The sequence below is a fragment of the Homo sapiens genome, chromosome 18 (genome assembly GCF_000001405.40).
Source record: "Homo sapiens chromosome 18, GRCh38.p14 Primary Assembly".
In the NCBI taxonomy this organism is placed as follows: Eukaryota; Metazoa; Chordata; class Mammalia; order Primates; family Hominidae; genus Homo; species Homo sapiens.
The window spans coordinates 29,151,704-29,295,882 of NC_000018.10; the positions used below are offsets into that span (position 1 = coordinate 29,151,704).

Genomic DNA, 144,179 nt, shown 5'->3' on the forward strand with positions numbered 1-144,179 from the left:
ATGCCTAGGTTTTCTTCTAGGGTTTTTATGGTTTTAGGTCTAACGATTAAGTCTTTAATCCATCTTGAATTGATTTTTGTATAAGGTGTAAGGAAGGGATCCAGTTTCAGCTTTCTACATATGGCTAGCCAGTTTTCCCAGCACCATTTATTAAATAGGGAATCCTTTCCCCATTGCTTGTTTTTCTCAGGTTTGTCAAAGGTCAGATAGTTGTAGATATGCGGCATTATTTCTGAGGGCTCTGTTGTGTTCCATTGATCTATATCTCTGTTTTGGTGCCAGTACCATGCTGTTTTGGTTACTGTAGCCTTGTAGTATAGTTTGAAGTCAGGTAGTGTGATGCCTCCAGCTTTGTTCTTTTGGCTTAGGATTGCCTTGGCAATGCGGGCTCTTTTTTGGTTCCATATGAACTTTAAAGTAGTTTTTTCCAATTCTGTGAAGAAAGTCATTGGTAGCTTTATGGGGATGGCATTGAATCTGTAAATTACCTTGAGCAGTATGGCCATTTTCATGATATTGATTCTTCCTACGCATGAGCATGGAATGTTCTTCCATTTGTTTGTATCCTCTTTTATTTCCTTGAGCAGTGGTTTGTAGTTCTCCTTGAAGAGGTCCTTCACATCCCTTGTAAGTTGGATTCCTAGGTATTTTATTCTCTTTGAAGCAATTGTGAATGGGAGTACACTCATGATTTGGCTCTCTGTTTGTCTGTTATTGGTGTATAAGAATGCCTGTGATTTTTTTACATTGATTTTGTATCCTGAGACTTTGCTGAAGTTGCTTATCAGCTTAAGGAGATTTTGGGCTGAGACAATGGGGTTTTCTAGATATACAATCATGTCGTCTGCAAACAGGGACAATTTGACTTCCTCTTTTCCTAATTGAATACCCTTTATTTACTTCTCCTGCTTAATTGCCCTGGCCAGAACTTCCAACACTATGTTGAATAGGAGTGGTGAGAGAGGGCATCCCTGTCTTGTGCCAGTTTTCAAAGGGAATGCTTCCAGTTTTTGCCCATTCAGTATGATATTGGCTGTGGGTTTGTCATAGATAGCTCTTATTATTTTGAAATATGTCCCATCAATACCTAATTTATTGAGAGTTTTTAGCATGAAGTGTTGTTGAATTTTGTCAAAGGCTTTTTCTGCATCTATTGAGATAATCATGTGGTTTTTGTCTTTGGTTCTGTTTATATGCTGGATTACATTTATTGATTTGCGTATATTGAACCAGCCAGAAATTTTAAACCATCTCCGATATAATGTTCTGGATAATAGCAAGTGAGTCCAAAACATATGGATTGTATTTTCCTTGATCCCAAAAGGCTGAAAACTTAGTGTCTGAAATGGTTGATAAAACTTTCCTTCTTCTTTTTGCAATTTTAAGGCTGATAGTAAAGTAACAGAATCCAGAATGCTAAAACAATTACTGAGGAAGTACATTAGTCTGGGTTCTCCAGAGAAACGGAACTAATAGGATGAGTGTGTGTGTGTGTGTGTGTGTGTGCGCGCGTGCACGCGTGCATGTGTATACACAGAGAAAGAAGGGAGAGAGAGAGGGAGAGGCGGGGGAGAGAGAGAGAGAGAGAGGAGAAGAATTTTAAAGAATTGGCTAAAAAAAAAAGGACTGGCTCATGTGTCATGTGATTGTGGGGACTGGCAAGCTCTTATCTATAGGACAGGCTGTCAGGTTGGAGACCCAGGGAAGAGCTGATATTGCAGCTTGAGTCCAAATGCAATCTGGTAGCAGAATTCCCTCTTTCATGGATGACCTTAATCTTTCTCTCTTAAGGCCTTCAACTTAAAACAAATTTGAGACCCACTCACATTATTGCAGGTCATCTGCTTTACTCAAAGACTACTGATTTAAATGTTAATCTTACCTAAAAATACCTTCACAAGGACATCTACGATTGCTGTTTGAACAAACACTTGGAGATCACAGCCTAGCCAAGCTGACACAGAAAATTACCCATTGCGTTTGGCATTGATAGTCTGTGCTCACCAAAATTTAAAATTATTTCAGCAAACTCTTCTTTGTGGACATCATTATCTATCAAATTTAGAGGAATATAAATATCCCATATTCCTTCTCAACCTTCTTAAAAATTATATCATTTTAACATCCTTTTATTTCCAATATCCCCTTTCTCTATGTCTTTTTCATCTTCTCAGCTGTTGCACCCACAATACAACAATGCATGTCAGTTTTCCTGATTGAATTACTCTTTATGACAGGGAAGAGAGAAATCCCCATGATCCATTCCACAATTTTGAATCTCTGGTACCAGTTGATCTGTACTTCATGGCAGGAACTACACCATCCCCTGTTTCTATCCTCTTGAAGATTAATTTTTATGTGCACTCCTGTGTATATGTGTATGCTTGTGTTAATTCTCTTCAGATGAAATTCATTTATTTTTGCCAATCCGATATCTCTAAAGCAGAAGACAGAAATTTTCACAGCTCAATGAATGCAAAGTAATAATTACATATGTGAATATTAAAGAATTACAGAACTAATTATTACTCTTCCAAGCATAGACAATTGGAGGCAGAGGTAAAAACTCAGGAAACCCAGATATAGGGCTTAAAATAGTTAGACATTATAGTCATCCAAAGGGCAGCTCCTCTGTAAGATCAGACAGACATCCCTGTTCCTGCCCTTTGTTTCACTGATGTGCATCACTGTCTGAAAGGACACCCTGTGCTGGAAAGCCTAGGCAGAGGTTGTCTAGCAAATTCTTGTGTCTTCATACTATGCTGCATCTACTGAAATATGCTCCTTGAAGCAAATATTTAGGAAAAGATTTACTTTTATGTTTTAGGACAGCACATTCTACTTACAGCTTACTGAGACTGAGCCTCAGAAAATGTTTTATAGTGTCTGAGTAGAATCCTCTTGTTATAGAAAATAACAGTCTTCTGCCTAGACATATCCCATACGGAAACCAATAACAGTTGATCTTTTATTAATCATGTTACATTTTTCAGACTACTGTTTCAAATATTTTTACAAGGCCACAAAAGCCTCAGAACAAAAATGAGCACATAGTTGCCAAGGTACATTCCTGGGCAAGTGGCCAGAGGGGCAACCAGGTAACCCCAGCCAGACATTTTGTGATGATATGTGACATCATCTAAACCATTTATCCCCCTTTTGTTTGTGCTTTGCTCATTCGCTAGTCATTGTCTGACATTTACTACCTTTTTCTCCTCCATTGATCTATATTTAGAACAAAGCCCTCTGAGCAGGCACTGCAGGCTCTAGTAAAAATAATTTTTCTTTTACTCATAAGGTGAACTTCACCCCCAGCTATGAGCTCGTAATTCTGACATGCAATTCCATTATCCAGGAATTCAGATGCTGTTTATTGATACCATCTGCACATTCATTGTTCACATGTTAGGTTATTTTCTCAACTCCTAACTCTCAGTAAGACTATGTGATGACAGTGCCATCTGTGCTGCCAAGTTTTTCATCTTCTTACCAAAGAGGGTACACTCTTAAGGTGTGGTTCATGTCAGTATGGGTCGATAGAAGTGCTATGTGGAGAACAACATGGATGTGTCATTGAGAAAGGTGACACCAGCCCTAACTGGCAGCAATCCATATTCAGTCATTCAGAAACTATTAATGAGAAATCACGAAACAACATCCCTAGTTTCCTCTTTTAAGGCCCAGGTTGTCTTAAGCTGCTTTGTTCCCTTGAATTCTTTGTGGATATAGTTTGTAAAGAATCGTTCCTTGTTTTCTTTGGACCTGAAGACCAGTCTTTTAAAGCATAGGTCTACTCAAACCATTATCTTTCAGATGGTTTCCTGTTTTCCCTGATTTTTCCACATATGGGCCATAAACTGCGTAATACAAAGAGTAATAGATTGAGCTAGAATCCAGGTGTTCTTATTTCTAGTTCTAACACTGTAAATAACTTTGTAGTATTGAGCGCACATTAAACTATCTTTAGGATTCTATTTCCTCGTCTGAAACACTAGCGTAATGGGGTGGTAATTGTATAGCATCAGGGTGTCAGTTGACTTTTAAGTAGGAATTTATCTTTTCTCTCTTTTATGTAAGTAAGATACGAAATGGCATTTAGAAAAATGTTCACTGAGTTTTGAAAAAGAAAACACACTGCTTTGGTTTACTTTGTCTTTTTAAAAAGACAACATTTCACTATGATGTTGAATTACATTGCATGTTCCCCATAAACACTTAGAAGTTATAATAACGTTACTCATTTAAAACCCCTGCAGAGCTACCATGTAGGTAATATTTAAAGATCATTGTTCTGAATCAATGACATAGAATGAGTTACTGAGCTATCAACCGCCTGCATTGGTGACAAATGTAATTGTATATAAATGTTTTATATGATGCACAGATATGAGTATTTGATGAGTACATGCCATTAAATCCAAATATATTTATCATTGCTGTTCTGTGCAAGGATTTCATGTAATTTAAATATTTCCCTTGCATGAGATTTTCATTGTAAATATATTGCATTTATAAAGTCTTATTAATTTCACAGGCTCATGGTTTTACTATTTTCCTTATTAAGAAAATTTGCCATTTCCTCATTTTTCCTCATTATAATAACACTTTAATTCAGAAATTATCACATGAAGGATTTGGAATGATGGCAGACTTTGTTGCGACATTTTGCTTCACACAGCACAGCCTTGCTTTCTGCAAGAATTGTGCAGTGACAATGCCATGACCTTTAGATACCACACATCTGCCTAGGATAGAAGTATCTTTGTTTTCTTTTATCCCACACTTTTTTGAACATGTAATATATTCCAGGCCCCAAGATAAGCACTAGAAATACAAAGACAAAAAGGTACAATTGCTGCCTTTCAGTAACTCACTGTTTCATGTGAGAGGTGGATTCGTCAGGGCAAGATAGTAGATAAAGCATTGGTACGTACCCACCTCCACTTTTTTCAGGTCCCAACATGCAAGTAAAATAAAGGTAAAAAAGGTAAATAAATAAGTTGACAGCTGAGAGCAGGGTGGGGGCATCAATTAAAGACAGGTTTAAACACATTTCTGACAGACAAAAAGAGATGAATGCGTGAGTCATTAATCCAAGAACAGAAAGACAAAACCTAGAACACTTGAAAAGAAAGTTGCAGCTAATGAAAAGCGGACTTATTCAGCAGAACCCCCAAGAAGATGCAGACTAAGAAATGCCAATGCTTTGATGGGTACAAGGAAGAAATAGGACTAAGACAAGACAAATAATGGAGGACTTACATGGCAGAGGTAAATCACCCACATCTCTTTCTCCAACTCCTTATGCTCGATGCTCAGCATTGAAGCCCTTTACCCCAGGGACAAATACAAGTTTGACAAAGCCATCTGAGGAAAATAAGGTTGGTTAATTTAAGTAACAGAGACCTAGAGTGAAGTCTTCTTTGTACTTTCTTGTCCTGTTATATATGAGTCCTGCAGCATAAGATTCACCCCCATGATTTCTTTCTCTAAAGCATTTTGTGCTGGACACAGTCTCTCTGTCAATCTTCTTAGATCCTTATCGTTAAGTATGGTTTGACTACCATGACTCACCGTAAGTTCATAAAGGTACTGCAACATGAAATAGAATGATGAAGATATATTAAGTAAAAACTAATCCTGAGTAAATAAAGGGTAATATAGGAAACCAAAATAATGTTTAAAAGTCTCCTCAGGCGGATTTGAGGTTTTGGCCATGAGAATTAGAAAAAGAAAGAAAGAAAGTAAGAAAAAAATAAAGAGAAAGGGAAGGAAGGAAGGAAGGAAGGGAGGGAGGGAGGGAGGGAGGGAAGGAGGGAGGAAGGGAGAGAGGGAAGGAGGGAGGTTAATGAGGAGAAAAAATCTTGGAAGTTAAAGTCATTATTGAAACAACATATTAAATAGGAAAGTTGGAAAATAAATATGAAGTTAATTGCTCATTTAATATAACTACAATAAAAATAAAGGAATATGGAAGAGAAAAAAATATAGTTCAGGATGGCTAACACTTGGCTAAAAGAAGTTATTGGTAAAAAGCATGAAGAGAACAAAGATGAAATGATCAAAGACATAGTACCAAAAATTCTTTAAAAGCTAAAAAGAGAAACCAACCTAACTTAAAAGGCTTTCCATGTACTATACCTTAAAATATTTAGTCACATCATTGTGAAACATAAGAAAAAAATCCTAAAATCACCTGTAAATGACATATAATCAGACTATCATTCATTTAGCATTATAGATAAAAACGGAAACGTGCTTTCAAAATTCTCAGCAGAAATGATTTTCGATGTAGACTTACATACTCATGAATACTTTCACTAAAATGTTAGGAATGAATAAAATGCTTTGAAATCTGAAAGAACTCAGGAAGTATGTTTGAAAAAAATTTCCTTAGGAAATTAATTGTGGTCATATTCCAGCAAATTAAATGAGTAAGAAAGGAAAATGTGAAAATCGGGAAATAAATACAAGAGAACAAGATAAGCTCTGACATGTCACTTTGTAATTGACCTATTGTCTAGTTTAGATCAGAAGGACCATAACAGAATATAAATATATCAGCATATCACAAAGGAGAAGATGTAATCAACACACTACCTGGCCCTATTCTAAACTCTAATTTACATTTGCACTATACTTTTATGATAAACCTGTAGACAGATTATGAGATAATTAACTTTGCTTTAAGATAAGGATATAAAAGCAAAAATACAGGGAGTTAATAAAGATAAGTTGGAGGAAATGGGTGCACCAATGCCCTCATCTTAGAAAGGGGGTGTCAAGGCATAAAAATTAAGGTTCATAGACCATAAATAATCACTTGAATTTGCAGATGGGAACAGTGAAGATAGAAACAGAGAATTATGAGATAACTATTGGGAGTGCGGAGTGGATATATGGGTGGTGAGTTAAAAGCCTGGCCTTTTAGAGTGAGATATTAATAGATAATGGGTAAATTTGAAAAATCTGCAAGAAAGTTTACTTTTTACTTTTTTGGGGTGTGTTACTGTTGATAATTCTCAGGGTATTCATTGACAAATTAAATGTAGAAATCTTTGTAAATTGTTGCTTCTGGATAAGGGAGCTGGGTCTGAGGAATATTGAGGTGTTTATGTTAACTTCATTGCACACCCTTTGGTAGTATTTAGGTATTTTTTTAATTTTATGTGTTATTTTAATAAAAAGTAAATAAAATAATTGCTGTGTGAAAAATGCTAGGATATTGATGTCTACGCAAGTGTTTGTGTAAGAACATTCAGAGAGTGATGGTCAATTCCAATTGTTCTCGCTCCATATCCATTTTAGTAAACTATTTAAAATGCCAGGTCATGGATTTGGGTTTTTGCTTGGGGGAGGCTAATGAACTTGCTCAAATGCATTTGGTCTAGGGATATATTTACACACTGATCAATGCAATTTAATAAGTCTTATTGTTCATTTACCTCTCTTATGGGAATATCATTGTTTAATTTCCTTTTAATTGACTATTATTCATTATTTATCATTTATTAATACTTGTGTGACTTTAATTTATTGTTGGCTTTAATTTCCCTTCTAGTAATAATTTTCTTCAATTAGATTTATTTCAACGGCTTTACACACTATTTTCCTGGATAAATTTAAGGAGAGATTTAAATTTTAATGCAAAGTTATCATCCTTAATGCCATTTCAAACATGCTGGTCCATGCTCTAACCAAATGCTCCTGAGATAAAGTTCAATTATTTTATTGATCAAATGTATTAATGCATTGATGTTAAGTAATTAAATAACTAATGCAGGATATCTCTATGTAGAGGAACCACACAGCTGGAGTTTGTAGATAAGATCCAAAATATTGCTATTTCTCTGACTACCTAATGCTTTAAGGTTCATACTTTAGCAACTCTTCTTTTAAGCACTTTGTCTACATGGGTAATGCCTACCTCCTATTCATACTTTAAAAATTAATTACAACTTTTTAGGAATCATGTGTTTCATAATTGGTTAAGTAGAGAATCATAGATGTGAGCCCTATTTCAATGTCTTTGTAAGCTAAAGATTAAAGATAAAGGATAAGTCCCTACAGAATAACTGTTATCTTAGTTTCTGGTCTTGTCTGATGTCTAAAACAACTACTCTGCTATACCTTTCTTAAAGTGATCATTAATTATACTATCTAATTCTAAGTCTTTTAAATTTAGGGTACTTGTTTTTAAGATTCATTAAAGCTTTTGCAGTGGTAAAACACTGCAAAAGGGATCTAATATGAAATAGAACTTATTTTTAGATTCGGGTGCATGAGAATAAAGATGTTTTAAGATAGTTGGCAGATTTGGCATCTTCACTGGTAAAATGTGTTTTTATTTCTATATAATTACAAAAAATATGTAATTTATCCTTTCAAGCAGAGACTATAGCTGGAGATTGGAGCATAGCCAAAGTGTTGAAAATCTTGCAGAAGGGAGTGAAGGGTAATCCAAAAATTATACACTGGCAACTCTCACCTCTGCACCTGGAAAGCTAGTTTGAAAGATCTTGGAAGGTGGAACACAAATCATCTGGGTGAGCAAAACTCTTTAGGAATAAATCAGCCTGAGCTTTGCAAATGTAAATCATTCCCTCTCTGCCTTGAAAGGATACTTTACGATGCTTAACGCAGAGTAAATAAAGGAGGTTTGCCAGATGTATTCAATTTAGACTTTCAATGCCTCTTAAAAGAGATATTTTTATCCTGAGTATCACCTGACAGTGGGAATCTGTACCTACATTTAGAGAACACACAAGAAGCTTTTTTGCCATCTGGCCTATCTATGGTCCAACTTTACCAGAGACCACAGAGTTAGCTTCTGCCCCTGGACAAATCCATTTTTTGTTGCATGTCAATTCCCAAGAACCTGTAAATTCTTGGCAACAGAAGGAGAGGGAAAGTTCTGTTCATGATTAAAAACTGGATTAATTACAAAAGGCAGGATTGTGAATATTGTCTTGCTGCTGTAAAAAAAAAAGAACTGTCTGCTTATTGGAACAGAGTCAAATATTTAATTCATTATTTAGAATAGAGGGAGGTGAGCTTTTTTATGTTGAATTGCTAGGGACAAACACTTAGAGGAGATGAAGAATCCTGAGAAACTAATGCAAAGAGAGTAGACATACATGCACCCTCCCCTACTCCCTGTGACCCGTATTCTTGTCTATAGGAATATGAAAAAAAGAAAACATTTATGAATTAGTACCTTTCTTTAACTGATTCATGATCTAATTAAGAAGCTACGGCTAACCATGGTGGCTCACACCTGTAATCCCAGCATTTTGGGAGGCCTAGGCAGGTGGATCACTTGAGGTCAGGAGTTGGAGACCAGCCTGGCCAACATGGTGAAATCCTATCTCTATTAAAAATACAAAAATTAGCCTGGCATGGTGGAGGATGCCTGTAATCCCAGCTACTTGGGAGGCGGAGGAAGGAGAATCGCTGAAATCTGGGAGGTAGAGGTTGCAGTGAGCTGAGATCACACCCCGGCACTCCAGCCTGGGTGACTGAGCAAGACTATGTCTCAAAAAGAAAAAAAAAAAAAAAAAAGGAAATGCTACATGTAAAATGGTCATTAGCCTTAAAGTCAAAGGCAAGAGGCAAATGACTGACACAGAGAGGAAGTAAAAGCATATTTCAAAAGAAAGAGCAAGCACTCTTATTTGAGATGGTCAGTGCAGGTGTGATTTGTTCCTAAAAAGGGGTGCATGCCAGAGATTGGGTAAGACATTTGTCCAGGGTGGAAAATGTGGGCAAGGAAGACAGAAAAATTCAAAGTGATTTGTGCAGTATTTCATAGCCCACATAGCTAGTTAAGTACTATGATTAGCCAAATGTCTCCATTAATGTTTGTTGAATGGGAAACAACCATGATCAAAGCAAACTTTTGAATATATTTGTTACATATTATACAATATATGAAGAATGAGTCACATTCATGAGTGAGAGGCCTGAGATGCAAAAGGGTTGGAATGAGCCAGGTTTTGAACACTTACTCTGTTGAATAAAGATAACTTTTCTAAGGTAATTTATATGAATAATAAATATGAATCAAATGCAAACACACAAGTCCTTTTTAAAAACACAATGGAACTAGACAAGCTAAATCAATGTAAACTTCCAAGGAAAAATAAATAAGAAAGTACAGAAGGAAAACTTAGAAAGAAAGCACAGAAGATAAACTAGCCTTTCAGGATTTCAATGCACAGAAGATAAACTAGCCCTTCAAGATTGATGCTTTCAATAAGTAAAACAGTATACTACTAACACATGAAGAAAAAGAAAGTCCAATGGGAAAGAATAGAAAACTCAGAAACAAACTGACTTTATCAATAGATTAGGCAATAAATGATGTGGAAACAAGTAGAAAATCGTGTGATAAGAATATTAATTAGCATTAACACATCACATCAACTACCAGGATATAGTCCAACTGGCTACAACATTCAAATATATAAAATAAAGACATAAATATAGCTGAAGAAAATACAGAATTATTTTATCACCTCAAGTGGAAGGAGACTTTCTTATACTATTTCAAATTCTAATACACAAAATATTTTTTAAATTGTTAAATTCAACTCCATAAAAATAAATAAATCTATACCACAAAAAAATCATAAGCAAAGCTAAAATAATAATAATCCAGAAAACCATCCACTACTCATATAAGAGACAAATTACCATATTCTTAATACATAAAGAGCTCATATGACTAGATAAGGAAAAGATCGACACAGTCATAGAGAACTATGTAACACAATAAAGACATTGTTTACAGAATAGAAAGTAATATGACCTTTAAACATTAACAAAATATTCAACTTTGTTCATAATTAGAAAAACACAAACTAAGCCTTTACTGATTCTTTTACCTTTCTATTTGGCAAAAATTCAATTTTACTGATTTGCTGAGTTGCAGCAGTGCTGGTGGCAGTGTAAGAGACCCTATCGCTATGGGTAGAATTAGCAACATACTAAATGTATAAATGCATCTACTCTTCAACCCAATAATTCCATTCTTTGGACTTTATCCAAAAGATACACTTTTACCCATTTGAAATGCTATATGTGCAGGGGTATTCAAACAGCATTTACAACATCAAAATAGAAGTAACACTTTTATGTTACTGTCTTCAATAAATGAAAAACTTCCAAATACATTTATATAAAAAATTTTTTTTCAAGTAAAGGAATGACAGAACGATTTCATCTTTTGTACCAGAAGAGAGCATTACCAAAAATTTTAACCCATTCACCCACCAAATAAAGTTAAATCCCATCATTTTGCCATGAAGTAAAAATAAGACAAGGGGGAGAAACATTAGTGAACATGTAGAATTGTTCAGGAATCAAAATCCCTTAAAGGTTGACTTAAGTAGTAAACTATTTTGCAAACTTCAGGGAATATTAAAATCATAATAATAAACGCTAACATCCTGTAATATTCCAAAATATACTTTTCTCTCTCTCCAAGTACACCTATGTACTGCTGTTAAGCCCAGCACGTGTAGCTGTCAGGCAGGAGAAACCCTATTCATTGTGAATCAAATAAAATGCTGTCTGCTACAAAAAGAAAAGTGTTTTCCCTACTCTTGAGACTGCTTTCCAATTTTAAGAATGTATGAGACTTCTGTTTTAAAAATAGAATTTGACTCTTCATTTCAATTAATAACTGTATAATTATTTTCAGAGACTTGATCTTTATGAGGAAGCAGACATATTTGCAAAAAAAAAAAGTAAATAAAAATTAGCAGTGTAAAAGGATAAAGGCAAGAAACCTCAATGCTAAATATTCAACTCCCACATTGGCACCTTTACCTCAGCCTTCTGTCAGAAACAGTGTAAGTGATGGAAAAATGAAAAAGTAACATGTAGCGGCCTTGTTTTCAAAGTTGGAATTACTGGTGACTGACAAAGGAATCTACCATCTATGTCTGCTTGTCACTCTGGGAGTCAGCTGTTACTGGAAGAATAATGGATGTCCAACTTCTGATATGCCTTTCTTACCAAAGATGTGGATAACTATATTTCTGAATAATCATCAGCTCTTCTGTCATAAGTGATCATATTTCCACATTCAAGTTTGTTTTGTTTTTTCTTTCCCAAATTATCATGTGCCTGGAGAGTCATAGAATGGTCTCTCATGAATTCAAAGACACAGATTGTTTACTGTGAGGTTTAAGAAATTTACATGAATAATTTAGGTAATCATCTTACCCTTTTCCTCTGAAGCAATTGAGAAACAAGCACAGGAGTCAAATGAATATTCAAAAATTAAGTTTTAAAAACCAATAAAACCTGGATTGGAAGATGAAACTCAGCCCCAGACTGGAACCATATTTCTACTTCCTCCCCATCCCTTGTCCACAATGTTCCTTCTGCATCCAGAATCCAGGGGTGATGGCTGCAGTGCAAAACATACACTAGAAGATGACTTCATAATAGAGTGGTAAATATATAGTTAAGGATCCCAGAAAAAAAAGAAACTAGGGAACACAGTTTTTTACTCACTGGATAAATGAGTCTTCCTTTGGAAAAAATGAGTCAGAGAAGCCAGAGTGGGAGTATGAGATCCTGAATCCTGAGTCACTCTTGAGTGACTCAAGCCAACAGCAGAACACTATTAAAGTGCAAATATACGCTCTCAATTAAAAGCAACCACTTTTAATTCATCAGCATCTTCTCAAAGATAACAGCAGATGATCCAGCTGATACAAAGAACTACTGTCAAAACTATAATACTCAGAATTGAAAATTTCAGATGAAAAAATTGGAATATAGAAGGTATGGTGAGGTATAGGAGAAGCAGGTCCATGTGAGGGTCATAGTTCAGGGTTTCTGGTGTCTGTGCTGCTGCATTATAATTCTGGATTTGAACACAAACTTCAGCTACCATTTTGCTTTTTGCTAATCAACTTTCTAAGATAAAGACAGCAACATCTAACATCTGTATTATACTATCATCTAGAATTAGCAAGGTATACTATTTCTCTTCTACTTTTCTTTTGAGGCCACTTTATTGAGTTGCTAGTGCAAACTGTACAGGATATATTAATTTTTACCTTTAGTGGCATTATAAACAACCTCACCTACACTCAATATTAACACTGAACATAAACATTTGCTGACCACATCTAATTGTACTAAGCATCATACCTTAGCCACTTGGCAGATATTACTGCATTTACTATTCATAACTTTATGAGGTATCATTAAACCATTTTACATAAGACTCTGTTTCTATCTGAGAGTAAAACTTTTTCTATTGGGTGCAATCCCTTAAACAACTAAATAATCACCCAGGCAATAAGATAAGTGAACTTATTCAACATTTGATACTACTGAACACTGTATTTATCAAATCACTTTCTTTTCCTATCAAGAGAGAACTTTGTATTAATTCAGCTAGCACCCATGGACCCAGCAGTGGGCACCTACCTAAGGAAAACAGCAGTGAACAAGGCTCATGCTAGACTTCCTGTCAAGCCACCATCTAGGTGGCAATTGGTTGACTTGACACAGCTGAATTTTCTATTTTTTCTCAGAAGGCTAATAGACCTAGTAAGAAATGATGGAGTGTTAAGAATGTAAGAACCCGAAATCTAATAGAGCAAATGGTCTCCTCCAGGAAAGTATTATTTACTCATATCCGTATTACCTAGAAGTGGCAGAAAAGAACTGGAAGGGAAGATTGCTATGGATTACTGTATACTCCGCTAAGCATTCTCTGTGAATGAACTGCATTCTTGAGTGAATCACCACTGGCATTATTGAATAGTTTGAATTCCAGGGCTCTGAGCTACAATTTGGATGTTCCACAAACAGTGAGATACTGGAAAACTAATATGAACTCATTAGATTATGAGAAACTGAAATGAACAAAAGGAAAAATTTTTATTAACAGTCCAACATTAGTGAATTGGTCTTTATTTGCATTTTGTTGTTGCACCAATAGGGGATTTTTGACAGTTGTACTTTCATCAATTGGCTGAGAAAAATAATTTTTAAAAGATATTTAAAATGTATAAAATTTGCGTGAGTACATAGTAGGTATATATATTTATGGAGTACACAAGATGTTTTGATTCAGGCATGTATTTGAAATAAGCACATGATAAGGAATGGGGTCTCTTTCTCATCAAGCATTTATCCTTTGAGTTACAAACAATCCAATTAAACTCTTTTTATTATTTTAAAATATACAATTAAGTTATTATTGATTATGGTCACTCTATTGTGCTATCAAATAATGGGTGTTATTTATTCTTTCTATTTTTTTTGTACTCATTAACCATCCACACCTCCCCTCTATACCCCCATAACCCTTCCCAGCCTCTGGTAACCATCCCTCTACTCTCTGTGTTCACAGGTTCAGTGGTTTTTATTTTTAGATCACACAAATAAGTGAGAACATGTGATGTTTGTCTTTCTGTGCCTGGTTTTTTTCACTTAATGTAATGATATCTCAGTTCCATCCATGGTGTTGCAAACGACTGGGACTCACTCTTTTTTTATGGCTGAACAGTACTACTCTATTGTATATATGTACCACATTTTCTTTATCCATTCATCTGTTGATGGAGACTTAGGTTGCTTCCAAATCGTAGCTATTGTAAACAGTGCTGCAACAAACATAGGAGTGTAGATATATCTTTAATATATTGACTTCCTGTCTTTTGGGTATAGACCCAGCTATTGGATTGCTGGATCATATGGTAGGTCCAATTGTCGTTTTTTGAGGAACCTCCAAACTGTTCTCCATAGTGGTGGTACTAATTTACATTCCTGCCAACAGTGTACTAGTGTTCCCGTTTCTTCACATCCTTGCCAGCATTTGTTATTGCCTGACTTTTGAATATAAGCCATTTTAACTGGGATGAGGTGATATCTCATTATAGCTCTGGTTTGCATTTCTCTGAAGATCAATGATGTTGAGAACCTTTTCATGTACTTGTTTTTCATTTGTATGTCTTCTTTTGAGAAATGTCTATTCAAATATTTTGCCCATATTTTGACCAATCTGGTCAAAATTAGACTATTTAGAATAGAGTTGTTTGAGCTCCTTATATATTCTGGTTATTGATTCCTATAAGGTGGGTAGTTTGCCAATATTTCTCCCATTATGTGGGCTGTTTCTTCACTTTGTTGATTGTATCCTTTGTTGTGCGGAAGCTTTTTAACCTGATGTGATCCCATTTGTCCGTTTTTGCTTTAGTTGCCTGTACTTGCAGGGTATGGCTCAAGAAGTCTTTGTACAGACCAATGTCCTGGAAATTTTCCCCAGTGTTTCCTTATAGTAGTTTTATAGTTTGAGGTCTTAGATTTAAATCTTTAATTCATTTTGATTTTATTTTTATATATGGTGTTGGATAAGGGTCTAGATTCATTCTTATGCGTTTGGATATTCAATTTTCCCAACACCATTTATTGAAGAGACTATCTTTTCCCCAGTGTAGGTTCTTGGTACCTTCATCAACAACGAGTTCACTGGAGGTGTGTGCATTTGTTTCTGGGTTCTCTATTCTGTTCCATTGGTCTATATGTCTGTATGTTTTTAGGCCAGTATCATGTTATTTTGGTTACTATAGCTCTGTAGTATAATTTGAAGCTGGATATTGTGATTCCTCCAGTTTTGGTCTTTTTTCTTAGGATAGTTTTGGCTATTCTTGTTGCTATTCTTTTGTGGTTGTGTGTAAGTTTTAGGATATATTTTTCTATTTCTGTGAAGAAAGTCATTGCTATTTTGATAAGGATTGTATTGAATATGTAGATTTCTTTAGGTAGTGTGAATATTTAACAATATTGATTCTTCCAATCCATGAACATGAAATATTTTCCCATTTTTTAATGTCCTCTTGAATTTCTTTCAACAGTGTTTTATTGTTTTCATTATAGAGGTCTTTCACTTCTTTGGTTAAGTTAATTCCTTGGTATTTAATTTTATGCATGGCTATTGTAAGTGGGATTACTTTTATTTCTTTTCTTACGTTGTTCACTGTTGGCATATAGAAATACTACTGATTTTTGTATGTTGATTTTGTATCCTGAAACTTTACTGAATGTATCACTTCTAATCATTTTCCTATGGAGTCTTTAGGTTTTTCCAAATGTAAGGTTATATCATCTGCAAACAAGGACAATTTGACTTCTTCCTTTTCATTGTGGATGCCCTTTATATTTTTCTCTTGTCTGACTGCTCTAGATAGGAGTTCCAGTACTATGTTGAATAAGTGGTGACAGTGGCCATCCTTGTTTTGTTCCAGATCTTAGGCGAAAGACTTTCAGTTTTTCCCCATTCAGCATGATACTAGCTGTAGCTCTGTCATATATGGTTTTTATTATTTTGAGGTATGTTCCTTCTATACCATGTTTTTTTTTTTTTTTTTTTTTTTTTTTTTTTTTTTTTGAGACAGAGTCTCGCTCTGTTGCCCAGGCTGGAGTGCAGTGGCGGGATCTCGGCTCACTGCAAGCTCCGCCTCCCGGGTTCACGCCATTCTCCTGCCTCAGCCTCCCAAGTAGCTGGGACTACAGGCGCCCGCCACTACGCCCGGCTAATTTTTTGTATTTTTAGTAGAGACGGGGTTTCACCGTTTTAGCCGGGATGGTCTCGATCTCCTGACCTCGTGATCCGCCCGCCTCGGCCTCCCAAAGTGCTGGGATTACAGGCGTGAGCCACCGCGCCCGGCCTACCATGTTTTTTGAAGGTTTTTATCATGAAGGGTTATTTAATTTTATCACGTTTTTTCAGCACCAATTGAAATAATCATATGGTTTTTGTCTTTTAGTCTGTTCTTATAATCTACCACATTGATTGATTTGTGTACATTTAACAAACCTGGCATCCCAGTGATAAATCCCACTTGGTCATGATGAATGATCTTTCTAATGTATTGTTGAATTTGCTTAACTAGTATTTTGTTGAGGATTTTTGCATCAATATCCATCAGAGATTGGCCTGTAGTTTTCTTTTTTTGATGTGTCTTTGTCTGGTTTGGGTATCAAGATAACACTGGCCTTGTAGAATAAGTGTGTAAGTATTCCCTCCTCTAATATTTTTTGGAATAGTTTCAGTAGGAATGGTATTAATTATTTTTTTAAATGTCTGGTAGAATTCAGCAGTGAAACCATCAGGATCCAGGCTTTTCTTTACTGGGAGACTTTTTATTATGGCTTCGCTCTTGTTACTTGTTATTGGTCTGTTGAGGTTTTGGATTTCTTCCCAGTTCAGTCTTGGTAGTTTGTATGTGTCTTGGAACTGGTTTATTTCTTCTAGATTTTCTAATTTATTGGCATATAGTTGATGATAGTAGCCAGTAATGATTATTTGAATTTCTGCGGTATCAGTTGTAATGTCTCCTTTTTCATTTCTGATTTTATTCATTTGGATCTTCTCTTTTTCTTAGTCTGACTGAAGGTTTGTCAATTTTGTTTAACTTTTCAAAAAAACAACATTTTGTTTCATTGATCTCTTGTGTTTTTAAATTTAAATTTCATTTATTTCTTCTCTGACCTTCATTTTTTTTCTATTAATTTTAGGTTTTGTTTGTCCTGCTTTTCTAGTTCTTTAAGATGCATTGTTAGATTGTTCATTTGAAATTTTTCCTATTTTTTGATGTAGGCCCTGATAGCTATAAACTTCCCTCTTAGTATTGCTTTTACTGTATTCCATAGGTTTTGCTATGTTGTGTTGCCATAATCATTTGTTTCAAGAAATTTTTTAAATTTCTTCTTTATTTTTTGTTTGACTTACTGTTCATTCAGGAGCATATTGTTTAATTTCCATGTATTTGTATAGTTTCCAAAAATTACCTGGTTATTAATTTATAGTTTTATTTCATTGTGGTCAGAGAAGATGCTTGATAATATTTCAAATTTTTGAATACTCTTAAGACTTATTTTGTGACCTAATATATGATCTATCCTTGAGAACAATCTGTGTGTTAAGGAAACACTATATATGCTTCAGCTCTTGGATGAAATGTTCTGCAAATAGCTATTAGATCCATTTGGTCTATATTGCAGATTAAGTCTGTGGTTTCTTTGTTAATTTTCTACCTGGAAGATCTGTCCAGTGCTGAAAATGGGGTATTGTAGTCTCCAGCTATTATTGTATTAAGGCCTATCTCTCTAACTCTTATAATATTTCCTTTATATATTTGGGTGCTCCAGTGTTGGGTGTACATATATTTTAAATTTTTATATCCTTTTGCTGAATTGACCCATTTATCATTACATAGTAACCTTCTTTGTTGCTTCTTATAGTTTTTGTCTTGAAATTTATTTTGTCTAATGTAAGTATAGCAACTCCTGCTTTTTTTTTTATTTCCATTGGCATGAAATATCTTTTTCCCATGTCTTTATTTTCAGTCTATGTTTGTTTTTATAAGTGAAGTGTGTTTCTAGAAGGAAACAGATCAATGGGTCTTGTTTTTTCAATCATTCAGCCACTCTATGTCTTTTGATTGGAGAATTTAGTCCATTTACAGTCAATGTTATTATTGAGAAGTAAGGACTTATTCCTGCTGCTTTGCTATTTGTTTTCTCGTTGTTTTATGATCTTCTCTTCCTTCTTCATTTTCTTCCTGTCTTTCTCTAGTGAAGGTGATTTTCTCTTCTGATATGATTTAGTTTCTTAATTTTTATTTTTTGTGTACTCATTGTCTTTATTTGCTTTTGATGAGAAAATATATCACAAAAGGTAGAGTTACTGAGGTGTTTTCAAATTACTTATTAACATGGCTTTGTCAGGTGAATTTAGTGCACAGGTGGATAATTTGGTCAAAACTGGACAATAAGAAAATTCAAAACTAAAAGAATAAAAGTACCAGAAATGGATGGTCACAATCAGATGATGTTTGAGAAGATGTTTTATGTGGACCTGGAAGAACTGATCACTGGAATCACACACATTGATTAAGAAAGAATTATTTTGGGAAGCTTACCTTGTTTCTCTTTTGTCAGTTGAACCCTCCTTAATGTGTTAGCATGATTGGTACTCTGACAGATTATAAGAAGGCAGGGAACCAAGAAGACCGTTATTACCTTTCTTTAGTCTTAAAATTCAAGCCATTCATGCATCTTAAATACTAATCCTTTATACAAGCAATTATGTGACTCTCACATTAGATTTTTTATGAGAAGACACTGCCCTGTTCTCCCTGACTCTTTACTGCCAATGAACCAGGAGGTTGGACTAAATATGTAAAACTGTAAACTTGAAGAATTATGTCAAAACTGTAAGACAAACCTGCCATCAGGCATTATAGAAACAAATACTAAAGTCATGTTCAGTATGATAATACCAGATATTCACAAATACCATCCTTCACAGTAAGTATTTTGATTTATTGCAGTGTATTTGGGCAGAGGCCAAATTATTAACATTTAGAGGCTGGACTTTTCAAAATGTGAGGATGGGATAGTGAATGGATATGACAGTAAGCACAGTTTCTCTGTTGGGTGCTGTGGGGTGGAGAGAAGTTAATGTACACAAGTAGTTGACACAAAATGCTTTGATTTAATAAATTTAACATGCTTTCTTTAGTGAATACTACATTTCAATGCTTGCACTAAGTGCTGGAAAACTCATAACAGAACTTCTCATATAGTTATTATTTTTATTGTAATTTACATTGTGACAGAAAAGTCAATTCCTATACTTATCCCAATATCTTTGTGTGTTGAACTTCAATATCCATGTCTTATTAAACTAATAATTAATTTTTGATTAAATAATTTGTTTTGTCTAACATGTTATTTTCATGTGTGAGCGATTTTAAATACTTCAGTTGCATAAAGGAATAATGCAATGCCATCTGTTAAATATTTTTAAATAAATTTCTGTTTCATCAATGTCCTGGAACCCTTGAGAGCTGAACTATTTAATACCAAAGAAAGTATTTCATAAGGCCTGTACTATTCTGCATCCAATGTCTTCTCAAAATGCTTTCAATGTGCTTTGTGATGCTGTCATACTTTCTTTAAGTTATAGAAGAAAGTGACTTTTTTCTTGGTATAAGAAGTAATGTTTCTTGACTGGTGTGGTGTCAAAATTCTAATATATTAGACTGTATTAGTCTGTTCTCATGCTGCTAATAAAGACATACCCGAGACTGTGTTATTTATAAAGGAAAGAGGTTTAATTGACTCACACTTCAGCATGGCTGGGGAGACCTCAGCCGTGCTGAACTTACACCTTACAATTGTGGTGGGAGGGGAAGCAATCATGTCCTTCTTCACAACAGGCAACAAGGAGAAGTGCAGAGACAAGGTGGGGAAAGCCCCTTACAAAACCATCAGATCTCGTGAGAACTCATCCACATCACAAGAACAGCATGAAGGTAACGGCCTCCACGATTCAATTACCTCCCACTGGGTCCCTCCCATGATGTGCAGGGATTATGGGAACTACAGTTCAAGATGAGGTTTGGGTGAGGACACAGCCAAGACTTTTTTCTTGGTATAAGAAGTAATGTTTCTTGACTGGTGTGATGTCAAAATTCTAATATATTAGACTTTTCCAAGTTAGAATAGCTAAACAAATGTTTTCAGTCATAAGCAAGTGTGTTCCAGGCAAAAATTTGTATTTATGATGCAACTGGATTTATGTCCCTATGTTAGACTCCATAAGTGAGTCATTCTCATATGAAAGGTTATTATCTGCAAGCAGAATATAGCTATCCTCAGATTTTCATTGTTTTCCCATTTATGATTAAATATTTGTATTCCATCTTTATCTCCCAGTTTTCATTTTTACTGCTCCATCTGGTGATCAATCATGTCTTGTGTTTTTAAATAGCAATTTGTAGAGGGCTTAAAACATGTCCATTTTTTACACTGTCAGTAATAAAAAAAGTATTGCTTACAGTGTCTTCTGGGGAACACATTCATGTCATGCTCATCTGAGTCACTGAAAGATTTATGAAGAGGAAAAGGTTAAAGGGCAGACATTTTTAATGCTGAGAGTCTGATCAATACAATAAGGAATTACATTGCTAGACCTATTTATTTTTTCTTTATTCACAGAAACGGAACAAGGGGAATGCAATCTCACAGGATGGAAATAACCTGTGGTGAATTGTTGCCATCCAGATCCACTTTTAAGTCCACATGGTTCATTCATTTTGGACTAGATCCTGGTACAGCCCAGTGAACTGATATTCTTGAAATCAGGCACAGAGGCTCTGAAGTAATGCATTACATTTGCATCCATGATTTGCTTAAAATGTTCCATTTAGCCTTTCCTCCCAGGAAACAAAGCCAGCAGTATTTGATTATTGAATAGCTCGTTTTGGATGCTTAGTTTGAGAAGATTTTATTAAGATTATGGGAAACTTGAATTTTACAAAATGAATCATGAGTTATATTTCAGTTTTGATTTGTCTCCAAGGGTTGAAATACATAGAAGTCTAGGATACATTATATATTAGCTCTATTTTAGCATGCATTTAATGCAATCACAGGCAAAAATCAAATGCTTTAAAGAAAAAGATTGCAGTTTTAGAAATGAAGGATGTGAAAAAGGACGAATCTATATAAATAAAAGTGAACTTAGAGTAATAACATGCAATATAGTCTATGTAGATATGCATATTTTAATTGTATATTACTATTTGTCCCATCACAATAATTGGTTTAAACAATGGTGTATTTATATGTGTAAAACAAAGTTTGGTATGTGTGTGCACACATATACACACAGAAACACACACACACACTTTTCTAATCAACTAACATTTAAGAAATACCACTGAAGGAAATATTAATGACAGAAAGAGCTTTTCTGCACACAGAAAAGCACGCACACTCCTATGCAGCATACAAATAGGTAAGAGTACATGTTTTCCCTGAAAGAAGAGCAAGAGACCAACGGAATAAGCCCCTTTACTGGGTTCCCATATGGCTGAATGGTCTCAATATCTCAATCTTTAGAACATACCTCAGCATCTCCACATCTCCTCCTACCTCTGTCCTGTGTTGCTGGGACACAGGGGCAGGAAATGGATGCATCCCTTCCCATGCACGCCCAAACAGCTCCTCAACTCAATCTCAGCCCCATGCCTCTTCTATTCTTCTGTGAGGAAGTGGCTTCTCATGACCTATCCGAGAGCTCAGCACATGTTAAGTTCTCACACAGGCTTAAGCCAACATAATCGTCAACATTAAAAAGTAACAACATAATATTTGGGCGGATGATGTTTTCTGTTCATAATCAACAGTGACTTCTCAGAGTGGCCTTTTCTGACCTCTCTATCTAAATAGTACTTTACGTTTTCTCTATCCCCTCCCTAAATTACTCTGGTTCATTTTTTGTCAAAGAATTTTTACTGCTGAATAGTGTCATAGACCTATTCATTTATTTATTTTCTCACTCTTCCCAGTAAAATATAAGATGCGTGGAGAAGAAGTTTGTTTTGTTCCCCTCTGCCATATGGGAAAGAACAGTGGTGGAATTTAGTAGATGCTCAATAAATATTTGTTGATTTAATAAAAAAATTCATTTGTTGGGTTTCTTAAGTTGGCTTATCCCAGATGCAGATCCAAAGCCGAGGATGGAGTTGCAAGTGATGCATTAAGGATGTGTTTCCAGGAGCATCCAGAAAGGAGACAGGGACATGGAGCAGGACAGGAAAGGCGAAGGAAGCAAGAGTTTCATTTTAGGTGGACACAGGTAGTTCTCATGAGAAGACCTGAGATGTAAATTTCAACTCTAAGTTTTTCACCTGGAAGCAAAGGAACTATACTTCCCACCAAAAAATACCTAATTACTCGGAGCCCCTGATTGGGAGGGAGGTAGTAAACTTTCCCTCCTAGTTTGTTGTTGCCACACACCTCACTTAATTTTCTTGAACCACTTCGCTCTTTAGATGGTGACAATTAACTAAGTTGAGCAACTAATGTTTCAAAAAGATAGAGGGTCCCCTATTTTCCTATTAAATAAAGCATATACTTTAAAGTGGCCTAATTTTTACACAGTGTCATCCGGTCTGTGAAGCACTGTCATATGTAGTACTGATATCCTTTGATTCTCAAAACAACCCTTTAAGCTAGAAGTAAAAATGTTCTTTCTTTCTCTTGCCACATTTTGAAAAACTGAGATCCAGATAGGTTAAGTTTTAGTAGTTGAGCCAAGATTAAAAAAGGAGCTTGATTGCAGAAATTATTTATGTTCTTACTGCTATACCAAGCTGTCACACAAAGAGATTATTCTGCCTTTATTTTCTTAATCACTAAGATTCTAAAAATAAAAAAACTCCAGGCCAAGTAAGTGGGGAAGAAGAAATCAAACCAGATTAATGAGGGAAATGTTAACGACAGAAAGAGCTTGGAGGCTCTCCAATCACATTGAGCAGGGGCTGCTGATTCCATCTGTGCTGAAGAATAGTGTGACACTGCGCCACCCCCATGCTACCCGCCCCTCTGTTTAGTCCCTCATACTTACCATGTGAGTTGTCTTTATTCCATTGAATCCTACTCTAAATTCTGCATTTTAAGATTTTCAAGATTTCACTAATGGAAAAGAATTTGAAAAATAACATTTGAAGAATGGTAGTGGGCTTTAATAGTCAATGAAGAGTGAAAAGAAGTATTTGTTTGGACAAAAACCGAATCCAGAAAACAGCTGATGACCTACATACTAGCTGGAATGACTTTGCCTTCAGGTTATAAAAGCACTTTGTATCTATTTATTTGTCTGGCTACTGTGAAAATAAACACTTCTATGCAATCAAAATCTGAACTTCTGAAAAATAAAGTTTTTTAACACCTAAGTATGTTGGCACTTCACAGGTATAAATACTGATGTTTTTTGGAACTCTTCTTTCGTATTTAAATATGAGAGGTCACAGTAAAATGTTAACCTATTCTTTACAAATAAACCAAGTATAAAGACTTTGATATTCAACTCGGCTGTGCATTTAAATGTTTTGTGCTAAATTTCACCAAATATGTTTAAAATAATTTGACTACATTGTTAGAAAAGGAAGATGGTTTAAGACTATTTCTTTAGCAAAGGATATTATACAGAAGAATACAATATGGTTTGTGAAGTAGTTTTTAAGCCATTTTGTATACCTTATTTTATCCTGACGTTCTCTTTTAAAAATTTATATTAAAAATATACAATATGTCAGAATTGGAGAATTACAGAAATTTAGAGCTCAGGCAGATAACTATGAATTTTGTTTTAAATAGAGGAAAACGTGGCTCAGGGAGGTTTCTAACATCACGGAGCTCTGAAGTAGCCAGATAGATGCAAGAGCTACATCACAGAGATCACTGTTCTGAGCTGAGGCCGTTATATACTTTTTCTCATTTCTATCATAACATGTGAAACAACTCTGAATTGGATTGGTCCTTAACCTCTGGCTCCACAGACCTTTTCAGGAACACTGCTATGGATTTCCTGGATCCAAACTGGATTGTCTCAAGTCTCCTCCTCTTTCTTTTATTTATTGATTGGTAGATTTTGAGTCTGGCTGCAGCCCTGGACCTTATTTCTGTCAAAGTCTATTTGTTGAGACTTACCGTTAGACCTAGGGGTGGTAGGATGTGGGAACAAGGGTTCAGTACTGAAGTGGGATGAGATGTCTCTGCAACACTCATTACCTACCCATCACTGCCCTGCAGTATATTAAGGGATTAAAATGGAGATGTACAACAATGTATTATATGCACATGGTGCATAACATTATTCAACTCATATTATTTTTATATTAGCAATTTTTATCTGACTTTGTTACTTTGCATATCAATTCAATATGTGAATATCTGTCTAAGAAAAGCATAAGAAATGGCATTTCTAGATAGATAAACTGATTATGTAATTTGGCAAAAGAAAGAGTGCACAGGCCCATCATTGCCCCGGTAAATCAAAAGGCCCAAGCATTCTGAAGCAGATTTTATTTTTAGCATTTTCTCATGTCAATAAGTCTTCTTCAAAAATATCTTCTGTCACAGCTATAACCACCCATCATTTGAATATGCTCTCAATGAGCCACTCGTATATTTATTGGAAATGTAGGTCATTTAAATTACTAGATTGTTTCTCATAAAAATCTATATATATATATCTTTATACAAACAAGACTATTTCATTAAATATAAAAAGGCTGAATTGCTGGGTCAAAAGGTAGGAATGTGCTTAGGGCTCTTGAAACATATTGCCTAACTGCTTTCCAGAAGTTTGTATTCACTTATATTCCCACTCATATGTGAAATTGGGTCATAATATCCTTGACAAATTTGAAATTTTGAAAAATCTTTGACAAATTGCTTGGTAGAAAATTACATCTTATTGTTTTAATTTGTATTACTGAGTATATTATTTATTAGTCATTTACATTTCTACAATGATAATATTTTAGTTTTATTAAAAAATACAATCCCTGTTTTCTTTTTTCATATTGCATAATCACTTTTTCCAGACAGCAATACTATTTCTTGGACTGTTATTAGGCAGATAATCACACACTGAAGTTATAAACGAAGTAATAGAGTCATAAAAATTGCTAATGTAAAAATAACTGAGTTGAATAATGTTATTATATATCATTTATATATTATACATTGTTGTACAATTCACATTGTAGTCCATTAATCAATTGATTATGCACTTCTTTGTGATACTTCTTGAAATGTTACATTGTGATATTTTCTTTCCCTTTTGTTATTTAACCTGAATGTGTTTCTATTTAGCTTCTGCAGTGGATTCTAAGCAACTTAGGCTAGGAGCATTGATAAAAGCCTCTATTAACTATTTTAACTTCTAATTGTATCAGGTAGCATGTGTTGCAGAATCCTCAAAACACATTTACTGACTGATTAGGTGAAGGGACAGATATAATCTCTCTATGCCTGATGGACGCAATCTTTTTCATCATCTAGGGGCCACAAGAACACAGTCGTTAAGCCAGGGTCATCCTGTAGGCATGACCTTTAGCATACAGCTGATTCACAAAGATTTAAGTATCATACATTGTCTGAGGTCACAAAGATTTTCCCTGGAAATAAAGCAGAAATACAGCATGAGGAGCAAATGGGCATACGGGCACACACAGGAGCCCATCTTGACTGATATTATCCTGTTTGCTTCCTGGAAGGCGGCACCTCCATCTCTAATCCTGATCTTTCTCTGACCCGAACCCATCAAGCCTACCCAATTTCAGTTCTTATGATCACTCTACCTGCTACCTTCATCTGCACTCCTTTACCTTTTCAACTCTGATTTGTCTTCTACATTCTTTTTCTGAGCTAAAAGATCTACTACATTAGTTCTGCCTAGGAGTGACCCATTTCCAATCTTTTATTTTTACTATCAGGCTTCCTCTTTGCAAATATTTTCTCCCCACTGCTGAAACTACATATGAATTGAGTGTCTCACCTTATTCTGCCCCAATTTTTTTCAGGATGGTTGAGTTCTGAGTAAAAATGGTCCTGAAATACTACGGCCGCTACAGCTTAGCATATAGCTTCTTTAGCTGGAACTGCCCACACCCCAAGTCTAACTTCAGCTGGCACCTGACATACTTTATGTAACATTGTGACAACAGAAATAACTTGGCACCCCTCTTAGGATGAAAAGGAATCATGTAGGTCAGAGGCTGTCTTTTTATTTGGATTTATTACAATGTGTCGAATTGTGAATCTGCATCTCTCAACCTCTCCAGTGTTCCCTGAATACTACTTAGGATTCAGCATAAATCAGTTGCTGGCCAGCAGAAGTGCAACTTTAAAAGGAAAGCCCAAAAAGAGCAGAGTTGAGGTGGGGTTGATGTATAAAATGAGAATTCCAAATCAACCATGAGTCTCACTGCTTCCAAAAGGAGTGATTAAATTTTTATCTATCCAAAATCTTTTGGGAATAGGCAAACATTGAAATAGGCCTTTATTTTTTTTCTTTTTTGTTTGTTTTTCTTTGCATTGTGAAGTGCCAGCATTTTCATAAAGTTCTGAAGCCGACATATATTATCTTTCATGATTTGACCCTTTCTGACTTCCTGAAGTTTTATCTTTTAATCTTTGCCATATATATTTTGTTCCTAGGTGTTCTCTGAATGTATTATTGTTGTCTTCCTGCTTAACATCTGAATACATATTTCACTTTCTTCTCCTGTGTAATTCCCACAAATCTGTCACGACTCAGGATAGCAATCCTCTTCTTTTTCTTTTTTTTTGAGATGGAGTCTCACTCTGTCACCTAGGCTGGAGAATGCAGTAGCGCGATCTTGGCTCACTGCAAGCTCCACCTCCAGGTTCACGACATTCTCCTGCCTCAACCTCCAGAGTAGCTGGGACTACAGGCGTCCGCCACCACGCCCGGCTAATTTTTTAAAATTTTTTTAGTAGAGACAGGGTTTCACCGTGTTAGCCAGGATGGTCTCAATCTCCTGACCTCATGATTCGCCCACCTCGGCCTCCCAAAGTGCTGGGATTATGGGCATGAGCTACGGCGCCCGGCCAGCAATCCTCTTCTTTATTTAGTGTTTGTTGAGTCTCTAAGTTGGGCTCAGTGTTTCTCTTCTATGCACCCATTGCCCTATGAATACCAGCATCATGGTGCTTATTATGCTACATAAATGTATCTATATTTCACATGAATGTTTGCCTCACATGTATTGTCGCAAGGTAAAGAGTTAAATCTTATTCATTATTGAATCCATTATGTTCAGAGTAGTGCCTGGTATGCAGTAGATGTCTGTTACATAGAATGAGCCTCATAATAACCCTTTGAAATCAACTTTATTATTATTCATATTTTAGTTATGAAAATTAGGTTTAAAACAATTGCTGAGATTCGCCTGGAGTTAAATAATGGAGCCAACATTTGAATCCAGAACTCTCTCCAAAGTAGAGATCCAAGACCATATAGACTATAATGCCTGTAGAACACAGGTTTGCATCTGTCTGGCATACTCTGTGTCTAAATTTATGCATAGTCACAAATAACTGTTTTCTTACAATACCTGCTTGGTTGATCACCAGAAGAAGGAAGTCCTTTTGAAATATATATATATTTTTTTGAGACGGAGTCTCACTCTGTTGCCCAGGCTGGAGTGCAATGGCCTGATCTTGGCTCACGGCAACCTCCGCCTCCTGGGTTCAAGCGATTCTCCTGCCTCAGCCTCCTGAGTAGCTGGAATTACAGGCACCTGCCACCATGCCTAGCTAATTTTTGTATTTTTTAGTAGAGATGGGGTTTCACCATGTTGGCCATGCTGGTCTCGAACTCCTGACCTCAGGTGATCCACACACCTCAGCCTCCCAAAGTACTAGGATTACAGGCATAAACTACCATGCCTGGCCCTGAATCACATTTTACTCCATGCTCAAAGACAAGGAAAAATTATATAAGTTGGTCAGATTTGAGACTACTTTTAAATTACGTTTTATAGATGGTGGAATCAAGTCTGTATAGGCCAAAAACAGAGCAGTTTCTATGCAAGTTTGAGAAGTGGTGGCCCCTGAAGACTTTGTCCCATTAAAGGAGAAAATTCAACGACCAAGATTTTGGCTCTATTGTTGCGGGATCCAGGAGGACAAGAGAGGTCTCGGGTTAAAACAGGAGAACCTTTTATTGAGTGCACTCAGGCCCAGCAGACTCACGTCCAAAGACTGGGCCCAGAACAAAGACAGCACTTGACTTTTATATACACTTTAGAAAAGGGGGTCGGCTAGCTTGAAGCAAGCTTACAGTGGTGTGAAAGCAGGGATACAGAGGCAGGACAAAGACAGTTAATCAAATTGTAACAGGTGTATAACGTAGGATTGCACATAACCATTGCTATGCAACCCAGATGTCCGTTATCTAGGTTTGCCTAGGCACGGGCTTATCCCATAACCTTCACTATGGTGCCCAGGCAGCTGTAGTTCAGGCCTACTCAGGCTTCTCATGACCTTCGTTGTACTTCTTAGATAAAACAATACTTGAAGTCACTAGTTACAGAGAACAGGAATCTATAAACTCATTCCATAAAATAAAGGAAAATTTGGTTTTTCTTCTCCGTATGTTGAGGGAATGCTGGGAGAGCCTCCAGAGCACATTAGATAATATTAGCAAGAATTTTCCTGGGTCTGGGCTGTGCCTGTTGCTGCCTGGGACAAGTTAGCCTAATACAGGAAAACTTATTTCTCTTTTTAATTTTATTTTTCTTTAATTTCCTGCCTCACTAGGACAAATGGAGAGAACAGGTCTCATAAGTATTTGATTGTACAAAACATACCAGCATATCTAACATTTAAAATAAAGTATGCTTTCGCTTAGTGTCTTGAAATTCCACTTTAGAGTGTATGGTAAACGCACAGTAGAATGCTTCTTTGTTGTGTTTTAATTATATTGTGTGTATACTTCCCTTGGGGACCTTGCAGGAAAGAATAACAGTTTGTGGATAAAAATGGGATGTTCACAAGTTTCCTGGACAAAAAGTCATTACAATATTACACTGTAATAAACCCCACTATTGTTATTATGTAAACAACGTAGATCTTCTTGGTGATCCAGAGTGATCAATTTGTCTGTTGTGGAGGAGGGATGTACATCTGATCAATGAATACCCTGGCTGTGGTGCCTGCATATTTACTGAGTCCCTGGGAAGGGGAAAGGAAAGGTTTCCCTGTCTCTTACCAGAGCTCTCCCAAGTCCTGGCCAAAGAGAAGAAAAACAGCAATCATAGGTCTGGCCACATGGATTCCACAGCTTAACTAAAATACAGCAAGTTTGTCCAAAGTTAGTTTTCATTTAAAAGCAGGCAAGAATTATTTTATTTCTTGTGGATATTCAGAAAAATTAAACGTTGTTTAATCCACATTCAGATAGCTCCTAATATGGCAAAGTGAAAAATAAAGAATTTTAAGATGAGCTGTTTGTCATTAACCATGCAGCTTTTCTGAGGCAATGCCCTATTCTTAAATAGTTTTAGTCACTGTGAATCTTGGCTGGCCATTTCAAGCACTGAGTCATTGCCTCTTCTAAACAACCATTTATCTAGAAACAACTCAGTTTATTTCAAAATCCACTCTTAGTGGAAAATGACTTCCAAACAGAATTTGATGTATTCTCCTCAAGCACGGAATGAAAAGAATTCTGAGATCATCTTAGACTATGGCTCTGCACTAACTCATTCAAGACATTCTTACCAAGAGCAGTGAATGGGAATCCATTCAGGAAACTTGCTGGAATTCTAGTATAAAAGGAAAAAAAACAGTCAACATTTGTGAAAAAACTACTCATTAACTTCTGCATACTTCAGGCTCAGGTCTCCCAAGAAAAAAAAAAAGACGAAAAAGAAAACTGTTCTAATACATGCTTGATCACAAACAGAAAATAGCTTATCCAGCTTTCATTATGTATAATTCTTACAATTCTCCATTTCTTAGGACAATAAGTTAAAGAAGCTTCCTGTGTACTCATCTGTTGAGATAAGATTTATGCCATTGAGTTAAGGACATTTCAGCTTTTGTTCAGACAACTACCATGGCATAGTTTCAAGTATGCTTTAAAAAAAAAAACCTTTTAATTTAGAAAGATTTTTATAAAGTTACAAACATGTAAGAATGAACATAGTACAAATAGTACCAGGTTCAACTATTGTTACTATTTCAACTCATTTTCTTGGTCATTTGTGTCCCATATCCATGTGTGTATGTGTATGTGTGTATAAGTGTAGATGTATGTGTGTGTATTTATATACACAATATTTTTGTGAATTATTAGAGAAGAAATTGCCTTTATTAATTCTCTGCATAACCTAAGTGCAATTCTAAATTCAGTAAATTTATCAGTGAAATAACACTTTTAACTCATTTAACATCTACATCCCAGTTTTGCCAGTTGATTCAATAGTGCCCTAAATAGCATTTCACCTTCTCCAGTACAGGATCCAGTCTAGGAAGAGATATTGTGGTTAGTTGTCATTTATCTTTAGACTCAATTTATACGGAACATTCACATAGTCTTCCTTTGTATTTTTTGACAATATTTTTGAAAAACATCTTTTAAAAATATTAAAAGTGTTATTTCGTGTTTCTCTGATGAGTCCTCATATTCATCTCAGGTTATGCGTTTCCAGACACAACACCATGTAAGTCTGTGTCATTCTTAGCTTTCACATCTGGAGATGTCTACCAGATACTAGATACCCATCTGCTCTTCATTGCTGATTTTAATTTTAATTACCTTGTCAAAGAGTTGTTGATTTCTTCACTGATAATTAAAACTTTTTCTCTTGCAACCAGTAAGTCTGATATAGATACTTCAAGATAATACAGCCATGGATGGTCTAATGACATTTCAGTCAATAATGGATTGCATATACTAACAGGGTTCTATATTATAATACCATCCTTTGACTGTACCTTTTCTATGTTTAGATACAGAAATACTTACCATTGTGTTACAAATGCCTACAGTATTCAGACAGTAATATACTGCACAGATTTGTAGCCTAGGATAAGTAGGCTCTACCATACAGGCCAGGTGTGTAGTAGGCTATACCATCTAAATGTGTGTAAGTACACTCTGTGATATTCATACAACAAAATTGCCCAAGATGCATTTCTCAGAATGTATTCCTGTCATTAAGTGATGCCTGATGGTACAAATACCCTGCTCCTCATCAAAATGTAACAACAATAGATTCATGCTACTATCAGTCTTTACTGTGATCATTGCAAAGTGCTTATTTATTTTCCACCTCCAAAACTCCCTCCACGTTCACCAAGAGACTTGCCATTCTCTACCACTTATTTCACCATTTATTAGCAACATGGACATAGAATTTATTTTCAATGGTTAATATTTCATTACTATACTGAATCCTTTGGGTACTCAAATTACCCTTCAAGCTGGCTTCTGAATTCTTGTTACATGCCCTCATTAACTTTTTGTGTACTTTTTGGCATAACATGTTCTAGGATTCTCTTATGTCTACTCTTTTCCAGCTCTGGAATCAGCTATTTATTTACTTAAATAGCCTAGGTTATAATTAGTGTAGATGGTACTAGAAATAAAGACTTTGGTGTAAGGTATGTTCATTTAGAATTTTTTCTAGAACCTTTTAGCAGACAGAGTTAAGAAATAATACATATATATACATAGACACATATGCAGCTGCACCTACATATACCCATACATACATACCTATGAACATATGCATGCATATACGTATTTTACAAATATGTTTCCACCAATATTGTCAATTTCCATCCATCTCTGCAGGTTTCTTTTCTGCCTTCCTTCTTCCATATTTGTGTGTTTCTCTTTCACAGTGAGAATCCACATTTGACAATGTTATAAAATACCTAAAGTGTTTCAAAATTGATCTGTACATATTCCTACTTCAAAAAATACCCCAATCTGCTAAAAAGTGTTCCCTTCAACATGGCCCAAGACAAAGCACACAGTTAAATTTTGTGTTCATATATAACTTGAATTGTTGCTTTCCTTTTCCCCTTCAGTAGTATTATAATTTTAATTTGAAGCACAGTTGAGCTTACTTGCTTCTGTTTGCTTTCAATTTTACTTTTTCTTCTCTCCTTTCCATCCTTGTTGATTTAATTTTATTTTTCAAACATATAGAATATTTACATGCTCCCATCACCAAAACTGCATGAAAAATATACTCAGAAAAGTGCTCCTTTCTAAATATCCTCCAACCTATTTCCTTGTAACTTATGCAGGTGACTCTATCAGTATAATTTGATCAACAATGCAGAGCCACTATATATTAGGATTTGGACTTATATAATTGTGGGGACTGATTAAATTATCTATTTGAAGGCTGATATTTCTGTTAGCTGCTCTATGCTGAAGTTCACAGGCCAGGCTGTAAAAAAGGCAAGAAAGATATAAAATGGTGAAAACACGGAAAATCTAACACCTGTGAGGCTGAGTGGTAATCCATATAGATGGAATAGAATCTAGATCCATGACAGGGTGGCCTGCATTGGTGTCCTTCATCACGAAGCTAAACTTCTACTGGACACAGGCCTGGAAAAGCTGAAGCAGAGGATCTTCAGAACCGGGAGGAGCGTTGCCCTAGTTACTGCCCCCATGTCAATCAGGAGCAGTACGTAAGTGACAACAGGCATGATCTGCAACAGTGTCAGGCCCTGAGCTGACCTCCCAAGCGTAAAAAGAATATAGCTGCTTTTACTGCCGCCTTCTCATTCTGGTGGGAAAGTCTTTGTGACTCACACGAACTCCAACCACATATGGAAGGGAATTCTGAGAAATATAGTCCCAACTTAGCTAACATGACACAATACAAATCTACCACAATTTATGACTTGTCAACTTGGCATCCATATATATTTTTATGTATATATAATATTTATATATAACTTCATATAGAACTATAGTAAAAGAATATCTCATTTTGCATAAATTAATGTAGCTACCACTTCTATGGCAAAAATATATGCAAAACTCTCCATACAATATTCAAACTAACCACCTTTGAGCCATGTTAATTTCTTTTCTAGAAGGGTGACATCTCCCTTTTGACATCCTGGGACTTTCATAATAAATATAAGATGAATTACTATGACACATAATATTTTAGATGACAAGGGAATGACAGAAAGGAAAAGAATAAAAATAGTATATGCACAAATATATCAAATAAATAGTTATAACTATTAGAGTCCTTGTCTGTGGCTGGACAAGTGGCTGTAGTTGGTGTTGATAACTACCTTTTCCCACAACCCATTCCATATTCTTTCTATTCTCAGCAAGCTTCTCTTTGGGTTATGGTTTTTGATGGATGGAGTTAGCCAAGTTTTCATTGTTCAAAAATCCTTTTGGTATTGGGTTGTTCTGCTTTTCCTCTGACTTAAATCACAAACTGTTGGAATACTAAGAACTTCCCTGGCATCTCTTGCATTCCAAATATATATCTTCTTATCCTCGTTGTGTAAATTCAACCCAATTACCACTTAATAATCAGACCAACCACTCTAGACATAATAAATAACCCCCTTCTTTGCCTTTTGATTCAGTAACACAAGCAGCCAAATTGGACATGTGGCAGTCTCAGCTCCCAGCATAATGGAGCGACTGTTGGGTGTCCTGTGTAAGTGTTTTTTCTTGGGAACCAATACTTCAAGACCAACAGAACCCAAAGTTGCTGAATGGGAAGCCAAATTTTGACAGTGGATAAATAGTGACACAAAAGAAATTCTCATTTCTACCCCTTGACACCCAGACCAAACCTTTACTGTGAAAGAAGCAGTGCAATATATTGGTCACTCATTTAGAAACTTCCTGTGGACATAGCAAGGTCCTACGTTGACTTCACACCACACAAATGTGTTATCAGTGTTGCCACTGAGCCAGTAGGTGTTGCTAAAAGGTGTTGCCACCTAGCAGATACTATAATTGAGCCTTAAAGGGCAATACTTTATTTTTTGAATATGTACCATGTTAACATGTTCCCAAAGTCAGAAAATACAAAGTTATATTCAGAGAGGGGTCACTCTCTCTCTCATGTGTTTTCCATCCCATCACCTTCCCTCCAATCTGTTGAAGTAACAAATTTATTTGTTTACTGATGTGCTTTCTGTTTCTTTTTGAAATGATAAGCAGATATATGTAGAGTTTTAATTTTTCCCTTTTTTACATGAAGGTATAACCATATATATACATATATGTATGTATATATGTCTGTGTGTGTATATATATACATATACACATATATATGTGTATATACATATATAATTACTTGTACTTTGCTTTTTCCTCTTACCAATACTATCACCTGGAAATCAATCCCTATCAATTATAGAGGTCCCCTTTTTATTTTATCTTTCTAATTTTGTTTTATCAGCATCATATTATGCCATTGTGTACATACCACTCTGTATTTACCAATTTCTTATGCTTAGATATTTAGGTAGCTTCCATTATTTTGCAGTTATACAGTGAATAACCTTGCCCATTTGAATTTTTAATAATGTTGGAGGTGTATCAAAAGGGTACATCCCTGAAAGCAGAATTACTGAATTGGAGGATAAATGCGTGTATAATTTTCTCAGATTTTGCTAAATTCTCCTCCACTGGAACTGGCTTAATTGCATCCTCACTAGCAATGTGCCTGTGGGGATGCTCTTTGCCCAAAGCCTTGTTGAAACGTGTATTATCAATTATTAGAGATTTTGCCCATCTCACAGGTGAAACATTGTAACTCTGTGTGTTTTCATTCCACATTTCCCTTACTATGAGTGAAACTGGACAACATTTTATGTTTAAGGTTGTTTTTATACTTTTAAAAACTGTCTTTAATTTTAGCTATTTTATTACAATAGGATTCTTGGGTTTTTCCTCTCAGTTGTAAAAAGTTCTTTGTACATTAGTGGTATTAGTGCTTTTTCTATAATATATGTGGCAAATATTTTCTCTTATTTTGTCATCTGCCTTTTGACATTGTTTAGGATTTTTTAAAACCATGAATTGGCTTTTTTTAATCATGTAAAATGTATTAATCTTTATTTTTTTACATCTGGCATTTTAGTCATAGCTATAAAACTTTTCCTTCTATGCAGATTAAAAAGAAATTCACTCTAATTTTCTTCTAACACTTAAATTATATACATATGTGTGTATGTACATATGTACATATATATAACAGCATCTATGTATATAACCACATATACATGGTTATATGTTTGGAGTTTATTTGTGTGTATGCTAAGAAGAAATGATTTAATTTTATCTTTTTCACAATAGCTGAACAGTTTAACCAAAATCATTTACTTTAACAAACACACAGAAAGCAGAACTTTACTCCATTGATTTATGATTCCACCTTCACTCGATTTCTATGAGTAGTTTTATCTATTTCTGGTCTTTCTAATCTTTTTCATTAGTCTCTCTGTCTTTCCGTGTGCCAGAACACTCTTTTAATTATAGCATCTTTCTAGTTTGTTTTCGTGTCTTCTGGGACTAGTTCCCCATCTCTACCCCATATCTTTTCTTTTTCAGTGGTTTTTGGCTCTCACTGTGTGTCAAATCTTCTAGCTTCATTAAAAAAGCTTCTTGGTATTTTTGTTGAAATTCCTTTACAGATAAATTAAACTTAGGAAGGGCTAACATCTTGATTATGTTGAGCTTTCTCAACCAAACATAAAGGATATCTATTTATTCAGATCAATTGTTCTTTCAGGAGTGTTGTATGGCTTTCCTCATTAAAATTTTGCTTATTTTTATTAAATTTATTTCTAAATAGTTTATCATTTAAAAAATTATGAAAAATACAACTTTTGATTGAACAAATGATAGCCACTTACCTGCCAGTGGGTCTTGGGAAGAATACATACATATATATCTTCCAATTAGTCTCCTTGTAAATAGAAAAATACTGGTACTAAACCAGTTTCAATTTAGAAAAAAAGAAACTGGTCTTGCTGCTTAGAATATAAGTTTCTTCAAAAACTCATAATGCATTAGAATCTGGTAATACAAGAACATGATTGACATCAATTGTATCTGTAATGGGACTAAGCACTTTCCCAACTGCATTGTCCTCATAGGAGAAGTGAGTATAATCATATTTTTCTAGCACACTTTAGTAGTTAGCATTGTTCTAAGTAAAAGATTCAGCTATGGGAGGCACTCAGTCAATATTTGTGATTCTGAGTATTAACGCATACATATTTGATAGAAGAAGAAAAGTTGCTTTCTAGCAAACATCTATTTTATCCATGAATCAGGCAATATTATGCCCTAGTTTGAAAATTATCTATCTGTAGAGATATTGGAAGATGAGTATTTTGTGTGTTTTTTTTCCTACTGACACCTGCATTTTATGGGGGAGAGAATAGGGCAAAGACAAATAAGCTGACATGGAATGAGGTAGTTCATATTCCTCTTCCCTTGGGAGGGATTTTGAGGTGTGACAGCCATAATTTTGAGGTAGTCAATATGGCCTTGAAGTTCCCCTAAGCTTGACTAAACTTTAGAGAGATTTCTTTCTAACTGTAGGTTCCTGACCTCACTTTTCTTAGAGCATTCACTTTAGAAACCACTTCATTGTAAATTTGTATCTGTCCCTTTGAGAGGTACATCTTCTGCAACCCAGAAATGTCCTTCTCAAGGACCTGGGAGCCACCTCTTTGAAATGTAATCACTGAAGGCCATAGTGCCCTTTTCTCCCAATTTCTGTGGGGGAGTAGGGGCTTAGCTTCCATAAGCACCAATTAGCAAATACAGATGATCTCATTGCATTGACTAACCACCCTTCCCCACCCCACTCAACCTCTTTCAGTATTTCTTTATTAGTCATCTCAGCACCTAAAAACTCTTTCACCTTTTGTTTCAAGAGAGTTGAGTTCCTCCTTTCAAGTATTCCTTGCAGTTTAAATCCACCTGGTACAATTATTCTTTAACAGAGACCTTTAAATATCAACTTGCTGTGCAAATTTTACAAATTAACTTTATTGATGGTAGGATAAGGTAAATAATACTCTCCAAGAACAATTATGCATTTATAAGTGGCCCTTGGGGTACCTTAAATATGTGGGCATAGAGAAAGTATTCATTTTAAATTGATATGTAATAACTGCTTTAGTGTGTGTTTAATGAAAAAAAAACAGATACTGACTCTCTGAACATAAAAATTATTTTTGTCACTCTGACAAAAGAAGAGTTTGACAGAAATATTGAATTATACTTAGTAGGACACTATTCTTGAGACAGCTTCATTGTTTTCAAAATTTCTTGTACTTTGCTTCTTAATTTTCATCCTAAATTTAAACAGCTTTGTTAGGTTTCACTAACACACCTCTGTGCCTAAAGAATAGCTCTCTACCTCGGTTTTGCTATCAATTAATCTTTCATTTTGGATTTTTTTCTTTTGTTACCTATTTAATCAGTTTGGCCAACTTTCATATATACTACAAATGACTTTTCCTTTCAATGTCTAGTTTTTTATTTCATTTATTTGCTAGGTATTAGAGACATAAAGAAGATAAATGATTCATAAAAGACAATGATTAAGAAAGAATTTCTGTCCTGAAATTTCTTAAAAGTATAGTGGGGAGAGAAATAAGTAAACAGCTAACAGTAATATAGTATAGTAAGTTGTATGGAGTTATTTTGGACTGACTAGAGAAAAACATATACTGGACAAATAATCTCAGCCTTGATGGTGGTGATGGGGGAAGTAGTGGATACATGCGGGTTTGTGGGAGGAAGCATCCCTCAAATGGGTACCACTGGAGAGCAGAATAAGTGCTGAAGATATTGGTAGAAGGTGATGAAGAGGAGGAGTGCTGGAAAGGTAAACAGGAAGTTTCACATTAGGGAGTTTAAACTTGATCTTGCATGTGAGAGTGCTGTTGAGATATTCTGTAGTTAGAAACTTACTGGCATAATCCTATTTAGGATTTAGAAGAAAGGTCTGGTTTTAGTATTGGAATGATTTGGAAGTCGTATTAAGGTTTTATAAACTTTTTGGTTTACCTTCTTAATAAATGTAAGAGAATTTAATTGTTGAGTAAATTTATTATTGTGGCTGTGTAACATGAACATAACCACTAAGAAGTGAAAATGTTTGATCAAACTAGTGATTATATCGTTATCTTGTAAATTATTATACTGTTATATATTATTTTTATTTTTAGACCAAAAAACACTCAAAAATTGTGAAAATCTTTTAACCAGCTTATGTTCATAGATGAAGTCACTGAGAGATAAAGATGTTAATAACGTGCCCAAAGTTACAAAATCGATTACAACTATATTTGGCTTTCTAGCATAAACACTTTCTCCTTTCAAAAATCAGGCCTATTTCACCCACAATTTTCTGAGTGGCACTGAATGTTTTTAATGGAAATTGAGAAAGATGTTTTGTTTCACATTGTAGCACAGAAGAAGTGAATGTTGGTCAATGAGACAATTCGTAACTCCAATTCAGCAGAAGCAGAAGCCTAGAACCTGGGGTGGGACGAGGATGGAGATGAGAACATGATATCCCATGAATCTGCAGCAACACTCAGGAGAGCTTTGGTCATGTCAGAGTTTAGATCAGAGGTTGGACTGTTTACTTTCTGTTCTTAAAGACCTCTAGCTCTAACTAGCATGTCTTACATTCTGTAGTACTTCACAGTTTTATACCTTTCAAGCAGTGAATTCCCTACCATAATCCCAATAGATAGTTGGGGTAACATTTTTTTTTTGCTTTGTAAAATTAATCTTTAATATATAAAACAGAAGATTTTATTGAGCTGTGGATCTGAGTTCAAAACTGATATATTCCTATTTTTCAGCCTAATGATTTTAGCTATTGCCACATTATATTCATTATCTCTCCCTTAAAAAAGTAGTTTCCTTTGAGTATTCATGAAATTTACATGCAGTAACATTTCTGATTGTCTTTTGTTGCACTGAAGTACACCCATCCGACATAGGAGTTTATGGTTAGAAATAAGCTCATAATTTATTTTGATAGAATGCTAAATATCTTTCATTTGTCTGCTTAGATTTACCCTTCACCCTCTTTCCACCCTGCTCTGTGGTCTGTGGAGCTGATCCATTTAGCTTGCTTAATGATGCCCTTGCCCTCTGGCTTCCTGTTGGCTTTGATCAATAGAAGACACTAGCAGATGAGAGGCAGGAGAATGAAGACTGGATATATGTTCCCCTGGCACCGTTTTGCTGTTACCATCTGTTAGCTGTATCCCTCTGGGTGACCTCTCTGTTCTGGAAACTACTCTGTCCTTTCAGCACTAGGGGGAGTTAGGCTCCCTGATGCTGCTAACTTGAGTTTATTACATTTTCCCTTACTTCTATCCCTAAACTCTGTCCACATTTTTATACATTGATCCTTTATTTAAGTCTTTCCAATTGATCCAGTTTGAACATGACTATTTAGAATTGTCATTTTATTGGTGGAACACATGAAAGTTGTCATGCTAGTGTGTGGCACGTGCTAGCAGGAGGCCGCATGGTAGTATTTAAGAGGACGGCGTTGGGAATAATAGCCCGATTTCTAGCCTGGCTCTCTACACGGTGATGTTGAGCACATTTCCTAATGCTTTCGTTCCTCAGTTTTCTTATTCGTAAAAGAAATACACCTATTTCATGAATATATAAGTGAAATATAAATATATATATATGCGCATATTAGAACATCGGTGTCCAATAGAGATATGAGAACAATAAATGTGAGCCACACATTTTATATTTTTTAGTAGCCACTTTAAAAAGAGTAAGAGAAACAGACAAAAATAATATTAACTTAACCCAATATAAATGTTTACTTAACCCGATATATTTAAAATATTAACATTTCAAAACGTACTCAGTATAAACATGGAATAAAGAGGTATTTTACATTTTTTACAAACAAAGATGTAGCAAAAATGTAGTATATGTTTTACACTTACAGCATATCTCAGTATGGACTACCCACATTTCAAAATCTCAAGGCCGACACATGGCTAGTGGCTCCCTATTGGATACTACAGCTTTAGTAGCTCTTTGAACCTACACTTTTATATTGGGGATCAGAAAACCTTACTCCGAAATATCGTGCTTAACTTGAAGCAGCCTCAAGATCTCTCTGACCTTTCCAACTTCCCTCCATCTCTCAATCCTCTGACTCTCCCAAAGCACAGGATGAAACTGTTCTCTGAAGTTCCCTGATCTACGTAGAAACCAGACTTGCCAAAGAGAAATACGATTGCCTCCCTGAAATTTCATTAGCCAGTGAAAATTAAAACTTATATCACAGAGGAAGAGAGGCTAAAAATTAAGCACCACACCTGGAGCCCAGGCAAACTTTGTGTCAAACCTTTGTCTTTTCTGTCTCATTTAATTTTCAAAGAAAAATATTTACTAATAATTGTCTAAGTTTTAACGCCATTCATTTCCCCTAAAAATTGTTTTTCCATTTCTCAAATTGCTACATTTTCCCCATCTCCTCTTTCCCTCTGAAAAAGAATATATGAGCATCTGTACCCTACTGGGTTATTAAGTAACCATTGCCCTGTAATTCTCCTGTGATATGTACATTAAAATAAATGTATATGCCTTTTTTTCGCTATTAGTCCACTTTTTGTCAGTTCATTTTCAGTGAACCTTCAGAAAGTGAAAGGGGAAGCTTTCTCCCTTGGCCTCTACATTTACTTAAACAACTTACCTGATTAATCACTTCTCTTTATTCTTTCTGTTAACCAAAATGTGCTTATAGGATGCTGAGTATCCAGAGTTCACAGGCAACATTTTTATTCAGTAGTCCCTGCTTACCTATGGGAGATACTTCCAAGACCCAAGTGAATGCTTAAAACCACAGATTGTACCAAACTCTCTCTAAATACTATCTTTCCCTATACATACACACCTATGATAAAATGTAACTTATAAATTAGGCACAGTAAGAGGTTAAGAACAATAGCTAGTGATAAAATAGAATAATCATAACAATATACTGTAATAAAAGTTATATAAATGTAGCCTCTCTCCCTCTCTCTCTCTGTCATATTTTGGGACTGCTGTTGACCATGGGTAACTGAAACTGTGCAAAGCAAAACCTCAGGTAACGGGAGACTATTGTACATCCATGAATATCTGCTCCCACCATTCGAATTATATACTTAAGAAGTATCATCTGTATCTTTTTCAAACCTGTTTATGCCAGTTATATTGGTTATTATAATAATTTAATATATTTGTTTATAAACCATTGACATAGCAGTATGGAAGGAAATAGAATTGTCAGTTCTATAAAAATTAAGCTAAATGCTTTGGGAAGGATCAATAAAGAGACATTAATTTATAAAAAGTGGATGTAGTAGAGAAAACTGAAAAAAATGTGGAAAATAATCAATAGCTGGAGGTATTCTGCATTCAGACCACTTTGCAAGTGTTAGCAAGTTCGTGCTCCATTTAAAGAAAATGAATCTGGGTATCACACAGTGATCATATGGTTGTGTTTAATGAAAACTAAAATAAAATGTAAAACTCCAATATAAGGATATATAATAGATATTGACATTATACCCACAAACTGGTGGGTATAATGATATCTATCTATCTATCTCTCTCTCTATATATATAATCTATACATACATTCTACAGCAAGCCCCATGAGGGCAGGTATCACATTTGTTTAGCTTGCCTCTATATTTTCAGTGCTGGAGTGGTGATTGGCTCAAAGTAGATGCTCAACAAATGTTTGTTGACAGATTGACTGACTTGTTATTTCCATATGGCATCTCTGACTATGCAAGCCGGTTGGTTTTTCAGTTTATAGTTTGCTGTCACATTTTTAAAAACATGATATTGTTTTATTTACAACAGATATAATTTTACAGTCTTTTTTTTTTCTAAGCGAAACATTTTAAGTCATCTAGAAAGGGAAAACTCATGCAAAATTTAACTCAGTAAATTTAGACTTGATGTTTTATTAGAACAATGCCTTGCTGGGGAAAATGGAAGAGAATAAATAAAATTTAAGTCTATCTGTTCCTGAGGAGGTCAAAAAAGCTTGGTTTTCATATGTTCTGGGGAGCTGTGAATAAATATCCAACAGAGCTCATCTGGATTCACAATCTGTTCATCAAAAGCACCTAAAATTATCTTCTTCCTAAACATCCCTATTAGCAGACATTGGCTATGGTTATACACATGCACCAGCTTGAAAAATTCCCTGAAATTACCCAAACAAATGTAGATATTATAGTTATTGAATTTACGCCTCGCACCTCCCATTGATGGTGAAGATTTAGTCACAGTGTAGCTGAAGAAGTGTAAAGTAGTTAAGTCAGAACTAGGATCCTTCCTGAGGGACTTGCCAATATACTTTTTTCTTAGTTCCCCAAACAGGTCATTTTTAATGCAAATTTTAATTAAGGTATTACACAAATAAAAAGTGCATATGTCATAATGGTACAGCTCGATGAATTCTCCCTAAGTGAATATACCATAAATGGTTCCAAGATCAAAATAGGGAATACCACCAACAACCCAGGAGCCCCTCTTCAGTCTTTTTATGGTCATCATCCTTCCTAAGAGTAATTAATATTCTTACTTGATTGCTATAGATTCTTTTTACCTACATATGAACTTTGGATGAATAGAAGCACCCAGTATGTACTGTGTAGTGCCTGGTTTCTTTCACTCAGTAATATTTAGAAGATTCATTCATGTATGTGGTTGTAGTTTGTTTATTCTCATTGATTTGTGGCAGTCTTTTGTAGAAATACACCACAATTTATTTATCTCTTCTACTATTAGTGGATATTTGCATTGTACTCAGTTTTTGGCTATTATGAGTAGCTCTGCTATTAACATTCTTGCATGTCTTTTGGTGATCATAAGAACACATATCTGCTGAGTGTTCACTTAGGTGTGAAAGTCTAAGTCATAAGATGTGCAGAATGTTAAGTTGGAATAGCTATTGTAGTACAATCTCTTCTGTATTGGGTTAGTTTTCAAAACAAAAAAAGCAAAGGGGATTTGGTCTTAGAAAATTCAACTTGTTGGTTGTTGTATTAAAAGATATATATATATACATATTATATATATATACATGTATTTGTTAATCTCTAATTAGATTCCTTGGAATATTTCCACTTTTGAAGAAACATGTTAGCTAATAGTTAACATTCCTAATGCATTTCATTTTTAAATTTTAAGGCTGTTATTATTTTTCAGAACTGTAGTCACATATTTACCAATAAAAATTCTGGTTAACAGTAGGAATGTATGATATTCATAAATATGATTTATTTTCTAATTATGTCAGGACTTAACATGCTCATGGGAATAGAATTAGGAATGACACTTTGCCATTTGCCTATATAATATCGAAGACACCATTTTGTCAAGTGTATATGACACTGTTTAGAAACAGACTTTCTCACTTCAGAAAACCTCACAAAATATCTGATCAGCCTTGTCGCCTTGCATGTATACTTCTTTACTCCCAATGACACTTTTAAAATTCTCATATACATTTTCATATATACTGTACTCTTATACCTATAGTAGTTTCCATGTATATATGTAGTTTACAAATTCTCAATGATATTTTAAGTCTCTGTTATGTAGACTGTACACAATCTTAAAACACACATGAATCACTTGAGGTCAGGAGTTCGAGACCAGCCTGGCCGACATGGTGAAACCCCGTTTCTACTAAAAATAAAAAAATTAACCTGGTGTGGTGGTGGGTACATGTAATCCCAGCTACTTGGGAGGCTAAGGCAGGAGAATCGCTTGAACCTGGGAAGGAGAGGTTGCAGTGAGCCGAGATCATGCCATTGCACTCCAGCCTAGGCAACAAGAGCAAAACTCCCTCTCAAGGAAAAAAAAAAAAAAAAAAAACCCATCCTCAAGCACGTTGTAAACCTAATTTTAAAAGTATTTTTTTATTTTACAAATAATTTAGTCAGAAACAACCATTTTAAAATATGTAATATCTTGTAAGAAATAAACAACGTTCAAACCCCAAAATTTAATTTTTTGAATCTCAAATATGAGCAAAACAGTCTATCTTTCAGTGGATAAACAGCAAATTACTATTCCAGATTGCTTTCTCTACATTCTTTCCACACATATTTTAGCCCATGTTTTCTGACACCAAATGCTTCTGGTATTATATTTACTTTTGTATGTACAGAATCTAACCTGCTCTTGAACTATTTACAAACATGGCTATGCTTACCTGAATTAAAATTTTCTCCCTTCTCTCTAAGCTTTCAGTCATCAAAACTATCTAACTGTCAAATCTATTAGATTGGTACAAAAGTAATTACGGTTTTTGCCATTACTTTCAATGGCAAAAACCGCAATTACTTTTGCACCAACATAATAGCAACTATTCAATTGGTTTCCTCTTTGACTTTGATGACAATCCTTCCTTCCTCGAAACTAATTTTTTACAATTATTTTAACTGTTCCATTTTCTCTATTTGTTATGTACTTCACTGTGTATACAATTCTATACTGATTACTCTGCAATCACATTCCCTCCATTTAAATATTTTCCAGCATTTGGACTTCAGCCTTCCAACTCTGTATGCTGTGCTGTAGCATCGACCATCATGTCCCCAAACCGTATATGAAACTCAGTCTTCTTTCCCGAGAAATGCGCTTAAACCCCATTTATCCAATCACCTACTTATATAATTCCCTACACCAAGCAATCTCCAACCATTTTATCACAAGGGACCAGTTTCGTGGAAGACAATTTTTTCATAAACTGGGGGAAGGGGATGGTTTTGGGATGATTCAAGCACATTACATTTATTACGTACTTTATTACATTGAGATATATATATATATATATGTATGTGTGTGTATGTGTGTGTGTGTGTGTATATATATATATATATATATATATATATAATGAAATAATTATACAATTCACCATAATGTAGAATCAGAGGGAGCCCTGAGCTTGTTTTTCTGCAACTAGATGGTCCCACATGGGGGTGATGGGAGACAGTGACAAATCATCAGGCATTAAATTCTCATAAGGAGCACACAACCTAGATCCCTCACACGCACAGTTCACAATAGGGTTCATGCTCCTACAGGAATCTAATGCTGCCACTGATCTGACAGGAGATGGAGCTCAGGTGGTAACGTGAGTGATGGGGAGTGGCTGTAAATATCAATGAAGCATTTGCTTTTGGGTTGAATAAATGAAATCCTTGCCTAAGCCAATACCTAGAAGAGGCTTTTCAATTTTATCTTCTAGAATTTTTATAGTTTCAGGGCTTAGATTTAAGACCTTGGTCCATATTGAGGTAATTTATGTATAAGATGAGAGATGAAGATCCAGAGCTTTTGCACAGCAAAAGGAACAATCAGCAGAGCAAACAGAAAACCCACAGAGTTGAAGAAAATCTTCAGAATCTATACATCTGACAAAGGACTAATATCCAGAATCTACAATGAACTCAAACAAATTAGCAAGAAAAAAAACAAACAATCCTATCAAAAAGTAGGCTAAGAACATGAATAGACAATTCTCCAAAGAAGATATACAAATGGCCAACAAACATACGAAAAAATGCTCAACATTACTAATGATCAGGGAAACGCAAATCAAAACCACAATGCAATATCACCTTACTCCTGCAAGAATGGCCATAATCAAAACATCAAAAAATAATAGATGCTGACATGGATGCGGTGAACAGGGAACACTTCTGCACTGCTGGTGGGAATGTAAACTAGTACAACCACTATGGAAAACAGTGTGGAGATTCCTTAAAGAACTAAAAGTAGAACTACCATTTGATCCAGCAATTTCACTACTGGTTATCTACCCAAATGAAAAGAAGTCATTATACAAAAAAGATACTTGCACACACATGTTTATCATAGCACAATTCACAATTGCAAAAATGTGGAACCAACCCAAATGCCCATCAATCAACAAGTGGATAAAAAAACTGGGGTGTGTGTGTGTGTGTGTGTGTGTGTGTACATATATATACATATATATATGTACACATAAATACAATGAAATACTACTCAGCCATAAAAAGGAATGAATTAGTGGCATTCGCAGCAACCTGAATGAGATTGGAGACTATTATTGTAAGTGAAGTAACTCAGGAATGGAATACCAAACATCATTATGTTCTCACTCATAAGTGGGAGCTAAGCTATGAGGATGCAAAGGCATAAGAATGACACAATGCACTTTGGGGACTCAGGGGGAAAGGGTGGGAGGAGGTGAGGGATAAAAAAAACTACAAATTGGGTGCAGTGTATAATGCTCGGGTGATGGGTATACCAAAATCTCACAAATCAACATTGAACAACTTACTCATGTAACCAAACACCACCTGTTACCCAATAACCTATGGAAATAAAAAATTAAACAAACAAACAAACAAAAAATACTGATGAAGCTTCTCTTACCTGCCTGCCACACACCTACTGCTGTGTGGGTCTGTTCCTAACAGGCCATGTACCAGTACCAGTGCGTGGCCCAAGGTGTGGGGACACCTGAGCTATATATCCCAGTTCTGTTTAAAATTCAATTTTTGTTTTCTGTATTTTCTGCTATAAACTAGAATTTTCTCTTGTGTCTCCTTTTTTAGTTAATGGTACTTGTTGGGGCTCAGCAATTGATAACCCAAAATTACAATCCTTTTTATATACTGAACTAAAGAAGAGGCCTCAAGGTCTCTTTGTTTCACCCCCTACCCCACAATCTCTTCCTAAGCACAAAATACAGTTGTACTTTGAAGTTCCATTATCTGCAAGCCCGGACCTACCAAAGAAGAAAACAATTACCTCCAGTCTCTTCCCTGGGTTTTCATTAACTGAACTCATATCACGGGAAGACTAAAGTCTGTCAACAAACCTGAACAGACTTTAGTCTCAAACCATTGTCTGATGTTCTGTGTGCTCAACAGCCTTTGTGCCAGATCATTGTACGTTTTGCAAGTCAATTGAATTGCCCTTAAATTCATCTACCATCTCCTGAACATCATCCACACTTCTCTATCACTCTTTCCTCTAAGAAGTATATAAGCATCTGTACCCCATTGGAATATTGGACAATCACTCTGTGATTCTCCCCGTGCACAGTAGTAAGAAATTTTTAGTCTTTTCTCTAATTTAATCTGCCTTATTGTGAGATTATTTTTCAGTGAAACTTCTAAGGGCGAAGGGGAAGTTTCCTTTGCCCCAACATACCCATGTTGCCTATTTTAGAAATTTGTAAATATGTTTAAATATTTATTAATACATTCTTCTTCTTTTATCTACATTCAAGCACCAAAGGAATCACAAACTATTTCCTTCTCACATTCGTCTTTTTACTGCTAATATATTTCACACATCCATATTTTTTTCATGTACTGTTGTAATTACATCTCTACTGCTTTGAGAAACTCCAATCTTCAAGTCCTCCAATCCATTCTCTACATGCCAGGTATTGTATGTGTTCTTCCCTAATAGGCAAGTAGGAGTGTGCACTTTACCAACATGGATGATGCATATATATTTTTGATTACTCAGGATATGAAAATGAATGGAACGTGCTGTCTATGTCCTCAAAGAACCCACACTTACAAGCAAGACAAAATTGTAAATGACTCTGAGCAGATATAAGTAATATGGGGAAATAAAAAGAGTATTCATGCTCTTTACCATTTATTCATCAACTCTTCTGAGTATTGTTCTAAGCACTAGTGATACAGAACTGACCTGGACAAAAAGATTTCTTAGATCATGAGTTTTATTTTCAATGACAGAAGATTTAGGAGTCAAGGAAGGCTTCATAGGGAGATGACAGGAGGCAAATTTTAAAATCACTATTTCTAATGGTTGTAAGGGAGAAAAGATTTCTTTATTTGCCCATTGCTAGGCTCATGGCTGATACTCCTATAAGAAAAGACAGATTAATAAGAGAAAAGCATAGAAATTTATTTAATATAAATTTTATGTAACACAAGAGCCTTCAGAAATGAAGACCCAAAGAAATAGGAAAAACTGTACATTTTTTTGGACAGTTGTGTTGCAGTATGATTGGAGCTTAACAGGTTATGACCTAATAGCAATGACTTGGGGGGAACTTAGCAAGGCCTATTCAGATTCTTCTCTGTTTTTCTGTGTGATAGTCCTTTTCTCTGGACATAGAAGGGACCCTCCTGGAACGAGAATCTTATGGCCTACTTCAGAGAAAAGTCTGCTAGGGTCTGCTAGGTTTTATACACCTCTTCAGGAAAAGAGCAAGGGGAAGAGGAGAGTGAGTTTTCTACTTCTGTTTTTTCCAAATGCCAAGTGCCATATTTTGAGGTAGTGTGTCTGTAACTCTATCATGGTGAACCTTAAATATTTATATTTTAATAAAATATTTAAGAATGACTTAGAAATCGACAGTTAAAGTCAGTGAGACTATTTTCTGTTGATTAAATAAACTTGCAGAAAAACAAAGAACTTGTACATTCACATCTGGACATATGAGGTTCCCAATGGATGTAAAGAGATTCCCCAATTCAAAGTCTTCACCACCAAAAAACTTTGAATTCTCCTTCAGCATCTTTCATTTGTTATTTCAATCAATCATTCAAGTAATAAAGAAATATTTATTTATTCTCATGACCTAGACTAGCAGATAAAGAAAGGCTTCTCTTAGGAAGTGATATTTTAAGGATGAGTAGGTCTTTGGTGGGGAGAAGCAGGAGGGGGTGAATGGCATATAATGTTCATTAGGGAATGTGGCTTTAGGGAACATGGCATGATTATGGAATTGAAACAAGGGCAGGAAGAGTGGCATGCAGAGATTAGTCTGTCTGCTTGAACGATTTAAGATTCTTAAGTTCAGACTCCAGAGACAAAGTCATTTTCCTTCACATGGCCCTCAAACATGCCAGAATGCCTGACATAGAGTAGGATCTTAATGCATATTTGTTAAGTAAACTAATATGCATAATGTTGCCACTCAGAATGCAATACCCTAATGTGAAGGCCTCAGAAATAGCCACAGAAAAAAAGTTTCTCTCTGAACTTCTCCCTCCTCTCTTTCATCCATCATTCTCCCCCAAGGCTAGCCATAGAAACTAGAATTCCTCTTCCCCAAAGCAGGTCATAGAAAACAGAACCCTTTTCCCCAAAGCCAGCCACAAAACATAAAATATACTCATCACTTTCTCCCATTTATCTGTGTAAGAACTGGCTATAAAGAAATTCTCTGACCTAGTTGGTTTGATTGAAGGCCCTAAGGTCCCCTCCTTTCAGCAAACGTCCTGCCCCATACGCAGAATAAGCAAATGCTGCACAGAGAGGCCAAGAAGAATCTGGATAGGCCTTACTAAGTGATATGGTTAGGATCTGTGTCTTTGTCCAAATCTCATGTTGAATTATAATTCCCAATTTTGGAGGTGGGGCCTCTGGGAGGTGATTGGATCATGGAGGTGTTTCTTCGGAGTGCTTTATTCCCATCTTCTTGGTGGTGTTCTCATGATAGTGAGTGAGTTCTCATGAGGTCTGTTTGTTTAGAAGTATTTAGCCCCTCTCTCACTCTCTCTTACTCCTGTTTCTGCCATGTTAGATGTGTCTGCTCCCTGTTCACCTTTGGCCATGTTCGTAAGTTTCCTGAGACCTCCCCAGAAGCCAAACAGATACCAGCATTATGTTCCCTGTACAGCCTGTGGAACCATAAGCCAATTAAACATCTTTTCTTTATAAATTACCCAGTCTCAGGTATTTCTTTATAGTAATGCAAGGATGGACTAACACACTGAGTTTCCTCACTTACTCTACTAACATTAGTTCATATTGTTTTTGTTAAACGGTGCTGCATGGCTTTCATTCTTCATTGAGTCAGTGCGTGAAAATGGATGGCTTTCCCCGTATCTTTGGGTCTTATTCTGAAGTTTTCTGTGTCATGTAAAACTATGATCACATACATCTATTACGCTTTTCTCTTGTTAATCTGTCTTTGTTATAAGCGTGGTGGCTGTGATTCTTACGGTGGGGAAAAAGGCTCACCCCTCTCCACCTATATAGTTTTGGTAACAAGAATGGGATGGCTGGGACACCTGACTTGCCCCAGAGCCTGCAGATGAGGTCCTGGGATAACTGACAAAAAGATAACAAAGAAAAGTAATAATTTTTACCAATGTCATCTCCCCTGAATCTCTACATATAGTACCCAGTTAAGAATGGAAGGTAAAAATTACCTTCATATCCTTCCCCTTCCAAACTCAGCTTAGCAGGAGAAAATCATTTGTTTGAATTATGACTCTTTTGTAAATTTGGCTATGGGCCCCCAATTATTAATGATCCTTTTCCCTCTCATTGACAGCTATTATTTTTCTGTTTATCTCATTTTGTGTTCTGAGAACTCGGCTTGGCTTGCCTCCTGTTGGGGCACATGGGTTATCACGTTGGTGTGTACAGATGATAAACCAAAAGCCTGTGGACCCCATAAAAAGAATGCAGCTGAATAGAAATGTGGGTTGGCCCCATTTGTGGTTAGTGAGCCAACAGCCACCAGCTCTAAATAAGTTATCTATGTATCTTTTCCGTTTTTGCTGTCTTTGGGGATGACTCTGGATCTTGTGAAGACTGCATGTTTATATCTCCTTGGAGAAGCTTTATGCATCCTTGGTTAAGTCATAAAAGGTTTATTGATTTTGGTTCTGAGTCATATGTTAGGTAAGATTGGTTTAAAAGAAAAATAAATAAATAAATAAGAAGAAGTCAGAAATATTTGATGTTTTCGTCCTGGCTAAAATCTGATAAGGGATTTGAAAGGACTGAAAGGACTTTTTCTTTAAAGAGTCCTATGGTCAGAAGTTGGCTTAACTAGCTGATATTCAGACTGTCCCTTTTTTTTTTTTATAGTCTCCTCTTCTGCCTGTTGGATCCTGGTTCTCCCATGGGAATATCAGAGTGCTGACAACCAAAAGATAGGATCTAAGGGAGACTTCTAGTGACCCTAAAACCCCTTGAGGAACACAAAAAAGGCACCAGTGACTCTCTTTTTGGTGGTCCTCTGTCTTCCTCATGGATCCCCAAGAGCTGTGGGTGGGTTACCCTCAGGTATGAAACTCTACTGTCTTTTACAGTGAGATCCCTTTGATTTTGTGGGGCACCAATGGTTACTGTATGCTTTGAAAGGGCACTTGAACTTCGGGTGGGTGGAAACTGATTAGTCACTGACAGAAGCTCTAATTTTTAAGGTAACTGACAGTGACTGCAATAAATGGTTATTACTGCAGGGGCCAGACAGAAACTGACAATAAAAGGTAATTTCCTACAAGAAAAGTCACTGGCTTCATTGATAGGGGGAGGATCTTAGAGATGGGGCCATGGGTTGATAATGGGATTATTTTTGGCAATTGGAAGGTCTCAAAGCCCTTGAAACCAATGGACAAGTCTCCCATCAAGTAGTGAGTTAGTCACGGAATGGGCTAGTTGGCACTGTCACTCACCGGCCTTGAGGGAACATTCTTACTGCTGGATACCCTGTGGGAGTGCTGCACGGCCCAGCCTCATGGCATTTCCCTTCTTAGCTTTTGCTTCCTCTCTGGAAAATCCAGGATTCAAACATAAAAATGAGATTTTGGATTTCTGGAAATCTAGGTGCTCCATCTTCTAACTACTCCTGTCTTCTGAATATGTAAGTATTAGTCCTGGAAGTTACAGATGCTTTGTTTGCCCTATTCATTAATGGGCTCCACCCTAATCTCAATAATCTGGTTAAGAAATTGAGGCTAAATTGAAAAGTTTCTGATCTAACTAAGTTGGCCTCCAGGCCTCCAAAATATGACTTTCTGGCATTCAAATGATGATTTTAAACAAGCTTTTGATTTTCTCCCAGGCTTGTCTATTACTTTGTAAAATCCCATTTTACAAAGTAATAAATAGTAAATTCCTATGATTTTATGTTGCCTGGGCATCAATTTTTAAATTTTTCTCTATGTCTCATCTAACTGACACATGTGAACCTAATTCCCTTCCGAGCCAAGGCTCTCATAGAGAGTGGCTATCTTGATCTACCTGTCAAGGCATGGATAGATTTTATAGCGACTCCCCAGAGAGACATCTCAAGACCAAATTAGAGAAAAATGCAATAAATTCAGTTTTAGCAGAAAGGGATACTTTGTCCATCCAGATAAGCTTTGGACACATTCAGACTTAAAATTTAGCCCACAGTCCCTACAAAATTGACCTCTGATAATAGCTATATGCCAAAAGGTCTTTCTTGAGGAAAAAACAATCAAACAAGCAAAAATCAAATAAAAACAAACATTCATTCCTTCTCTGTACCTTGAGATATAAATTTTCTCTTTTGTTAATAAAAACAAACATTAATTCCTTCTCTGTACCTTGAGATATAAATTTTCTCTTTTGTTCCTCCTAAGAGTCATCTCCTTAGAAGTCCAAACTTAGGGTTGCCTAACTATTACCTAGGGCAATGGAACTGGTAGTTAAAGACATATAATCTGAAGGGAAAGGGAAACTCTTTAAAAACTGACAAATGAAAAACCTTAACAAAAGTTGTAGAATAGAAGGATGAAACTGAAGCCCTACTTTTCACCATATACAAAAAGTAACTCAAGGTTGATTAAAGACTTAAATGAAAGTCCTCAAATTATAAGCATCCTAGAAATAAACCTAGGAAACATCATTCTGGACAATAGCCTTGAGAAAGAATTTATGACTAAGTCTTCAAGAACAATTGCAACAAAAACAAAAATTGTCATAGGACCTAATTAAAGGGCTTCTGCATAGCAAAATAAACGATCAAAAGGTAAACAGGCAACATACAGAGTGGGAGAAAATACTCACAAGCTATACATCTGACAAAGGTCTAATATCTAGAATCTATAAGGAACTTAAACAGTTCAACAAGCAGAACACAAATAACCACATTAAGAAGTGGGCAAAGGATATGAACAGACACTGCTCAAAAGAAGACATACCAACAAACATATGAAAAAATGCTCAACATCACTAATCATCAGAGAAATGCAAATCAAAAACACAATGAGATGCTATCTCATGCCAGTCAGAATGGCTATTATTAAAAAGTCATAAAAAAAAAAACAGATGCTGGTGAGACTGTGGAGAAAAGGGAATGCTTATACAGTGCTGGTGTGAATGCCAATTAGATCAGTAACTGTAGAAAGCAGTTTGGAGATTTCTCAAAGAACTTAAAACAATTAGCATTCAACCAGCAATCTCATTACTGAGAATATATCCCAACACAAATAAATTATTCTACCAAAAAGACATATGTCCATCACATATGATGACTCACATGTTCATTGCAGCACTATTCACAATAGCAAAGACATAGAATCAACCTAGGTGCTCATCAGCGGTGGACTGGATAAAGAAAATGTGGCACATATACACCATAGAATCCTACACAGCAATAAAAGAGAATGAAATCCTGTCCTTTGCAGCAATATGAATGCAGCTTGAGGCCATTAAACTAACTAAACTAGTGCAGGAACAGAAAACCAAATATCTTATGTTCTCACTTATAAGTGTGAGCTAGACATTGGATACTCATGGACATGAAGATGGCAACAATAGACACTGGAGAGCAATAGAGGAAGGAAAAAGGGAGGGGCATAAGGGTTGAAAAACTAACCGTTGGATATTATGTACAGTATCTAGATGACAGGGTAGTTCATATTGCAAACCTCAGCATCAAGCAATGTAGCCATGTAACCATCCTGCATGTGTATCACCTGAATCGAAAATAAAAGTTGAATTTCTTCCTTTAAAAAGCTGAGAAACCTGCTTCTTTCTGTGTATTTGTGAATGTCTGTATATGTGTGTATTGAGAATGTGTGGTATTTTTTTCCTGCAGTTTTAGTACCAAAATATATTCTTTACATTTAATTAACTTAAAGAAAATAAATAATAAGCACTTAAGTGTTTTATCAAAAGGAAAAATATAACAATTAACTTAAATGTCTTTTAGTTCATGTGATCTTAGATAATCTTTGGTAAATAAAGTTAGTTTATAATTTTTGGTAAGATAAAAATAGAAATGTTTTTAAAATTGTCAGCATTGATTGTAATGCAAACATACTTTTTTTCGCAAGAGTTTTAGTCAAATAAACTTGTTGCTTCCTAGATGTTTAAGAAGAGGGAAAAAAAGTTTAACTTTTAACAATTTTTGTTCCTGTGATATTTTTGATACTTGTCTAATCTGTTGGTGAGCTAACACTATAAGAGTCAGCTATTGGGCTCTCCCAAAACCTTCCACACATCTTGCTGTGAGCTTCTGTGTTTGGTTTTAAACTTCTGTATTCTGGGATCTAAGCAGGTAGCCAAGGTGAAGGCTGGGAACATGTATGTGTCTGTAGCACTTGGGCTACCAGCTGCAGGACAGGGCCAAGCCCAGTATGGTTGCATCCTGTGTCCAGTGTCTCAAAAGATTTGGTTAAAACAAGGCTGACTGATACTTGGTAAGCTTGGTTTTACTTAAAAACAGAAAAATAAACTTTAAAAAATGACTTGCTTTGTTTTCCATGAGCAATTTAAATATAATTATTAAATAAGTAAATGAGATAAATGTAAATAAAATAACATTTATATATACATTTATCAAAGTTTCAAATTTTTTTTAGTAATTTGAAGTCTTAAATTCATGGTTTGTTAAATGATAAATAATAATAAATTATCTGAGCCAAGTAAGTACTGAAACATTAATTATTAAGCATAAGTTTAAGTATACATACTAAGTATACATACTTCAACATCTTATTTTTATACAGTATAAAATAGCTACATATATCTGGATCTGTTAGTAAACAAAAAATTGAGAAATGTATCTTTCTAAAAATTATGAAATGGCTTTTAGTCTATAAATGCGATATAAAAGTTAAAAATTACTTATTTATTAGATTTTCATGGAAATTAAGGTTACTAAAAGTTAGAAATTCAAATTAATATGTGTAATTAAAGTACTACATATAAGAAAAAGAACATACATGCGAAGTATACAAAAAGATAGGTGTTTTTGGTAAGGAAATTAAAGTACTAGAATTTTTCTTTTGTTAAGAAAAAGAACTAGAACTTTGTCTAGAGATTATTTAAAGGGTATTTAGGAGTGAAGGAATGAAAGAAGAAATAACGTAAAACTGAATGGATAAAAAAGTTGTAAAAGAGTTATAAATAATGAATCTAATCAAACTGATTTTTTTGATCAAACTGATTAAACTTACACAAATTTATTATTAAGATTTTTAAATGCACCTTAATATCAAAAGTACACTGACAAAAAACTAGAATGTGGTTTTATCTTTTAAACAAGGTTTTTATGTAATAATGATAAGAGACAATAATTGTTTAAAAAATACTTTGATTGAACTGCGAGACAGAGAAAAAGAGAGAGAGAGAGACAGAGAGAGTCTATGTTATCAGAATAGCTTCCTGTGCTTCTTGTCTTCTTTATTGGGTCTTTGATTACCTAGGAAAACTAAATATTAAAAGGTTAATGTGTTTCTATAACTATGTAGCTTCTTGTGTTTACTTTAAAAGTATTTTAATTATCACACTGGTATGATGAATATTATTTCCCAGAGACCTGTGATTTTATTTTGATCAAGTATTTTTAAAACTTTTGACTTTTTTTTTTTTGACAAACTATCCAAAATCAAAATTGAGTCCTTTTGACCTCAAACCATCTTTTGGACATTTTAGAGGGGCCCCTGGAAGTCCAAGAGAGAAAGATGATAAACTAATTAAGCTTATTTGTTATGTTAAAATTATCTAGGAAGCACTGTCAATTAAGAAATATGTTCAACTTTCTTGGAGTTATATTTCTGTGGTTATGTTACTGACATATGTGTTCCAAATTTGTATAAAATTCCTAGAAACCTAACATGTTACCAGTTATAAGTTTGGTTATTATATGAAAGTGTTTTCTGCCACAAAAGAAAACGCAAATGTCATCATTATTATAATGAACTCCAATCAGATCTTTAACCATTATATATATTTTTTATTTTATTATTTTATTTTGGGATGGAGTCTCACTCTATCACCGAGGCTGGAGTGCAGTGGTGTGATCACAGCTCACTGCAAGCTCCATTCACTGGGCTCAAGGGATCCTCCCACCTCAGCTTCCCAAGTAGCTGAGACCACAGATGCACACTACCATACCTGGCTAGTTTTTGTATTTTGTTATAAAGATGGAGTTTCACCATGTTGGCCAGGCTGGTCTCAAACTCTGAAGCTCAAGCAATCTACCTGCCTCTGCCTCCCAAAGTACTGGGATTACAGACGTGAGCTACCCACCTTGCCTGGCCTCTTTAACTGTTTTAGTTTTCGTTGTCCATAGTTAAGTGTTTTCTTCTGATGCCTCTTCTGAAAACTCTTTGCAAACATTTATAATCCTAAAGTATGTCTTCAAGGACATTCAGGGAAGGCATAGAAAGAACTCTAACAAACACAGGTTTCTGACAACTTTGAGGCCATATCTTTGGACTAGGTAAGAGTTGAAAAACTCTAAGGAAAAAACTGGAATCATAAAATTTCTCACCCAATTTCAAGCAGAACAAAAATTAATTGCCCAGGGCTGAACCAATGAAGTATTATGATATTTTCTACTTCTTTTTGTTTGAAACATTGCTGATTCTTTTTACGATTTGTTTTCCAGATTCGATAAAACTTTTTTTTAATTTTAAGTTAATCTATAGCTTACAGTAATTTAGTGATGTTAATTTTTACAAACAGAATTGAAACATTTTCTTATTTCACCCTGCTTGATCCCTTCAAAATTTGGAAACTATTCAGAGTATTCTTATTTTATGGCAATACAGTTATTTGTGTAGGTTCAATAATAATCTGTTCTTGTAACAGCACAACTGGTAACACTGGTTGTATTACCAAGGCTTTGCCTGAAATTTTGTATCTTCCAGTATGACCAGATAACTTTGAGGAACTAAGGTTGAGTTTGTAAAGCCAATAAAAGAACTTGGAAAAATTGGCCTGGTACCTTGTCTACACAGTCCCCTTATAGGGTTCCTAGCCTTGCAATAAATAATTTCACTTTCTGACAAACTCAGAAATCTCAGGATATTTTGGAAACCTGGAGAAGAGAGGAATTTACCCAGTTCGTAAAGGTGTTACAGGCACAGTCTGATGGTGAATCTTACCTTGGCTTCTTGGCCTCAAGAGGGTTTTTAAAAGTCTAATGCAAAAGCCTTTGTAAAAATGTTCCATCAATGCCAACTTAAAAAGAGCTTATGTGATCAGTAATTATTCTTGCTGCAGTCAGGCCAAATTAATAAAACTAAACTTATTTTATACACAAATTGGCCTTACTGTGATTATCTTTATCAAAATGAGGGTGAGTGGAGAGAAAAACTATTAAGCACTTGTATAAGACTCTACCTACATGTTGTTGAGGGTTTATTATCTCCCTACAATGTGGACTAGATCCAATATCTGGCTGTGAGTCTCCAAACTAACATTTCCAATTTTCTCTGATCCTTCTGGCTTGGAATCACTGTGATTAAAACTGCTTTTCATCTTGCTCTGCAAGATGAAATTATGCCATTTGATATAGACTTCAGAGAAGTCAGCACAGCAGCTTATATATAAAAAGTATTTGTGTCTTTTGCTGGACGGACTACTCAGAAGTTTCACTGAGACACCTGATGCAAACTGCAACCAGGAAAAGTCTGTCACATTGCCACTGCCTACTGTCACTCATCTGAAAACACTTTGAGCACCAAAGATCTGAAAATCTTAACTGGCTGCCCTCTGGACTAAAACATTGAGTTTATAGTTTATTCTAACCATCAATATTTTTCTTTTATTTCCATAAAAATGTCTCTGATTCTTCAAATGATACAAAGACTTGACTATGGTGGAAGCCCATCTGCAACACTACTGCCTAAAATGAGACATAATGGTTAGCTGTTTAACTAGAATGGCCTCTTGTTGGGACTGAGATTGGTTCAGTAGCTTAGGAGACATTCCATCTACTCAATTTCTGAACTGTGAAACTTCTTGGGAGATTTTAGACTGAGGAATGTTGGGACTTAAAGATAATACTCCAAAGTGGAAGCCTCAGAAGCAAAGTTTCTCACTGACCTTCTCTGCCCTCCTATATCTCACCTCTCATTTTCCCACAAGGTTAGCAGTAGAAACTAGAATTCCTCTTTCCCAAAGCAGGTCATAGAAACCAGAATATCTTTTGCCCGAAGCCAGTCATAAAACATAAAATATTACTCTAACCTTCCCTTATTTTTCTGTGTAAGAATTGACCATGAAGAAATTACTGACTTACCTCGTTTGATTGTAGGTCATAAGGCCCCCATTCCAAAAAAGGTGCTGCCCCATACTTGGGAGGAAGAAAGCCTCCACAGAGAAGCCAAGAAGAATATGAACAGATAGGCCTCAGTCTATTAGCATTAGATCATATCTTTTTGTTCAATTACAATTCTACATGGCTGTTACTTCTTCATTGAACTTATGCATAAAAATAGACAGTTTTGCCTGTAACTTTGGGCTTTCATTCTGAAGGTTTCTGCATTATGTGAAACTATGACCAAATAAATGTGTTAACCTCTTTGGTATAGGTGCATCAACTATGACCTTTATGATCTGGAGAAAGGGATCACCCCATTTTTACCACTATAATAATAACAAGTTGAAATCCACTCCTAAATAATAGTAGTATAGGCTTAACATATCAAATCACAGTGTTTTTCAAAAATGTTTTATCAGCTGGGCCCGGTGGCTCACGCCTGTAATCCCAGCACTTTGGGAGGCCGAGGCGGGTGGATCACAAGGTCAGGAGATCGAGACCATCCTGGCTAACACGGTGAAACCCTGTCTGTACTAAAAATACAAAAAAATTAGCCGGGCATGGTGGTGGGCGCCTGTAGTCCCAGCTACTCGGGAGGCTGAGGCAGGAGAATGTTGTGAACCCGGGAGGCGGAGCTTGCAGTGAGCCAAGATGGCACCATTGCACTCCAGCCTGGGTGACAGAGCTAGACTCCGTCTCAAAAAAAAATAAAAAAATAAAATTATCAAGTTTTTACTTTCAGAGCCACTATTAAGAGGTGCATGTTCTTGATAATGTTTACACTTTATAAAAGCTATAGTTGCAGAGACTGAATAACTACCTCCAGAAAACAACAGAAATAGATGGAAGTGCCCTCCAGGTCTTTTTCTTAGCTATTCCCTTAGGCTACCTGAATATCTCAGACGCTGAGTGCCTGAGAAATTACTGTGATAGCTATTTCATCTAAAAAATGTTTGCACTATAACTGAGATCAATCCAGATGAGAACAGTAGGAATTTCAGAAAATGTTAGAGCCTGAGAGAGAATATTTTAGACCTCATAAATGACTGGCATAATTGTTAACCATGCGAAGTATATTAGGTTTGCTCATTCTTTGGGCTTGAGGTGGGAAGAATGAAGCAGTATGCAGTAAAAGGAATATCAGACAGATGTCTTCAACTTCTTTTTGCTTCAGCATTTAACATCAAGTGACCCGCAGCAGTTTATAAGATCTTTGTGAGCCTCAGTTCATTTGCACGCATGTAATGTGTAGTTAAATACTAAGAACTTGTGGAAAACACATAACATACCTACAATAAGCATAGTTACTTGCACACATGACACCCTCAAAGAGTCATTTCCATTCCCCTCCACCTCGTTATTTTTTGTGCTTATTTTTGGACTTATGTAATTGAAATTTTAGGAAGTAGAGTCAAACTAGTATCTCTAAAAACTTAAAGCGTACTGATTTCACAATTTCAAATAAGCAATATCTTTGTTTAGGTACTTTCAAGGATCATAAGAAAAATAATCTCACCCCTGTTGAGAAATTTTATTTTGTTGCCTCCCAGCTGTCACTTAAGATTCACTTAAAATCTCTCTGATTGACTCCCATTTTGACCATAGATTGGGGCTTGCTGTGAAAACCCACTGGTTTGTATTTATTTTTTTCTCTCAGGGAAAATAAGAGACTCTAAAAATACTTACATAAGATTAGGCAATAGACCAGATCTTTCTTTCCTGAAAATTATAGTTCAAAGTATATTTTATTATGTTTCTATTTTGATAGCAATAGCTCCAAACCATGCTTCATATTCCCCACTTTGTCCTACATGCATTTACTATCCATTTCTCATAACATTATTTCCTGTGGTCTTTGTAGGAATTGCTTAGATTGCTTTATTAGCTCTTATAGTACACTTTGGTGTTTGACTGGCCTACATAAACATAGTTTCATTTCTTTAAAGTAATAATTAAATTATCATTTTGTTTTCTTAGATCCTGCCATTTGCTAACTATATCAATTTTCTCATCTTGCGACAGTTACTTGATTTGGCCATACCATTTCTGCTTTTCTTTTGTTGACATACCTTTTGCAGTTCTTGAACTTCCAACATGTTAATTACTCTGAAAAACACATTGCTAGGAATTAATCCTATTCTTCATGTGACTCTCAATTTATGTGGAGGATGTCTTAGTCCATTTTTTGTTGCTATAAATGAATACCTGAGGCTGGGTAATTTAAAAAAAAAACAAAAAGAGGTTTATTTTGCTCACAGTTCTGCAGGCTTGGAAGTTTTATGTTGTATGGCGCAGGCTTCTGGTGAGGGCTTTCAGGCTGCATTATAACACAGCGGAATGTTAAAGGAGAGTGGACAGGTGCAAAGAGGCAAAACCTGAGAGGCAACCTGGCTTTATAACAACCCATTCTCAAGAGAATGGATATATTCTTCAGCAGCAAAACTTACTCCCTTGAGATGGCATTAGTCTATTTATGAAGAATCCACCTTCATGACCAAAACACCTCCCACCAGTCCCCACCTCCCAACACTGCCACATTGGGGATCAGATTTTAACATGAGTTTTAGCAGGGGAAAATTATATCCAAATCATAGCAAAGGACAAATGAAATACCCTCTTGCCTGGTTGCTAAATATACTGAAAGCCACTGTTTGAAATCCACTTTAAACTATTTCATTTAACAGTGTAATTGCATCACAGTTAAGCCTTTTTGGACTTTCCTTTTTGGATTTATAAAAAGTTATTTGGGTAAAGGGAATATTCATCTTTGCTTCTCTTTTACAGTTTTAAATATATCTGCTTAGTTTCCAGTATTCTTTCAAGATTTTGTAAAAGGAAACTCTCTCCTCTTCTCTAAATAAGTTTAAATTTATCTCTTAATCATTTGAAGAAAGACATATTAATTCTAACTCAAGTGATGTCTCCCTACTTTTAAGTTGGAATTATTTAATGTATAACTTTATCAGCATAAATATCTGTTTTGTGAATAGTAAAAGCCATTCTACCATTGTTTTAATTATCTATATCAATAATTGTTTGCAAGCTATTTGTAACATTACTAGCTCAATCAAATTGATGTTAGACAATTATATATTCCTAGAGTGGGAAGAAAAATAACCACCTCTGCTGAACCGTGATAAGATTGTAGGTATCACAATTTTGCATTTATCTGGAAGAAATTAATTGGAAAAGTATTTTTTAATATGTAGATGATATCTTATCACTGCAACTTTCTCTCTTTTGTAAAAAAGAAATATAACTTCTACAGAAGTGCATAAAACATAAATATAAAGCTTGATGTTTTATTACAAAATGAAAACCCAAGTAACCACCTCAAGGTCCAGAAAGAACATTACCAGAATCTCAAAAGCCATTCTTATGACCCTCACAATTATTACCTAGTTTCTTTTGTGAGGTGATCACTATCATGACATTAACACTATGTTAAGATTTTTTACTGTCTTTATTCTTTATATCCATGCAATAACCCTCTAAGAGTGCTTCTATTTTCCTATTGTTTTTGCTCATCATTTTTCCATATTATTCTATTTAATAGCAATTAATACATTTTTAATCTTTTAAAATGTTATTAAATAAATATACCATAATTTATGTATTTAGTCTATGGGCAGTTTGATTATTTCTAATTTTGTCAATTACAGATAATACTGCCATACATATCTCTGAGTACATACCATTATGTTTTCTTTGTAACTCGTAATTATATAATCAGTCCATATTTATAATTTTAATAAATAATGCCAAATAATTTTCTAGAGTGGTCATTAAACTTTGACTTTGACCAGTAGGGATTGAGAGTTCTTGCTGCCCCAAATCATTGCTTACACCTCTTGGTAAGGTGTAATTCTACTTTTTAAAAGATTTTTATTCTGCTGGTAGAATTCCCATTGAGATTTTAATTAGTCATTTCCTAATGACTGATGAAGCAGTTACTATATTTATTATCCATTTGGATACTCTCACATTTGAGAGCCCTGTTCAAGTCTCCTGCCAATTTTTCTTTTGAATTACCTTTTCTTAAATTTTATTTATAGGGTTTTTAACTGTATTCTGAACATGAACCTTTTGTTCATTATATAATTAGCTATATAAACAAATCTATGGATTTTTTTGGACTCTAATCAACAGAAACCTGATTTTTACGTAATCCAAATTATAAACTTTTTAAAAGATTATTACCTTTAAGGGTGCTCTGTTTAATAAATTATATATATTTTTTCTGTATATCATCTTTTAGGTATCCAAAATTCCCCAAATGGAAGTAAGATATAAAGAAAGAGTGACACTTTACTTACCATACACAAATATACATATACATACTAAAAAGTAGCAAAATTAGACATTTTTCATTTTGATTTCAACTTTAAATTTCATTTATTCAAGGTCATTTGACCTTAACCCACTTTCCATCAAATACATGTCTTTGAAATTTACTCACTTTTAACAACTGCATTTCTGTTTATTGAGGATAGGTGGGGTATCTGGTAAAGAATGCTTCAGTGTGTGAGGTGAACAGTATTTCTAGGCTGAAATTGTTCTATGCATTGAAATTCATGAGAAAGAAAACAAAAAGAGGGTGAACAAGAGATAATAAACTTCATGAATTTACTGGCTGAATGCTAGTTTCAGTAGGCAATAGATTTGTGGAAAATTATTTGAGAAAATTATTAAAATAATTTCTGATAAACCTACATTTGGGGGTAAAAAGACAGAAGACACATTTCAATCTGTAATATCAATATAGCCTTGAAATACTAATAAAATTTGTTTTTTCTTGGCTATTTGTTTCTTATGAACAAAAGTGAAAATTACTCTACTGTCTTCACTGAAACCAGACATGCTACCTTTTTACAGTTATATTTGGTCTTTATACTATTTTTAGCTAAAAGTGCTAATACCATGTAATGTTCATATATTTTTATTTTTTGAGAATTTCAACAGCATTTCTTAAATACTCCTTTTTGTCATATATCTGTGAAAATTTCAACCCTTGTCTCAATTATTGTTGTTTTATAATAGGATATAATGTCTAATCAATGTTCACTGTTACTCCTCCCTAAACAATAATGTCTAATCAATGTTCACTGTTACTCCTACCTAAACAATCCTTCCTTTATATACAAAAGGAAGACAAAATAGACCCAATTTGCAGAATGCTTTGCTGTAGTCATGCTAAGCAACATGATTCAATAATCAACTTTGTTAAAAATAATGATGTACTAATTTGTAAGACAGTGCTGTGTAACATTGTTTGAGGTGAGGGAGAGGGCAGAAAAGCAGATGTTTCCAAGGAATTTGAGTGGTTTAAGCAAAAAAAAAAAAAAAAAAAAAAAGAAGACATAATATCTTAGTCTGTTTTGAGTCTGTTTTGTGTTGCTATAAAGGCATGCCTGAGGATGGGTAATTTATAAAGAAAAACTATCTATTTGGCTCACAATTCTGCTGACTCAAAGGTTCAAGATTGGGAATCTGGGTGGGGGCCTCAGGCTGCTTCTATTCATGGTGGAAGGTAAAGGGGAGCCAGTGTGTGCTGAGATTATGTGGTGAGAGAGGAAGCAAGGTGGGGGTTCCAGACTCTTTTTAACAACCAGTTCTCATGGAAACTAATAGAGTGAGAACTTACTCTCCAGGGAAGGCATTCATCTATGCATGAGGGGACTGCCCCATGACCTCCCATTAGGCCCTAACTCCAAATTAGGGATCAAATTTTAACATGAGATTTGAAGTGGACAAATATTCAAGACAATTTTGCATGAAAATATTTATTTGCATTAAATGTAACAGAGGTCAAATATGGAAAGTCAGTCAAGTATTCTGGACCTGTTTGCTGATTATCTGTAAGTTGTCCATTTTCAGAGGACTCTGCAGCAGCTTTGGGAGCCCCTAGTGCTATGTGGAATGCAGTTTGAAAACCACTGAATTACTGTATAAAAGTGGTGTCATTGTAGGAAAAGTTTAGAAGTAGTTACAGCCCCTGCTTGGAAAAAAAATCTCTGAGAAGACCATTAGAGGGAAATAGAGAAGACACATATATGGATGTGTACATATGTGAAAAAGTGGAAATAGCATGGTCTCTTTAGCATACTGTCGCATTATCCCGAACAATTACGTTAAGTTCTCTGAATTTAAGTTTTCAACACATGCAATTAAGAATATGATATCTACTTCAAAGGGGTGTTATAAGGGGAATTGAATTAATGTAGGTTAAAAATGCTTTGTTTTTAAGAATACATACTTAACAAATGTAATGCAATAGTATCCTATTACAAATACATACTTACACATGTAAGGCAATAGTATACTAAGTATTGGGGAAACTATTTGCTGAATATGCTGTTATTGTTCCTATGGTTTCTAATATCATCTACTAGAGCAGGGATTAGCAAACCTTTTCTATAAAGTACCAGATAGTAAATATTTTCAGGTTTGAGAGCCATATCATATTTGTTAGTCACAGCTACTCTACTCATGTTAGAGCACAAAAACCATCATAGATGATATGTGAAAAAGTGAGTGTGGCTGTTTTCCAGTAAAATGTTAATTATAAAAACAGGCAACTGGCAGAATTTGCCCAGTGAACTACAATTTGCAAACCTCTGTACTAGATCCTTTCAAACTCAAAGTATAGTCCATAGACCACCTGAGAGCAGGAAAAGCTACATAAATTGTGTGACCTAATACAAAATGAAAATGCAGAGCCCCTTGTTTAAAAATAACTAAGAATATTAAAATGCTGACAGCAGAGCATGATTTCAAATGTGGGTTTCTTTTGCAGACTTACAAGTCACACATCTGTGAATCCAGCCCTGCCTGGGAGCTTGTTAAAAATGCAGGCCTTGTCTCTGACCTATTGAATCATAATCTGCATATCAGTAAGGTCCCTGGATGGTTCATATGTACATATGTTTTGAAAAGTACTGATAGACTAAAATAATTTTAAAACTGTATTTCTGGATAGGAGTTCTCTAACAAAGGCCAAGTAATTACTTCCATCTATGAGAAATCTACTTTAAAATTCTTACAAACTGTTTATAAAATAATTGAAAAATTAGCATAGTCAACAAATATAATATCCTCCTGTATTCCCCAACTACTCCCCAAGTCAAATTATTTGCAATATGTTCTCAGTTTCTTCTTCCATTCTCATTGCATCTAATTAGCTACTGGTGCCGATCCCTCCCTCCCAGAACATTTTCTCAGTCTGGCAGCACCTCTCAGGAGAGTGTAGTAGTTAAGAACATTGGTTCTAAAGCTGGACTGCTCGACTTTGTATGCTGCCTCCACCTCTTACCAGCTGTTTGGTCTTGGGCAAGCTACTTAATCAATGTCTCAGTTCCTTCTTCTCTTATAAGGGATAATAACTCATAGCATTATTGTGAGGATTAAATGAGTTTTTATATGTAAACACTTAATTAGTGTCTGACACATGGTAAACACTTGTGAGTATTAGATAATATTATTATCTATCAATTCCCATCACCTTTATAATACTTCTGGCTGTCATAGTCAGTTATCTGAGCTCGTGCAACATTAACTGTTGTCAATAACACATGGAAATTAGGATTAGCTTCACAGTTTAGGGAGCAAAGTTAGCCATACTGCTGAATACAGGAATAGCAAGAGGAGAGTTTTTTGTGAGCACAATATAATGGAATCCAGAAAATAGTCTCAAGAATGAAATCAGCACATAGGAATCAAGCCAAAGAAATCAAGTATAATAAATCATTTGAGTCCGATGAACCTACAAAACCTAAAATATTTAGGTTATGGCCCTGTATAGAAAAAAAAAGGAAATTTACTACCTCTACAGGATGACAGAATGCAGAGCAGAATTGGTGGGATTTTCAGGAAGAACATGGTCATTGAAAGAATATTCCAAAATAAGACTAAGAAGAGTAAAGCTGGAAAGAATCCCAAGTCATCTGCCCCTGGAGTGTGAGTGGGTGCTAGGCCAGAAAGGCCAGAATAGTCAGGACGTTTGTATTTATCTTCATTGCTGAATCATTCGGGGACTCAATTCTCATAAAGAAGGACAAAAAAACCTGCTTCTAAAATATACTTTTAGTGAGATCAATATTATCATTAGTCAGAGTAAACTTTGTTGATTCTAGGGAGGCATAGGGAATGTGGCAGAAAGCTTTGTAATTATTTCAATGGTTAGGGTACCACAAATATCATTCTAAAAAAACCCAATTGTGTAAACTTGTTTTGACATCATCGTGTCATAAGATCAAAGCTCTTTGGCATGACATATAATTTTCTACTTAGAAAGTCATATATTGGCTAGACGTGGTGGCTCATGCCTGTAATCCCAGCACTTTGGGAGGCAAAGCCAGGAAGATCACCTGAGGTCGGGAGTTCGAGAACAGCCTGACCAACATGGAGAAACCCCATCTCTACTAAAACTACAAAATTAGCTGGGCTTGGTGGTGCATGCCTGTAATCCTAGCTACTCGGGAGGCTGAGACAGGAGAGTCGCTTGAACCTGGGAGGTGGAGGTTGAGGTGAGTCAAGATCCCGCCTTTACACTCCAGCCCAGCAGCAAGAGCGAAACCCTGTCTCCGAATCCAGCAGCACATCAAAAATCTTATCCACCATGATCAAGTGGGCTTCATCCCTGGGATGCAAGGCTGGTTCAACATATGCAAATCAATAAACGTAATCCAGCATATAAACAGAACCAAAGACAAAAACCACATGATTATCTCAATAGATGCAGAAAAGGCCTTTGACAAAATTCAACAGCCCTTCATGCTAAAAACTCTCAATAAATTAGGTATTGATGGGACGTATCTCAAAATAATAAGAGCTATTTATGACAAACCCACAGCCAATATCATACTGAATGGGCAAAATCTGGAAGCATTCCCTTTGAAAACTGGCACAAGACAGGGATGCCCTCTCTCACCACTCCTGTTCAACATAGTGTTGGAAGTTCTGGCCAGGGCAGTCAGGCAGGAGAAAGAAATAAAGGGTATTCAATTCGGAAAAGAAGAAGTCAAATTGTCCCTGTTTGCAGATGACATGATTGTATATTTAGAAAACCCCATCATCTCAGCCCAAAATCTCCTTAAGCTGATAAGCAACTTCAGCAAAGTCTCAGGATACAAAATCAATGTGCTAAAATCACAAGCATTCTTATACACCAATAACAGACAGAGAGCCAAATCATGAGTGAACTCCCATTCACAATTGCTTCAAAGAGAATAAAATACCTAGGAATCCAACTTACAAGGGATGTGAAGGACCTCTTCAAGGAGAACTACAAACCACTGCTCAAGGAAATAAAAGAGGATACAAACAAATGAAAGAACATTCCATGCTCATGGATAGGAAGAATCAATATCGTGAAAATGCCCATACTGCCCAAGGTAATTTATAGATTCAATGCCATCCCCATCAAGCTACCAATGACTTTCTTCACAGAATTGGAAAAAACTACTTAAAAGTTCATATAGAACCAAAAAAGAGCCTGCATCACCAAGACAATCCTGAGCCAAAAGAACAAAGCTGGAGGCATCACACTACCTGACTTCAAACTATACTACAAGGCTACAGTAACCAAAACAGCATGGTACTGGTACTAAAACAGAGATATAGACCAATGGAACAGAACAGAGCTCTCAGAAATAATACCACACATCTACAACCATCTGATCTTTGACAAACCTGACAAAAAAAGAAATGGGGAAAGGATTCCCTATTTAATAAATGGTGCTGGGAAAACTGGCTAGCCATATTTAGGAAGCTGAAACTGGATCCCTTCCTTACACCTTATACAAAAACTAATTCAAGATGGATTAAAGACTTAAATGTTACACCTAAAATGATAAAAACCCTAGAAGAAAACCTAAGCAATACCATTCAGGACATAGGCATGGGCAAGGACTTCATGTCTAAAACACCAAAAGCAATGGCAAACTACGATCAGAGTGAACAGGCAACCTAGAGAATGGGAGAAAATTTTTGCAACCTAGTCATCTGACAAAGGGCTAATATCCAGAATCTACAGTGAACTCAAACAAATTTACAAGAAAAAAACAACTACATCAAAAAGTGGGTGAAGGATATGAACAGATACTTCTCAAAAGAAGACATTTTTGCAGCCAACAGACACATGAAAAAATGCTCATCATCACTGGCCATCAGAGAAATGCAAATCGAAACCACAATGAGATACCATCTCACACCAGTTAGAATGGCGATCATTAAAAAGTCAGGAAACAACAGGTGCTGGAGAGGATGTGGAGAAATAGGAACACTTTTACACTGTTGGTGGGACTGTAAACTAGTGCAACCATTGTGGAAGACAATGCGGCGATTCCTCAAGGATCTAGAACTAGAAATACCATTTGACCCAGCCATCCCATTACTGGGTATATAACCAAAGGATTACAAATCATGCTGCTATAAAGGCATATGCACACATATGTTTATTGTGGCACTATTCACAATAGCAAAGACTTGGAACCAACCCAAATGTCCATCAAGGATAGACTGGATTAAGAAAATGTGGCACATATACACCATGGAATTCTATGCAGCCATAAAAAAGGATGAGTTCATGTCCTTTGTAGGGACATGGATGAAGCTGGAAACCATCATTCTCAGCAAACTATCTGAAGAACAAAATACCAAACACTGTATGTTTTCACTCATAGGTGGGAACTGAACAATGAGAACACTTGGACACAGGAAGGGGAACATAACACTGGGGCCTGTTGTGGGGTGGGGGGATGGGGAAGGGAAAGCATTAGGAGATATACCTAATGTAAATGACGACTTAATGGGTGCAGCACACCAACATGGCACATGTATACATATGTAACAAACCTGCACGTTGTGCACATGTACCCTAGAAGTTAAAGTATAATTTTAAAAAAATCATGTAATCTCAGCATTCGAGAGACAGCATTACATAGTTGGCTTGGATATGAAAATATCCAGTTCTGAATTCAACTTTGTTGATTTTTTTATAGCCTGAAAATTCTTCCCTTGCTCTTTGCCATATAGCGAGCTACAATTCATCCTATAAAAAGTCAGTTCAAATACCATATGTTTTGGAAATCCTTTCAATAGTCTTGCAGGCATAAGTAGTTATTCCTTTCACTGAAGGAGAGATGATCATGTTGTAGCCCAGGGAGTGAATGGACACATGAAGCAGAAATACAACATAGCCACAGGACAGTGTCTAGGAATGGTTGTCTCCTCCAAAGTAACAGAGACTCCTCCAAGAGTTGGTAGGAATACAAAACAGATACCCACCACTGCTGGGCCTCATCCCAAGAGTAATACCACTTAGGATAATCTTGTATAATAACTGTTCTTTCTAGAGTGGAAATATTCAACAAGCAGCTACCTTCTAAAATATGTTAATAGATAACACCATCTGGCACCCTTTCTGGTGATATTGTAAGTTATTAGATAGTGCCCTTTCAGAATACTGTGGTGAAATGCCACTCTATGAAACAGAGATTTTGCAAGAAAAGGGAGAGGCAAAGAATTAAACTTGGGGAGGTGTTCCTATCACAAAAAAAAAAAGCATATAGAAGTTCAAAGCTTTCTATTTTTCATGATCTCCATTGCTATGGTTTGAATGTGTCCCCTCCAAAATTCAGGTATTGCCAATATGACAATATTGAGAGGTGAGGCCTTTAAGAAGGCCACATGATCTCCTACTTCATGAATGAGATTAGGGTTATGAAAGAGACTTCATGCAGTGTTTGGTAGCCTACATTTCTGCCTTCTGCCATGTGGATCAGCAAAAAGGCCCTCACTAGATCCTGGCACCTTGATCTTGAACTTCCAACATTCAGAGATGTCAAAAATAAATTTCTGTTGTTTCAATTATTTACCCCGTTTGTGGTATGTTACAGAAGCATAAACAAAGACAACCATTAAGGTTGCCACTATACTGTTGTGAATGGGAATTTCTGATTCAGATCAAGGACAAATTACTTAGTTTGGCCCTGGGTAATAAAACCTTCACTGGAAAAAGCAAAATGGTGACATTTTCCACATGGAAAACTCTTAGGTCACAAAATCTTGACTTCTTTTCTTTTTGATCTTATTCGACGCATAGTAAAGCAAAGACAATTCCATTTATTGGGAAAAACTGTTTCCCATTTCTCCTGCTTCTTTCTCCATATATTAAGGCCAGCATGTATCCAACCTGGAGAACTAAGAAATCATGAGCATGAGAGAGAGAAATTAAGGTTTTTTTTCCCTAATAATTGTAATAAGACTTTTCATAAATAAAATGAATACCAAGAATATTTGCCATCTGAGAGATCAAGATGTGTGTCCAAAGTAAGCCGTTGTCGTTTGCCGAAAGTGTTCTTCATAGCCATTGAGTTATGGGGTAGAAGTAGCAGTTAATATTTGATGGAGAATTAGGGTTTGTATATATTTATCGCTAGACTTAGATCACTATGGCTAACAGGGTGTTTGGATAATTTAATATTAAATAGATAAGACTGACACAGAGAATATACCTATGAAACTGTATAAGCCTCATCTCTGAATTTACAGTAAAACCCCTAGGTTATAAAAAAAATTACAAAACAACATTACTATTTGGAAATTTTAAAATATTATTGTAAATGAATGAATCAATGAGGAAATCAAAAACAAGTACATATAATTTGAAAAGAAGAGAAAACCTGAAAATTACATGTGAACCAGTTTTAAATGTGTTTGAAATTGTAATATTTGCAAAGCCACAGTTTAGTGATATACACAAGTGTTTGCACATCCATATTCACATGCATACAAATGAGAATGAATGAATAATGAATAAAACATATAACTTAAAAAGTTAGAAAAATAACTTCAAGATAAATTTGGAAAAGTAGTTTACAGGACATACATAAAATAATGATTAATAGTTAATATATTTAGAAGATTTAGTGAAAACAAAGGTGGAGGGAAGCTCTAATCAAGTCAAAGAAAGGATAGAAAATTTAGGAACAACAAATGAACTATAACCACAAATGTCAATGCAGATAATACACTAGATGAAAATAGGTTTCTAATTTACAGTTTAAAAAATGTGAAATATCTCAATTAAATGGAAAAACTTATGAGTTAATATCTAAACTGGTCAAGAAAAAGAAAGTATATCCAAACAAGTAAATAAAGAACAAAAAGTAAATGTTACCAAAGAAATACTGCCAGAAAAGCAATTGTGTGCCAATGGTCTTATAAGTGATTTGCTAAAAATTTCCTAATGACAGATAATTCCTCTTCTAGGGAGATGTTCTATAGAAAGAGGACATATTTTTAAAATATAGATAATTATTCACAAGATAGTTATTATTATAGATGCATTGAAAACCTTATTGTATATTACAAATCAAAGACAACCAAAGGCTAGAGGAAGTCTTGTTTCTCTTATGCCTGACATGTAATTTGGGACTCATACTGACCTTGCCTTCAAAATATATCCCAAACAATCAGACCATGTATATTTTACCATTTAAACCACTACCACTCTGCTCCTAGCCACCATCTTCTCCTGCTAGAACCTTGAAACTCTCCAGCTCAGGGATCCCCAACCCTCAGGCCACAGACTAGTACCCCCAGTGCCCCAACCCCCAGGTCATGTACTGGTACTGGTCCGTGGCCTATTAGGAATTGGGTTGCACAGCAGGTAAGCAAGTGAAGCTTCATCTGTATTTACAACCATGCCCCATCCCTCACATTACCACCTGAGCTCTTTCTCCTGTCCGATCATCAGCAGCATTAGATTCTCCTAGGAGCAGGAACCTATTGTGAACTGCACATACGAGAGATTTAGGTTGTGTGCTCCTTATGAGAATCTAATGCCAGTTGATCCGCCACTGTCTCCCATCACCCCAAGGTGAGACCATCTAGTTGCAGGAAAACAAGCTCAGGTCTCCCACTGACTCTACATTATAGAATTCTACATTATAGAGTTGTATAATTATTGCATTATATATTACAGTGTAATAATAATAGAAATAAAGTGCACAATAAATGTAATGTACTTGAATCATCCTGAAACCATACCCCCTGCCCTGTCGCTGGAAAAATTGTCTTCCTCGAAACCAGTCCCTGGCTCTAAAACGGTCGGGGACCAATGATCTAGCTGGTAATCCTGCTTACACTATTGATTCCCCCTCCCCCGATATATTCTCCATAGAGAAACCAGAGAATTATTTTAAAAACACATATTTCATCATATCATTTTCATGCTCAAAATACTCGAATCACTTCCTTACAAACCAAAGTAAAATTCAAATACTATTGCAGCCAAAAAGATATGGGTCCTTGCTCCTTTTTTTATCTGATCCTTAATGATCTCCTCCTTATTCACTGGGTTCCTGAGTCCTTGGTGCTCCCGGAGCATGCTAAGCCCTGGCTTCAGGTCTTTACTTGCTGTTCCATCTGTCTAGAATACTCTTTCCTCAAATAACCAGATGGCTTAACCCCTCACCTCATTCAGCCCTCCCCTCAAACATTACCTCATTAAAAATGCATCTCTGCCCTTTCAAAAACATAGAATGAACCATAGTTCTCCATATTTTTATTTCACTTTATTTTTCTTCATATAATTTATATTAGGTCATATATTGATTATATATTGATTATCTGTTTCCACCCACTAGAAAACCAATTTCATTACAGTGACACCTTTTTTCCCTTGTGTATCCAGTATTTACAAGAGTGCCTGGCACTCCTTGTAAAAGGAGCTCAGTATTTTTCGATTAAAGAATAAATAAAATCAATGACATCAATCTTGGGAAACAAAATAACTTACTTTACTTATGTAATTGAATTAATGTCATTGAAATATATATTAAGGGCATAGAGAGGTACTTACTATATTAATTAAAATATAAAATTTAGTTATTAATTTGCATAAAAATATTGAGTCAGCAATCTACAAATTATGTGCATAGAAAAATTACCAGCCTGGGCAACATAGTGACAACCTGTTTCTACAAAAATAAATTTAAATTTTATCTGGGCATTGTGGTGTGCATGTGTAGTCCCAGCTGTTTGGAAGACTGAGGTGGGAGGATCACTTGAGCCAAGGAGTTTGAGGTTACAGTGAGTTATGATTTCACCACTGCACTCCAGACTACACAACAAAGAAAGATCCTGTCTGTTTAAAAAAAAAAAAAAAAGGAAAAAATAGAAGAAGAAAACTCAAAACTCTCTATTAAGAGTTCACCTGAATGGTAAGCATAACAACATTTGTTGTTTTATTTGTATTTTCTTTTATTTTTAAATTATTCTTTTATTTTTTAGTAATTATTGAAAATATTTTAAAAATTGAGCACCTACCATTGGCAGTCCACTGCTAGCCTGGGGTCAGTGGATATGGAGTTAATAGATGTCCTAATTTTAGTCAGAATAACACACACACACACACACACACATATCTATATACACCAATAATTATAATCTCAGTCATACAGGGTGAAGGTCCCATGACCAATTGTGGTTGCTCCTTAATTTTTTAAGCCTATTTTCCTCAGATACGATAAAGAGATAATAAATCATCTTCATAATTCTATGCTAATACTATGTTAGTTAATGTGAGTAAAAAGCATAACACAATAACTAGTAATAAACTCAATTAGTCATTTTTATTGTTATGCTTATTAGTGTAGTAGAAAGAGTGGTTATTTTATCAGCAATATTAAGAAAGACATCATGAAGTAGTGGGAACTAGACTGAGCTTAAAAACTAATAGTATTTGACAGTATGGCCAGTAGTACATCCAGGCTAAGTTATGCTATGATAACAAACAACTAAGCCAAATCTCAGTGACTCAAGGAAACTTTCTTTTACCACCTGCACTTCCAATGCAGATCAACAATCAGGTGGGTGGGGTTGGTTGCCCCTGGTCAATCCCTCTGGGAGGCAAACCAACAAAGGCCTTATCTCGACCTGTGTGGGACTTGTGCAACATTAGGAGTGATATGCATTGAATTACTCATTGTCTCTTAATTTTTCTGGACAGAATTGCCACACTTCACCTTTACTCACATTTCAACAGCCAAATAAAGCTACATGGCTAACTGTAACTTCAAGTTGATGGAAAGCAATTCTACCCTGTATAAACCAAAAATAAAATTCTAAGCCCCCCCACCACCAAACCCACCTCTACTCTTGGGCAAGTTCATTCCTAAGTTAACCTGAAAAACTAGTTCAGGCCATGATGGAAAGTTGGGGTTGGGCAAATCTCATTATTCCCTCCTCCCTTTGAAATTCAGGCTAGGCTGACCAGTATTTAACATTAAAATAGAGACCTTAAGACTGACAAAGCAGACTCTTTGTAGAAATAAGATAATATGACAGATGGCAGGCCCTAAAATAAAGTGTTTTACCCCAAAATATATTTATTTTACATACTTTGAAATGGCCCTGAAAAGCCCTGCAAATTCTGTAGATTTTCCCTTCCCTTTCTGGGTCTTTGTCCTGATCCAGGAGAGAACTAAGAGTGTGGCAACTTTTTAAGTCTGATAAGAAACATTTACAATCTATTTTCTCCGAAGCCTGCTAACTGGAGGTTTCAACTGCATAATTAAAACTTTGAACTCCACAACAACGCTTTATCCTAACACAGACACTTCCTCTGCTGGTTTCAAGTCTTTAGATAAACTCTTTCAACCAATTGCCAATCAGGAAATTTTTGAATCCACCTATGACCTGACAGCTTCCCTGTGTGACCACTCTCCTTTGAGTTGTCCCATCTTCCAAACCATTTTACATATTACATGTATTGACTGATGTCTTATGACCACTTTGCACACATGTTCTCAGGACCTTCTGAAGCTGTGTTATGGACATGTCCTTAACCTTGACAAAATAAACTTCCAAACTGATTGGGACCTATCTCATACATTTCAGTTTAGACTTGGGTGTAAAATTAAAGAGCTGGAAATATTTGTTGAAAGCACTAATAATCACCACACACAGATTGACAAGGATAGTTGGTGGATTTGTTTCATCATCAGGCTAATTTGGAGAATGAAAACTGTTAGTTCATGAGTTTTTTCTCTATCTCTGAACAAAAACAATATAAGAGTATATGATCTCTAGCACTCAGCAAAATGGATATTCCAAATCTTCCTACTGCTAAAATGCCAAACAAATTGTATACAATTTTTAAAAGATTTAAAAATTCATGTCTGAGCTAGCAATAAATAAAAGTGATCTTTAGAGGCAGAAAGTAAATTGAAAGCATAAATCTACAGTAACAAGTGAAAGTCCCTCACTTTCCTGGGAAAACTTGTACAGCCCTTAATATAGAGCTTTGATTTTAATAACATATGTGTGCATAGGGCCCACACAAAGTGAAAGATCAGATCAGGGACCACAAATAAAGCTGGGATATAAGGGTAACTATCTTAGGGAAAGAGTGAACCTGGAAATATAAATAAAACAGAAAAATAATCATCTGCAAAGACAGATTGTTTGAAAACTTATCTGTTGTAGCTTTGGATTTCAGAATTCATAACCACGAGCTGTGCTCACATGGTTTTGTGGCCCGATTTCATGTTACCTGTGTGGTCCAAAAGCCCCAAGAAGAAGAATATGGCTTAAAATCATCCCATGAAGTTATCATGCATTACACACGTTCTAGGTACCAAAGAGAAACATATGCAAATACTCTCTGAAGGAAGAAACTTTCAGTATTAGTCACATAGATTTCCCAGAAATGCAGAGTTTTTTCTGAAAATATGAATTCACAATAAAAACAATCACAAAGCAAATGAAGAAGCAAGGCATTATAAATAATAGTTGATGTAATACACTACCAAACCAAATTTAAAAGATTTTAGGTATAGGAATTATATGTAAAAATTTTTTAAATGTGTGTTTAATATTGGAAAAAATAAAGTAAGGAATCCAAAATATGGAAAATAAAAAGACTATATAAAATTGATTATTCACAGTTGAAAAAATGTTCAAATATAAATTTTAGAAATAAAAAATATAAAAATTTAGAATTTAAAGCTCTAATGGTATTTCTAATTATGGTAAGATACATAGAACATAAAGTTTACTATTTCAACTAATTCAATGTGTACAATTCAGTGGCAACAAATACATTTACAAGGTTGTTCCAGATATCTCTTTCATCATCACAAAAAGAAACTCTGTACCAGTGAAGCAGAAAATATTTCCTTCTCCATTTTCTTTTAAGAATTTGAGAAGAATTGGTGTTAATTATACTTTAAATATTTAGTAGAATTCAGTAGTGAAGTTTTCTGGTCCCAGATTTTTCTTTGTTGGAAGGCATTTGATTACTGATTCAATGTCTTTACTTGCTATAGTTCTATTTAGATTTTTAAACATTTCTTCTTGAGTTAGCTATGTGAATTTGTGTGTTTCTAAAGCTTTGTGTATTTCACCCAGGTTAACCAATTTGTTAGAATAAAATTGTTCATAGTATTCTCTTAACATTTATTTCATTTTATAGGGTTTATTGTATTGTTCCACTTTTATTTTATTTTTTGGTTGAGACAGAGTCTCACTCTGTCACCCGGGCTGGAAGGCAGTGACATGATCTTGGCTCACTGCAACCCCTGCCACCTGGTTCAGGTAATTCTTGTTCCTCAGCCTCCCGAGTAGCTGGGACTACAGGTGCATGCCACCACGCCCAGCTAATTTTTTTGTATTTTTAGTAGTGACAGGGTTTCACCATGTTGGCCAGGCTGGTCTCGATCTGCCCACCTCGGCCTCCCAAAGTACTGGGGTTACAGGCGTGAGACACAGCACCCGGCCTGTTCCACTTTTATTTCTGATTAAGTAGTTTTATTTTTTTTCTTTTACTTAGTCAATGGATAAAGACTTGTCAATTTTAATAACATTTTCAAAGAACCAACTTCTTTTGTTTTTATTTATTTTCTCTATTGTTTTCTGTTTTCTAGTTAATTTACTTCTTACTAATCTTTATTATTTCTTTCCTTCTACCAGCTTTGCATTTAGTTTGCATTTCTTTTTAGTTTCTTTTAAGTTATTTTCTATTTTCTACTGTGATTGATATTTGATCTATTAGTTATTTAAAAATGTTTTATTTTTCATGTATTTGTGAATTTCCTAATTTTCCTTCTGATATTGATTTCTAGTTTCATTTCATTGTAATTAGAGAAGATAACTTACATTATTTTAGTCTTCTTAACTTTACTGAGGCTTATTTTGTGGCTTAACATGTGGTCACTTCTAGAACATGTTCCACGTGTGCTTGAAAAAAATATGTATTATCCTATTGTTATATAAAATGTTTTGCATATGTCTGTTAGGTCCAATCAATGTATAGTCTTGTTCAAGTCATCTGTTTTCTTATTGATCTTATGTCCTGTTTTCCTACCTATTATTATAAGTGGGGAATTGAAGTCTCCTACTACTACTGTGTTGCTGTCCATTTCTCTTTTCAATTCTGTCAATGTTTGCTTCATATATTTGGGAGCTCTAATGTTAGGTGCATATACATTTATAATTGTTATACCTTTCTAGTGAATTGACCCCTTTATTATTGTATAATGTCCTTCATTTTCTCTTGTAATGGTTTTTACTTGAAGATTATTTTGTCTGATATTATTATGACCACTTCATCTCTCTTTCATATGGAATATTTTATGGAATATTTATATGGAATATTTTTCCATTTTTTAACTTTCAACTAATTTGTGTCTTTGAATATAATGTTAGTCTATTTTAGCTGACATAGAGCTAAATCATAATTCTTAAAAAACCCATTCTGCTAATATCTGCTTTAAGTCAAAACTGTCACAAAAGACAAATGATATTATATAGCAATAAAAGGGTCAGTTCACCAGGAAGATAAAACAATTATAGTCACCCATTCCTTAATGACAATAATATGTTCTGAGAAATGCATCACTGGGCAATTTCGTCATTGTACAAATATCACAGAGTACAGTTCCATAAACTTAGATGATATAGACTACTGCACATCTAGGTTATGTGCTATATGGCTTATTGTTCTGAGGCTACAGACATATACAATATGCTACTGTGCTGAATACTGTAGGTAATTATAACACAATGGTAAGTATTTGTGTATCTGAACACAGAAAATATATGGCAAAAAATACAGTATTATAATCTTATGGGGCCACCATTGTATATGCAGTTCATTGTTCACCAAAACGTCGTTATGTGGTTCATCATTGCAGAAATATATATGTACCTAACATTAGAGCTCCCAAATATGTGAAGCAATCATTGACAGAATTAAAGGGAGAAATAGACACAAAACTAGAGTGGGAGACTTTAATTTCCCACTTTCAACAGTGGATTGAACAAATGAACATATGATCAATAAAGAAACAGAGGACTTGAACAACACTTTAGACACATTGGACATAACAGACATATACAGAACACTATACCCAACACCGCAAAATATACACTCTTCTCAAGTTCACATGAAGCATTTTCCAGGATAAATCATATGTTAGGCCACAAAAGAGGTTTTACTAGGTTAAAAAAGTTTAAAGTTATACAAGGTATCCTTTGCTACAGAATAAGAATGAAACTAGAAATCAATAATGGAAGGAAAATTGAGCAATCCACAAACATGAGAAAGTTAAACAACACTCTCTTAAATGACTAATAAGTCAAAGAAGAAATTATAAGGAAAATTTAAAAAATAAAAATGCAACATAGCAAAACTCACTGGTTACAGTGAAAGTGCTAAGAGGGACATTTATAGCTATAAACACTTACACTTAAAAAAAACCTGAAACCAACAACCTAGTTATAAACATCAAGAAGCTAATAAAAGAAAGAAAATCTAAAACCAAAGCTTGCAGTAGAAAAAAAATTAGATAAAATAGAAATATAATAGATTATAGAAAAATAATAGAAAACATAAACAAAACTATGATTTTTTAAAAATCAACAAAATTGAAAAATTTTTAGCTAGACTAAGAGAAAAAAAGAAGACTCAAATAACTCACGCTGGAAATAAAAATGGGACATTTCAAATGATGCCACAGGAATGTAAATGATTATAAGACTATTATAAACAACTATGTACCAACAACTTGGATAAATTAGAAGGTATGGATGAATTTCTAGAAACACACAACCTTCCAAGACTGAATGAAGAAAGTAGAAAAATGGACCTGTAACTAGTAAGGAAATAAAATTATAATCAAAATCCTCCCAAAAGAGAGAAACGCAAGATCATATGGCTGCATTGTAGAATTCTACAAAACATTTAAAAAAGAATTAACACTAATCCTTCTCAAACTCTTGTAAAAATTAAAAAGGAGAAAACACTTTCCAATTTATTCTATGAGGTTAGTATCACTCTGATACTAAGCCAGGGAAAGATATTACACAAAAAGAGAACTACAAACCAATATCCTTGATTAATATTGATGTAAAAATCCTCAACAAAATACAGCCAAACCAAATTCAACACAACACTAAAAGGATTATATACCATGACTAAGTAGAATTTATCCCTGGAAGGCAAGGATAGTTCAACATACAAAATCAATGAATGTAATATGTCATGTTAACAATGAAAAACAAAAACCACATGATCATCTCAATTGATGAGAAAATATTTTTTAAAATTGCATACCTTTTCATGATAAAAGCACTCAATCAATAAGGAATAGAAAGAGACTACATCAACTTAATGAAGGTCATATATAAAAAGCTCACTGCTAACTTCATACTCAATGGAGAAAGTCTGAAAGTTTTTCCTCCTAATTAGGGAACAGGAGAAAGAATATCCTCTCTCACCACTTTTACTCAACATAGCACTGAAAGTCCTAGCCAGAGGAATCAGGCAAGAAAAATAAGTGAAAAGAATGCAAGTTTAAGAGGAAGAAATAAAATTATCTCCATTCACAGGTGGTATGATCTTATATGTAGAAATATTTACAATTCAAAAAAACACCTTAGAACTAATAAACAAATTCAGCAAAGTGGCAGCACACAAAATCAACCCACAAAAATCAGTTGCATTTCTATAAACTAACAGTGAACAGCCTGAAAAAAGAAATTAAGAAGATGATTCCATTTACATTAGCATCAAAAGGAATAAAATACTTGGGAAAAAATTTAACAAAAATGGTGAAAGACTTATACACTGAAAACTAGAAAACTTTGCTGAAAGAAATTAAAGAAAACACAGCAAATGAAAAGATAGCCCATGTTTAGGGAGATTGAAGATGTAATATTATTAAAATATCAATACTTCCCAAAGTGATCTACAGATTAAATGTCTTCCTTACCAAAATTTCAGTGGAATTATTTTTGCTGAAATATAAAAATCCATGCTAAGCATAATACAGAATCTCAAGGTTACCCAAATAGCCAAAATAATTTTGGAAAAGAATAGCCAGAGGACTCACAGTTTCTGATTTCAAATTATATTACAAAGCTGCAGTAAACAAAATAGTGCAGTCCTGTCATAAAGACAGACATATGAGCCAATGGAATGGAATATAGACCTCAGAAATAAATCATCACCTATATAGTCAAATGATTTTTTATAAGGGCCCCAAGTCCACTCAATGAAGGAAAGGACAGTCTCTACAATAAGTCCTGTTGAGAAAACTGGATATCCATATGCAAAAGAATAAAGTTGGATCCTTATCTTATACCATATACAAAAGTTAAATCAAAGTGGATTAAAAACTTAATGTAAATCCAAAGCTATAAAAACTCCTATGAGAAAACATAGGGGAAATCTTTCATGGCATTGGATTTGGCGAAGATTCTTTGGATATGATACCAAAAACATGAGCCATGAAAAGAATAGTGAACAAGGGATTTTATCCAAATAAAACTCTTTTGTACAATGAGGACACTACCAACAAAGTGAAAAGGCAACCTGTGGAAAGGGAGAAAATATTTGCAAAGCATTATCTGATAAAGGATTAATATCCAGAGTATATAAATAACTTGTACAAAACAACAACAGCAGAAGAAACAAAACAATTAAAGCATGGAAAAGGGGAGTGAATAAACATTTCTCCAAAGATGATATACAAATGATCAACAAGCATATGAAAAGATGTTCAGCAATACTAATCATTAGAGAAATGCAAATCAAAACTACAATGAGACATTATCTCCCTCTTAGAATGGCTACTATCAACAAAAGACAAAAAGAGAGAAAAGCAGATATTTCTAAGGATGTGGAAAAATTGTAACCCTGTTAGAATGTAAAATCACGCAACTGCTGTGGAAACTGTATGAGGGTTCCTCAAAAATTTAAAAATGGGATTACCATATGATCCAGCAATCCCACCTCTGATTGTGTATGTAAAAGAATTGAAAGCAGCATCTCAAAGAGATATGTACACACTCATGATCATAACAGTATTAGTCTCGATAACAAAGAGGTGGAAGCAAACAAATGTCCATCAGTGGATGAACAGATAAACAACATGTGGCATATACATGCAATGAAATATTACTCAGTCTTAGAAGAAAATTCTGACATATGTTAAAATGTGAATGGATCTTGAGGACATTATGCAAAATGAAAGCAGCTAGTCTGAAATAGCAAACACTGTATGATTCCACTTTTATGAGGTACTAAAGTAGTAGAAACCACAGAAACAAAAGTAAAATGGTTGTTGCCAGGAGCTGGAAAGAAGAGAGAAATGGTAAGTGGTTTAATGGGGATATAGTTTCAATTCTGCAAGACAAAAAGAGTCTGGAGATTGGTTGCACAATGAGAATGTATAGCTGCCCCTTGATATCTTGTTCCAGGAACCCCAGCAGAAATCAAAATTCATGGATACTTGTCCCTGATGTAAAATGGGGTAGTATTTGCATATAACTCTCTCTCACACACACACGCACACACACACATACACACATCCCCTTCTATACTTTAAATCATCGCTTGATTACTTATAATGCTTAATACAATGCAAATGTTATGTAAATGGTTATTATATTATTTTATTTGTATTTTTTATTGTTGTATTGCCTTTTTGGAGATGGGGTCTTACTATGTTGCTCAGGCTGGTCTCAAACTTCTGGGTTCAAGTGAATCCTTATGCCTCAGCCTTCTGAGTAGTGGATTGCTATTTTTGTCTTTTTTCTCTAATATGTTCAATCTGTGGTTGATTGAATCTGTGGATGTGCAACATGTGGATACAGAGGGCCCACTGTACTTAACACTACTAATCCATACATTTAAAAATAGTGAAAATTGTTTAAAAAAAAGAAGAAAAAATGCAGAAATAAATGACTTCTCAGGGCTTTTCTGAGCATGTTTGCCACTCAGGGCATGCAGGCAACCTATATTCCCTGGTATACATGGGAGATTTTCAAAGCCTGAATTCCCCAAAGTCTTACTGTCCCCAGCTTTCTTTCAGCATATGTGCTGTTTGACTCACCTGCTGTCTTCTACCCCAGGTTGGCAACAGCTTGTTCATTTGCTGTTCAATGATTTCAAGGAAGGTTCTCAGAATTTCTGATTGTTCACCATGAAAGAATTCCCAGTTATGCAAAATAAAGGCAAGATTTTTGTGTTAGTCCTTCAGGAAGGCCCAGACTAGTCAAAGATGACAACCACAATTCTTTAAAAACAAAGTCTGCTGGGGTCCCTTTGCAGTCAGGGACCCACAGAAGGAACATGACTGTGCTCTTCAAAACCACCAATGAAACTGAAGGGGGTAATGAGAAAGGGGGAGGTTAAAATGACACAGAACTCTCTCCTACCATGTTTCATTACCTCTTCCTTGACTAAGAATTCACTTAATTGTTCTCAATCTTTGAGTCGTAGTAAGTTTTGGCCAGTTTGACATTGTTTCTATGGTGGATGGTCTTTTGCCGGTCCCTACTCTGCCATTTCCCAGTAATCTATGAGTATTTTTAAAAGAGGTTCTGAAATAGCTGAAGAGAAAAAAAAAACTTAGTGGAGTGGAAAGAATATATGAAGAAATTACAGTACAGGGAAGAAAGAGATAGAAAATATAAGGGAAATGTAAGTCATGAGGGACAAAATGAGAATGTCTGTCACATATGCAAGATGAGTTCCAGAAATAAAGAAATTATAATGATAGAGGCAGGCGACAGCCAAATGTCTAGGCATATAGGGAAGGGTCCCTGGAGAGCCTCTCACCCACCCAAGTCATTTTGCACAGAGGGCTCGCCTAAGCATGCCCATGGTGAACAATTCTGTGCCTTAACACATGCACAGTAAGGGAAATAAATTAATGTGGAGTGGCTCAGACTAAGGGCCCACATGTACCCTGGGGGAACAGGGTGTAGCCACCAGGAATTTGTGTCTTTTGCTGGGAAGGAGCCTGGCTCTTCAGCCCCTGCGTGGAAGTCCTGGTACTTCAATTGTGAGGTGGTAACCTGGATGCAGGACCCCTCTCTTTGCTGAGAGCTTTCCTTTCACTTAATAAATTATGTCCTCTTCACCCTCCAATGTGTCCACATACCTAATTTTCCCTGGTTGTGAGACAAGAACTCCGATTTAGCTGAACTAAGGAGCAAAAAACCCTGCATCAATAGGTGACGGCAATATTTATAGATGCAGTAAATGATATTTTCCCTAGAATTTATGAGGGATATAAAGCTTCATAATCAGAAAGCCCAATACTTTAAAAAATCACACCTGGAAAATATAGAGAACCCACAAACATAAAAGCAATTTGAAAATATTTTTAAAATATTATTTTTTAGATTCCAGAACTAAGAATTAAGATCCTACACCTTTCTACCATTTCCATAATTTTCTCTCTTCCATTTTTTTAGATCTCTTCTGTTTATTTCCCTGTTTTATTTTCTCATAGCTATTCTACATTTCTCTTATTATGTTTTTTGTCATATATAATCTTCTTTGTGCACCTTGAAATTGTCTTTTTTATGAAATAATTTTTGTCATTTATTTTCCAATTTATTTTCTTTCTATTCCACAACTTGCTTTTATTTCATAATCTCTTCTCTGAGATTTTGCATTTCTTTTTCACGGTGATTACATTAGTCCTTTATTCCAACAAGAATACAATATAACAAACCATTTCAAAACTTAGCGCTTTAAAACACATCCCTGGGTCAGCAACTTAGTTTCGCTATGTGGGCCAGGTTGAAGTAATCTTACCTGGGTTTGCTCTTGTGTCTTTGTGGAGCTGGCAGACAGACTGGAGGTTAGTAATTCTATTATGGATCATCTAAAATGTCTTATATTTGCCCAGGTGATCTCTCATTCTTCTATAGTAACATAAGCTTGTTTTCCTAGCAGAAGCAAGAGGGTAATAGAGCAATTAGAAATGTATGCAAGACTTTTTATCGAACCTTTGCCAATATATTTTAAACATCTGATTGGTTAAAGAACATCATACAGCTAAGCTCAGAGCCAGAATGGGAGGTGACCACAAAGGTAGAAAGCAAAGATCATGGAAAGAGACAGGTCATTCTTAGTGCCATTAATGCAATAAATATGTCAAACTGCATGACCCTGCTTTGTTGAGTTTTTTCTGCTTGAAGGTAATTTTTTCCTGGAGTTGTTTTATCTACCAGATATTTAATGCCTCCATTATTCATTCTTAAGTTTCTAAGTCTTTTCTTATATTATTTTGCTAAAAAGACTGTAGTTTTATTTGTCTTGTTGATATTTGATATCCTGGATTTTGCTGAACTGACTTAGCATGAGGGTTCGATGGGGGTGGGTGGTTGAGCAGACATTTTAGTTTCCTCATTATTTCTACTATTGATACAAAAAAAAGCAGTTTTTAGGATATCAACATTTAATATGTGGAATATAGAGAGTGGCTTCAGTTTTCTTGACCAAATTTTAATAAAATAACTTTGAAAAATATTTTATGGTTGTCTTATTTAATTTAATGTTTCTGTAAAGGAATACTTGAGACTTTATAAAGAAAAGAGGTTTATTTGTCCCACAGTTCCTCAGGCTCTACAAGAAGGATGGTGGCTTACTTGAGACTTTATAAAGAAAAGAGGTTTATTTGTCCCACAGTTCCTCAGGCTCTACAAGAAGGATGGTGGCTTGGGAGGCCGAGGTGGGCAGATCACCAGTCAGGAGATCAAGACCATCCTGGCTAACATGGTGAAACCCCGTTTCTACTAAAAATATAAAAAATTAGCCAGGCGTGGTGGTGTGTTCCTGTAATCCCAGCTACTTGTGAGGCCAAGGCAAGAGACTCGCTTGAACCCAGGAGGCAGAGGTTGCAGTGAGCCGAGATAGTGCCACTGCACTCCAGCCTGGGTGACAGAGCGAGACTCCGTCTCAAAAAGAGAAGCATGGTGGCAACACCTGTTTCTGATGAGGGCCTCAGAAAGCTTCCATTTGTGACAGAATATGAAGGGGATCGCATAGTGAGAAAGGAAACAAGACAGTGAGGGGAGGGAGGTGCTGGGTTCTTTTTAACAACCAGTTCTTGTAGAAACTAATAGAATGAAAACTAACTCATTACCACAAGGAGGACACCAAAACATTTATGAAGGATCTGTCCCCATTAGACCCCACTTCCAACATTGGGGATCGAATTTCAACGTGAGATTTGGAGGGTCAGATATCCAAATTAAAGCAATAGTATTGAGTGAATGTGCAGATGTACATACCTATGACACTGTAATGCTATTCCTATGCCTACAGCCCATAGAAATTCATGCTTTTTTGCACAGAGATACATGTTCAAAAATGTCTGTTACATTAATGTTTACAATAAAAAAATGAAGACAGCCCCAAAGTTTACCATAATATTATGAATAAAAAATGATGAGATATTCTTTCTATGAAGTAGTATTCTAGCAATGAATAAAACACAATGAAAAGTAACAACATGAACAAATCTTACCCATACAATTTTGAACAAAAGAACTGAGGCACAGTAGAATAAATCATGTATAATTTCATCTAGATACAATTCAAAAACAGCAATATTAAACTATATTTTTTAGGTATGCTTAGTTTAAAAAGCAAAGGATGAATGGTGTTAAAGACTGTTGCTTACCCCTAGGGGATGAAGAGTATATTGATGTGTAGGGCATATTTGTGGTGCTTATTAAGTTTATGTTATTGTCCACACTTAGGATTAGGTGAGAGTTCATTTTACAAGACTGTTTGCTTGTTTGAATTTCAGTTATATACCAAAGTAGAAGATATATTTGGATATATCATATGATTTGGATGTTTTTCTCCTCCAAATCCCTTGATGAAATGTAATCCCCAGTGTTGGAAGTGGAGCCTGGAGGGAGGTGTTTGTGTCATGGCTTGGTAGCCTCCCACCTGAGTCATGGCTATTTTTTAAAATTAATTAATTAATTATTTTGAGATGGAGTTTTGCTTTGCTGCCCAGGCTGGAGTGCAGTGACACCATCTCAGCTCACTGCAACCTCTGCCTCCCAGTTTCAAGCGATTCTCCTGCCTCAGCCTCCAGAGTGGCTTGGGTTACAGGCATGTACCACTATACCCAGCTAATTTTTGTATTTTTAGTAGACGAGGTTCCATCATGTTGTCTAGGGTTGTATTGAACTCCTGGCCTCAAGTGTTCCCCCCACATCGGCCTTCCAAAGTGCTGGGGTTACAGGCGTGAGCCACCATACCCAGCCTCTGGTTGTTTTAAAGAGCCTGGCACTTCCTCCCTCTCTCTCTTGCTCCCTCTCTCACCATGTGACACGCTGGCTCCCCTTCCCTTCCACCATGATTGTAGGCTTCCTCAGGCGCTCACCAGACACAGATATGGGCATTGTGCTTCCTGTACAGCTTGCAAAATTGTGAGCCAAATAAACTTATTTTATATATCAATTACCCAGTCTCAGCTATTCCTTTATAGCAACACAAATGGACTAAGAAAATATTCAAATCTGGAATTCAGGGAAGAAGTTTAGTCCAGAGCATAAATTTGGGCACCTTCAGTGTATAGACATAATGTAAAACTATAAATCTAGATGACATATACAACAGTGTGTGTTAGGGAAGGGAAGATAAATAGTTTATTATGTGTTGAATTATGTTCCCTCAAATACATGTTAAAGTATTAATCCCTAGTATTTCAGAATGTGACTTTATTTAGAAATGGATTCAGTGTAGATATAATTAATCAAGGTGAAGTCATACTAGGATAGGGTGGGTCATAGTCCAATATGATTGGTGTAATTATAAAAAGTGGACATCTGGACAAAGACATGACACAGGGAGAATGCCATGTGAACAGGAAAGTAGAGATTAGGAACAGCAGAGATTGCCAGCAAACCACCAACCTCTATGAGAAGTTGGGATCAATTTTCCTTCACAGTTCCCAGAAGGAACAAACCCGGCCAATACCTTGATCTTGAGGTTCTAGTCTCTTGAACTGTGAGATAATAAATTTCTGTTGTTTTAGCAACTCAGTTTGTGGTACTTTGTTGCAACAGCTCTAGAAAACTAATACAGGGTCTAAGACTAAGGTTCAGTATTAAGAAGTCAGCAAAATGAAAATGCAACTGCAAAAAAATAAAAAAATGGTGAATGTGGTAGGAAGAAACCTGGTGGAACAAGAGGCCCTAGAATCCAAGTAATGGGTTGTAGAATGAAGGACTGGCTAAGCATATCTAAACTGATCAGAACTGAGAATTAATCCTTGGATTTAACAAAGTGAAGACATTGGTGATGTGACAAAATGCCTTTTGATGGAGTGGTTGAAGGTGAACATTCATGGAAAAAGTTTATTTATTTATTTATTTATTTATTTATTTATTTATTTATTTTAGGAGAGTCTTGCAGGAGTGCAGTGGTATGGTCATGGCTCACTGCAACCTCTGCCTCCTGGGTTCAAGTAATCCTTCCATCTCAGCCTCCCAAGTAGCTGGGACTACAGGTGTTTGCCACCACTCCTGACTAATATTTGTTGTTGTTGTTGTTGTTGAGATGGGGTTTTGTCATGTTGCTCAAACTAGTCTCAAACTCATGGGCCCAAGTGATCCTCCTGCCTCAGCCTCCCAAAATGCTTGGCTTACAGGCGTGAGCCACTGCACCTATCTGGAAGCATAGAATGAGAAGAGGGAACTTGAAGATAGCTGACACTGTCAATCTCATTAAGAGTTTACTGAGGATCAAAGAAATGGTGTGGTTAACCTTAGATGAATTGAAATTGGAAGTGTTTTTTAACCATTGAAGAAAAAAAGCATGTTTGTATACTGATACGAATGATCCAGTAAGGAAAGATAAATTAATTTTTATAGAATTAAAAGTAAAATTACTAGATTCCAGTCACTGAGGTCAAATGATATAGTATTTGGTACAGAGATTAGGGAGGCCTCCCGTAGAAGTACAGATGTGGTGAGAGCCAGTGGGAATTCTCAGATTTTATTTTTACTCTTTTGGTTTTTGTTTATAAAATTTTGTTTTTACTATTTATTCTCTTAACTGACTTTTCTTAGCTTTTAAAGTACTGAGTTGAAGCTCCTTTTTTTGTCGTTTGTTTTCAATCAATGTTTACTGAACACCTACCTGCACAGAGAGCAGATAGTCTGAGTTAAATGCTGGAGTTGCCACAGTGAGAAAGAGTTCATGCCTCCAGGAGCTTCCAGTTGAGTGGTTGGGGGTGGAGGGACAAGAAGGGCAACAGTTGCACCAACAGTGTTAAAATTGCAACTGTGGGTAGTGTGAAAAATAGGTAGATAAGAATTGAGGCTATTACAGCAGACTTATTTTTATTATTTTAAAGGTAAATAGGATCTAAGCTTTCAAGAATAAAGGAGATGGTGGCAAAATTTCAAGAGAGGAGAAAGTGTAGAAAGCCAGTGAAGAGGATAAGTAGATTAGAGAAATGTAATAGGAAAGTTCAGCAACATCCAGGATCCATTTGAGATGAGCGGTCATGAATGTAATGTGAGTGCATTTAGTAAAATTAGTTTTCGCTCCAGTCATATTTGGCTGGTCCATTTGGCTGGCCTTTTTAAGAGTCAGGTGGAGAGAATATGAGACCAGAGGAACCGTCACTGGCATCTTGTGGTGGTTGTGGTGAGTTATTAACCACTGGGAAACAAATACAGAATACATTGTCAGAAACCTCTTATTTGCCAACAGTGGAACTAATAGAATTTCTTTAATCAGACTCTTCTCAGAAAGACTGCTAAACAAGTCTTCCTCATTTTTCTTTTAATTATGGCAGATTTATAGTAATCACTAGAAAATAAGATTTTCTTATTTCTGTTTAAATGATGATTAAAATCTTAGAAAGGTATTATAAATCAACACTACAGTAGTAACAAAAATGGTAACTAACAATTGAACCACAAATTACTGTTGACAATGTTAGCATATATTCTTGCACTTATTTCTATCTACTTCTCTGTGAGATATTTTACTTTTATTTCACTTATAAGAAAACTGAGTTTCAGAAAGATTGTTGTGAATGATTTGTGACAATTATTGTATATCACTTAATTGGTGCCTGACCAATATGGTTTTAAAGTGTTTACAGCAGTTGCTCAAAAACAGTTTGTTTCTTGTTTGCCTACCTGGCTTAGTAGCATTTCATTTAATCTCAGAACAAATGTGGAGTTAGCAAAAACAAAAGTAACTATATTATTCACTTGTTCTGTGTTTTTATTGAATGAGCATAGTAAATCATAATTATTAAATATTAGGTCAGAAGGAAGTATCACAATTTGTAGGCAAAAATTCACCTATTTCCCTCTTGGTTAAGATTAATTTGTGTTTCCTTTTTACTTCCATATTACTACATTATATGAGTAAGAATTTAATTGGGAATCTAAATATCTTGGTAGATAAACTTTAATACAGGAAAATAGATTCTTACAAAACCATTGGAAAGGCTGGGTGAGTAAAGGTCAGAGGGAACCACCGCTGGCTTTAGGGAATGAGAAAGTACAGACTGTCTATGAGCTCAGCTGTCTGCTGAACTGAACAAGGTGATTTGAAGAAAATATCCAGGGTGCCTCTGCAAGTTGCTCTATTGCCTGGCTACACATACATCAGCCACTATTGGAAGAGAAAAAAATTACTTCTGCTTTCTACCTATGTAATTTCATACAAATGCCTATTATTATCAAAATCTAAACTGAAATTCTGATGACAAGAATCTAAAAATTATAGTGTTTAGTATTTCTAATGTGTGCTATACAAGGAGAGTTTTGAATGATAGGGATAGTGTTGAATATCCACAAACCATATATGATTCAGTTCTCATCCTTGAATTCCTGACATTTAAGAAATACTTATTTTATACCTAAACTCTTAATGATAAAAGCAATAGCAGGTAGTCCTATGCTATGGGCTGAATGTATGGGTCCCCGAAAAATTCCTATATTGAAATTTAATCCCCAAAGTAATGGTATTTAGAGGTGGGCCATTGGGAGCTACAAAATTTATGCTATCTTGGTCGGGCGCGGTGGCTCACGCCTGTAATCCCAGCACTTTGGGAGGCTGAGGCGGGCGGATCACGAGGTCAGGTCAGGAGATCGAGACCATTCAGGCTAACATGGTGAAACCCCATCTCTACTAAAAATACAAAAAAAAAAAAAAAAAAAAAAAAATTAGCCGGGTATGGTGGTGGGCGCTTGTAGTCCCAGCTACTCAGGAGGCAGAGGCAGGAGAATGGCGTGATCCCGGGAGGCGGAGCTTGCAGTGAGCCGAGATTGCGCCACTGCACTCCAGCCTGGGCGACAGAGCGAGACTCCGTCTCAGAAAAGAAGAAAAAAAAAAAGTTTATTTTATCTTATTATAAAAGCCCAAGCCGACTAAGACACGACCTAACATAATGTTTGATTGTTTTTGTCATTTTTTTTGGGAGGGTCTAACAGTCTTATACAAGGACAGATATGTGCACCCCTAAAAAGAAGAGATACAGACTCTCATCAAACTCTCTAACCACCTCTGTGCAATATTTATTAAATATTAATTATTACACTTCCAGTTCATTAACCAAGTACCTTTACATCCTGAAACTTAAAGAAAAAATGAGAACTCTAAGAAAAAAGTATTATACAATGCCTCATATAAAATAATGTGGGAAGAAGAGAAGAATATAATGTTAGTTAGTATGTACAAATCGAATAGCAAGCCAAGAGTTTGTTTCTTAAAGTGAAAATAGTTGTTTGTGGAAGAGAGAATGGCTTTTCTTCAAACAAATGGTGATTGAATATTGCATCCTGTATGGTGATAAACACTTTGAGCATCATTGCATCTTCCATTTGACAAGTTTCAATTGGCTGAGCATCTTTTGCTGAAGTCTCCACTGTCTGCAGAATATTTACATACTCTGATCATCACTCAAATTCTATGGCTATGGGCTTTGTGGTAAATGGTTAGAAGTAGCATGCATGCTCAAGTGTGAAATGTGTTGGCTCCAGAATCCCAGGAGGCTCAACAAGAGTTGATATGGTTTGGCTCTGTGTCCCCACCCAAATCTCATGTGGAATTGCAGTCCCCTCATATGGAGGGAGGGAGCTGGTGAGAGGTGATTTGATCATGGGGATGGAATTCCCCTAGGCTTTGTCTAAACCAAGAACTTAAATAAGTGCAGAGCAAGCAGAAAGTATTAACTGAAGGTTAAAAAGTGATCTATAGTGTTAGAACAGAGCATGATTAATGTGACAGTGAGTGAGTTGTCACAAGATCTGATGGTTTAAAAGTGTGTGGCACTTCCCCCTCAGTCTCTCTCTCCTAACACCATGTGGAGAAGGTACTTGCCTCCCCTTCACCTTCTGCAGTAATTTTAAGTTTCTCGAGGTCTCCCAATCATGCTTCCTGTTCAGCCTGAAGAACTGTGAGTAAGTTAAACCTCTTTTCTTCATAAATTACCCAGACTCAGATAGTTTTTTGTAGCAGGGTGAAAACAGACTAATACAAGAGTTTTGTCTCTTTTTTAGTGGCATAGGTCATAAGTGCAGTAAGTTGTCATTTATTTTTAAAGGGACATTTTGACAAGCCTTAGATGACTGAAAACATCATCAGTGTGGCATGACCCAGATTTGGAATTTTTGTGATGATAAGCATGTTTCCTCAAAAAATGGGCAGGGCACTTGTTACATCTTCTGTACCTCATCCAATCAGCATAATTAACACTGTGGACAAGTGATATGTCTTATTTATCAACATCCCTGCATTTTATTGCTATGCTTCTTCTTGCCTGGTATAACGCCTTCAAAATCAATTTCTTCACATATTCTTTAATTTTCTTTTGATATATATTGGCAAAAGTATTACAATTATTTTAGTTTATAAGCTTTCTACTTACAGAGTAAACTGGAGGGAAAATCTGTTATTTTTTTTTAAATAAGCTGGGATTTGACTTTTGTTTATGAGTCTATAGGTTCTGAAATTTGGGTGTTGAGTGAATCAGAAACCATTTTAAAGGTAATTATCTCACCACAGGGTCTTCTAACGAGAAGAAGCTAATCTCAAACAGATAATTTTGCTGACAGGAAAGAAAGACTGAAATTCAAAAGTCCCAAGTATTCAGAATCACCAGAATTCACTAGTTATCACCATTCGAAATTTCTGTATCACTTTTTTTGCCACAATTTATGCTCTAAGTTTCACATAATAGCTCTATAGAATTTGTGAATATCAACTAACTGTAATTTTGGACCCCAAAAGGCTAGCTTTTGTCTTATTTTTAACATTGAGTAGATATTCATTGAAAGCACAAGTAGAAACATTTGTTTTTTTAGCTTTATCTTGAGTCAAAAATTTAAAGCCTTTAATTGGTAACTTTTTTCAGAAGCTAACTATGGTCAGAGTAGCCATCCATAGTACTTACAGGCCTTATTTCAACTAAGTTCTATCTCAATAACCATCATGGTTTCCCAATGCCATACCCTTAAGAAATATTTCTTTCCAGGCAACTACAGACATGTTGGAGGCTACTAGTATCCCTTTTATATTAGCAGTGGTGTTATTACTGTTTTCAAATGAAACCAGTTAGATAACCAATTTATTTCCCACCTCGGAATCATTTATGTTACAAAATTTTACATCAGTCAAGTTTGGTTGGAAGACACAGAAATCACTCTAGATCTCTCAGTGGTAAATATTTAATACAGGGAATTAGATACACATATCTAAAGGGCTGGTAGAACACAGGCCAGGGATTTTATGCAATTAGGAGGGCAAGCATTGCAAGAAATTGTTGTTGATGATCTTAGACTCTTGGAGTACTGAAGCTTGAGAATCGAAGGTGTTTTCTAGGAAATTGATGAGATTTCAGATATGTAGCCTTTTCACTCACTTCCTTGAAACCTCTAAGGAAAGGGAATTGGTTGTTGTTCCCTTCTGGCTTTACGTTATAAACCATTACCTTCACTTTTACAATATAACCTAGAACTCTGTGGGCAAAGGATTCTGGAAAATAGTTTTTAGGTTTCCAGACTGTGACACAGCAGGGTAGTTGAGGTGGCTGAGAATGGTGATACATAGATAATTGTTCTCCCTTCCTCAAGTGTCATTTGCCCCCAGTCTATTCTCACTGAGGTTGGAAAAACATTTTAAACCCAAATCTGATTATACTACATATTTGAGCAAAATGTTTAATTTCTTTCCAAATTTTTCAATGCTAATATAAAAACTTATATATGTAGTCAATTAAATTTCACTGTTTGGACTTTGCTACCTTTTCCAGCCTGATTGTTGCTACAACTTATGAATAATGCTATTCATCCATCAAATATGCTATTCATAGCTACATGTAAAATTTAGGTAAGTTGGCCAACTTTCCACGTATATCTTAGCCCTAACTTACTCTGCATTTCCTCCCCACTGATCACTTTTTCATGTCAGACCAGTCCTTTAACTACATGCTTAAATTTTCATTCAAATATGTTTGCCAACATTTGGACTCAACTACAATCTGACACTCTCCTGTGCACACCAGTTCGTCCTGCAGAGGATAACCTTCATACATTTCCACTCCATTTACTGTGGAGGACAAACCGCTGTGCACAGTTTGGTGTGCACATTTTATTTTCAAACTGGTGTACACATTTTATTTACATAGATGGAATCTGCATTTTTATTTTTTTTAAACGGAGTCTCGCTCAGTCTCCCAGGCTAGAGTGCAGTGGCGTGATCTCGGCTCACTGCAAGCTCCGCCTCCCGGGTTCACGCCATTCTCCTGCCTCAGCCTCCTGAGTAGCTGGGACTACAGGCGCCCGCCACCACGCCTGGCTAATTTTTTTTTGTATTTTTAGTAGAGACGGGGTTTCACCGTGTTAGCCATGATGGTCTCAATCTCCTGACCTCGTGATCCGCGCATCTCGGCCTCCCAAAGTGCTGGGATTACAGGCGTGAGCCACCGCGCCCCGCCGCAATCTGCATTTTTTGAAATTCTCATTGCTAATTCCTGATTATTGCTGTTGAACTCCTGGGAAAGCTCTCCTGTTTTTGAAGTTTTGCTTCTACTTATTATCCTTTTATACTGTTTTCTGCTGCCGCCCTTTTGGAACATGGCTGAAAGTATTTCTTTTTATTCCAAATACTGATAGCCTCCATAATGACTGCAAAGAATATGTGGCTAGCCCACTAGGCGCCTTGTTTTCACAAATGTTTGACTTCTTGGATCTCAGTTCTTTCAACTTCCACTCTACTTTAGACACCCTTTCCCATGACCACAATCTGGATTTTATCATAACTTATAATTTTATTACCTCTAATAAAATAAGTTCCAAATACTAATTGCTAATCACAGTCTCCATTCATTTCAGCTTTTTACTTCATTACTTTTACTATATAGTATTTTATCTTTATCATGTCTTTGGAGATTCAATTTCTCACTAACTTTTCTCCTATTCCCATTGTTTCAGTTTATTTCCTATGAACTCCAGCATCAGTGGTTAATCATATCAACATTTTATTTTCAGTTTCCATGTTTGATTTGATTGTTTGGATGTTTTTTCCTCCTCATTTATATGGTTTTTGGCATAAGCATTATAAAAACCCTTATAATTTGCTCAATCAAGCCATCTACCTCCACTCCTCATAATGTTAAACGTTGCTAGAGAAAATCATGCATCCTTACAGACTGACGCTTCCACAAATTGTTTCGTTCGTACTCACTGGACACTCAGTTCTCATGCAATCATTCTACTTATTTTCCACCTTCTTGTCATTTCTCATAACACCTATGGAATCTTCTTTTTCTAGACCCCAAAATGTAAGTGTTCTACAATGTTTCACTATTACACTGCTTCTTTCGCCTTATTCTGCCTGCTCTTTCTAGATCACCTTATCTTTTCCCATAGTTTAAATTAGAATTTATAGGCTGATAACTTTGAAATCTGTATCTCCAGCCAAGACATCTTTCCTGAGCTTCAGGTTTATATGTTCAACTACAAGCTGAACACTATGTTTAGTACAGAGTAGTATTCCAATAAATATAACTTTACTGAATAAATAAACTTAGTAAAAAATTACATGAACAAACTCAAGATACAAGATTTTACCCCAGTCTTGAAAACAAAGGCTCCTCTATTATTTGTTTTTTAATAACATGTCGATACCTCTATGGAAATGCTTATGTTACAGTGACATTGCTTCATACAGGACCATGTTTTATTTTCAGCATGCATTTTGTGGCAATAAAATAGAAATTGAATGTTAAATAATATAAAGGTGTTCCATCATATTAACTTGTACATGTTAGGTAATTTACTCTCTTTTATACAGATGAATTAATAAAACTGAATTATTCATGGAAAGCCAGCTTATCTTGTGTTCAAATTACAATATATACAAAAATTATATGACAATGGTGTTTTTGAAGAAAACAAGAATTTACCAGTTTATATAATACTGTCTTCTCACAGTACAATAAGGTGATTATACATAAATACCCATTTGAATGTCCTGATATAAAGGGTGAAAACCAGGCTATAGTGGAAATATAAAATGTTTTCTGTGCTTCCCATTATCTTTTGTCTGGTGATTTATAGATAACAAGGAATCATAATATATTTCCTCTCAATGGCTCTGGAATTCTATCCTACAAGATTTATTATATTTAAGATGCTGATTGTTTTACTTTCTTGTTTCACTATAACATCCAATTAATTATATTGATGTCTTTTTTTTTTTTATAATCTAGCACCCCACTCCTGTGACATAGTGAATATAATGTAGCCATCTGCTTTTGTGAGGGCCATAGATTTATTTTTTCAAATATTAATGCACATGAACTGTTCTATGTTAATTTTTACTGTCATAAGTCAAATGTGTGTTTTTAAATCAGATTTCCTATTTGGTAATATTATAGTAAGTATTTAAGAAAAAAACTGCCCTAAAAAAGGAAGTATTAAGAACACCATAAAAGCTCAACCACTCCATTCTCTCTTCCCAAGAACTGCAGACGAGTTTAATCTTAGAAACTAAATAAACTTACTGAGAGCATGCCATCTATCACACCTAAACAAAGTCCTGGGTCTCCTGTTTAACCTATTCCCATTTTAATAACAAAACGGAGAGATGTTTTCTCCCATAGTACACACACCAAATTGTTATTGATTTTTTCTGCTGATCCCGCAGGCATTGTTCCCACTTTGTGTATCCCTTTGTTTCTCTAACCTTCTGCAAATCACATTGGTAATGCATTCACAATAGAGATTAAGTCATCCTCTTGTTCAGTTATTCTCTCTTTTGGCTGCTAGGGTGTTTTTGCACTTTATATATTCAGCAGCTTTTATGCCTACTTGAAATGGCCAGAAACACTTTTTTCCTTACTTTCCTCTGACTAGTAATACTACTGAGGTATTATTGCCTATGCCTATGACATAGTAATACCCTATGACTCAAACTACATTTCCCATTCCAGGTGTTCCTGCTTATACAGTGAGCTTTTAATAAGAGTGTTTCCATCATTTTGACCTAATTTATTTAGATGCACTTAATTCTCATTTTATATTTTCTTATTTGCATTAAGTAGGTAGGAACAATTTTAATAACATATGGACTCAAAAGATTTCATTCATATGAGTCTTAAAGATGTCTGTATCAGTTTGATCATGTTGTTGTCCAATTCATTATTATTGTTATTATTATTATTATTATTATTGAGACAGAGTCTCATTCTGTCGCCCAGACTGGAGTGCAGTGGCGCGATCTTGGCTCACTGCAAACTCACCTCTCGGGTTCAAGCAATTCTCCTGCCTCAGCCTCCCAAGTAGCTGGGATTACAGGTGCCCACCATCACTCCCGGCTAATTTTTCTATTTTTTTTTTAGTAGAGATGGGGTTGCACCATGTTGGCCAGGGTAAAAACTATTGTGATAAAGAACCAGAAAACTCCAAAAATGACCTTGATTTTCCATCTTTAGAAAGCAATGACTATGGGGTCAGCACTTTCTTATAGTCATTTGAATCCTTCCTGTCTTATGGCTGGGAAGAAGGTAGGTCTAAACGTCTGTAATAGTTTTAGTCAATTATTAGCTCTGAGGATATATTTATATTAAAGCTTTATATGACTCTGACCATTGGTTCCTCAAATCTATGTGGCATTACAGAATGCACTGTGACAAATTGTGTGCATTTATCTCCTTCTAAAAATAGACAAGCCCTAGCAGTATTAGTAGTAAAAGAAAGCACGGCAGCATGAACAGGATTGAAAGTCCCATAACTGGCAGAGCTCCATCACTGGGGCAACTTGACTTCACATGGCAAACAGGAAGGTCAGGATTAATAGCCAAAAACCGTAAAGAAAAATATATAGTTGGAGGAGAAAGACTGCACTGTAGAAAGTATTTTAATTGCATGTTCCCTTTTCCTTTGTGTTCATTTTCTTTGACTGGATGATCTATTATTCAAAAAGTATTATATAATTGACATGGTTTGACTGTGTCCCCATTCAAATCTCAACCTGAATAGTATCTCCCAGAATTCCCACATGTTATGGGAGGGATCTAGGAGGAGGTAATTGAATAATGGGGGCTGGTCCTTTCTATGTTATTCTCATGGTAGTGAATAAGTCTCACAACATCAGATGCGTTAATCAGGGGTTTCCGCTTTTGCTTCTTCCTCATTTTTCTCTTACCACCACAATGTAAGAAGGGCATTTTGCCTCCTGCCACGATTCTGAGGTCTCCCTAGCCATTGAAACTGTTAAGTCCAATTAAACTTCTTTTTCTTCCCAGTCTCCGGTATGTCTTTATCAACAGTGTGAAAACACACTAATGCAATAGTCATATTCACATCCTGCATGATGATTATTGACTATTTACTTAACATAGGCCTAAGAAGTTGGTTCTAGAAAAGTGTTGAAGCTCCTGCTTCATCACCTCACCTCTTGTCCTCAATTCCTACTTTTGCACAGGCAACATCACAGTTGTCTCGAATAGAAAGGACCTGGAAGAAGTGACCTGAATATCATACAGGCAGATTCTCTGGTCTTTATATTATTAGATACTCCTGCCACTGTCAGTGCAAAAATGAATAAAATATAGTGTCAATCCAACATGCACTGAAAACCCCCAAGCTGTGCCATTTGGCAAGAGGTCACTCTAGGTCACTTTGAGTATGTTTTGCATAAAAGACAGTGTAGAAAATAATGAAGCTATTGTCACCTTTAATAGCTTTTAGTGTCAGATAGTAATCCAGACATGTGCTTTCCCAGTTTATTCTCTATTGTATTTATGTTTCTGTCAATCACTCTTTTTCATTTTCTTTGTGTTCATTTCCTGAGAAGGACTGTCACATGCATTATGCCCATTAAATCCTAGTGCCAGTAAGTTTTAGGTAAGAATAATTTTGTTCTCAAGCCAAGAAAGTGGAGGCATAATAGACTAAATTCCTTGAAAATTCTTTTCAGTTTCTGAGTTCTATTTTATACTTTGGAACAGCTGTTCTTTTCTAAGACCCCCCCAAGTTAACATTTTAGCTAAAGAAATAGCAATTCTTCCTAAAAAGTTATTTTAAACTGAAAGAAAACTGATAATACATAAGATTTATGATGGAAAATCCATAAAAGCACTGGAAAGTAAAAACCTTTAACTTCATTTTTTTCTATTCATTTATACAGCAAATATGTATCAAGCATCTACCAAGTGCAATTTGCATGTCAAATGATAGAGATATGGGCATTTAAAAAAAAGACATTTTAGCTGTCTTCACATAGTTTAATTTCTAGTTAGGGAGACACATAATAATAATCGTAAATATTAATGTGTCAAAAGAACTGATCAGGATTATAAAAAGAAACATAGATAGCCTTTCTAAACGATGTTAAAGGGATCTAATTTACTCTGAGGGCTCAGGTTGTGATTTCTCTGAGGAAATGAAACTCAATTCGAAGTTAAAATTGGGGTGCAATATGGGAAAATTCTGCATAGAGGGAGAAGCAGGTCCAGAGTTTCTAATATGAAGGAGCAAGGAACTGAGGAAGGGAGTTGAAGCTGACATGCAGAGATGGACAGGCCAGACTCCTACAGTGTGGTCAGGCAGTGGTAAGGCACCAGACCACTCAAACCTTTGTGGTCAGGCTAAGGATTTTTATCATAGGACACATTTGAAGCTATTGAAAGAGACTTAATTGGTAAAATGTCCTTGTTATATGTCTCTTTTGAAATAATCACCCTGGTTACAGAGTGGAGAATAAATTATAGCACAGCAAAAATGTAAGAAGGGATTTTTTTTTAGAGCATTTCTTTTCAATTAGAAAAAAAATTATAGCTTGATCTAGGGTCATGTGATATAAATGGATATACTTGAAAATTAGAAGGTAGAAGTTATAAGACATTGTGATGGAATCGGAGAGAGGTTTGTAAGGCAGCGTGACTTCTAGGCTTCTGGCTTACCGAATGAATGGATGAAGAAGCCATTACTTGTAGTGGGAGGCCTAGGAGGTGAGGAATGATGGTAACATGGTGTGAAGAGTTAAGGACTGAAGATATAAATTTAGAGTTATAATGATAATGGAAGCTTTATAATAATGTAAAATTTCCTAGAAAGAGATTGTACTAAAGAAAAATAAATCCTGAGGTAGGGCATTAATGTATTTTTATATTTAGTATTGTTTGTTGTAAGGTAGGAGATTGGAGCATATTTAAATATTAATGGAAAGAATGCAATTAAAAGAAGTTTTATGTGAGAGAAACAAAGAATGCCTAGCAAGGTCTTTTAGAAGATTGAAGGAGTGAGAATATAAAATGAAGATAGAAGAAACAATACTTTTTTTATGCCCGCCAATTTATGAACATATTAATTAGTGATTTGTCTAAAGCACAAAACAGCTTGTGTTTTCCCACTTTTTAGTTTTGTGACATTTGGCAAATGACTTAAATTTGTCATGTTACTCTTTCTGCAGTGACAAGATATAGCTCATAGGTTTATTGTTAGGATTAAATGCGTTGGTACATAATGAAAATTCAGAAAAGTTCTAGGCACAGAGTGAGAAACCAGTAAATTATCAGATTTTTATAGCAATTTTAAAATTGTATGGAAATGTTCTGCATAATTGTTTTGTCTAGGTTACAGATGGCTCTAGGATAAAGGACAAATGTACCTCTAAAGCCGAGCTTACCAATGTATATCTGGTGTTCAGAATTTAAATGAGTTTTGCAATCTGCAGGTAAGAAGTTTGGTTTTTAGATACTACTGGTAAGGACATATACAGCAAACATACACCCATTTCCAGGCAAATGAGTTATACTCTAAAATAAAGGGTAAAATTTGTCCAGTTAAGAGCAGTGGAGGATATAATCAAGTGTCTTTTTTGAATTGGTTTTCAATACTGAATGTAGAAAGATAACACTATCATCATGCATTCAATGACATGCGTTTCCCACCTGATGTATGCAAAACTCTCCTAAATCAACAAGGAGTTTTCTGGAGTCTTTTTAATCAAGTGTTATGATTGAATCATACTGGAATCAGGGCTTCAATTGACTATTTAATTGATGAGGCCAAAAAAAGGTGCAAACTGTCTCTAGGTAAAGGATAGTCTTATTTGGTACAGTTGAGATGAATAGGATTAGATTTGATTAAATTAGATTAAGTTGAATTAAATTAAATTAAATTGTCACCTTGCTCTTTTAAGCTTCTTTGTCTCTTATGGACTTGCTTGTTTATTACAGAGGCTTATTTATGAAATTCCCTCTTTTCTGTCTAGGTTCTGAGCGTATTCTGAAGAAAGGATTCATAGAAAGCGGTCAACTATATTATCAGGAAATAGACATGTTTCCACATGGGACAATTTCACTTAGAAATTTTGACATTTTTAATATGGTTATTTAACCTGGATGTTATGGTCAATAAGATTTTCAATTTAGTCCTTTTTTTTTTTTTAACTTGGGAACAGCCTTGTAGAGATTCTGTTAAATTTCAGGATATCCCCATTTTCCCAGAATTACCAAAGGTATTCAAGGAAACAGAAGAAAATGCAGAAGCAGTAATCTTCTAGGAGTTCTACTGCACATTATAAGTGATAAAAGCTTTACTGAAGATACAGATATAATATATATTCATTTAATTGTATATATTTAAATCAGTGGCAGCTCTATTATGCAGAGTAGATTACAGACAATGATGTTAGGGCAGTATAGTATTTACACTCTTTTCTGTACAAATGAGAGTGTTTTGAAATTTACCAGGGGCTATAGCTTAGTGCCACATGGGATGAGTTCTACTTATAAGTCCACCTTTATAAAATGTGATTTTTCAGAAGAGTTTAGAATTCCAGAATTAATAGGTCAAATTAGGGATTTTCTAACCTTGAAACTTTCCCACTGTTTCTGTTCAGTTGCATCCTAATACTAAAATATAATGCAAAAGTGAGTTTGCTGGATCTACTCACAGGATAATACATCTGCTTCTCCTTTGGGCATATTAGATTATACTATGAGAGTGAATAAATGAAAAAGATATAATTAACATGCTTCTCAGAAAATTGGAATTACTGCTTTTTCTACCACAGATTGTTTAGATAATGTAATAAAAGCTTACAAAACCTCTCTTCAATTAGTTAATTCTGTCATCTTTAATCTCAATTCAGATATTACTTTCTCAAGGAATGCAATTTCTAAGACTGAGTCAAGTCCACCCGATAGATGAACTTGATATATGTGTTCGTTGTACTTGTTCTTCTGCCTTGTTCCACTTATTACATTTATAATTAATAATTTTGTGTAATTAGCTCTTAGATGCTTAGATTCTTTACTAGACTATTAGACTATAAATGTATCCATGAATTTATGACTCCATACCTATTTTATCTATTACATGTAGTAATAAACCTGCAGAATAAATTTCAAGGTATCCGTTACTTAAAGACAGATTCTACATTATATATGCCCCAGACATTTAATAAGTTTGTTATCTTAATAAATGCATGTCAATGACTGCACTTTCAATAGAGAACTTCTGCCATTTCTAATAAATTACTAATTATGAATTCAAGCAGGTTGCATAGTGTCCCTCCAAAATTCATGTCAACTTAGAACTTCAGAATGTGAACTTATTTTAAAATAGTATGTGTAAATGTAATTAGTATGAATGATATACTAGATTTAGGGTGGACCCCAAGTTAATAACTCTAAGCCCTTATAAGAAGAAGAGCGGACACAGACACAAACAAAAGGATGTGAAGATGCAGAAAATGGAGTTAAGTTGCCACAAGCCAAGGAACTCCTGGGTCTACCAGAAGCTGGAAGAAGCATGTAGTAAAGATTACTCTGTAGAGCCTTCAGAGGGAACATGGCCCTGCTGCCAAGTTAATTTCAGACATCTATCATCCACAACCTTGGTAGCATAAACGTTCATTGTTTTAAGCCTTTTACAGTAATTACCCAGTTTACAGTATTTTTAAATGTCAAATCTATGAACTATATGAATATACTTGCAAGTTTAGGTGGGCTCTTGATCAGTAATTAATTTTCTTGATCTCCTTCAATGAAATGTTTGAAATCTGTAGAACAATAAAACACATTGAAGAATAAGATAGATTTCTCCTAGTGGGGTCATAAATAGGAAAATATAAATTAATATTATATGGTGGAAATTAGGAAAGCTTATTAGATGTATTTGGTACAGCAGATTTTTTAAAGTATCAAATACATTTTCATGGGTGATAATAAGAACATTCAAAAGGAGGGCCAGGCATGGTGGCTCACGCCTGTAATCCCAGCACTTTGGGAGGCCGAGGAGGGCAGATCACTAGGTCAGCAGTTCGAGACCATTCTGGCTAACACGGTGAAACCCCGTCTCTACTAAAAAAAATACAAAAAAAAAAAATTAGCCGGGCGTGGTGGCACGTGCCTGTACTCCTAGCTACTCGGAGGGCTGAGGCAGGAGGATCACTTGAACCAGGGAGGAGGAGGTTGCATTGAGCCAAGATTGCACCACTGTACTCCAGCCTGGGCGACAGACTCTGTCCTAACAAAAGAAAGAACATTCAAAAGATCTTTCTGTATTAACAATAAATCTATTACATAGAAATTTGAAGCAGACCAGTTAGCTTGAAAAAATGCTTCTATTTCTTAAACACTGTTTATATCAAAAACAGTTTCATTAAGAATTTATCATTCAACATTGACTAAATGGATCTTTGGTGGATCAAAACTAACAAATAAAATGTCAATAATGACTGAGAATCCCCAAGGTGATCAAAAGTTCTAAATTTGAAATCACTGACATTTTCTACCTTCCCAATGAACATTTAGAATAATGATAATTTTTCTAGATGCTTTTCACATCTTTTAAACAAAAACCCAGAATGGATAAAAGAGAACAAATATCAAGGATGTAGGTGCCAGACACAGGGCAGAAGGTAGCTAGAAAAGTATGCCTTAGGGAAATTAAGGGCCTAGCCTCATTCCTGCCTTGTTTTAATAGCTGTACCTCACATAAATAGCTTAGTTTTCCATTGTTCTAGCTTCCTCTGCCCCATCTACAAACATGGCACAGCCAGCTTGCCTTGCAAGGCCTCAGTTGAAGGACCCCATGTACACATAGGCCAGTACAGCAGTACTAGGTTACTGGGGAAGGATCTCATCCCCATATGTGGTCTCATTCCAAGTCTATGGCTGATTACCTTCATTGTTGTGTGTGAAATGTTTTCACCCCTTGAAAATATGGCCACTTCAGCATACAATAGTTAAATCTTTATAATGACCAGTTAATTCATCCTACCCCTTTTACATGCAGCTGAAAAATGACAGTCCAGGGACATAGAACATTGTGAACTTTATACCTTTAGAATCACTTTCCATAAAATGATCACTAGCTAATGGTCACTAAATTTACAAATTAAGGAAATTATATATAGAACACTGCAAAAACACAGTAAAAAGACTGAAGTTTGCCCATTTCTGCTCAGGAAGTCTCTTTGCTCCTAAGCTTCATATGTTGTCCAATTTGGCTTCAAAATTTCTGCTATTATTACTGTTTCTCCTCCTTTTGATCTTCCTTTTGTTCCCCAGTGCCAGAATTTCCAGAGCCTTCTTGCTCAGATGCCATCTTTTTGTATGCCATTTCGAAGAGCTTCAGTGATGCCTGCTGAAGAGAGGATGCTGTTTGTCCAATGTTTTCTCCCGTTTCGCTGTCTTTTCTATCCAGAAGCCCCTTCATTTTGGAAATCTCTTCTTTTAGCTTTTGCACTTATCAGCAGGTAATTGGTCCTTGAATTTAAAATGTGGAACGCTTCACAAATTATGTCATCATAATTTAAAATAAAGGGAAACACAGAGCTTTCTGATTTGTAAAGAGATTTACAAATGACCTTAATAATTTATTTTGACCAAAATATTATTTTTAAAAGAAAAAATTAAAGAAATAAAACCCACTTTTTTGTCTGCTAAAATTAATACACTGCTAAAAAAAGGATAAAAGTGGATATTTTTTATTAGGCGAATTAGTTATTACACTTTTCTCCCTGTGACAAAATGTGTTTTCTTTTTCATAGTAGTGCTTTGTACCAATTGAGAATCTGGGCTTAAAAGTCAGAATGTAACAGAGGTTCAAATACTGACTTTGACAACAGCTATAATTAAATAATATAATGTCTTCAAAGTGTTTAATGCAATTCTTTTCATATAATACACTCAAAAAACAGGAGCTTTCATCGATCTAATAATACTGCAAATTTCTTGAGGCAAAGATTTTGCTTTATTTATGTCTGAATCCTCAGTACAGTGTTGACATATAATAAAGGCTTAATAAATGTTTATTAAATAAATGAATGACTAAAAAAGAATCTGTCCAATGGGTATGGTAATCATCTAATTCCTTAATAAATTTGGACATTATAAGCAAGTGATCTAGATAAATTCATGTAATAACAATATGCAAAATAATAGCTACTATTTATCAAGCATTTATTGTATGTTAGGAACTATTAAAATGCTTTGGATAAGCTATCTTATCTGACCGTCCTAAAAGTCTGTAAAATCTGTGAGGCAGCTATTTCCATATTTTTTATTTTAAGTAAAGATAAGCAGAGCTTAATAGAGTTTAAATTGTTTGCTTCCAATCAAACAACGAAATATGGCAGAACTTGTATCTAAAGTCAAGTCAGTGTGATGAAAACACTGTCTTTCCTCATGTACTATATTAATAAAAACTATGTAAATATTTTAATATTATACTCAATTGTAACCAGATTTGGGGAGTGGGGGAATAATTTGTCTAATAAGCTGTAATTATACAGGTGAATGTATGTGAAAGAATATTGATGTGCCCAGTCCCCTCCACCATAGAAGGAATCTTGGTTTTCCTGAAAAAACAACAAACAAACAAAACTCTTTAGGGAATTAGGAAATCTTGGCTGATTCTGATTTCTGTGATAATACTAACCTGTGGCTTACTTAGCCTTGTGTTAATCTTACTTGAGATATTTTTGTTCAAATTAATAATTGTTAACATTTGAAATTCCTCTTGGAATAAGTTCATGATTATTTTCAAGTGGAGATAGGTTTGCTCTTAACAAACAATCATATGGAATAATATTTTGCTCAAGAATTTTTGAAATGCTATGCCAAAACAGAAGTCTCTGAATGGCATTTCAACTAGAATAATTAGCTCTTATTTGGTTAAGAGTTCAAAATCTCCTAGAGGCAAATTATTATTTCCCAAAAGAGGCTTTGCATCTCAAACTATCTAAGCACATTCCTATCTTACATTTATATTACTGTTGAATCAACAATTTTATGGATGTTTAATTTTTAGAGGGCATTAATGCTTTACAGATACATTTAATTACACGGAAAACACTGCAAAAATTATTGTTGGTTAAATGACAGAGAAAAACAAAACAATCATTTTATAGTCCAGTAATTTCATTGAAATAGAATTTTGATGCATCAAGGTATATACATTGACTTAATAAATCATGACAAGGAACTTAGCAATTACATAATATTAACATGACCTTATTTTTGGATTCCAAATATATTTTAATGAATGAGTCAGGTTAAGAGCCTTTATTTCAAGTCTAGTGTAAGCAAAGGAAAGAATAAGCAATATGATTTGACAGTTCTTTGCTTTGGTAGTATTCATATAATTGTAAGAAATAGTGTAAGTGTAACTGTAAAACTACAACATAACTATAGAAGTATTAACATAACTAGACAGAAATAAAATAGAAACCTGTATGTAGAAAGACTTCGCCAGAGATGATAATTAAAATTCAGTAAAAATACTCAGTTTTTAAGCTTATATTCAATTTATTTTGAAAAAGAAAAAAAAATGCAGTGGGATGCTTCACTCTTCTCTGGCATTGCATAGATTTTCCAGGCTTTGACTCACCTGCTTCTGTTTGGCATTATGGTACTGCCTACTTGCAGATAAAAGACTGCAGAATGTAAAGTTAAGAGTGTTTTGATTTGGGTCCTGGGTGTAATAACTGTTAATCTGATTGCCATCAGGTATGTGAATTTTTTTTGCACTTCAGAGTTTTCAGATGTGAAATGAGGGTAATAGACTTTAGAGGGGTAGTGGGAGGAGCGAAAACAAATGTAGGTAACAGACTTTTAGAAAACTGAATGCCATACAAATGCAAGTGGTTAGTAGGGCTGTATTAAATTTTTTTTGCTAAGAGGCTTGCTTTCTTTTCTGTTTGTTTGTTTGTTCCTTTTATAACAGTGTGGTGAGGAGAAAGGAAGTGCCAGATTTATCCCATGATCTGAAATTCGACCACGTATGAGCAACTGTATATGAGAAAGAGCTACTAAATAAGACATTCTGTTTCCTGGTGAGGAAGGAGAGAGTAATGAGCAAATCATGCTCCTGGTGTTATATACCCAGTCATTCAACAGGATCTCCCAACTAGAGCAAAATGGAAAAAGGTAGGAAGCCCATGGCGGAAGAGGGTGCACTCACCAACATTTGCTCAGTCCAGTGCTCCCACAGACCCCAGGCATGTTGCAAATCATATTGTTCTGTTCAGTGCATGAAAAATCCAATCAATCTTTCCATAGGGGATAAAAAAGACTTTCATTGAGCTTTATATATATTAAATATATGCTTTACTTGGAATGAAAGGTGCCAGGTGTTTTATATGCTAATATATAAAGGAAACAGAAACGAAAACTCTCTTTCATCTCTGAGTACTTGCCACATGGCGATTTCTGGGATCTCACAGTTCTATATGACATCATTTGGCACATTACTTTAGTAAAGATTCCTTAGAGCAGCTACAACTGTGCTTTTCAGATCTAATGCTTTCTCTTTGCACATCTCCCTTCTGAGGCTGTTTTGACCTTGACAGCTTCTATGCCATTACTGAAATATTACAGCAATAATTCAGAAACACTATGGTTAACATTAAAGTAACATTTAGCTATCTAGAGATTTGAAAGTTGGGACAATCTGTAGTATCTTCCTTTATGGTTTCTAATGAGTTTCAGTTCTGAAGATCAATGCAATCAAATTTTAAAACAAAGAAATTAACAAAAAAGCAGGTAGCCAAAATTAGAATTTGTCTTTCCTAGAAGAGATAAAGCTCTTTGTTTCTAGAGTCAGTGTAAGTGTGGAGAACATAAAACAGAAAACCACATTTGGCTTTAATATAAAATGATTTAATAAAACAAAAATCAGATTATATCCTTAATCAACCCATCTTGCACTTATTAGAATTTTTTGTTTTTAGCCAATGTTCTTTCTTTTCTGAGAATAGGAGAAGGTGTAAAAAGGTCAGAATTTCATACAAATTCGAGCTGGGATGAGAAACACATATCAAAGCGTTGGGTTTCTGAGTCACCTGATCATGCTTCTTTGGGAAGATGTTGGAATGAGAGGGCTTGGATATTTTTGACAGACATAAACCATTAAAGTACTTTTAGTTTCATATTATGCTTGCAGAATGCAAGCCAGTTTTTAAGTGCTATTCAACTTCCAAGAATCTCTCTTTTTAATGAATGTCTAATTCACTCATTTCCATGATGAGTTTCAGATTTTCCATGACTTTGAGTTACCTCTGGAAAATTAAGTTATTCCATAAGTACTCCTCAATACTCTTTAATGATACCTAACAGAAACCTAATGGAACTCAAACTCACATACGGGATAATTCCATTATACACATAATTCTGTTTCTCCTACCCACTCTATTCTTCTTGTGTTTGTTTTAATCTTTTATTCCAGAAAGACCATCTCCCCCCAACCCATAACCAATAGAATCTAGAATCCATGAGGCAGGGAATTTTATCTATTTTTATTTGTTGTAGTATTCCCCATGACAGCCTGTCACATAATAGTAAGTATACAGCAAATCCTTGTTGAATGCAAGATAAATCTTTTCACATGTCAGTGGAAGAAATTATTTTGTAATCTTTTTTCCCCGACAGTGCTGGGCATGTAACAAACACTAAATATGTGTTTATTGAATAGTACATACATGTTTACATAATAATAATACATGTTTACTGAATAATAATAAACAAAACTGTGGATTTTATCGTAGCCCTCATACCATAGGTATTTCATATCTCTCTACCTAATTATTGCCCATATTGGCTCATGAAAAATAGTTTTCCTAAATCTTTCTACATGTTCTTTATTTTTTAAATTTTTAGTTATGAATTCACAATAGGTGTATATGTTTATGGGGTACATGTGATGTTTTGATACATGCCTAGAATGTGTAATAATCAAATCAGGTTAACTGGGATATCTACCATCTCAAGCATTTATCATTTCATTGTGTTAGGAACATTATTTCACTCTGAGTTGTTTTATATCACAAAATCAGTTACTGTTGTCTATAGTCACCTATTATGATATCAAATACTAAATTGCATTTTTCTATCTAACTATATTTTTGCACCCATTAACCATCCCTACTTTGTTCCTCCATCCCCACTACCCTTATCAGCTTCTGGTAACCATCATTCTACTCTCTATTTCCATGAGATCAATTGTTTTAATTTTTAGCTCCCACATATTAGTGAGAACACGAGATATTTATCTTTCTATGCCTGGCTTATTTCATTTAGCATAATGTCTTCTAGTTCTATTTATGTTGTTGCAAATGACAGGATTTCAATCTTTTTCATGACTGAGTAATATTTCATTGTGTATACGTACTATATTTTCTCTATCCATTCATCCTTTGATGGACACTTAATTTGATTCCAAATCTTGGCTATTGTAAATAGTGATGCAATAAACATGGAATTGCAGATATCTCTTCAATCCACTGTTTTCCTTTCTTTTGAATATATACCCTGGCAGTAGGATTGCTGGATTATGTGGCAGCTTTATTTCTAGTTTTCTGAGGAACTTTTGTACTGTTCTCCATAGTAGGTGTGCTAATTTACATTCCCACCAACAGTGTACACGGGATCCCCTTTCTCCACATCCTTGTCAGCACTCATTATCGTCTGTCTTTTGAATAAAAGCCATTTTAACTGGGGTAAAATAATATCTCATTGTAGTTTTAACCTGCATGTCTCTGATGATTAATGATATTGAGTATTTTTTTGTATACCTGCTGGCCATTTGTATGTTTTCTTCTGAGAAATAACTGTTCAGATCTTTTCCCCATTTTTAATTGCATTATTTGATTTTTTTCCTATTGAGTTGTTTAAGGTGATTTTATATTCTGGTTATTAATCCCTTGTCAGATAGGTAGCTTGTGAATATTTTCTGTCATTCTTTGGGTTGTCTCTTTTAACTTTCTAATTTTTTTTTTTTTTTTTTTTTTTTTTTTTTTTTTTGCTGTGCAGAGGCTTTTTAGCTTTATGTGATCCCATTCGTCCATTTTTGCTTTAGTTGCCTATGCTCTTTAGGTCTTACTCAAGAAGTCTTTGCCGAACCCAATGACCTGGAGAGTTTCCCCAATGTTTTCTTATAGTTTCAGGTTTTAGATTTAAGTCTTTAATCCATTTTAATTCGATTTTTGTATATGGTGAGAGATATGGGTCTAGTTTCATACTTCTGCTATAAATATCTAGTTTCCCTCACACCATTTATTGAAGAAACTGTCCCTTCCCCAATGTAAGGTCTTGACACCTTTGTTAAAAATGAGTTCACTGTAGATGTGTGGATTTATTTTGGGGTTCTCTATTGTGTTCTATCAGTCTATGAGTCTGTTTTTTTGCTAGTACCATGGTGTTTTGTTTACTATAGCTCTGCAGTATAATTCAAAGTCAGGTAACGTGATTCCTCCAGTTTTGTTTTTTTTTTTTTTGCTCAGAATGGCTTTGACTATTCTGAGTCTTTTGTGGTTCCATGTATATTTTAGAATTATTATTTCTGTGAAGGATGTCACTGGTATTTTGATAGGGATTTAACTGAATCTATAGATTTCTTTGGACAGTGTAAACATTTTAACATTATTTATTCTTTCAATCCATGAATCTAGAATATCTTTTTATTTTAAACTTTCCTCTTCAATTTTTTATCAATGATTTATAGTTTTCATTGTAGAGATCTTTAACTTCTTTGGTTAAGTTTATTTCTAGGTATCCTATTTTTCTACATGTTCTTTATTCTAAGTATGTCTAGATTTCAACCGCTTTCTCTTCTCACCAACCAATAATCCTGGCATGCCATTATTCTCATATGATACTTAGGGAAAAGTATATCAATAAGGTGAAATTATATTTTAAACTTCTCTCCTCATTGCATGTGTCAGTCATTAATTCCTTTTTACATTCATCTACCCTTTCATTATAACAACCAGTTAAGTGCTTAATACCAATTATCAATATTTAAGTGTTAATTATGTTAATTATTTAAATATTTATTTATTATGAATATTTAAAATGTTGATTATCAACACTGTGAGTCAATTAACAAAATATATTATTACTTGAATCTTTAGAAATCTTGCCAACACTGTTACCTTTCTGAATGCTCATCTAGACTCATGCAGAATATGATAAAGACACATCTTCCTTTTCATTCTACCACAATGATCTGTTCAGCTTACTTTATTATAAAAAGAAACAAGTAGCCATTCTTAAATATGCCAGAATTATTACTGGAATAATTTTGGAGAGAGATGTAAATGTTTAAAATCTTGAATATACTTAATTCACATAATCTAGATTCAATCATAAACACAAACACTTAAGAAATTCAATTTAAAAAATAATTGAGTCAAGTTAGGGCATCTCTGTTATTTGTTTTGTTCTTCCTAGTACAAAACATGGTGCCTGAGACATAGTTGTTAAATTAGTAAATGCATGCATTAGTGAATAAATATTTTGGCTAGACTGACCAGAATTATTTGTATCTTATGTAGTTATATCAATATAGTTCCGTATATTTGAAGGATGTAAGCTGTATCAGGAAGGAATAAAGAAGAACACTTTCCTATTTCTGGTTCTAGGTTTCTGAGGCATCGCCACACTGTCTTCCACAATGATTGAACCAATTTACATTCCCACGAACAGTGCAAAAGCTTTCCTATTTCTCCACAGCCTCGCCAGCATCTGTTATTTCTTGACTTTTTAATAATCGCCATTCTGACTGGTGTGAGATTGTATGTCATTATGGTTTTGATATACATTTCTCTAATAATAAGTGATGTTGAGCTTTTATTTCATATGTGTGTTGGATGCATAAATGTCTTTTTTTGAGAAGTGTCTATTCATGAATGTGGAATATCTTTGCCCACTTTTTAATAGGGTTTTTTGTTTTTTTCTTGTAAATTTGTTTAAGTTTCTTGTAGATTCTGGATATTAGACCTTTGTCAGAAGGATAGATTGCAAACATTTTCTCCCATTCTGCAGGTTGTCTGTTCACTCTGACTATGCAGCCATAAAAAGAAAGGAGATCATGTCCTTTGGCAGGACATGGAAGAGCTGGAAGCCATTATCCTCAACAAATTAACACAGGAACGGAAAACCAAACACCACATGTTCTCACTTATAAGTGGGAGTTCAACAATGAGAACACATGGTCACAGGGAGGGGAACAACACACATTGGAGCCTGTCAGAGGAGGTAGGGGAGGGAGAGCATTAGGATAAATAGCTAATGAATGTGGGCTTAATACCTAAGTGATGGATTGATAGGTGCAGCAAACCATCATGGCACACGTTTACCTATGTAACAAACCTGCACACCCTGTATATGTATCCAAGAACTTAAAATAAAATAAAATAAAATTTTGTAAAAAGAACATTTTTATTATCCTTTATAATCTCTCTGTATCATATATATTACTGTAACATTATACATAACATATAGTAATACAATAAAAATATATAATCTCTATCTATCTTTGACATTTACAATTCTTTAGATAGCATAGGTTTCTTATTCATACCACAGCAACAAGAAAGACTGGGTGAGAGATATACATGAATGAATCTAAATCCATGTACTCTTAGAGGACTCTGACTGCCTGTTTTAATGATAAGGGGTTATCAGTGTCATCTTTATATATCAAGAAGGACACAAAACTTTACAGTATTGTAAAACTCAGTAAGAACACAGATTTAGGTAACGTGATTAGGTTATCTCTATTCTTGCTCATCCTCCACTTAGTCCCCATACTGGGTGTGGAGAAGAGGGTAAAGCCAGGTGGAGAAAGAGCAGTTACATGTATTATAAAGCACAGAATGCACTCAATTCCAGAGTTTTTCTAGCCTAAGATCTCCTTATTCCTCAAAACAATACAAATAAAAATACCACAAAATCCAGCAATTCTTCTGTGTATATACCCAAAATAATTGAAAGCATGTTCGTGAAGACATATCTGTGTACCTGTGTTCATCGCAGCCTTATTCGTAATAGCCACAAAGGGGAAGCAACACAAGTGTCCATTTTCAGATCAATGGAAAAATAAAATGTGATATAGACATACAACGGAATATTATTCAGATTTAAAAGGAAAGAACATTGTGACACATGCTACAATATAGTTCAACCTTAAGAACATTATGCTAAGTAAAAGAAACCAGTAACAAAAAGATTTTTCTACATGTAAGTGGAAAAATATCGCATGATTCCACTTATATGAGATGCTTAAGAGTAGTCAAATATTAGAGATAGAAAGGAGAATGGTGATTGTGTTTAATGGTTATAGAATTTCAGTTTTGTGAAATAAAAAGAATTCTGGAGATTGGCTGCATAAAATGTTAATGTACTTAACGCCACTAAACTATACACTTAAAAATGATTAAGATGGCGAATTTTACATTGTGTGTATTTTACCATAATTAAAAAAAAAACCTCCATTGAGTTTATGAAACAAATGCCAGTGAGATGGAAATTATTCGAATTCCTCCCACATTCCAGAAATCCTCTGAAATCAGAATACTGTTTTGCTTTGGTATATTAGCCATAATGGACAACTGACACCAGGTGGCCCCAAATTGTATCTGGGGTCAGTTCCCTGAACTCAAACAGTGTTATGACCATGGACTTTGGTAAAATTTAAAATTTTATTTATCATGTTATAAAGATAAATTTTATTTATCATGTTAAAAATTTTATTTACATGTACATTTTACTTATCATGTTATAAAGAATTTCAAATTTTATTTACCATGTTATAAAGAGAGGGTTTTCTGTGCTTTGATTAGAAATACATATACTTAATATATTGATATTCATTACAAATTCTTTTTTTCCATTCTGGTTCAAATTGGTAGGTTCTCCAGATCATTACTCTGCCTCTGATTGTTGCATTCTATGACATACAGGGATATTCATTGCTTAAAAAAATAAAAATTATTTCCTTTGATTTGTGAGTATAAACTTCAGTTCAAAGATCTATTGTTATATTTGTCTTGCTTTTTGGCACTTGCACAAACTATATTTTTCTGATTAGAAAAAGCAGCATTCACCTGAATCTGCAGAGATAGCCATTGCTGACAGTGGTCAAACACTGATAACTTGAGGATAAATTTGTCTATTGTTTTGAAACCATTTGAAATATTTTCTTGCATCTTCCTTTTCCTTTTTTTGGTAATCTTTTTACATTTTTTTAATGAACTTTAAAAATAGTGTCTACAATTTTCCTTTCCTATAATCTACAAACTTATTTTGGCCCATAAGTATTCTATTTGCTTAGCTAAATTAAACGATACCAGGACTTGAGTAGAAAACGTCATGTATATTTAAATGTAAAGCAATTATTTGCTTATCACAATTTTAAACAAATATTTTAAAGGATTTATAGCTGTTTCCTATGGAATAAGCCTGTATTAATCTGGGTTCTCCAGAGAAACAAAACCAATAGAAGATAAAGAAATGTATCATAAAAAAAGCAGAAGAGCTGCTGCTGTAAGTTCCAGTCCAAGCCTGGGTCCAAAGGTAGAAGACCAGTGTTCCAGCTTGAAAACAGACAGAGAGACTGGGTTCAGTGGCTTATACTGTAATCCCTGCACTTTGGGAGGCTGAGGCAGGAGGATCGCTTGAGGTCAGGAGTTCAAGACCAGACGAGGCAATATAGTGTAGATGTTGTCTCTACAAAAAAATTTAAAAGTCAGCCAGGTGTGGTGGTACATGACATGCCTGTGGTCCCAGCTCCTTAGGAGGTAGAGGTGGGAGGATTGCTTGAGCCCAGGAAGTCAAGGCTGCAGTGAGCTGAGATCGTACCACTGCATGCCAGCCCAGGAATCTAAGTAGGACCTGTCTAAAAAATAAAAAACTAAAAAGAAATTTAAAAAAAAAAGGCAGAAAGAGGCTTTCTTCTTTTTCTCCTGAGGGTCAGCTTTCTATTCATACCTTCAATTGATTGGATGAGGGCCACCACTTTAGAAAGAGCAATATGCTTTACTCAGTCTACCAATTCCAATATTAAGCTCCTGTCAAACACTCACACAAACACTCCCAGAAAAACACTTGATGAAATATCTGGGTATCCACTCTCCCAGTCAAGTTGACACAAAATTAACGATCATAAAAGCAAACAGAAACATTTCCATTTTCCCACTGGCTTCGGACAAAGATTTTTTCCTTCATTAAATCATTATAATTCAGTGACTTGAAGAAAAACATTATTATGAAAGATTTCAAAACCATCTCAAATTTTAAAAATCACTATATTGTTGGTAATGGTTAATTCAGTCGCTTTAGATTAATGTAGGATGTCTAAATATGTTGGGTGGGTGCTAGAGATTATTGAAATGTATGGGTGTGCTTTGGAATATGTATCTCTGTGCTTTTCTGTGTGTGTGTGTCTGTGAATATGTGTATGTGTGTGTTTAAGAGCACATAGCAAAGACAATGGGGCACTGAATGCAGGAGTTAGGGAGTATTTATGAGTGACCCAGAATTCTGATAAACATAGTTCTTTAAATAGCATTCAAAATAATTTGAATGTTTGAAAAGTTGAAAATAATCTTTTCTTGTAAATTTAATCTAAAACAAATTGGCTATTTCTTTAAGCATGGGGAAAACTTAACCAAAGTATTTAGTATATATAGGAGATGAGCTTCCTGTCCAGTACTTTCTTGTACAACACCTGTTCTACTTTTATTATATTCAAGGTAAATTAGCTTTGTAGCAAGAAGAACTATAGAAACACTATTTAATTTTATTTGCTATTCATGATTCTTTTGAGGCTTCCAAGTTTTTTCTGATCAACAAACTATCCAATAATCTGCAAAACTTTATTTAACATGTATGATGGAGGAAATATCTCAATTTCCATACATTTCCCCATTCATAATTCCATAGCAGTTTATTGAATTCTTGAAATTATCTTAATTACTTTAAATATGTAGTGTTTTTCTAATAGTTGAAAACATTATTTGTAATATTGTTCTTATTCAGTCAAGTTTACTGGATGTTTTCTAGAGGCCGTGGGACCTGAAGATTCATTCTGCAAACAATCTCCTTAGATAATGATAAATATTTCTAGGAAGGAAGGTAAATTATTCATAAAATCATGCTTTTCTCTTTTCTTTACAGATAGTCTACCCTGTATATACTTTATCTCATGGTAAGTACAATGAGCCCCCTCAAAATTGTCCTGATTGCCCTCAGAAGGGCTAAGAGGAAATGTCCATTGTCTTCAAGTCTTGGATGCTCTAGTTATTGGCTTAGCTAATTCTATATGCTTGCATGCTTTTAGATGAAACAGCATCCCTGGTTTTGGAAATAATTAAGGCAGTCTTCTACTCTTTCTTATTTATTCTGTATCCTTTGGAATTGTTTATTATAAAGCAGATAAGAGGGAGGATAGGGTTTTGGAAATAGATTTTACCAAAATTTTCCACATTCAGAAAAAAGTACAGAAATACACAGACACACACGAATTATAGTCCATAGTTTGCACTATGGACTATGCAATATGATTAAACTAGTGAAATAGAGAAAATGCAGGTGGCAATAGGCAGAGACTTACAGGAGAAAAGGATTTCTAAATCCTAACAGGAAAAGGACATAACATACAAGCTTATTAACATCAAAACAATACTGAATTCATATATATATATGAATTCAGGATTTTTGTTTTGCAAAGTATCTTAAATAATATAACAGTGTCTTCAGAATGCTTCAGTGCTTAAGGCTCAATATACTATAGTTGACCATATAAAGCTGATAAATGTGTTTCAGAAGGGTAATCAATCAAGGCCATGCTTCCTTAGTTCCATATAGTCCAACCTTTTTCCCCTTCATTGCCTCCAAGAAAGAATGAAATAGTGAAAATTTATATTACTGCAATACCTATAAAAACCATGAATGCAATGAGATTTTGCTGGCAGAATATAAAGTATGTCACAGTTGCAAGCAACGTTGCCAGGCATGAAATCTCCTGCCATATGGATAGGTGTTGCTGCTTTAGGTTCTTTATTCCATACCTTTTAGGGGGCCATTTCTGAGATCTCATAAGCTTCTCTGAATGTAGAAGTACATACAGGGCATTCTTATTGAAACTCAAAGTCTCTCTGTCTATCCATGTGTAGAGTAATAAAATCAGAAATTCTAAGGAATACAGCTATAGTGGGGATACAGTTTATCTTTTAAATTGTAGAAATTCTAAATGGAAATTTGTACTCTGCAGTACTTCTCATGTTAATACAGTAAGCATATTTCACATTTGTTATGCTCATTACTGTCTCTAAAGTTTCACAGTGATAAAATAGAAGATTATCTCCTGTAGTCATTTCCTTTTCAATGTAAATGCTTTTTTAGAAAAATAATTTCAGCCACCATACTGTTATCTTTCTTTACTGCAGCTATACTGTAGATTAACTTAAGGCTTTAAGGGATTCTTTTTTAGGAAGTTTTAAGTCTCCCTTTATGATCAATATGCTGCTGCACGTCCTCTAAGTAGAAATATTCTGTCAATTCGTTTCTGAAAAACATCATGGCCCTGCTTTATTGGTATTAAATTGCATTCAGTTTCAAGCATCCCAGAAGAATGTTAATACTTCTATTTTTAGTCTGGACATAGAGGTACACAGCACATTCATTCAAATCACAAATGATACTAAATTGGGTGATGATATGAACACCAAGAGAAAACAAACATAATAAAAAAAGATCCAGAACAAAATAACCAAATAATGTTCATACTTCGTAACACCATTTTGGATATATATGGAGAAATAGCCAAACACTGATTTCTAACAGCTGGGAAAGATTTTATGCATGATTGACTCACAAAGAAACTTGTGCTGATAGAAACAAAATAAGTGCAAATCTATAGTGAAGAATTACATCAAGAAAAGTTTTACAAATGTCATTAGCATCCCATTGGTGTCTAAAGAAGTGATTGTCCCTTTCAAAATACTACTATATTCTAAACATAGCTCATCTGGTTCATCAATCTGTTGTTGTATTGATGCAGAAAAATTATCTATATGGGGAGATATAGCCATCTGAGAAGCCGGAAGTTTTAGCACAGTTATAAGCAGGAAAAGGAGAAAGATATGAGAACAGTGTGATAAAACTTAATTTCATGAATGTGGGAAACAGATCATCAGTCCAAGGAAAGGGAGAGATACTTCACTGCAAAAGAATTATACAAGTAAAAACCTGTATTTTATAAAGATAACCTAATAAAATGTGATGAAAGAAATATGATTATTGGGAGGTGATGACCTCTACAGTGTATGATTATCTCTATCTATCTATCTATCTATCTATCTATCTATCTAGCTATCTGAGACAGGATCTCGCTCTGTCACCCAGGCTGGAGTGCAGTGGTGCAATCACAGCTCACTGCAGCCTCCACCTCCCTAGCTGAAGCAATTCTCCTGCCTCAGCCTCCTGAGTAGCTGGGACTACAGGCACAGACCACCATACCCAGCTAATTATTTTTGTATTTTTCGTAGAGACAGGGCTTTGCCATGTTGCCCAGACTGGTCTTGAACTCCTGGGCTCAAGCCATCTGCCCACCTCAGTCTCCCAAAGTGCTGGAATTATATTTGTGAGCCACCATGCCCAGCCTTTATAATTTAATGGCTATTCAAGTGGTAATTTATCTACCTCTGTAATTTTTTTCTCTAAGCTATGTTTCAGTTTGGATACTTTTGTTACCTCCTCATATCATCAATTTGTTGTTTTAAAATGAAATTATTGTAGACCCTGGTTAGAATTTGCTAATCATTATTATTAAGTACAAAAAGATACCACATACTTTCTCTATTGACCATTTCTTCTTGCTTATTTCTTTACAGAGTGCCAAAAAGTTGAATGAGTATCACCATGAAAAAAATTGAATGTGCATTGTCACACTTATATTTGGATCTAGACAAGAGCCTCAGTAAATGAATAAGAAGACAACATAAAGTATAAGAAGCAGGAACTCACCGATCACTCACATTATTCTCTAATTAAAGGTTCATGCTTACCACACTCACTGAAAGTCCAAGAATTCAGCCCATATTTATGACATGCAAGCTTTTATTCCTAGCTCCAAACCAAACATCCACAAAGAAACATAATACACCATGTCCCTAAAAGCTGATGAGTCATTTAGCATGCCTACTGATAAAAGCACAAAATAGGGAGTGTGGCCTTTTACTTAGTTTGAGAGGTAGGACCGAACCCCAAATACAGCTACTTATGTATTTCCTTATAGTTGTATTCACACACACAGACACACATGGTCAATCAAACACAGCACAAAGCTGGTTAAAAGAAAGTATAAAAACCTTAGACTAAAACCTTCAGACTCTCTCCCCTCAAACTTTATTTACTTTTTCCAGACCTGTGCATATTTATAATAAATAAATATACCTATAATATACATATATTATATATGGAAAATGATATATATGTTATATATATGGAAAAAGTATATATATATAGTTGTATATACTAAAAGTAATACTCACTCAGAACTGAGGAAGCTATACTGGGTTTCTCGATCAAGCAGCAAGAGCACGGAGGAAATGCCTGAGGTCATATTTTCCCCCTTTGTTCTCTACAATTATGCTCAATTATAGATTTCTACTATTCTGAATTTAGAAAAAAGGGAAGGCACTTGAGGGCCAATTGCTTTTTTACATTTTAAAATGTATTGCTTTCCCCTTTTGACTTGTGAATACATCAGAATAATATAATTTTTGGTATTCAAATGGCCATTTATTTCGGTCATGTAGGATAGTCCAAGTCACACTTGTGAAGTCAAGTATTTGAAAGCATTGTGATTTAGCAAATCACTCCTCTGCTCAACATTCTTGAAGGTCCTGCTATCACCAAAGCATAAACTCAGAATCCTAACAGGCCTGCAAGACCTGGCCTTCCCTCTTCTTCCTCTATAGTCTATGTCAGGGGTCTATCTCATCCTCTCTTGGCTCAAACCATGTTGGTCTTTTGTTAGTATCTTAAACATTTCAAGGATATTCTGCATATTTCTTCTGGTAAAATATTTATCTATTTCACTCTATTCTGACCACTTCCTTTCAGCTCCCTCTCATTCACCAAATCCTGTATTAGAGATTCTTTTCATTAAGCAACTTTATGATGTCCTGCGTTTTTCCTTGACAACACTCTATGACCTTATTCCTGTGAATATTTGTATTGTATTTGTCTCTCCCACTAAGTTCAAGTTCTGTAAGAGAATGGACCTCGCTTCGTCTTAGTACTGTCTTCGTGTCTAAAAACAGTGCTTGATACACAGTTGGGGGTTCATGGCAACCTAGGGCATTGTGAGTTCAAAACAGCATTACAAGTTTGTGAGCAAGGAGGGAGCAGATTGATATATGTCTCTTCTACCTTGCCCAGATGTTACAGGAATGCATAGCATTGCAGTAATGCCATCCTGGCTGTAATTAAAAATAATTGATTTTATTTTTAATGGAAAATAAATCTTTTAGGAACTACATTTTTATTATTAGAAATCTTTTCAAAAAGCATTAATAAGAATGATCAGTACTTACTTTTTTTTTCACATCATGGTTTGCATAGAAGATGAGAAATAATTATGTGTAGGATTAGAGTAAATGGGCAAGGCAGCATGGATGTCCTGAGGACAAAGAGATCTTGGGCACACCTAAAGCCCATAAATATGGAAGACTCAGAATCACTAAGTGCTGACATCTTTGTGCCTTAAATATTTATCTCCTCTTTTTCTAGTCCATTAACATCACCCAAGTTAAGGCTTTTATCATTTCTCACCTGTAATGTTGCAATCATCTTTTTAATAATATTCCTGCATTTTATATTTCCATAACTCATTCTTTTGTACTTTCATCAAGTAATCTTTTATAACAAATTTGATTAAGTCACTCTCTGACTCAAAATGACCCAGTTGTTTCAATTCACCTGCAGAATAAAATCTAGAACTCCTCCTCAGGCACACAGGACTATTGTGGATCTGGGGCCTGCTTTTGTCTCCAGCCTCATGACTATCACTATTGCTCTCTGTAGCACTGCAGTACTAAGAGTCCTTTAAGTTCCCTAGAACATCTCACAATCTGTTCCCTCTGATCAAATTGTATCTCACTGTATTTTATAAATGCTTATTCAACTTTCCAGTCTCAAAACGAATGCTACCTACTCTGCTATCTTCTTAGCAAACTTAGCCATCCTCCTTCCCAAGCTCTCACACTGCAGGTTGTACATACCTTTAAAAAGAACCTATGGAATTATGTTACAATTGTTTTTCCTTGAGCAAACATGTCTTCTTAACTTTGCACTCAAAGCCTACCTAATGCCTATACAAAGCAGTCGTTTGATATTTATAGAAAACATTAATTTAGGTATTATTCTCTTTTTTAAGGTTTTCCCATTTTTAATTTACTTTTATTTCCTAAAATTATATTTTTCTAAAAAGCTATAAAATTTAAGAGTTTCTAATTATTGTTGGCTTTCTTTCATTGTTTCATTTTTACTGTATGATTAGAATGCCTTCAATTTTCAAAATATGTTACTACTATCTCATTTGTTTGCCTCTAGATACTTCCATTTCTTTTCATTCTTCATTTAATCAAACTTTACCTTGGCTTTTCTACTTTTATGCCTTAACTGTTCTGCCTCACTCTTACCACCATTTTCTGCCTCTTCAACTTCCCTTTTCTCTTCGGTCATGAGAACCACTTTGCTTACTCTCTTCTTCTATTCATTTAATTTTACCAGAGTGATCAAAAATACTCTCAGAAAGCAAATTTATACAGGAGAGAGCTTTCCTATTTTTACTCATGAGTTTTTCACTTCCCACTTTACTTTGTAACTCCTGAAAAGTACACCATATTAAGGATTCCACAAGAACTGGATTAAGTTTTGTTATATTCAGTTACTAAAAGATACTCTCTCAATATTATATCTGTTTGCATATGTATATCCATGATAAACAGTTTAAAGATAATAAAAGTCTATTTCATTTGACTAATAAATAAATTTGTAAAAGTATTTTTAGAAATTTGTTTAGTAAAGGGCTGCCAAACAAAAATGGCAGACATTAAAAATGACAAATCAATAGTTGAAACCAACAATTGCTTACCTCTTAAAAGCATAGAATCATCTTTTATTTTAGAAATAACCAATTACCAAAAATATCAAACATTTCATTACAATTTTTAAAGTAGTTTAGATTGTCCAGATGTTTGTAATCATGTACAAAAAAGCCTCCTGATTGTCTATATTTGGTCTCACATGGCATCATTTGAAAGTAGCATCCATGGCATATAAAAATATTCCATAAGGCAATAATTTGGTGGGTGGTGACTTGAGGCTAGCAGATTCATTTGATTAGACTTCAGTACTAATGAGGCCTAGGCAATCAGTTTTGACCCACAATTGACCCCTTTGATTTAGTTAATTTTAATTAAGATTTCCAGTTAGCCTCAGCTAATTTTCTTGAAAATATATGCTTTTGGTTGCAAAATGGATTGTGCCAAGCGAATGATCAAATGAATTTGCTATCATTATCCAAAAACAATATATATTGGTGTTGAAGTCTGTTTATATATGGTAATGCTTTAATAATAGCTAATATTTTCATGCTAGTCAACTCTTAAAAGGAAGTATAGAGCTCTAATCACTTAATAATAATGCATTCTTTATACCACAAATATACCAACATATGACATAAGTTTTATTTTCATTAGTACCAATGAAAAATTGGGCCAAATCACTATGTCATTATTTGGCTTAAATTGTTTGCCTTTTTGATTAATATTGTATATTTCTAATATATTATCACAGATATCTTTGTTACTGTTTCTACAGTTCTCTTTTTTTTCGCCTTTATGTTAGACTATCAACAACAGAAAGAGAATGAGAGCTCAATGTATAAGAGCTCTTTTGTTGGCCCCTAAGACACTGGCCTGTGATAACAATCATCTCATATGTCTTTATAGGTTAAGATTTGTGAATCGTGGAATGGTGATCAGATATGGCTAGGTACAGTGCATGACAATGGGCTTTCTGGCCTTCAAGAAGCAATAATAATATAATTTGGTTTGTACTAGAAAACCTTGACAAAAGTAGTATTTTGCCCAATTGGGGATTTAGAAATTGACTGGATACATTAGGTGACCTGCTGAAAACCACACAGTGGGCTTGGTAACTTGCTGTTTAATCCCAGACGCAGGTTGTTTGACTTCAAAATTTTAAGCCTCGCCATATACACTATTCAGGGTGCTCTATGAGTCATAAATTGGTAAAGAGTACAAGGAATTACACATTTTGAGTTTAAATATCAGGTGCAATGGATATTTTTATTTCATTGAAGCAGTAACATTAGGTAATTATTCTTTAAGTCACTAGATTTTTTTTGTCTGTAGGACAAATGTGGAGAAATTTAAACTGATTTTGAGAAATATTGTGAACATTTTAATATATATAAAATACCAGTTCAGGAAACACACAGTATTATGAAAATACATCTCTAATTGCAGGCTGTTTCTTAGTGGTGCATCACAAGGGAAATTAATTATATTAAAATGTTCAGCTTCCTGCTACATCAACAGTTGGAGATGAATAAGTCTACATACATTACAAATCATTTTTCAAACAAAATAACAGTCACAGGGATTCTAAAAACTTTCACCATTATCAATACCGGTAATTGATCTGAGCAGGAAAATAAACCTTTTACAATAGTTAGCTTTGAGAAATGAGAGTTGATTCCTCATTTGAAGACAATAGAGCTTTGCTTTCAGGTGCTCAGAGCAACAAAGGGAGAGTTATCTTTCTTTTTCGATAATATCATTGTCACTGCTCAATTTTAGCTTCCAGTAAATATGGCTTAACTTTTAAGTAGGTTTTTATCCATTCAAAAGCCATTTATTTCTTAATATGTGCCATTATATACCTAGGAATTGGGTATACATAGATTAAAGACATAGTTTCTGCCATCAAAGAATTCATAATCTACTTGGTGGGATACACAAAGGAGTAAACATGTTATAATCCCGTGTGATATGTGGTATGATGCATGTGAGCACTGAGTGCTAACACAGGGCAACGTAAGAGAATCCATCCCAGAATGGTGGGGCTAGGGTAGAGTTATTGAAAGAGTCGATTCTTATGCCGAACCTTGAAGTGCATTTAACAAGTCTTAAGACTGTCAGGGATGAATCATGGATAATATTTTACACTCTGCTAGAAAGTTTGGGTGGTATTCTATTCAGGAAGTATTCTTAAAGTGCAATAGTATGATAAGATTTTATGTATGTATATATACATATATCTCTCTTTGTATTTTAAAAAATTATAAATAAATTTATAACAATTAAAACAATAAACATCCATATATCTACCACATAGTATTTTCAAAATGTAAAATCTTGCAATATATGCTTTAGATTTATTTTTTATTTTAGTTATAAAATACTAAAGATACTTTGAAACTACCTATGTGACCATTACCCATCCTTTTTCCTTCTCTCCTTCACGGTAACAATAATCCTGAATTTGATGCATACTTTTTATTCCCATGTATATTATATTCATGATATTCATGTATTTATAACCAATATAGCCTCATGCATATATGATTCTTTGTGTGGGTAAATATGAAATAGTATTTTATTTTTATTCTTAAATTCTATAAGTCAGTTGACTAAAGCAATAGCATTGTATCATTAGATTTATAATACACTCATTTATATAGAAACATATACGATTTTATAAAGTATGTAAAACGTTAATGATATTTTTGTTTCTTCCTTTCTCATCCATGTGCGTTTTGTTGGTTTCTTTTGTCATACTTCCTTGACTTGTATCTCCCCTGATATGGTAAGTAGAAGTGATGCATTCATTCACATATCCATCTCAATTCTTCATAAAATGATACAAAGTTGTCACCATGAAGAACATTACCTACTATGGATTTTTGATTTTATACATAATTAAGAAAATTTTTATTTCTAGTTTTCTAAGCACATTTTTGTGAAACAATGAATTATTTCCTGCCTCTGTTGAAATGATCATGTGATATTTCTCTTTTAATTTATTGATGTGTTGATATAATCCTTCCTGCTGTGGCTCCTTACTACCAAGATGATAAATGATGATATTTATCAGCAGGAATATACAGGGTATCCACAGAGCACTGCGTGCTCCTGGCAATATGGCCCTTCCCCCGTCTCAATGCTATCCTTGGCAGAATTAAAGAGGATGCCAAGAAAACTTCAAGTGTTGCTGGCTAGTGTCTGCCACCCACATATTTCCTTCCTCATGTCCACCATCTGCCAAAGAGTTCACTTCTCAAAGGGAAGCTTTAGTAAAACTAATTATTCACCCTCTTTCTAGAAAGTGACCAACACGGTGAATCTTTTGATGTTTTATGTTCCAGTTTAACTCAGTCACCACTAAGTCCAAGACTTCAAGACCCGCACCCATCTCTTGAACTCTGATTCAGACAGTTCTGTGCATCTCTTCATCTGATATGCATTCTCCCTCTCACGACTTCTGTATCCTTGAACATTTCCACCATGGACCTCAAGATCTGTCATCATCAAAATTTCCTATGCTCTTCTCTGAAGGTTCTTTTCACCTTTCTCTGCAAGAAGTCTGGCTGTCCTATGAGGACACTACATACATCCTTTGGAATTCTTTCAAGTATGGGTTTCCTTAGTCACTGATCATGGAGGTTAGGGTGGCATCCTCTTTACACCCTTTTGCTTCACCCACTTGTTAATCCTTTTTGTAGGTCTAAAAATGTATTTCATCAAACTATACCACCAATATTCCTTCTTATTTTGGTAATATACTGATATTTAGGTCCATAGCCTTAAACTTGATGATGTTGGTATTTCTCCTAAAGACAGTACTTCTTTCATAATTTATAGTGATGTAAACATCCATGATGACTATTCTTCAAGCATCTTGACCCTCAGTTCCTTAACTTCTTCACCTCAAATGATTTTATCCCTCCTATCAATGTGATCACCTCTGTTAGTCCATTTTGCATTGTCATAAAGAAACACCTGAGGGCAGATAATTTATAAAGAAAAGAGGTTTATTTTGGCCTACCATCCTGCAGACTGTACAAGAAATACAGTGCTTGCATTTTCTTCTGGTGAAAACTCAGGAAGCTTTTACTCATCGCAGAAGGCAAAGGGAGAACAGGTATGTCACAAGTTGAGAGAGGGAGAGGAAGAGATGCCAGACTCTTTTAAACAACTAGCTCTGGCATAAACTAATGAGTAAGAACTCATTAATCATCAATGGGAGGGCACCAAGCCATTAATAAGGGAGCCATTCCAAAGACCCAAACATCTCCCACCAGGCCCCACCTCCAACAGTGGGGATCACATTTCAGCATGAGATTTGGAGGGTACAAATATGCAAAATATATTACCACCCATGCGTGAGTTATACTCTAGTTTTTGTGATTACTAAGAGCTTTATGACTACCTCATTCAGTTTAAAACTTTACTCTCACAGAACCCTGTCTCTTATTTGTATACCTCAAACCCTTACCCTTAATCTAATGATGCTTTGGCCCCATTGTGATTCCTATTCCAACCCAGCTACATTTAATTTCTGTCATCCTCATCATGGCATCAGTTATCTCCTTACCCAGATTACATTTAATGACCTAAAACTGTAACCGCTATTTTAAATATACTCTCAACTCCTTTGTACCTCTTTCCTTCCACTTGAACCTACTGAAAAAAAAACCCTAAACCCTACTAAGATCAAACTGTAAATCATACCACATTCCATTCCTAGTAGGGGTAACCAGTAGTCTAAAGAAAATCCTTACAATTATGTGCTTTTTTAATGTTATTACTATACATATAGATATTCCTTTACAATACACTGTTGAATCTTGAAATTTGAGGAAGCTGTTATAAATTTGTTCTCTGTGAATTAGTCTCTGAGGCAGATATTTGCATAGAGTTGGTTTATTGGGGAATGATTTTGGAAACCACATCTGTAAAGAAGTGATGAAGACAGAATTAGGGATGGGGTGAAGTAGAACTGCAATGCAGATGCAGTAGAGGACTCAGCTAATACCACAGGGTGCTCTGTAGCTACATAAACCCTTCAGAAACTTCATGTATTTAGGCAGGGCTTCTGAGCAAGTTTCCTTTATATCCCTCATGTCAACAAGACATTGGATAGGAGCTGCCTCCAGAAGGAGCTATAACCTCGACTGAGGCAGCTATCTTTGTCCAAAAGCAATTCTAGAAAAACACTTACTGGAGTTTAAAATATTTATTTACTTATTTTTAGAGACAAAGTCTGGCTCTGTTGCACAGGCTGGAGCTCAGTGGCACAATCATAGATCACTGCAGCCTCTAACTCTTAGATTCAGCGATCCTCCTGCCTCAGCCTCCTGAGTAGCCAGGACTACAGGTGTAAGCCATTGCACCCAGCCCGAAAAGGAACTTAGCTAGCTGTGATCTATCAAAAAATAACACTTGCAATAGCTAGGTGTCTAGGCACTTTGGTCTTAAGGGGTGAGAATTATGTCACATAGCATATTAACTAGTAATAATCCACAACTTTATGACTTTGATCCACTTAATAATTCTACTCTTTCTGTCAACATTTTCTACAGAATCACTATTGTTATCTTCAGGTAAATATTTATGAGAAAATTAATGGGATAAATACAGCCTCCCTTGCACTGACCCCCACACATGTATACACACATGTACCACAACTGGAGCACAACTGATTATCATTATCTTTCTCTTCCAGTACTGTGGTATCACAAAATGGCATTTGGTCTTTGTCCCCCAATTCTAGGTACAAAGCTCCTAAAACTTTTGGACTTCCCTGAGTGATAAGGATGATAGAAGAAACTTTTGTCTTAATGAGGTCACTCTTGGCAGGCTTCAGGAGGGGAGCTTTGTTGCCCAAAAGACCAACCCTTGATTAGAAGCTCAGAACTTTCAGCCCCACTGTCCAATCCCTGAGGAGGGGCAAGGAGCTGCTGAATGAGATAATCACTAATGGCCAATAAGGTAATCAATCATACTATGTGATGAAACCTCCATAAAAATTCCTAAATTACAGGGATCTGAGAGCTTCCCAATTGTTGAACACATCCGCATGCCAGGAGAGTGGTACACCACAAGTCTGCAGGTGCGGATGCTTCGCACTCAGGATCCTTTGCCCTATGTATCATTTCATCTGGCCATTATTCTGTGCCCTTTATAATAAACTGGTAAATATAACTAAAGTGACTTCCTGAGTGCTGTGAACCATTCTAGCATATATCAAGCCTGAGAAAGGGGTCATGAGAAGCCCTGACTTATAGCCAGTTGATCAGAAGTAAGGATGAATGACCTGGGACTTGTGACTGGTGTCCAAAGTGAGGTCAGTCTTGTGGGACCGAGTCTTGTAATGTGTGAGATCTGACATTAAATTCAGGGAGAATTATCACAATTGAATTAAATTGCTGGATACTCATTTGGTGGCAGAGAGCTGGTGAAGTAATGTTGGAAAAAACACTATGTATTTGGTGTCAGGAGGAAGAAAAACCTCTCAAATCCCTGCTAGATTTTCCCCACTTTTGGCCAGCACTTTTGTTTGACTAGGTGGCTTACTTGTTGTCGCAATCCAGACCTGTATCCCTGAGAGATTTGAGCCCGCGGTCACTATGACCTTCTCCTGCCATAGTTGCTGTACTTTTCCACTTACTTTCAAAATTAGGTAGGGCTTACCCATAGAGTCTTGGTAGATCACTTAAGAATCACTGACAGGAGTTTGAGACCAGCTTGGACAACATGGTGTAACCCTGTCTCTACTAAAATACAAAAATGAACCTGGTGTGGGAGCATCCACTGTAATCCCAGCTACTCAGGAGGCTGAGGCAGGAGAATTGCTTGAGCCTGGGAAGCAGGAGTTGCAGTGAGCCGAGATAGTGCCTGTACTCCAGCCTGGGTGACAGAGCAAGACTCTGTCAAAACAAAAAAAAAAAACAAAGAAAAAAACGAATCATTGGCATAAGGTACAAACTATCATATAGAGAATAACTTCCCATTTTTTCATGTATCAGTTCTAATTAGGCTGTACCTTAAAAACATCATTCCAACACTTTATCAAGACAGAATGTGACTAGTCTACTGGGTCCTATGGTCATGTGCATCTCTTTCACTGTAATGTGAATTCCTTGTTCCAATGCAGCATTATGTGAGAGCCTGGATCTATGGGTTAAACATTATGCAGACCCTTGAATAGAAGTGTTGCCAGAGCCTCCCTGAGCAGGGAAGGCAAAACCATAAGCATGATATAGTTTAGTCAAGAGAAATTACTGCCTCTTCAAGGATGAATGGAGTCTAAAGTGATTAGAATATCATCAAATGGTTGGTGGATATTTTTGAGAGATAGATCTGTATACAGAGCTCAATTTTAATCCCCTTTTGCTAGCAGTTTGGGAATTTAACAGCAGGAATTTAGGTCATGCATAACCTGCATCCTTGCCATATGACTACACCATTCATGGCCCTGTTATGCTAGCACTGGGGGGATGGAGGAGCAGTGATGGAGATGGCTGATATCAACTGGAAGAGAATAATTCTCAGTGCCATTGTAAAGCTTTAATTAGTAGTTTAGTGCCTTAATTGATTGCTTATTGTCTTTTTCACAATAAATAGTCTCTGGTTTTCCTTAACATTCCTTAAACAAATTTTCATATTTCATAGTCATTACCATCTATCCATCCACATGCTTCTTCTGAACTCCTTGTTCCCAATTTTCCAAACTTTCTTATTTGTGACTAGCCAGTCAGATTACTTCCTACTGTCATGAACTTTACACCTGCTTCTTGTCTTTACACACAAAGTAGATTAGTCTTCCACTTGAAACTGCCCAATGGAAGAATTTCTTTTTCTGATGTTTTGAAGACTGCCCATGAAGATAATATACCCACAGGCAGGCCAGGTGTGGTGGCTCATGCCTGTAATTCCAGCACTTTGGGAGGCCGAGGCAGGTAGATCATTTGAGGTCAGGAGTTCGAGACCAGCCTGGCTAACATGATGAAACCCCATCTCTACTAAAAACACAAAATTAGCTGGATGTGATGGTGCATGCCTGTATCCCAGCGACTTGGGAGGCTGAGGCAGGAGAATCACGTGAACCTGGGAGGCGGAGGTTGTGGTGAGCCAAGATCACGCCATTGCACTCCAGCCTGAGCAACAAGAGTGAAACTCCATCTCAAAAAAAGATGATAGGTAGATAGATAGATACATAGATAGTCATAGTCAATATTTGGCTTGCACTTATATACTAGGTGAATTATCCATAAATTAAGGTTGACCTTTCAATATCTGACATCTGACCATAAAGGGTCTCCCATATGGTCATAGGCTGTGTGAGGACAAGGCACCAGTGCAGATATGGTAGATGTCATGGGAGTTTGGACCAGCTGCTCTTGTGGCTTAATTGTGCCCTTGGCCCTGATTATGCCCAATTAGTAATATCCCACACACATCTTACAGTGGCTTAGTCCTGGCCTGATTTATGACACAGTAGGTTCTGCCCTTATTGTCAATTAGTGTCCCCAGACAGGCACACCTTCTCTTTTAGGGTCTAATACCATAGCATCTGATTATTTGCTGCAGATGACATGGCCTTGCTCCCCATTACTAAGGACCAAATTTGGATTTATCCTACAGGAGCTGGCCACAGATTCCAGAGTATTTTTTTTCTACCATCAATAGATCTAATATCATAGGGTCAGCCAGATTGTATGGCCAATGTGACAGGGTTGCTTGCACTAGAGCCTAGATCCACTGGACTCCACTCAAGGCTTGCAAACTTCCATGTCCCGAGAGAAATAACTCCCAAGCTGGAATATGTTGTTTCCTGTACCCAAAGAGACCTATTCAATTTTATACTTTCCTTTTGGTGGGTGCAGGTATAAAGTGCAATCATTTGTTCTTTACTTTTGGGGAGTCTTCCCAGACCTCTGCACCTGTAAGAACTTTGTTAAGGCAGTTGGCTCTTAAACATGAGTGGAATTTATTTTCCATCTTTTGGAGTACATTTGGTGTCTTGCTAAGGCTTCCAATGTATTTATCACTCTTTTCTCATGTGGCCTAATTAACATGGTGTTATTAACATGGTGTCATAAAAGGGGCTAATGTGATATTCTGCAGAAGTTCCAGATAGTCTAGATCTCTTTGAACTACAATATGACATTGGATTGGAATACTAACATAGCCCTTGAATAAAACCATATTTGTATGTAATCATTCATCCTAAGTGAAAGTGAACTATTTCTATTTCTGTTCCTTTTTCCACATAGGAATAGGAAAATAATAAGATTGGAAAAACAAATTCTTTATACTTGCAGTAGTCCACAGGGCCCATTCACTTTTTGTAGGTACCAAAGAGGTGAATGAAATTGGGATATGATGATCACCACAACTCAGGCATCATCTAGACTTTAGAGGGAGAGCCTAACTCCTACCATGGCCCCTGGAGTAAAGTACTGCTTTTAATTACTCTTTGCCTGGATGTAGGGAAAGTTTCAAAGGTTCCTACTCAGCCTTCCCTAATAAATAGTTTTTACTCCAAGACCAATGAGTTCTGCTAACTAACAGGTACATCTAATGTACTTCAGTTGTAGGTATAGGGATTGGAGAAATTACCATTGAATGACTCTGTAGAGCTAGTAGATCCTCTGTAAACTACATATGGGCCAAGACCTCATGTATTACCTGGCTTACATACGCTTCCACTCTAGTAAGGGACCCATGATGTTGCTTTAGTTTCCTCACTAGCAATATCAACTCACTCCTTTATTAAAAATTCCCAGGTATTCTTTTTTTTTTCCTAGGATACACTTACCTGAGTAAATGGCCATAGTTCCCTATAGGGGATCATCACTGCCATATTTAGTTACTGTCATGTTGCTGGGTTCTTTCTCTTGACAGTGCTGAACTTTGTCAGAGCCCCGTGATCCTAGATAACAGTGATGGTTAAAGAAATCTCTCTACTCTTTTTTATAGGAGAAAAATGTTCACTGCAAAGAACCAGCCTTCCCATATGACTCAGGTAAGACTCCTGGGTAACTCTTATTTACCTTTGACAAGGTGCTATGGTCTGAATATTTGAGTCCCCCTGCCCCCGCCAAAATTCGTATGTTGAACCCTAATCCCTAATGTCATGGTATTAAGAGAAGAAACTTTTGGGAAGTCATTTTGGGCAGAGCCCTCATTAATGGAATTAGTGCCCTTCTCAGAGCCTCCAGAGACGGTAGCCCCTTCACCCTTGTGAGGACACAGTGAAAGGTACCTTCTGTGAATAAGAAAACAGGCTGATTCCAGACATCAAGTTTGACCAGTGCCTTGATTTTGGACTTTTCAGTCTCCAGATCTGTGAGAAATAAATTTATGTTGTTTATAAACCACCTAGTTTATGACATTTTGTTACAGCAACCCAAATGAAGACAAGATCAGAACAGACCCTCCAAATTCTCATTCTGTGTCTCATAAATAATTGTTGAACTATTCTTCCCCATTAATCATTCAAAGTAAAGTGCTTGTTAACTTGATCAAATTTTAGTTAAGCTTCTCTCCTCCTCATGGGACCATTAAGTTTGGCTCATTTCCAATCCTTAGTGAGCTTGAGATCTGGAAAACCTGCTCCTTATATGGTCCTTCCTGAGAATTAACTGCCCTCAGGAACAATCACTGACTGTCTGATCATGCCACCCACTCATCCTACTCCCAATATGAAGTTTCTTTTTGCTTTTTTACTTCTCTCTATATATTATTCCATTCTCTCATTCCTAATAAAAACTACCCAAGACTGGGTAATTTATGAAGAAAAGAGTTATAACTGATTCACAGTTCCACAGGCTATACAGGAAGCACGGCAGTGGAGGCCTTAGGAACTTACAATCATGGTGGAAGGTGGAGGGGAAGCAGGCACATCTTCACATGGTGGAGCAGGAAAGAGAGTGAAGAGGTAGGTGCTACACACTTTTAAACAACCATATCTTGTGAGAACTCTGTCACAAGGCAGCACCGGGGGTGGGTGCTGAGTCATTAGAAACCACCCCCATGATCCAGTCACCTCTCACCAAGTCCCACCTTCAACCCTGGGGATTACAATTCAATATAAGATTTGGTTGGGAACACAGAGCCAAACCATATCACTCTATAAAAGAAAACCTCTTTTTTTTGCCTATTGAGACACTAATACCTCCTATATTTGAAGCTTTCTCTCTACTGCAAGTTCCTATTAATCTATAATAATAATAATCCCCCCCATTTATGGCAATAAGCTGTTGAATTAATTTTTTCAACTTCTGTCCAGATTTGTGTTTTATTTGACACTCTTGCCTTCCAAAGGGTTCCAGGTCAGAAAAGTAGGTCCAGCAACTAAGCCAAAACTTGTCTATTCACTGGGGTGGCTGCCCTCAGATTCGTGATCATCCATCCTTGATTTTTTTTTTGATTGTATACATTGATCAATATACTTATTGGTAGCCTGTCTACGTTTTTCCTAGAAAAACCCTTGCTCTCTCAACATGTCTATATCTCTCTTTGGGTTAGTATAATTTGGCTAGAATTCTAGTCTTACCACTTTTTACAATAATTGCACTGACCTTACTTATGATGATTAAGTGCTGCCCCCGGTCCTCTCTGATTTTTAAGTCCCAGTCATTCCCTGTCATTCCCAGAGAGGCAAATTCTCTACAGCATCTCACATTATTAGCCCTGACCTGCAAATGACAGGCACTATGGAGCTTCTCAGAGATTCTGATGACTTTTTCACTAGAGCACTCCACATCACTCTGGGAAGTATCCTTCAGGCCCTCTCATAACATATTGTTTATTCACTTTAGCATGCCTACTTCTCTAAGACTTTGGTCTCTACTTCTACCATATTTCATACAGTTTTCATATTTCTACTTCACTTATTCTGTGGCTACTGCTTCTGAGAGCAATCCAAACTCATTCTAATGGGGTCATTGTCAAGGTATACAATTCTGCATCTTATACAATAATGACGTGTTGACATACTTTTCTATATCCAATGGTATATTTCAACTCCTTTGATCCAGCACCCTCAGGATTCAGTCCTGTACGTACTCTCTTGGTTCCTGCCAGTATTTACTGACTATGTAACGCAGCGCCTTTGGATTACAGATAATGTCTTTTTGTAGCAAGTCTGTCACTTCCCTAGCTAGATCATGTTGTTGGTTTTGTGGGCAAGAAGAGAGAAATTTCACGAAGGAGGCACAAGGCAGTCTCTGCATTTCCTCCAAGCAAGGGGGAACACCACCTTTCAATAGAGAGAAATGAGCCCATTAGGTAGGCATGGAAGATTCAGGGAAATCTGGGCGTTCTAGAATTTCTATGCATCAATCCAGATGTTTCCCTTTTAAATATCAGTGTCCCCTTCCTTCCCAGTTCTGACCTTAATGAAGCAGCTTTCTCTGGATGGAGAGTTTAATTTTCTCTGGAGCTCTGCTACTCACTGATTAAGTCCTGTGCTAGACCCTCAGCTTTCTTTTATTTGCCCTCCAGCTGCAGGAGATGAAATGTTTGGTTTATGCCTCTAAGGAGAATTTCTGGCTATTACTATTTGCCTCAAAGTGATGTTTAATTATTCTCATCTTGTCTTTGTCGTCCCCCCATAAACAGCCCTGAACAATAAACATCTAATTACTGCTTTTCCCATATCTCTCAATGGCTGAAGATATTGCACCCTCCAATGCATCCCCTACCAAAAGTTGACAATTACAGTTCACTACCAGTGAAGGTTTTAATAACTGCATTGCTGCATCACACCAGCGGCTACTGATACTTCGCCTATCACTTGTGATGCAGTTCTTACTTTTACTAGGCTGATGTTTTCAACTCTCAAGTCTTATTTTGAGGTAATTTGTTTTTTTGTAACAAAATATCACTGGTTGAATTATTTAGGAAACAATTTCTAAGGCAGAGTCTTACATAAAGGTGAATTAATTTACTTACATAACACACACTGTAACAAATTTTTAAAAATAAAGCTCATAAAAAGTATATCTGAATATAATGGAATTCAAATAGAAACCATTAACAGAAAGATATATGAAAAACTCCAAATATCTATAAATTAAACAACATTTCTAAGCCAGGTACACTGGCTCATGTCTGTAATTCCAGCACTTTGGGAGGCCAAGGCAGGAGGGTCACTTGAAGCCAGGAGTTGGAGACTAGCCTGGACAAAAAAGCAAGACTCCATTCCTACAAAGAAGACAACTAATAAATATATAATAAAAATGAAATAATTATAGAATAACACTCCTAAATAACCCATGGATCAAAGAAGTTTCAGAATAAATTTAATATATTTTTAACTAAATGCATAGAACGCTGTGAAAGCAGGGCTTATAGAAAAATGTATAGCATTAATTCATATTATTAAAGAAGAAAAATTTATAATCAATAGAAAATTAGGGAAAAAAGAGTAAATAAAGCTAAAACAAGCAATAATAAAAATTAAACTAGAAATTGATGAAATTAAAAATACAAAAGTGATTTTAAAAATATGAAACCAAAAACATTATTATTATTATTATTATTATTATTATTATTATTACTGAGACAGGGTCTCACTCTGTGGCCCAGGTCAGAATGCAGTGGCACAATCACTGCTCACTGCAGCCTTGACCTCCTGGACTCAAGTGATCCTCCTGCCTCAGCCTCCTCAGTAGCTGGGATCACAGGCATGCACCACCACACCCAGCTAATTATTTCTTTTTTTTTTTTTTTTAATACAGCCAGGTTCTTCCTATTTCGCAGAAGCTGGCAAAAACTTATTCTTTTAAACAAATCAATAAAATTAAAAATATTCTGACCATGCTAATCAAGAATAAGAGAGGACATAACGATCAATATCAGAAATGAAAGAAGACTCATGCCTAGGACTGGCATAAAAGCAGACTCACTGACCAATGGATCAGGATAGAAGGCCTAGAAACAAAAACACATTTATGGTCAATTGATTTTTGACAAAGATGCCAAGAATACACAATGGGGAAAGGATAGTCTACTTAATAAATGAGGCTGGGAAACTTGGTTATCCAGATGTAGAAGAAAAAAATTAAAACTTTATTTTACATCATGCACAAAAATCAACTCAAAATGGATTAAAAACTTAAACATAAGACTTGAAACTATAAAACTACCAGAATAAAACATAGGGGAAGAACTCCACGACATTGGTGCGGGCAAAATTTTTTTGGATATGACCCCAAAAGGCTCAGCCAAGAAAAGCAAACATAGACAAATAGGATTGTATCAAACTAAAAACTTCCGTACAGCAAAAGAAACAGTGAACAAAGTGAAATGACCACCCACAAATTGGGGCAAAATATTTGCAACCCATACATCTGATAATATGCAAAATATATAAGGAATTCACATAACTCAATAGCAAGACAACCCAATTAACAAATGAAATCTTAAAAAGGTGATGTCATAGAACTAGAAAGTAGAATAGTGGTTACCAGGTGCTAGGATTTTTGGTGAGGGTGGGATTTGGGGAGATGGTCAAAGGATACACAACTTCAGTTAGATAGGAAAAATAAATTCAAGAGATCTATTGTACAAGATGGTAACTAAGTTAATACCAACATATGGTATTCTTGAAAATGCTAGGAGAGCAGGTGTTAAGTGTTCTCACCTCAAAAATAACATGAAATAATATGTATTTTAATTAACTAGATTTAGTCATTCCACATGTATATATATTTCAAAAGATCATGTTGTACACAATAAACACACACAGATTTACCTGTCAATTTAAAAAATAAAATACCAAAAATTGGGCAAAGGACCTTAAGAGACCCTTCTCAAACTGAGACATGCAAATGACCAATGGGTTCATGAGAAAATGCTTAATATAACTAGTCATTAGGGAGATTCAAATTAAAACCACAATGATTTATCACCTTACATTTGTTAGAAGGGCATTTATCCATAAATACATCAATTATTATTTGTCTACTAAAATAAAATGTTAAAATAATTAAATTTAGCAAGATTGTAGTTTATAAGGCCAGTACAATGAAACAAATTGTATTTCTATAAAATGGAAATGAATACTTAAGAAAAAAAATTAAATTCCAAAAAAAGAAAGAAAGTATTGGCAAGGATTGCAGAGAAAAGAGAACTTTTGCCACTGTTTACAGTATTCTAAATTGGTGCTGCCATAATGGAACACAATATGGAGATTCCTCAAAAGACTGAAACTAGAACTACTATATGATCCAACAAACCCAATTTTGGAAATACATCCAAAGAAACTGATATAAGCATGTCAAAGAAATACCTGCACTCCAATGTTCATTGTAGTATTACTCACAGTACCCAAGATAAGAAATCAACCAAAGTGTCTATCAACAGAAGAATGGATAAATCAAATGTGGTATATACAGGGATACCGTGTTTTATCATGCTTTGCCTTGTTGCAATTTGCAGATATTGCATTTTTTACAAATTGAAGGTTTGTGGCAACCATACATTAAGCAAGTCTATCAGTGCCATTTTTTTCTAGTAGCCCGTGTTTACTTTGTATCTCTGGGTCACATTTTGGTAATTCTTAAATATTTCAAACTTTTTATGATTGCTATATTTGTTATGATGATCAGTGATCTTGATGTTACTATTGTAATAATTATTTGAGGGCACCAGAAACCTTGCCCATATAAGATGGCAAACTTAATCCATAAATGTTGTGTGTGTTCTGACTGCTCTAACCACTTCCTGTTCCCCCATCTGTCTCCCTCTTCTCAGGTCTCCTTATATGCTAAGACACAATAATATTGAAATTAGGCCAATTAATAACCCTACAATGCCCTCTATGTATTCAAGTGAAAGGGAGAGTCACACGTCTCTCACTGTAAATCAACAGCTAGAAATAATTACATTTAGTAAGGAAAGCATTTCAAAAGCTGAGATAGGCCAAAAGCAAGGTGGGCCAAACAGACAAGTTGTGAATGCCAAGGAAAGTTATTGAGGGAAACTAAGTGCTACTCCCATGAAGATGTAAGTAATAGGAAAATTAAACAGCCATATTGCTGATATGGAGAAACTTTGAGTAGTCTAGATAGACGATCAAACTAGCCACACATTCCCTTGAACCAAAGCCTAATCCAGAACAAGTTCTTAATTGTCTTCAATTCTATGAAGGCTGGGAGAGGTGAGGAAGCTGCAGGAAGGAAAAAAAAAAGTTTCAAGCTAGCAGAGGTTGGCTTATGAGGTTCAAGGAAGGAGGCCATCTCTAGAAGATAAAAGTGCAAGGTGAAGAAGTAAGTGTTGATGTACAAGCTACAGAAAGTTATCGAAAATATCTAGCTATGATAATTGATGAATACACTAAACAACTGATTTTCCATGGAAACAAAACAGCTTTATATGAAAAGGTGATTAGGACTTTCCGAGCTAGACAGAAAGTCAGTATCTGGCTTCAAAGCTTGGAAGGACAAGCTGACTCTCTTGTTAGGGGCTAATGCATATGATGATTTTAAGCGGAAGCGAGTGCTCTTTTGCCATTCTGAAATCCTAGGGACCCTAAGAATTATGCTGAGGCCGGCCGCGGTGGCTCACGCCTGTAATCCCAGCACTTTGGGAGGCCGAGGCGGGCGGATCACTAGGTCAGGAGATCGAGACCATCCTGGCTAACACGGTGAAACCCCATCTCCACTAAAAATACAAAAAAAAATTAGCTGGGCATGTTGGCGGGCGTCTGTAGTCCCAGCTACTCCCGTGGCTGAGGCAGGAGAATGGCGTGAACCCGGGAGGCGGAGCTTGCAGTGAGCTGAGATCGCGCCACAGCACTCCGGCCTGGGCGACAGAGCGAGAGACTCCGTCTAAAAAAAAAAAAAAAAAAAAAAAAATCTACTCTGCTCTATAAACGGAACACCAAAGACTGGATGACAGCACCTCTGTTTTACAGCATGGGTTACTGAATATTATAAACCCAACATTGAGACCTCCTGCTCATATAAAAAAAGTCTTCATATTATGAAAAGATTGACAAAGTACCAGGTCACCCAAGAGCTCTGATGCACATGTACATAAGATTAAATGTTCTTTTCATGTGTGTTAAAGCAACATACATTCTGTAGCCCATGGAACAAGGAGTAATTTTGACTTTTACATCTTATTTTTTAAGAAATACATTTTGTGAGGCTATAGCTACCATAGATAGTGATTTCTCTAATGGATCTACGCAAAGTAAATTGAAAACCTTCTGAAAAGGATTTACCATTTTAGATGCCATTAACATAGATTCATGGGAGGAGGTTAAAATAACAACATTAACAGGAGTTTGGAAGAAGTTGATTCAAGCCGTCCTGGATAACTTTGCGGGGTTCAAGACTTCAGTGGAGGAAGGAACTGCAGATGTAATGGAAAATGCAAAAGAACTAGAATTATAAGTGGAACCTGAAGATGTGAATAATTACTGCAATCTTATGATAAAATTTTAATAAATGAAGAGTTGTTTCCTAAGGATGAGCATAGAAAGTGGTTTCTTGAGATGGAATTTACTTCTGGTAAAGACGCTGTGAACATTGTTGAAATGAAAACAAAGATTTTGAATATGACATAAACTTAGTTGATAAAGCAGCAGCAGGGTATGAGAGCATTGACTCCAATTTTGAAAGAAGTCCTACTGTGGGTAACATGCTATCAAACAGCATCACATAGTACAGAAAAAATCTTTCATGAAAGGAAGAATCGATTGATGTGGCAAACTTCATATTTGTTCTGTTTTAAGAAACTGCCACATCCACATCCACCTCCACCTTCAGCAACTACCATCCTGATCAGTCAGCAGCCATCAATATTGAAGCAAGACTCTCTACCAGCAGAAAGATTATAACTTGCTGAAGGCTCAGAGTATCATTGGTATTTTTGACAATAAATTATTTTTAAATTAAGGTATGTACATTGTTTTTTAAGACATAATGTTATTGCACACTTAATAGACTGCAGTGTCATATGAATATAACTTTTATAGGAACTGGGAAAACAAAAAATGTGACTCATTTTATTCCAACATTTGCTTTATTTCAGTTGTCCAGAACTGAACTTACAATATATGTACATCTGTATACAAAATAAAATACTATTCAACTTTAAGAAAGAACAAAATTCTGTCATTTGAGACCACATGGGTATGTATAGAGGACACTATGCTAAATGAAATAAGCCAGGCACAGAAAGACAAATACTGCATGATCTCATTTATATGTGGAATCTTGAAAGAGTTGAATTCATAGAAAGAGAGAGTAGAATGATAGTTATCAGTGTCTGATGGGAAAGACAAGTGAGGTAATGGGGAGTTACTGATCAAAGGGTACAAAATTTTAGCTAGTCAGGAGGAATAAGTTTTGAAATCCAATGCATAGCAGGGTGATTAAAGTCAATAACAATGTGTATTTCAAAAGTACTAAAAGTAAATTCCAAATGTATCATCACAAAAAATGTCCAGTAAGTGAGGTGGTGGATATGTTAATTAGCTTGATTTAATCACTCCGCATTTTGTGTGTGTGTGTATCAAAATATCACATTATACTCTATAAATGCAATACATTTATGATTTTTAACTAAAAATATTATAAATGTTAAATATTTAAGGAGAGAGACACTATAAAAAATCTATTTCTGCAAATTTATAATGTGGATAGAATGAATCAATTTCTCCAAGACACAAAGTACAAAAAATTCATGAAAGAAATAGATAATTTGAATAGATTTTCATTTTTTAAATAAGTGAAACTGATAATAACCTAAAAAATGACACCTTGCCAATTTTAGTTTCACTGTTTATTTTGATCAAACATTTAAGGAAAAAGTATTACCTGTTGTCCAAAATTTCTTCCAGAAAAAGGAAGCAAAGGACGTACTTCCTAAGTCATTCTTTGAGGCCAGCATTATGCTAATACTAAACCATATGCAGACATGCATAAGAAAACTATAGACCAATACCTCTCATGAACACAGAGGCACAAACCATCAGCAAAATATTAGCAACCCTAATATAACAATGTGTTACATTTATTACAGACCACATCCAACTGGGATTTATTTCAGGTACAAAGGCTGGTTCAATTTTCAAAAATCAATTATTCTAATTTCAAATACACTAACAATTAACAATCAAAATTTGAAGTTAAAAAATACATTTACAATAGCATCCAGAAATATGCAACATGTATACATCTAACAAAATAAGTAAGAATCTGCATGCTGAAACTACAAGGAAAATTTAAATAAATGGAGATATATCATGTGATCATGGATTAGAAAACTCAATTGTTAAGATGTCAGTGCTTCCAAACGCGACCTATCAATTTAATGCAATTCCATCAAAATCTTCACAAGGTATTTTATAAATATTGACAACTTCACAAAGGCTATTCAGTGGAGAAAAGGTGGCCTTTTAAACAAGTGGTACCTGAAAAATTTGACACCTACAAACAAATAAATAAACAAACCTAGACACAGATCCTACAACTCATAAAAAAAAAAAATGGAAATGGGTAAGGGACCTAAATGTAGAATGTAAAGCTATATGATTTGAAGAAGTGAGCATATGAGGAAATCTTTGTGATCTTGGATTTGGATACATGTTTTCAGATGCAATATAAAAGTATGATCCATAAAATAATTGTTCATCTGGACATTACAATTAATAATTAAATAACAAAATTTATTCAATTAGATTTCTTAAAACTAAAAACTTCTGCTTCCTGAGACACTGTTAAGAGAATGGAGTAACAAGCCACAGACTGGGAGAGCACATTTGCAAAACATGTATCTATGAACGAAGTCGGATTAAAACATGGAAAGAACATTTACCAGTCAAAGTAAAAGAAAAAAATCAATCTACCCAATTAAATGTATGAGCCAAATATCTGAACAGCTACCATTCCAAGGAAAATATAGATTGCAAATAAGCATGTGAAAAGGTGGTTTACATCATGTTATTAGGAAAATGCAAATCAAAAGAAAAATGAGACATCACGGCATACTTATAAGTGGCCTAAATCCCGAAATTGAAATTCAAATGTCTGCTGAGGACACAAACTGATAGGAACTCTTCTTCATTGTTGAAGGGAATGTAAAATAGTTTAGTCACTTTGGAAGACACTTTGGTAGTTTCTCATAATGGTAAATATAACCATACCATATAATTCAACAACTGGCTTGAAATAAAGGAAGCTGGGTGTGGAATATATGAGAGTTCTCTATATTATCTCTGAAATTTTTCTGTAAATCTTGAACTATTCTCAAATTAAAAGTTCATTTAAAAGTTGAAAATTATATTATTTATAATCAAAATCAAATTTCCAAAGTACCTAACAATATATCAAGGAAAGATACAATATTTATTCAGTAAATTATAAAACTGCAGTACTATTCACAATGGCAAAGACATGGAATCCACCTAAATGCCCATTAATGATAGAATGGATAATGAAAATGTGATAGATAAACACCATGGAATACTATGCAGCCATAAAAAGAAGATCATATCCTTTGCAAGAACATGGATGGAACTGGAGGCCATTATTTTTAGCAAACTAACACAGGAACAAAACCAAATACTGCATGTTCTTACTTATAAGTGGCAGCTAAATGATGAGAACACATGGAAACATAGTGGGACTTTTCGGAGGGTGAAAGGTGGGAGGAGGGAAAGTATCAGGAAAAAAAATAAGAATATCGGCTTTATACCTGGGTGATAAAATAATATGTACAACAAACGCCCCTGACTCAAGTTTATCTATGTAACAAACCTGTACATGTACCCCTGAACTTAAAATAAAAGTTAAAAAAACTTCAAGTCATTAATAAAGACATGAATAAGTAAATATGTACACCATACTCATCAATAGTTAAAACAACAAATATTTTAGAAGTGATGCAAAGCTTCCAAATTACCATATATAAATTCAATTTAAATTCAACTGAAATCTCTGGAGTACGTATATGTATGTGTGTGTGTGTGTGTGTGTGTGTGAATGTGTGTTTTGTAAATTTTTATGGTTTTATCTTAAAACATTTGTGGACATTTTCAGAATGGCTAATAAAAAAATTAGCAAAACAAAAACAAAGCAAAAAAAAAAGAATAGGAATTACATTCCAGAAACTTGATAGAATACACAGAATAATAATTTTAAATGTTTGTTAGTCATAGAATAACAGACCCATTCATGGAAAAAGTGAACAAT

General features: G+C 35.3%; 2 long non-coding RNA genes and 1 pseudogene across 4 annotated transcripts, besides 2 other annotated features; 1 reads left to right on the forward strand and 2 right to left on the reverse strand.

The window, feature by feature from the left end:
* Positions 2,579-3,778: an enhancer, noted in NCBI's record as "P300/CBP strongly-dependent group 1 enhancer chr18:26734247-26735446 (GRCh37/hg19 assembly coordinates)". NCBI's record gives its function as "activates an origin of replication core promoter dependent on BRD2, BRD4, P300/CBP, MED14 and CDK7 cofactors, with strong dependence on P300/CBP, by STARR-seq in HCT116 cells {active_cell/tissue: HCT116}" and the evidence as "EXISTENCE:reporter gene assay evidence [ECO:0000049][PMID:35650434]".
* On the forward strand, positions 5,154-22,509 carry LINC02879 (long intergenic non-protein coding RNA 2879). 2 transcript variants are annotated; one of them, NR_186852.1, is made up of 3 exons: positions 5,154-5,381; positions 20,259-20,354; positions 21,040-22,509. It is a non-coding gene; the product is annotated as a long intergenic non-protein coding RNA 2879 (long non-coding RNA). The 2 variants fall into 2 exon arrangements; NR_186853.1 differs by having other exon boundaries at positions 5,154-5,271.
* Positions 12,112-13,311: an enhancer, noted in NCBI's record as "P300/CBP strongly-dependent group 1 enhancer chr18:26743780-26744979 (GRCh37/hg19 assembly coordinates)". NCBI's record gives its function as "activates an origin of replication core promoter dependent on BRD2, BRD4, P300/CBP, MED14 and CDK7 cofactors, with strong dependence on P300/CBP, by STARR-seq in HCT116 cells {active_cell/tissue: HCT116}" and the evidence as "EXISTENCE:reporter gene assay evidence [ECO:0000049][PMID:35650434]".
* A 6,182-nt stretch (positions 22,510-28,691) lies between the features above and the next one.
* LOC105372044 (uncharacterized) lies at positions 28,692-103,638 on the reverse strand. 2 transcript variants are annotated; one of them, XR_935327.3, is made up of 5 exons: positions 103,570-103,638; positions 84,889-85,022; positions 83,174-83,250; positions 30,148-30,191; positions 28,692-29,652 (listed from the first exon to the last, which is right to left on the reverse strand). It is a non-coding gene; the product is annotated as an uncharacterized LOC105372044 (long non-coding RNA). The 2 variants fall into 2 exon arrangements; XR_935328.2 differs by lacking the exons at positions 28,692-29,652; positions 30,148-30,191 and adding an exon at positions 63,248-63,327 and having other exon boundaries at positions 103,570-103,629.
* A 948-nt stretch (positions 103,639-104,586) lies between these two features.
* On the reverse strand, positions 104,587-105,357 carry HSPA9P2 (heat shock protein family A (Hsp70) member 9 pseudogene 2; annotated as a pseudogene).